Source organism: Lepidochelys kempii, chromosome 19 (assembly GCF_965140285.1).
Source record: "Lepidochelys kempii isolate rLepKem1 chromosome 19, rLepKem1.hap1, whole genome shotgun sequence".
NCBI lineage: Eukaryota > Metazoa > Chordata > Testudines > Cheloniidae > Lepidochelys > Lepidochelys kempii.
The window spans coordinates 9,461,693-9,603,523 of NC_136398.1; the positions used below are offsets into that span (position 1 = coordinate 9,461,693).

At 50.3% G+C, this 141,831-nt stretch overlaps 4 protein-coding genes across 6 annotated transcripts in view; 2 read left to right on the forward strand and 2 right to left on the reverse strand.

The window, feature by feature from the left end:
• The first annotated feature begins 5,066 nt into the window (after positions 1-5,066).
• EXTL1 (exostosin like glycosyltransferase 1) lies at positions 5,067-51,743 on the forward strand. Its single transcript, XM_073317779.2, has 11 exons — positions 5,067-7,719; positions 40,660-40,753; positions 41,373-41,480; positions 42,461-42,580; positions 45,426-45,558; positions 45,645-45,763; positions 46,768-46,863; positions 47,217-47,303; positions 48,533-48,693; positions 49,793-49,949; positions 51,231-51,743. The coding sequence occupies exons 1-11, from the start codon at positions 6,785-6,787 to the stop codon at positions 51,417-51,419; spliced, it is 2,199 nt and encodes a 732-aa protein (XP_073173880.1). The 5' UTR covers positions 5,067-6,784; the 3' UTR covers positions 51,420-51,743.
• Positions 51,744-57,566: 5,823 nt separating this feature from the next.
• On the reverse strand, positions 57,567-65,813 carry SLC30A2 (solute carrier family 30 member 2). The gene is made up of 7 exons (XM_073317617.2): positions 65,604-65,813; positions 64,911-65,057; positions 62,539-62,692; positions 61,578-61,749; positions 59,223-59,328; positions 58,956-59,090; positions 57,567-58,006 (listed from the first exon to the last, which is right to left on the reverse strand). The coding sequence occupies exons 1-7, from the start codon at positions 65,776-65,778 to the stop codon at positions 57,861-57,863; spliced, it is 1,035 nt and encodes a 344-aa protein (XP_073173718.2). The 5' UTR covers positions 65,779-65,813; the 3' UTR covers positions 57,567-57,860.
• Positions 65,814-73,283: 7,470 nt separating this feature from the next.
• On the reverse strand, positions 73,284-88,942 carry TRIM63 (tripartite motif containing 63). Its single transcript, XM_073317653.2, has 9 exons — positions 88,760-88,942; positions 86,906-87,072; positions 82,126-82,294; positions 80,956-81,051; positions 79,146-79,379; positions 78,607-78,629; positions 76,735-76,859; positions 75,787-75,861; positions 73,284-73,867 (listed from the first exon to the last, which is right to left on the reverse strand). Exons 1-9 carry the CDS (start codon positions 88,916-88,918, stop codon positions 73,857-73,859), a joined length of 1,059 nt encoding a protein of 352 aa, XP_073173754.1. The 5' UTR covers positions 88,919-88,942; the 3' UTR covers positions 73,284-73,856.
• Positions 88,943-137,459: 48,517 nt separating this feature from the next.
• PDIK1L (PDLIM1 interacting kinase 1 like) overlaps positions 137,460-141,831 on the forward strand; it is a 12,442-nt gene continuing 8,070 nt past the window's right edge. The window contains exons 1-2 of one of the 3 annotated variants that reach the window (XM_073317572.2): positions 137,460-137,540; positions 140,590-140,891. In XM_073317572.2, coding sequence (XP_073173673.1) covers positions 137,525-137,540; positions 140,590-140,891 — 318 coding nt within the window. In that variant the 5' untranslated portion in view covers positions 137,460-137,524. Of the gene's footprint in view, positions 137,541-138,191; positions 138,298-138,769; positions 140,892-141,831 lie in introns of those variants that run through there. The other 2 variants (XM_073317573.2, XM_073317571.2) reach the window with 2 other exon arrangements.

Below are 141,831 nucleotides of genomic sequence, written 5' to 3' on the forward strand. Positions count from 1 at the left end.
TTCCAGCCGAGTCTTTCCTGTCCCACTTCTTTATTGCAGTGAGCCCTGATGCCCATCAACCCAGCTGTGCCCAGATTTACTCCCATGCAAGTTGGATTGTGGCAAGTCTGTGAATGTCATTCCATTTTTTTTGTACAGCATGGAGGTGCCGTGGGGTCAGAGATCTATCTGTGAATTCACTGGGGCAGGCAGGCCTGACACTCTCTTCCTATGTGTTTGTACAGATCCTAGCACAGCAGTCCCCATTCTCAGCTGGGGCCAGGTCTATTGTAATACAAACAACAATTATAAAAATAATTAATGTATTAGGCTAAACCAAGTGTTTGCTCAATAATCCCTTCCTATTGTGTGGTTTATCTGTTCTCTCGTACTTACCTAAAATGTGGGTTTATATGTGGTTGGACTACTAATAATCAGCATTCCTTTGTTACCTTCCCTTACAGGATCTCAAAGCTCCTTGCAAACATTAATTAAGGCCCACAACTCCACTGTGAGGGACATATTATTCCCATTTAATAGCTGGGGAAACTGAGTCACAGTGAGGTGAAGTAATTTGTTGAAGGTCACATGTATAGTCAGTGGCAGAGACAGGAAGGACTCCCAGGTACTTTCCAGACCCTGGCTTACTGCTAGGCAACGTGAAACATGCATTTCCAAACTGTTAGATTATTTCCCTTTAGTGCTTTTGTTAGAAGCTGAGGAAATCAGCGGGTTATCAAAGTAGTCTCTTCTTCATACCATTACAAATAAGGGCTGCTTCACATAAACATCATTGTTCAGTGAATGCCAGGGTTTGACGTGTGTCATGGGCTCATTCTTGCACTCATTGAAATCAGCAGCAATTGTCCCACTGACTTCAGACGGAGCAGGAGCAGCCCTTAGAAGTACAACAGTCCTGCTCGTTTTCTCCCAGACTCTGAAGAGCTGCAACTTCCCATGTGCTGAGCTCAGATCCAGCCAACATGCAGGGAGGGTTTGGTTTGTTTTTTTAAAGGTGAACTTCAAAGGAGCAGTAAAGGGCACGAAGAAAAAACAAACAAACATCTTTGCTCTGCAGTTTCTCTTTCAAGGAGAATTTCATGCTCATGAAGGATGCTGGCTTCACAGCCCTGGAGACCATGGCTCTGAGTTTATACCCCGAACAGGTACAGCCCAGGCAGTGGCAGGGCAAACTGCCCTCATGCCATGCTGCCAAGGTGCCTTCACCTGGTTCTGGAGTGACCCCACATCTCAGGGCAAGAGGGGAATTCATTCTCCATGGCCCAGCCCATCCTTGGCCGCTGCTGACACCGGGAACCAGGGCAAGATGGGAAGGGGGGCAATTAATGCCAGTTGCCAAGTGAATACCTCTCTATTAGGAACCGGACTGAGACCTTCCACTTCATCTCACTCATGGCACGGAACAGCCTCAGCCGGTAGAGTGTGTGTCCCTGCTGGCACAGACTGCGAAAGCGAAAGGTTCAGTAGCCCACAACTAATGCCCTGAGCCATCCAGCTCTCACAAGCTAGCCTGTGTGCCATCGAATCAATGATGAAAGACCTCCCCATCCCCCATAACACAAGCCTTTCAACCCAGTCAGGTGGAGGCAGAAGTCGCAGAGGGTGCGGCACGATCCTTGAATCATCTTGGTATCAGCCGGTCTCCCTTACAAAGGAAAATCCCCACTGTGACCGGTGTGACCCTAGCAGCCATTCATAAAGGGACTTGCCAGGCAGGGAGGCTTGAGAAGAAAATGAGAATAAGAAGGATTAAGAAGGCGAATAGGAGCAAAGAGTGGAGATTAATGACATGGAAACAGACTGATGAGAAAGGCAGGAGCAGGGGATGGGAGCCTGGAGCCCACTCAGAGTGCTTGCAGCAAGAGGTGCGGGGGCAGCTAGGCAGCTGGATGGCAAAGATTTGATTGGGGAAAGGGCATGGGACGATCACTGGTTGAAAGGATAAGGAGGAACAGAGGACACGACAGGGAGTGAGTAGCGCCAGGGACCCAGGATCTGGAGCTAGAAACCAGGAGATGTAGTGACACTGGGATTGCAGGGACACTCCACGATCTTTCGGAAGTACTGAGCTTTTGAAGCCTCGCTGAAGTAAACGGGAGCTGCAGGTGCTCAGGGCCTTTGAAAACCAGGCCATCATCATTGGTGTTTGGGATACCTGCACAGTCCCTGCCCTCACACTTTCCCTATAGACCAGGGGCCAAATTCTGCACGCCCCAGCAAGATAATCCCATTGACTTCACAGACATAGACAGCAGAATCTAGATCTGGGAAACTAACATCCAGGAAACTAGCCTACAGCCTGCAAAGACAGTGGCAGATTGAATTCCAGATCCTGTGAAGCTTTGCAAGGCGCTGGAAGACTGGGAAGAGGGGGAGAAGGGAATTAGTAAAAAGGACAGAAGGGCATGGAAGACTGTGATCATCGGAGCCCAGGAAAGAGATGGGAGGGGATTCTCTTTCATCTCAGGATCTTGTTCCCTGATCTATTGACTGTGTATTTCTTAAGAATTCCCAATTAAGACATGAAAAGAAAAGGAGGACTCGTGGCACCTTAGAGACTAACAAATTTATTTGAGCATAAGCTTTCATAAGCTTATGCTCAAATAAATTTGCTAGTCTCTAAAGTGCCACGAGTCCTCCTTTTCTTTTTGCGGATACAGACTAACACGGCTGCTCCTCTGAAACCAATTAAGACATGGAAGTTTGGTGGGTCCTTGTCCCAAGGTCAGGCCCAGCATTATTAGAATTACTGGTTAGCTGGGAACCTCGCTGTCCTGCACGGTTGCCACACTCACACTTAGGAAAAACCTTCTGAATCTGCAATTGTCTTATTAACACAATTAATAAAGACCCAAACCCAGCAAGGCAGATAGAAATCACACAGCATGTGTGTCTGAGCATCCACATCCTCCCCCATCCCTTGCAAAAGGACCCGAAGTGTCCGTCATCCTCATCCTTAACATCATCACCACAAGTGGTCATCATCCTGGCATCTCCCAAGAGTTACATCTCCCAAGGCATACAGGCTGGGACACAACTGTTAGAACGTGTTTATAATGCTGATGTCATTCTGCCTAAGGCACATTCGGTAGAGAGTTCAGCCCTTTCCCCTGATTTGTCGGTCCATTCCCTAGTAGTGGTGGGGTGCCCTTCTCCCTCAGTTTACTAGGCCTTTGCACTCAAGCTTCTCAGCACATACCTCGGTTACCACGGCACGCTTGTGGTCAGGCATCTGCTCATGTTCCTAATGTAAAATATCCCAGGCTGGTATAAACTAGCATCTTGTGGTTACCTGCCAGCAGTTTAGTCATTATACCATCCTATTTTGTGATATCTTACTCCTGGTTAGCTGCTTATGCTAAGGGTTTTGAGCCTTATGCCTTGTTTAGCTAAGTTCTTGTAGGCTTATTACATTACTGCCTTAACTTACACCCTTGTAAATACCTCTCCCTGTAGGCTACACTCTTAAGGCACTTTCCAAATATTAATTCTCACAACTGCCCTGTGAGGCAGGCGGCGACAGTGGGTATTAAATATATATGCATGGTATCTATGAGGAAACGAAGGTTAAGGTGGGTTAAAGGTTAACGTGTCAGTGACACACCTGGGAAAATAGCCCAGGGGTCCTGACGCTCACTAGAGTCTGCTTCTTCCCAGTTAAAGTCTGCGAGGAACACTGGTGCTCCCTCATAACAAACAAGGTGCTGCTACCTTGACTTTAGGAAAACCTGGTGAGACACCACTGGGGGTCTGTCATCAAATTACTTTCCAGTCAGGAAGGCAGCTCCCCAAGCCGGTGTAAACCAGAATTGATCCCTCTGGCCCAGCGGGATTTTGTGGGAATCCAAATGACAACACTGAACCAAAGAAACGTTATTATGAGTTGATCAGCAGAGAATTTATTATGTTAAACACAGCCCCGGGCCTGCATCTCCTCTCATGTACACCGGGGCAAATCTGGATCAACTCCATTGAGATCAATGACATCACCTTGGTCAGATAGGAGAATCAGGTGCACTGAATTCAATGGAGTTTACTCGGCCCAGTGCTTTCAGGGCTCCTATCTCTAAATAATCATTTTCCAGAAAGTATGAGAGCTGATTCTTTCTCCCTCCTGCTGTGCCCAGAGCTCTGTAATCAGCATCAGGCTCCAAAAGGGAAACTGAATTGCTGGCACAGTGGCTGGCTGAGGGGAGCGCAAAGAAATCGCTGACAAGGCTACAGGAGTGTCTGTGTGGTGACGGCAATGGGGTGGGGGGAAGAAGGTTGGATTTCCTGGCATTCTCCCTCCCTGATAAATGACATCTTATGGGGACTTCCCTGCTTCTCCTCTAAAACCAGATCTCTGCTCTGAATACTCAGAGGCCATGCGGGATATTTTCCCTCTTCCTGCCTACAATGAACGGCTAAGAAGATGCCCGGGGTGTGTGAATTTTTCCTGCTCATCCGATTCTGGGAATAAATCGCTGCCAGGATTCTTTGGTGGCAGGGCGTGGGGAAAATCCCCCTTACAAGCAAATCACTGTTAAGTCACCTAGGAGGTGGTGGGGGTTATTTAGCTTTCTCTCTAAATAAAGCCAGGTCTGATTCCATGCTGGCTCGGGGGGATGGAGAGAAGATCCCCCTGGCACTTCCCTGGGCCAATCACATCACTGTAAGGGGTGCACCTGGATTCCCCCTATATATGAATCCCTGTTACGACTAGCCGGTGCGTGTGTGGTGGGGGGCGATTTATAGGCTCTCTCCCGAGGCCTTACCAACACAGTGCCTTTGTCAGGCTTAGGCTCCCCTCCCAGGCTCCTACTGGGGGGGGGGCGGCTGCACCCCCATTGGGACGGGATGAGACAGGAGCAGAGAAGACCCCCCCTGCCTTGGGATTCGCCGCACACGCAGCCCCGCAGATCCCCTTCTTGCGGGCGGGCGCCTAACAGCCAATCGGAGCGCAAGCCCAGGACCTTTCCAGGCCCCTCCCCTCTTTTGCGGCTCGGTTAGGAAGGAGTTAAGTAGAAGCCCCGCCCCCTGAGGGGGTGGGGGACGAATGAGAGACGAGTGGGCGGGGCCGGGATGGAAGGTTGTGAAAGTGGCATTAGAACGCTGTGTGACAGCTGCTGCTTGGCAGGCTGAGAGGGAGAGAGCCAGAGAGAGAAGTAGAGGGACGGATGACTAGACCCCAGATAGGCAGCTAGAAAGAAGCACAGGGGGGCTCAGAAAGAAAATGGAAATAAAAATAAATAGAGAGAGAGAGAGCTCAAGATAGACACACACAGAGAAAGAGACCAACATAGAAGTCCTGAGAGACCGAAAGGCGATCAAGCCAGATACATACCCAGAAAGAGAGCAGGATAAGTAGTCAGCAAGAGAAAAAATAGAGGATTGGGGAGAAAAAGATATAAATGTAGTTTAATAGAGAGTGAGAGAAGAGGAAGTGAGTGGAGAGCAAGAAGAAATTAATCATGGATTAGAGAGGACGACACGGAAACAGAGAGAAAATAGGCAGGCAGAGAGAAAGGTGACTAGGTACAGTAACTAGGACATGTTCTGTATAAATATGTACATGCCATACATGCACACAGAGGTAGAGGGGGCTAATTACAGAAGGTAAGGTGAGAGAGCATAGTTCTTCATCCACCCAGAGAAGTGGGAGGTAAAAAAAAACCCCATACACATACAGAAATAACTCTCCACTCAGAGAGAAAGGGCTAACCAAAGGGGATAAAGAGAAAGAGAGAGCTTAATAACAGGCAGAAAGTGCAGAGAGCTTACTCCTAAAAGACCTCCAAAGACTCTAATGAGGCTGAGGATGTCAGTATAACTCTGATCAATTAGTGACCAAGAGCTGCTTTGATCATCTGTGGAAAGGGCATGGGGACATGCCTTCAGCACTGCGATCTCTTTAACTGGAAATGCTCCCCAAACACAGCAAGAAGCTAGAAGTCAAAGCTCCACAGACAGATCAATCGAAGGATAGCAGATTGGAGCCCCGGCTGCTCTCTTGAAGCTCTTCAATGGCAGAGGAAGTGGTGATCTCTATCTATGGACCATTGAAGGTAAAGGGGAGACTGAGATTAAAAGCTGTCAGAAGTGGAAAGGAAAAGATTTCTAAATGAGAGCATTAGAGTGAGCCACTCAGAGAGACATTTATCTGCTGCCTGCAGGAAAGTGTAAACTTTTGATACATAGAGAAGTCTGAAGGGACTGGGGCAAAAAATCCTACATCTGAACTAAAACAGTGAAGTGTGGGGGAGCTGATTAAAATGACACAGAGTATTAACCCAAGAGAAAGGAATGGTGTAACCTTTTTCTCCAGGGGTTTAAGAGCCAGGCCAAGCAGTGGTAGAAAAATGATCATTGCTTAACACAATTTCATGCTGAAATAAATATTGCATTATAGAAGACAGAATCAGACAGTTTGGAAATCTTGTACGGCGTCAAGAAATTGAAGGGTACAGAACCGAATGGTGCTAGGGAAGCTTTGCTATTAAATCTCCATGGGAGGAGAACAGATTTTAAATAAGAAAAGCAACAAGAGTCCAATTTGAAGTGTGTGGAGCTGGAAATGCTGGAAGAGCCTACAGATTAATACAGTGCTCCGAAGTCCTGAAAAAGACAGGATACAAAACACATGCTCCGAATTGCTCCCACTCCAGTTCGGAAGCTGCCATTGGCTAGTGGACTTTGGATTGCGAACGGAGTCCACTGGAATGATCTTCCTTTCTGAATCTACCTGCTGATTAAGTTCACCTCCTCCTGGTTCAAATGAGGAGTCAGGGTCCCAGATGAACATATGCAGACCAGGAAGAAATACATTTTCATAACTTTCTTTGCCTCTTGGCTTCTGCTTTTCTTCTTTGGAGGAGACCAACTAAGACGCCTGGCCTTCCTCTCCAGAAAGAAAGCCACAGTGCTGAAGAACTGGCCCCGCTGGACGGACAGGTCCCTCCTCAAGAGCTTTGCAGATCCCGAAGAACTTCAGAGTGATGGAGGCCCCCACAAACAATCTGCCAAAGTCAGAAGGGAGTCAAGAATGAACATCTATAAGCACAGCAGGTGCCGCATGGAAACTTGCTTTGATTTTTCGAGGTGTGAGAAACATGGTTTCAAGGTCTTTGTCTACCCCATGGAGAGAGAGGACCCGGTGTCAGAAAGTTACCTCAAAATAATCACATCCATTGAGGATTCCCGATACTACACCTCCAACCCAGAAGAAGCCTGCCTCTTTATCCTAAATATTGATACTTTGGATAGGGATCATCTCTCCATCCAGTACGTTCACAACATCAACGATAAAATCCAAGGTTTCCCTCTATGGAACGACGGCCGAAACCATCTGATATTTAATCTTTACTCAGGCACCTGGCCGAATTACACAGAGGATCTGGGCTTTGACATTGGACAGGCCATCCTGGCCAAGGCAAGTTTTTATGTTGAGAACTTCAGGCCTGGCTTTGATATCTCCATCCCTTTGTTTTCGAAGGAGCATCCTCAGAAGGGTGGAGAGAGGGGCTGGCTGTACCAGAATTCTGTGCCTCCTAAGAAGAAGTACAAGTTGGCTTTTAAAGGGAAAAGGTACCTGACTGGCATTGGTTCTGACACCAGGAATGCATTACACCATATCCATAATGGCAAGGATATCATCTCCCTGACCACCTGCAGACATGGCAAAGACTGGGAGAAACACAAGGACACACGCTGTGACAAGGATAACTCTGACTATGAAAAGTAAGTCATTACTGATGTTAAGATGTACTCCAATCATTACTGATGTTGAGATGTGATTTATGGGTGAAATCCCTAGGGGATGGAGGAAACTCCACACGAGCCGAGGCTCTGGACCAAGATAAATAGTGCACTGGAATGTAGTTAGCCAATGAAAATGCAAAGACAGAGGAAGAAGGGAGGAAAAGAGGTCTCTCCTGGCTGAGAATCAAATCCTCCGCTGATGTAAATGGCCATTGCTTCATTGGCTGTGATGATTTACACCAGCTGAAGATCTGGCCCTGAACATTTCGAGTCACATAACAGACAGGGGTAATTTCTCTAGTCATCTTCCCCCTTCCCATCCTGCTGTATAAATCACTGCTTAATTTCCGTGATGGGAAGTGAAATGCAGGGCGTGCCTGTTCTGTATTAAAGTTCAAATAATCTAGTGAGAGCTGCTCTTATCTGCGATCAGCACAGCTGCCCCTCTAATAGGAGATTTGCTTTTTTCCAGAATTCCAGCAGAGAGGAATGATACTTGCTCCCCTCGTCCCCCGCCCCAGCATAAATATTTTTATTGGAGCTGAGCCCAGACTAAACCCTCAGAGCTGAACACCCCCTAACGTGGTGGTGCTTGAAATCTGGATCCAGGCTTTCGGCCCTTGGACCATAGCAGTGCCTTGGCTGGTGGAGAGGTTGTTTTATCGGAATACTGATTCTAGGCAGAACTTCTCAGTTTGGTAATGACGGGGATTACTGCTGAGCTGTTGCAATGCCGTGGTTGTTAGAGTCTTTACTCACTAAGATCACATCTACACTCAAGCTGGAGGTGTTATTACCAGCTCAGGTAGACACACGTGTGCTACCTTTAATTGACCTCGCGGCTAAATATAGAAGCATAGCCATGGGGGTGAAGGCAGCAGGATGGCTAGCTGCCCCAAGTACAATCTTGCCTGGGACACTAGGGACTTACTCGGGTGGCTGGTCTGTCCTGTGTGCATCTGGCTACCCAAGCTGGAAATTCCACCTTCAGCTTGAGTGCCGCTGTACCCGTAGGTGCGTCTACACTGCCAAAAAAACCCAACGCCCCTAGCAGCAGTGCGTCTCAGAGCCCGGGTCTACAGACTCGGGCTCATGCAATGGTACTACAAATAGCAGCCTAGACGTTCCCGCTCAGGCTGGAGCCGGGGCTCTGAAACCCAGCCAGGGAAGCGAGTCTAGAGCCTGCCTTAGCCCAAATGGAAACATCCGCACCTTAGATATCATAGTGGGAGCTCGAGTCTGTAGCCCTGGGCTCTGAGACTCGTTGCCATGTTTCTGGGGTGGGTTTTTTTGCAATGTAGACGCAGCCATAGAGTCTGATCCTGAGCGGTGCTGAACAGCGACGTGTCCCATTGACTTTACATTGAGAGCGCTTAGCATCTCTCCGGAGCCGCTCGGTTCCTTGAAGGGCTGTAGCTGAGCGTGCACTGGTTCAAGTGGGATTTTCCAGCAGGGCCATGTTGTGGCGTCAGGCTCAGCTCAGTGCCACCGGGCATTCTTGTGACTGCAAATGATCACTGACCGAAGGGTTCCAGCAGCAGGAACATTCAGGTGAGGCGAGATTGGCTCCAGGGCATGAGCCACCCACTAACCGATGGTGGTGGTTAGGTAGACTCCCCCTGCGGGCAGGCAATTCTATAATTGTTCACTTTGGAGTTTCTTGGCCCCACAGTGGTGCTGGTCCCCGTTGGAGACAGGCTTTTGAATGAGATGGACCCCTGGTCTGCTCCAGTCTGGCAATTCCTGCATTTTAATTTTCCTCTGAGCTGTTATTGATGATGGTTGTCAACGAGTCACTTTCCTGACGGTCAATGTGTGTACGCACTCCGATTCAGGGTTTCGGTTCAAGCCCGTTGCTATCAGTTAGCAAGATGAGACCCAGCAGAGGGAGTCATTAGACATAGTGGAATGATGAGAGGAGAATAAGGACTGTTTTGTCCCCTTACTTTTATACTCCATCACTAGGGATCCCAGTGGGAGTTGTTCAGTCAGAAGTCCTGATGCCTCTAGTTTTAAATATAAGGGATGAAACTCTGCCCAGTAGATTCGAGTGGGCATTTTATACTCCACAGGCAGCCAGGCACATAGGAAACAGACTTCTGGCGCTGGTTGACCACTACAGCAGTGCAGGTCAAAGTGTGCGATGGATCCCAGGATGCGCCTGCCCCAGCTGTGGGTAGCTTCAGATCAGCTCCAGAGGTTTGAGAGGCCATGTCTGTCCCAGGGGTGGGTAACTCTCATCTAGACCCGGCTTTGCAGTCTGAAGGTACCTCATCCACCGAGCTGGCACTCTGGGTCCCCAACAAACATCTGCACTGACCATGTTCCCTGCACTGCTCTTCCCTGTCTGTGTTCTCTCCATGCACCGTCCGTCAGGGTGTCCCCACATCATGCTACTCTCAGTGGCTCTTGGTAGCATCCCTGCAGTGGTCCCCTTGCTACGCTCTCTCTCTCTCTAGCCTCCCCACATCCTTTTGCTTTGCCTCCATCTCTGCCTTTGCTATGCTGCTTCTCTAAACCCTCACCCGGCTCCCCATGACGCCTCCTCTCCATGCCCTTGCTGGGGTACCTTAGATGGCTGAGACGGGATGGATGCAATGGCTTCCTCTGGAGTATCTCAATGCCACTCTGAGCAGCACCTAGTAGAGGTCACGGGGCTCTGCACAGAGTCCTAATGAGTGGGGCCCCTCTGGACTTTCATTTCCTCCCCTTTCCTTGCCCTGAAATCCTGCACAGCACCTTCCACACAATCTAACTGAATGCCAAACTCGGACACTTGAGCCCACCTAGGTAGCAGTTGCGTTGGTCGGCTCCTGCTCTCGTTGAAGCCAATGACAAAGCTAGCCCGGGATGAAACCCTATACGTACAGCACACCAGAAACACAGCCACCTCTGAGGCGGGGGGCAGCACCCAGTGTGCCATGCAGTGCTGGGGGGAGGGAAAACGCTGGTTAAAGACCCCCTATCCTCTCTCAGAAATAGCCTGGGGACCTTTGACCTTTGCCAGCTCAGTTCTCAAGGTTCGTCTGAAAGACCCTCACACAGTAAGGTGCATGGGACTCAGTATAGCTACCTCCCAAGGCAGAAGGGCTGAGACAGCCTTGGTAGGGTTTGAAGAGGTGCATCCAGGGAGTATCGCCATCCCAAACTGCACACCTAGCCTCTTGAACTAACTCCTCCAGCCGGGGTTGGGGTGTCATTATGGATCATAACAGCGTCACTAGGTTTGCACATCCCAGGGATGGCTCCGCCCGTCCGCAGCAATTATATCCTTTAGTGCAGCACTGGGAAGAGTTTTTTTTTGTGGGGGTGGGAGGTCCCATTCATTCTCTGCTCTCTTCCCCAAGGGGAGGGGACGGTTGGTGCTTGTCAGATCATAGGAGTCTTGGTAGTGGCAGCTCCCAGGGGCCACACTATGGCTGCAAAGCCCTGGGGAAGATATACATGTTGGTATTTTTTAAAGGTCTGTTCAATATGGTTTCATTAACTAAAGATCATTAGTTCCTCGAGCCGACTCTAGCTAAGGTTTAATAAGGCTACTGGCTTTTTCAGACACTGAGGATCTCGCATTCAAGTAGTGACTGGGTTCACAACAACGATTCTGGGGGTTGGCTGCCATGGGCACAGGATAGAGTGCCTTCCTTTGCCTCTAGATCACTGGTTGGTAGGGATAAAGCCCATAACCGTCCGAGGGCTGGTGAGCTTCCTAGCTGTAGGACTCACACGGCTCCCATCACTGTCATGTCCAAGCAGCTCCTGATCTGTCATGTGTTTATCTTCATACAACCCTGTAAGGCAAGGCAGTGCTGTTATTCCCATTGTACAGATGGGAAACTGAGGCAGAGAGGGAGGAAGTGACTTGCCCAAGGTCACCCAGGGAGTCTGTGGCAGAGCTGGGGATCACACCCAGGCCTTGTGAGTCTCAGGCTGGCACCTTAATTGCTGCCAAGCTCTCCCTAGTGGCCAAGTCTCCACATCAGAGCCCCCTTTGTTGGCAGCCTCAGAAGATGCCAAGGCGGGAACAGGCCTTAAGGCACTGAGCTACCTCCCAGGCTGAAAGGTGGGTCTTGTCCAGATCCGGGTGAAGGCAGCTAGTCTGGGAAGCAGGCACTTGCTAGTGCTCTAGCTTCTTTTGACGATGGGTAGAAGGCAGCGCTCACTGAGAACATGAGGCCTGGCACCAACACGGGCGGAGAGGATGGGTCTCTCCAGAACCCACCAAGGCTTTCTGTCTTTGCTCGTCTCTGCTCAGCGACAGATGCCCTTCAGCAGCCCCATAATAGATTCATAATATCTCCGTCTCGCAGGGAGATCGGATCAACAGGAAAGGCCTCTCAGGGCAACAGCATTAGAGCCATCGTCGGCCGCTGGCATTAGGAGGTAGCGGGAGGTTAATATGTGGCCTGCGTGTGTCATCAGGTGGAGCAGATTATCAGGGGCTGCAGGGAGACTCCGAGGAGCCAGGGAAATGAGAAAAGATCCATCAGAATTCCAAAGGCCCCTGGCAGTCTCGCCCGCCTTGCAGGACGCAGTGGCTGAAGCAGGAACTCCGTGAAGGCCTCTCCGTAGCCTGCCCCCATGGGGGGCCTTTCCCTGTGTGGCTCAGAGGGCTGAGGCGACCGATTCTGTTAACTGGAAAGCTACCAGAAACCCAGCCTCCCAGGTCTCGTGCGGACTGGTGAGAGGAGATCGTGGATGGGTCAGAACGGCAGAGACGTCCAGGGCGGCGTCAGATCCTGCCCGCCAAGCGGGTGGCAAGAGCTGCCACATCAGGTCCCCGGAGCAGTGCATCCTGGTGAGGCTACCAGGTCCTGCGGCTTGGCATGGCAGAGGGAAAGAGGAAAGCAGCCCTCGCTGAGAAACAGGACCATGGAGCACAGGGCAGCCCTGATCAGGATTCTTGCGTGGAAGAGACTAGAAGGGAAAGGGGCCCAGAAAAGGAGAACTCACTACAATGGAGTAAAGCATGACCAAGGCCCTGAGAGCCTGCAAGTGGATATGGAGAGTTGCCATGAAGGGGTCCCATGGGAAAGGGGGTGCTGTGACTGGACAGGGCTGGGTCTCCCTGTTCCTGCCTCTGCCACAATCTCCCTCTCTGCCTCATTTTTCCCCTCTGTAAAACAGGAGCAATAACACTCCCTGAGGGTGTGCCCTGGGGCCTTGCAGCAGCACAGCCCGGGCCAGGATTTGGCCCAGGGTCTAGAAATGACTGGTGAAGCCTCCCACTCAGAAGGGAATGGGAGCAGCCTGGACCCACTGCCAAGCCCGGTTGAGAATCAGAAGGAAGGAATGTTTTTCCCTCTCTGAACACAGACGGTGCTCACGAGAACCTCATTGCAGTCAATGGATTTGCACCAGTGCACGTGAGATCACAATCAAGTCAAGGGTGTTTGTGTCAGGGAGCTTAGGGAGAATCAGGACAGGTCATTCCCTGATGTGCGTTTCCCGATCTGTCTTCCAGGGGCTGGGGTCGGGATGCCTTTGAGGATACCTGTGGTCTCGGACAGGCACATCCTAGGGGGGCTAGCCCCCCGCCCCCGCTGCTTGGATAGGTCGCTTCGTGCTGGGAATCAGACCCGCAGCTCAAAGTGCGGATGTTCCTGAAGATCAGGGGACAGCTCAGTGGTTTGAGCATGGGCCTGCTAAACCCAGGGTTGTGAGTTCAATCCTTGAGGGGGCCATTTAGGTATGTGGGGCAAAAATTGGGGATTGGCCCTGCTTCGAGCAGGGGGTTGGACTGGATGACCTCCTGAGGTCCCTGCCAACCCTGCGATACTATGATCCTGAGTCACAGGAGGTTTAGGTACTCACCCTCTCTGAGCCCGTCTGTGTCCTCCACCTCTGGCGAGCGTCTCTCTCTGCAACTATTTCAGGATCCCTCGTACTCCCAAGAGACAAAGCGAGGGTTTATTTCTTGTGCACGTGACAGAGGCATTGTCAGCCTGGAGAGCTCTGCCTCGTGCATAATTAAAACACCCCTTGCCCTGGAGCGCTAAATGTGGTTCTAGCCCAGTAATTGCTATCCCGAGAATTAAAATAAACGGTGTATTAGTTTAACTACCCGGCCACCTGCTGGATTTCACCTCCTGTCAGAGGCCAGGCGCTCTTCATGTCTCATCCATCACAAAGGGAACAGTTCCCCAGGAATTAAAATGCCAGCCCAGCAGGAAGCGTCCTCGGTACAAGAAGGAGAGCGTGAACGTGGGTAGCAGCTAACGTGCGTTGGTTTGGGGAGAGGCTTATGAGAGCAGGAGTCCGAACGTTTGTGCAGAGGCCGCCGGAAGCTGGGACACAGGCCAAAAGAGTAATATGGCATTGATGTGAATGTCCCAGTGAAGGAAGGGAGTTGTTTCTGGTTCCTTCCTGAGAACAGTAAGCTCGGACTCCTGGGTTCTGTTCCTAACACACTGGGCAAGTCACGCAGGCCCCCATTTACAGACTGGGTGCCCAGATTCCCAAAAGGTATTTAGGTGCCAACTGCCATTGATTTCAGTGGGCTTTAGGCACGTAAATACCTGTGAGGATCTGGGCCTGGGTGCCTAAGGTTAGTCCATATTTAGGCACCTGGATGAGGCCTAAATGGGGGCAGGCCTAAATAGGGGGTGGGCAGGGATAACTCAGTGGTTTGAGCATTGGCCTGCTAAACCCAGGGTTGTGAATTCAATCCTTGAGGGGGCCATTTAGGGATTGGGGGCAAAAATTGGGGATTGGTCCTGCTCTGAGAGGGGGTTGGACTAGATGACCTCCTGAGGTCCCTTCCAACCCTGAGATTCTATTATCTCACCAAGCACTGAGCCCCAGCTGTTTTCAGGGGGAGCTGCTGGGCACTCAGTCCTTTTGAAAAAACTAGGCCACTTATTTGTGCATCTAAACGTGAACTTAGGAAGTTGGCTTTAGGCATCTGCTGTTTAAAAATCTTGACCCAGGACTCCTGGGTTCTGTTTAAGACTATCACCGATCCGAGGCAGTTCTTTTAGGCCAAGCTATGTCAAACGCATATGCAGGCCTGCTTTTCAGCCACATTAAGCACCTGACTACAAAATGTGGGTAGTATTTCCCTGTTTCATAGGGGCTTAATTCATTAGTCTGAGCAGGGCACGTTGAGATCCTCAGATGAAAGGCATCATAGAAGTGGTACGGTTAGTACAGAAAGAGAAAAATCACCGTTCGGACAGGACCAAGGTCAGATCTTCACCAGAAGGAGCTTTGGAAAGTGAAATGCCTTCCCCTCCCCATACTCAAGTAATCCAGTAAAATGGTTTGCAAGCACAAGAAGATTTACATTGAACAGAGGATGGAATTAGACTTAATTGGGGAGCACCTGGCCGACTGGCAGACTGACATATGGGATGGAGTGGAAGGGTTCACTCCATAGCTGGGATCAAGGTGACAAAGGGCTCTGAGAATGGGTAGAAGGTAGAAAACTTTGATACATTTCCTATTTCCCTAGCCAACAGTAACCCTTGCTGTGCTGCACACTTTTAAGAACTGGCAAGGTTAAGAATTGACATTTGCATTGCACCCTTCCTCCCTGAGTCCTCCCCAACAGTGGGCCAGATTCTGGTGTCAATCCAGAAGAAATCATAGGATCATAGTAGTTAGAAGGGACCGCAAGGGTCACCTAGTGATACAATGTGAGGGAAAGGGGAGATTTTGACTAAGCAAGCTGAGGCAACCCCCCTGCTCCTCTGAAAAGTGCCCTGGGATCTTTAAAGTCCATGTAGAGCAAATGGAAGCTTGTTTTTTAAAGGTTTCATTGGAAAGATCTGCACCCAGTAAGCTGCCTGGAACCGAATGCAGATCTACCCTGGAAGGATGAAGGGCTGAGCGTGGGAGGAATGTCTAAGAGTTACATTATTTAACAGGGTTATCCAACAGCCATCCTAGGACTCCGCTGAGCTGTGGGCTCGATCCTGCACTCCTTACAGGGCCAGACTTCTATTCATTTCAACTGCCGCAGCAGGCCCTATGTGAATGCCAAGTGCCCATGTGATCATGCACGGACACTTGCAAAGCAGAGCAAGTGAAATCTTCACATTGATACGGAGGGCCAGATTTTCAAAGGAGGCACAAGGCCAGGGGAGCAGCTGGAAACCCTATCTGTGCCTGTGGGCCAGCCCCCGTTTGGCACAGATTTGCCAGCCCACTGGGTGAAGGCTCATTGGGGCAGCACCACCCCGGACCTTCGTGATGTGCAAAGTTAGGGCCCAATCCTGAGCATCCCCCACCAACTTCCGTCGGTCGCTGTGGGGGTGCAGCACCTTTTAGGCACCACTCCGCGCTCTGCGGGATCAAACCCAATTTAACCCAAACCAGATCCTTTCAAAAAACAGAACAAAAACCACCTGGGAAAAACAACGTACATAAAGAAAGACAAACATTTTGCAGCCTCCTGAACGAAACAGGCAACATGGGAGAAGGCCCTGGGAGAAATGATTGATTGAGCTTTATTTCAATCACAGCTGTATCGAGTTAATCCTACCCTAGCCTTTCTGATCCTCATTGAAAGACAGTGACGGCACAAACATGTTCACAAGTTGCTACTGTCTCGGCAGGACAATACTGGACCCATAATGCGTAAGTATTTCTGTTAACAACAATAATTTGCCTTTATGCAGCGCTTTAATCCCAAAGGCTCTCATGGCACTTTGCCAACTCTCTGGGCACTGCCTTGCAAAATCATCGTGGCAGCCAATTAGCCCAGGTAGAAGGGGTGGCAGGGAGGGGATGAAAACGTTACAGACCTGGTTTCTTTTACACCAAAGCTCCTTTACACCACTCTGCCAGTGTAAATGGGCCTTAAAGTGGACATCAGTGTAATTTACGCCTACTGGAAAGGAGAATCAGGTTCCCCTAACACACTGTATTTCTCTAGTACCTTCCACCTGAGGACTTCAGAGCACTTCACTGGAATTACTTCACTCCTCTCTTTAAAAAAAAAAAAAAAAAAAAAAAAGGTCTTTGCCCTTTAGCTGGTGGGGATAAATGTTGGTTTTTAAGAACAGGTTAAACACCTGTCAGGGATGATCTAGATGTACTTGATCCTGCCTCAGGGTGGATGAATGGATCTCCATGACCTTCGGAGGTCTCTTCCAGTGCTCCATTTCTGTGATCAGTGAATTCATGCCTACCTGGAATGTGAGGCTTACAACCATTTTACAGCTGATTAACAGAGGTCAAGGACTACACTGGCCAAAGTGGCCTCATCTGATACGCCTCAGTTCTGGGTGTCCAACTTGACACCCCTTGGGCCTGATTTTCAAAGGTGCAGGGCCCCCGCAGTCTGCGTGGACTCCAGTGGGCCTGGGGGAGAGTGGGGAGAGGGTTCAGTGATTCTTAAAGTCAGGTCCCAGGTGGCCGAGGTTGGGTACTGCAAATTCGTGGCCATTTAAAAAGGGATTGTGGGAGCACCCCTGTTGACCCACTGCTTTGAAAAATGTAGGGTTCAATCAATCCCTACCATCTTCCACGCCCACAGACGTCAGCAGGAGTCCTCCAAGGTAAAACAGGGGTATGTCTGTGCTGCATGCTTACCGCGTGTCCTTACACATGGTTTGGCCCAACCTCCCCAGCCACCATTCACACACACGTTTATGTGGCCTTTGAAGCCATGTTTGCTTGCCCAGAGCAGGCAACAAACCCCAGCTTTCCCGCTTCCCAGTCCCCTTGTCTTTGACTAGCAGCCAGACCATCCTTGCTTCTCAGTAATCAGTTCTATTGCACTCACCTTGTTAAAATATCCTTCCCCGTGCGGGGATGGGTGGGAACAGGCAGGCTGACGCCAGTGGAATTTTGCTCCTGTAACAATGCTAACAAAATTGCTTAATGAAAACGGCCTCACCCTGATACCACCCCTCCCCGCCCAGCACATTACACATAACTGCGCCTGGCAATGCATTTTGCATACTAGGGTATCTTTGCATGAGCAGCTGAGATGAGGCCAGGACCATTATGAAGGGAAGATGAGCAATCGTCTTGTCTGAGCTGGGAATGCGACGACGCTGTCCTCTGAAAAGAGACACTGTCCGTAGCACAGATTCATTAAACACCCGCAGATCATCGGCGTCAAGAATTAAAATGGGCCTTTGCTTGCACGTGAGTGCTGGAAAGCGCCGGGCTGCCCCTCTGGCTGATGTAAAATCAGTACATGCCTTGTGAGCCCTGGTTTGAGTGAGCCTAAAAAACTCTTTGGAGGCTAATCTTGTGAGGCTTGTGAGGAAGAGCGGTGAGAGAGGCATGATCTAGCAGGCTGCATGCTGACGTGGGAGCCAGGAACTCCCGAATCCTAATCGTGGCTCTGACACACTCCTCTGTGACCCTGGGCAAGTCACTTAATGGCTCCCTGCCTCAGTTTCCCCATGTGTTAAATGCAGATAGTAACCCTAAAATCCTGGCAGTCAGCAGTCAGCTTCTCCAGGGTCCCTCTCCATCCCCCTTGGTTATTGTACAGTGTCCTAGCTAGTTGTAGGACTGGAAGTGCAGGGAAGCCAAGGGCCCGTCCTCAAAAGCCCTATTCCTCAGTGCCCCTCAGCAGCTTGGTGCCCCATAAACTCTAAGGCTACTGCTCACATGATGGCCTGGACATATGAGCATGATCATTGCTGGCTGTATCTGGGGGTAACTGGGTGACATCGGGGTCGGGGGGTCTGGGATCACTGGGTGCTGGGGGGTTGCTATTGAGTAGTTAAGTACTCAGTGAAGATAAAACGCGTCTCATTACTGCTAGCCTGTCCTAGGCACAAGGCTTGATAACACTTCCCTGGCAGCTGGCCCCTTGGAAAAGAGAAATGTACCAGATTTACGTACCTTCTGCCCAGCCACCTGCAGAAACCAGGATATTAGTAACAGTCGCCATATGGCGTTTAATGAAAATATCACTTCCATTAGGTCTAGGCAGGACACGCACTGGGCCGGCTGTGCTGCTTGAGGAGGCAGGCGGTACCAAATCAGGAGCTGGTAATCTCCAGCTACAGGAAGAAAACACTGATTAAAAACAAGAGCCAGGGCTGGGCTGACGGCCCAGCATTCGCTCTTCCCAAGGTGAGGGCTGGAGTCCCGCTCCAGGGCTCGTGAGGTCTGCGCTAGTAGAGATGGCTGTACTTTGGGCCCAGCACACTCAGTCTCCGGGGAAGGGGAGGCTGTGTCTGGTGACACTCATAGCAGTCTATATCCAGTGCAGGGGCATGGTGGGCTCTGCATGGACTCCCACCAGGACAGTGGCCATGTGACGTGACAGCCACAGAAACCAGCATGTCTCCTGTGGATGCCCCATAGCTGCTTGGAAATCTTCTATTGGGCTCCCTCCCCACCCTGCGCAGCTCCCTCTGCAGGCAGGGCTAGAGCACTGTTGGTCTCTTGGCATTCATAGAATATCAGGGTTGGAAGGGGCCTCAGGAGGTCATCTAGTCCAACCCCCTGCTCAAAGCAGGGCCAATCCCCAATTTTTGCCCCACATCCCTAAATGGCCCCCTCAAGGATTGAACACACAACCCTGGGTTTAGCAGGCCAATGCTCAAACCACTGAGCTATCCCTCCCCCCCTAAAGCTATCCCTCCACTGGCAGACGGTGGACGTTTTGGCCTGTCATTTTCAGCAGGGCTCCCCAAGAGTGGTCACAGAGCGCACAGGTGCGTCCCGAAGCACACCTGTGGCCCATCCATGAACTCTCAGCCCTCAGTCCCGATCTCACTGAAACCAGCAGCCAAACTCCCACTGAGGTCAGGGGGCCAGGCTGAAACCCTCCCACAAGAATGGGTCCATCCATGGCAGTTTCAGTTCAATTTTCTCATGGTATCAGCACCAATGTTTCTGCAAACAAATCTTAACTCACCAAGGCAGCACTGGGTTCTTAACCTGTTTTGGTTTATTGAGCAGCTGCCTGCCCCAGACCATCGGCGTAGAACAGCTTCATTAACCTGGTGCTTGAAAGTGGATGAACTAAAATCTGTGACTCATGGCCTTTAATGAGAAGAAAATGTAATGTGGTCAGAAAAACAAGGCAAAGGGGAGATATGGGAGGAAAAAAACCACTTTCCAGTTATTGAGCCTATTAGAATTTACTGTCCGCAGACTCTCAATGGGAGATGTGTTATTCCTTTTGTATTTTGTACATGAAAATACAGTCGAATTGGGTAATAAGGGTTAATCTGGGCAACTGCTCGTTTGATTGTTAGGGCCAACAGATTATCACCTCCAGAGCTGTAAAATAGTGATCTTTCCACATCAGCCACACATAGCCATGCAAAATCACCATCCTGCCAGGACCAGATGAGCTCTGCTGGGCATTTTAATGTCACGGCAGGTCAGTCCGGTTATAATTGGCTCTGATTGTCAGCTCCTGGAGGCACTAAGGTCCTTTATCTGCAGCCGAGGGGCACCCAGACAGGTGTGAAATTCATTCCCACCTCTGTAAGCATGGCAGAAATGACTCTCAGCCCAGCTCTCACAACCCACTGATCGGTACAAGGGAGGGGCAAACACCCTGGCTGTCACCGCAGGAAATGGCTGTGGGAATGTATGTTTGGTCTGTAGGGGCAAGTGGTCTCAGATGCATTTCTTTGATAGCGAGACAGTGAACTCGATGTAAAAGCCCAGTGGAGACAGGCGCTGTATTTTACCTTGATGTAGCCAGCCATGGTAAAGCCCAGATGGAAGGTATATAGGGTTGACCTCAACTGGCTACATCAACTAGCAATGAGATCTCAGATTTTCCCACTCGTGTCTGTGTCTCTTTTGATTCTGAGGGTTTTCTCCAAAACCCACAGGGCCAGATTCTGAGTCATGCTAAGGCCCCTTTACACCTCTCCGGCAGCGTAGAGGAGTAATCAAGTGTAATTTGCACCTACTCAAAGGCATCCTTAGGCTCCCAGAGATGCGCAAAGGAGCCTCAGGCCCTTAATTAGACATTTGAATTAGGGTGACCTGATAGCAAGTGTGAAAAATCAGGATGGGGGTGGGGGGTAATAGGCGCCTATATAAGAAAAAAACCCAAATATCAAGGCTGTCTCTATAAAATCGGAACATCTGGTCCCCCTAATTTGAATGAAGTTACGTACGGGGGATAATCAGCCAGGGATGGGCAGCTTTAAGGTAACAGAAGGCCACAAAATCCACAGAACCCTTTGGGGGTCAAGGAAGAAGCCGCCTTTGCTGTCCTGGGGCAGCTTGCCCTGGCGGCTACTGCTGCTGCAAGAACACATGCCAGAGCAGCGAGTCCTGCATTGACCCACCGCGCCCTGTGGCATCCACCTGCCCGACCATAATCCCTAAGGCAGATGAGTCTGTGCCCCCTGCCAGAGGCCCCCCCCGCTATTCGGTACCTTCTGAGCAGGTGCCATCCCCCAGGGCCATCCCAGAGTGAGACTGGGAAGCTGCCCCCTCACTGCCCCCAGGCGGGCAGGAAGAGCCACCTCTCACCGTTCTCTTCTCCCTGCTGGCAGCCTCCTCCCCTCTGCCTCGTCCGGTTGGCGGGCCAAATAAAACGCTCTAGCAAGCTGGATGCAGCCCGCCTCAGCTGCCCATCCCTGATCTAGGGTGACTGTGTGACTTAGGAACCTAAGTCCCATTTTCACAAGTGATCTGGGCCCTTGGGGCTGGATTTTTAAAGGTACAGAGACACTTAAAGGTGGGATTTTCGTGGCATATTCAGATGCCCCTCATTGAAATCAATGGAAGTTAGGTGCTTAGGTGCTTTTGAAAATCTCTATATAAATCTTTGAAAATCTGGCCATTAATAGGGTCAGTAGAAGAATCCTTCCGCCCACCTAGCTGTGTCTTCACCAGGGGGTTACGACAACCTAGCTACGGCGCTTGGGGTGCAAAATCTTTCCCAGCCCTGAGGGATGTAGCGACATAGATGTAATTTTTAGGTGTAGACCAAACCTTAGACTCCTCTTACCCCTCATCTGAACACCTCCTAGCATGATGGTAAACCTTGGGCCTGGAATCGTGTGGTGTCGGGTTGGAGAGATCTTCCTTGAGCAGGTTCCGTGGTTTACCAAGAATTGTTTTAGGTTTTACGTCTTAGAAATGTACGTGTGGTCCTCGTTACAGACACTTACCCCACTATAATAAAACCTCAGGGGTTCATCCATCATCTACAAAGAAAGCATTTCTCCGGTTCTTCTTCTTCTTTCGTATAGCTTGGGTAGGTAGCAACAGCTACAAATTTATATCTAAGTTTGATAGCCAGCACATTGCTGCAGCAGTGAGCTGGTGAACGTCCTGCAGGGCCACGGCAAAAGAACAAAGGGGACACTCAGATATGATGTGCTCCATCGTTTGTGACTGGTGACCACTGTCGCATACAGGTGTTTGCCTTGTTTTCCATTTAAAGAGGGTTTGTCCACATCTCCCATGAGACGTCCTGATGCGATTCAATCTGCACTAGTCAATCTGCACAAATCAAAACCTGGTGGTTTCTCAACAGGATCAACGATGAGCGGTTTTTGAACGGTCGAAATGCTCCATGTGACTCTCCACAGAGCCTCAGCGTTGAAGTTGGGAGTAAGGGTCTTGATACAGTTCCATAAAAGGTTGTGGGATTTTAATCTCACCTTGGGTGGGTTCTGCAGGTCATGGTACAGCAGGATCCTCACGTTTGCAGTGACCTAGTGGAGAAAGAGAGATGTCTGGGCAGCTCTTCTAATCTATGGAGGCTGGATGCGCAATAGGACTGGGAGCCAGTTGGCTGGAGTCGATTTGAGCACCCCGACACTATGCGCATGACATTATTGAGTTGAGTGCCCAGGAGTTGTGTGGCTGCTGTGAGATCACACTGGCACGCAGTATTCAGCTGCAGGGTATATCAAGGCAATTGCTGCAGTTCGTAAGGTCAGTGGACTGATGATGTCCCCTCCAGGTTTCTGGTAAGCGCGACACGAGACCTGACCTTATTGCGGGTGTTCTCGAGGTGCCGTTGAAAGGTCAAACTCCGGTCCAGTGTAACGCCCAGATACTTTGACACTACGTTGCACACGCACTGCAAGTGGGCAGCACGTCTGGTGCTAGTGGAGGAGGAGGAGGGGCAGGAGGCTATGCACACGCTGCTCTTGCCCGCAGGCACCGCCCCCCAGCTCCCATTGGCCAGTTCCCAGCCAATGGGAGTGTGGAGCTGGTGCTCAGGGCAGGAGCAGAGCACAGGGGCCCGGGGCCCCCCTGCCTAGGAGGTGGACCTGCTGGTCACTTCCAGGGCGCAGTGCGGTGCCCCAGGACAGGTAGGGACTAGCCTGCCATAGCGCTGCAGCACCACTGACTGGACCTTTAACGATCCAGTCAGCAGTGTGGACCGGAGCCGCCAGGGTCCCATTTTGACCGGACACCTGGTCACCCTAACCAGGCCTCAGATCCAGGAATCCTTTCACCCATCAGCTTGGAGAGGTTACCAGGCCTACAGTCTCAGGGATCTTCTCTCAAAGGGCATCTTCCTCCAACTGGCCTCTGGTAGCTTTTATCAGGCCAGGTGCTCATTAGTCAATTAACTGCCTAAGCAGCTGGCTGGCAGCTCATTGCTTAGAGGTGGCCTGAGATGGGCTGGTTGTCTTTAAAGAAGCTCTTCGTGGGCAGACCGGGCCCTGACACCCGCTTAAAGGGATCAGTCACCCACCCTGGGACAATCAGACGTTCACCTAGAAGAGCAGGGTTCCATCCTGCCCTTTGCTCTGGCCCTCGTTCCGTTACCTGTATGGAGCAGCACTGACTGGCTGCCGAGCAAGCAGGAGCACAGCACAGGGGAAAGGAGGAGCTTTTCCTCTCGCACAAAACCCCACCAAGAACAGTTCTGCGGCTGGCGCCACGGGGCTGTCAAACCACTGGAGAGGTGATTGAGCCCACTTTGCCTGGTGGGGGAGCGCCCAAGCTGCCTCTTGCTGCATGTGGATGGGCTTATGTGAGAGCAGTCCTCCTTCCCCAAAGCTATGAGCCCAGAGCAGAGAAACAAGTAGAGTGCTCCCGTTCGCACGATTCCCAGGAAACACTTGGAGTGCTTGGTCGTCGTGATCTCAGCAGCTGCTCGGAGAACGTTTGGAGGCTCTCACACCCCTAGAGCCCCCAGTAATTGTTCAGGTAGGATGAAAAATACTAATGCTGAGACAGCCAGCCTGGGCTAGCGCCTAGCACCTGGGTTCTCCTCTAGCTCACGTACTCATCTGGCCCCCGTTATTACCATGGTGTCTGGGCACCTCACCGTCTTTAATGTATTTCTCCTTGCCACACCCTTGTGAGCTAGGGCAGTGTACAACGGGGACGATAGAACAGAGCAAAGTGACTTGCCCAAGGTCACGCAGCAAAGCTATGGCAAAGGGACTTGAACCCAAGTCCTAGGCAAGCAGCCCAACCACCATGCCTAACACTCGCCTCTGCCACTGACTTGGGGGGATGGTGAGAATGGAAGCATTCCAGGGCACAGGCCAGGCCATCCCAGATCCCTGTATAGCACCCGGTGCGTTTTGGGTGCTCCTCTACTAATAAGCGATGAGGACCCTCACAGGGCCTCGTTTTCCCCATCTGAACTGCGAGGATAATGGTACCTGGCCACCCACCTTTGTAAAGTGCTCCAGCTCTTGGGCTGCAAGGTACTTCTTCTGTCGGCATCGATGTTGTTCTCATTAGCTAGCCAAGCACATTTCATTGCAACCACTGATCCCGCAATGGTCTTAAAGGCACAAGGAGACCTGGGTCCTTTGCTCAGCTGTGGCACTGATGTAATTGTGAACAAGCCACTAACCCGCTTCCTGCCTCAGTTTCTCCATCAGTAAGATGAGAAGAATATGGGCTTTCCTCAAAGCGGGGCGGGGCGGGGGGGGAAAGAGATCTCTTCCAGGTGAGTGGATAGTGCCTAGAATTCATATGGAACGTGCACATGGTAAGGATGCAGCCAAGCCAGAACTCCATCTCTAAACACCCCCAAATCTTTGAGGAGGCTGAGATCAAAAGCAGATCACCACCATTATAGGGGGGCCTAGTAACCCTAACCTTGCTCAGCGCCCCGTTGTGCTGGGTGCTGTGCAGAGACAGTCCCTGACCTGGAGAATTTACAGTCTTAATAGGTGAGAGGGGACGTGGAGATGAAGCAAGTTTCCCCTGGTCATGCCGTCAGTCAGTAGTAGAGTAGGGAACAGATCCCAGGTTAGCTGAATCCCAATCTGGGGTGCTAGTCAGTAATCCTCGGTCCCTCCCATTTGGCTTTCTTTTAGTGACATCAAGGACACCCCACCCATCTCCCCAAATTTGGTGAGACTGGCTCAGAACTAACAACCCAGGCCCAGTCCTCTTGCTCCCAGAGGCCGGAGAGGGCTGTACCAGGCCCTCACTCCCGTTCCTGGTTCAGTCTCCTACTCTAGAGGTCTGGAGTATTTCCCCTTTCACCCTGGAAGCGAAGCGAGACTAGATAAGTGGCTGCTCCGTTGTTAGCAGGGGAAACATGGGCCTAGCATGGCAACAAGCTGCCTGGCTCTAACTTTCCAACTGCATGTAACACATGCATGTTACTGCATGTATCATGTAACCTGCCTCCTTCCAGATTACGCTCCAAGCAGAGGAAGGGCTTGCAAGCAGCTCAGGCTCCCCTCTGCCGCAGGGAATTGCCTGCACAAACAGGTTCTGTGCCCTGATAAAGCACGTCTTGTAGCATCTTTGTTCTGCTGCAGGAAGAACGCTGGTTTAAAAAAAAAAAAAAAAACAACACACCAAACCCCCCCCCCCCCCCCGACGCTTTTTGGAAAAGCTCTTCTCGATCCCATTAGTGAAACCCACCGTCGTCACCCCCTGGCCCCTCATCCCAGACCTGCTGTTTTGCTTCTGAATGACAGGAGCGGATGAACAGAGATCAGAGAGTTTATGTCCCTCGGGTTGTACGAAAACAGGGAAGCACTGAGGATATTATTGCTCAGAAACCACAGAACGTCAAGAGCAAAGTGTTTCCATAAGGCCTCAGCCCTGCCAGCATCGGCTGCCACTTTCTCATTTCCCTGGCTGATAAGGCTGACCTCTGACAGCCCTGAAAACACCCCCCTTTCCCGCTCTCTCTCTCCGTACAAATACCCCTTTTTCTCTGGCCCTGTAGAAGCATGAGATCTCCCCTTCTCTCTTCTTTCCATGGTATAAATTCCCAGCAGGATGGGAATGAGGGTAACAGCCAACTCCTAAGTTGCCACTTTCCTTCCTGGCGCTTCCAAGTGAAACTTAGACCCCTCTTCCCTGCTGCTTTGCTGAAGCCGGGGCCTGAAGTTAGTTGCATGTTTCTGGAAGGGGAAATTTTTTTACTTCTTAATCTGGCTACGTAAACCACAGGCTGCAGTCTCCTCGGTCCCAGTCTCCTGGGGCTCTGAGAGTACAGAGAAAGAATCTGGGTTCCTTTCAGGCCATCTCTGGTTAAAATTCAGCAGTGGCCAGAGCTGGCTGCTGCTTCTCTGGAGACTCACGGAGCCCCTGGATCTTGAGTTATGCCACAAATTGAAAGCATGGCAATGGCAGAACATTCAGTTTGGATGCCACGTCTTACAGAAATCGCCCTGGCTCTTGCATGTTTATAGCAACAGCTGTTTCATGCCCAGTGCCCTTTCCTCATCGAGCTGAAATGTCACCTTTGTTGGGGTCATTCCTTTTCAGCGGCAAAACACCTTGCAATCGCTAGAATCGCAAGCTTGAACTCTCCTCCTTTGAGGGTTTTAAAAAAACATTAGGAAAGAGTATGGCCCAAAGCAGTGGTTTTCAACCTGACCATGTTGGAGGGTGGGGGGGAGGGATAGCTCAGTGGTTTGAGCCTTGGCCTGCTAAACCCAGGGTTGTAAGAACAATCTTTGAGGGGGCCACTTAGGGATCTGGGGCAAAAATTGGGGATTGGCCCTGCTTTGAGCATGGGGTTGGACTAGATGACCTCCTGAGGTCCCTTCCAACCCTGATATTCTATGTCTAAGATTTCCAAAAGGGTCTGCACCTCCATTCAAAATGTTTTAGGGGTCAGCAAATGAAAAAAGGTTGAAAACCACTGGTCTGATGGCTAGCACAGTGGCCTAGGGGACAGGACAGCTGGGTTCTAATCCCAGTTCTGCTACAGACTTGCTCTATGCTCTTCATGTCATTGTCCGTTGTATCCATTTAGATTGCAAACTCGTCAGGGGAGGGACTGTCTCTGACGGTGTGTTTGTACAGCACCTAACATGATGAGGCCCTGGCTTTGATGGAGGCATTACTGCCAGGCGAATAATAGGGCTAGAAATATTTTCCTATGAAAAACTTTGAACAAAAGGGAAACTTTTTTTGTCATTTCATTCAAAATTTTAATTCCACCGAGTTCTTCAGATTTTCAGTGCAATGAACGTTGCCAGCTTGTTTTAGGATCTGAAAGAGGAACAGGATCCAAGGGCAGCGCTTTGATTGGTTTTATTTACCAGCTAATTAGGATTTTCCCCCGGAGGCGCCAGCAGCGGAGTTGAGAGAAGCAGCCCTGCCCGAACAGACTGCGGCTGGCATTTAAGCTTCAATCATTTTTTGGGGGGAGGGAGGGAAGAGAGTTTCACTTTTGTAGCCTTGTAAACAAGTTTGGTGATAGGCTCCGTCTGAAAGGTAATCGCTGGCACCTACAGAGAACTTTCCGCCTGAAGCAGCGGGTACTAGCCACTGCTACCGGCCTGTGGATTACTGGGTCCAGGCGGCAGGGCGAGAAGGAACGGCACTCTACATCCAGGGGCTCCATCCCCACAGTGGGTGGGCACCTGACAAACATGGGTGATTTATCTCAGGGCTGTATTAGTCCTGCTTCACAGGTGGGGAACTGTGATTAAATGATTTGCCCCTCTTGGGGGAGTCTGGGGCTGCACTGGGATTGGAACCCAGCCCTCATAAGCCCCACCTGAGAGCCTTAACCCCAAGCTCATCCTTCTGTCTACACAGCCTTCACCCCCAGCTCACTGGTTCAAATCCCGTCCCCCTCCGCAGCAGCCAAAAGTCATTGCCCTCGGATAGCTGGTTAGTGGCCTATTGGAACGGAAATGTAAGATGCAAGCCAGTTTCATCTGAACAATCATCACCACCAAGCCGCCGCCAGAACAAGGGGCGCTAAGTGGCTGCGTTGTTGGCAGCCCAGGCCTTGGGGCCACGCACGCCATGGAAACTGAACTCCCCGCTCAGCCCCACAGTTGAGCCAAGGCACATCGGCGGGGTGCGGAGCACCTGCTTCTGCTCTGAGGAGCCCTCCAGGGCTGTTAGGCCAGCATCTTTCACCAGCCTGGCATTAGCATCTCTTTAAATAGCCAGTTCCTGGTCTCAGCTCCTCTTTGGAGAGACTGTAGTGGGGTCATTCTGATTCACACGGGGGTCATGGAGAGCAGCGCCCTGCCAAGCAGGGAGTGGGTGTAGCGTGGACACAAGGGGACAGACTGTGTGCTGAGCAGAGGCGCACCTGCTGCAGAATCATTGGGACGGGGCTGGAGCGAGAAGACGCGACTTCTGCTGCTGTCTTGAAAGGGGCATCAATGGGACACCAAACCCTCTGTGAAGGGGATACGGCTCCCTCTGTGCTTCCCCAGGGTGTGTCTACACAGTGGTAAAACCCCACAGCACTGCGTCTTAGAGCCTGGAGCAGCTGACTCAACCTGAGCTTAAACACAGCAGTGAAGACATTTGGGCTTGTGCCGAGCCTGGGCTCGGAGACTCCCCCACTCTTGTGGGCTCCGGCCCGATCCCCAAATATCTACGCTGCCATTTTCTAGTGCCACGAGCCAGAGTCAGCTGACCCAGGCCTGCCACAGCTCCATGGCCATGCAGACATAACCCCGAGATTCCTTGTGACTTGGTTGACTTCAGGCAGTGGAGCATTTGGCCCAAGTGAATTAAAATAGGGCCTCAAAAATCATGCCTGGTGTTCGCAGGGAACTGGGCAGAAACGCCACTGGGCACGTCAGTATTTACACTGGAACTTGCCTTGAGCTCAGTAATGAACTTGTCACCCACACCGGCGTATAAGGGCAGCACTGACATTTCTTCTAACACAAGCGATCAGAATTGGGGAGCCGGCTGGATTCGGCTTTTAGTTACACTGGGATCGTTTCAATGGAGCAGCTCCCGAAGGACACGGGTGCAACTGGCCCAGGTCATAACATAGCCAGTTTGCCACATAAGTCCCAGCATTCAACGAGGGAAAGTAGCTGCAAGCCCAGAGATGCATCCGGGGGTTTGAGAGAGACTCTCGCTCCCGAGGCTGTAGCGGTCCTTCGCCCTGGCTTGGGAGCTGTAGCAGAACAGAGGGGAGCAATCAGCAGAGAAAGCACCGACCTTGGCCTTTGCTAATGACATTTCATGGGAATGGGATTTTTGTTGAGAGCCTATTTTAAGTTACCCTCCATCTCTGCAGGTAGCGCGAGTAAGAACAGGGTTGTTAATGAGCTGAAATGAGCCAATGGGGTTTTCAGCATCTATCCGAGGAGTCTGGCTGAATTCCCTGGAGGTGGTTTTTGTTCATAAACTTTATGCTGTCAATACATCAACTCCCAGCTGGGGCTAATTTACCAAATCCAGCCAGCTGCCTGCAGAACGTGCTTGGGACCCGCTGACAGGAGCCATCAGCGGGGAAGGGTTAGGCTGATGCAGATTTAAATGAGTGAAATGGATTGGGCTGTCAGAGGGAAGCGCTCCTCCGCTGTGTCGGGGTGGGGCGTTCTGGGTCTGTGAAAGCCTGCCTGGCTGTACGGTTCCAAGCTGAACAGGGTGTGCAGAGAACACCTGCAGCCCTATTGGGTCCCCCAGGAAAAGGTGCACAGCAGCCAGGCTTCCAAATTCCCATGGGGTCTTTGAATCCTAAGTTATGGGGTATCTGGAGGGGAGCTCAGGCCTGTTATACAGGTAGGGGGGATTTTCAGATGCACTAGTGTGGCTTTCAGGGGGACTTGTGCACTTAAGTCACTTCCGTGACTTTGAAAGTCTCCCTGCCCTGTATCACGCCTGCTGGGCGAGAATGGTCCTGCCAGCGTTCCCTGCCTCAACTTCCTTCCCCAAAGCAGCTTTTCTTGGCTCTCCACACACAGCTCAGAGCTGGAGCTGTGGCTTAGCCCTCCAGCCAAGTTGCAAACACCCCAAACTTCCTCCCAGGGAGCACAGAGCCACCTAAAAAACAGCCCCAACAAACAAAAAGGTCCTTGTGGGTCTTCAGCGCTGGGACCAAACGCTTTTAGGGCCCTCTGTGAGTCTTTCCCCTGCTCTGGTATGGAGCACACCGCCCCCAAGCCCGGTTTTGCCAGAGTCCTGGTGTTCTCAGACCATGGCCTGCTTACCTCCCGGGGTTCGGCTCGGCTCGCATCTGGCTTCCTACAGCCCCTACGTAGCTCAGAGCCTTCTGCAGTGCTAATACCCAGACTTTGCTCCCTCAGTCCTTTTATAAGGCCCAGCTGTCCCTTAAGCTATCACCTGACCCTATTTCACCCCACCCCCTCAGGCTGGGAAGCAGCAAAATAATTATGACACAGGTGTGGCTGGCCCCATCTCCCCTTAAAGGGGCCAGTCATCCTTGTGACATCACCCATAAGGGCTAGCAACAAAAGGTATGTCTATACTGGAGGTGCGGACTCCGTGGGTGCTCCGGGGCTCAAGCACCCCGTGGAAAAAAACAGTGGGTGCTCAGCACCCACCAGCCACAGCTGTTCCGTGGCACCGCCAATCAGCTGTTCTGTGGCTGGTGGGAGGTGCTTGGGGGAGGGTGGAGAAGCCATGTGCAAGCCAGGGGCCTTGGGGGGGGAGGTGGAGCAGGGGCAGGAAGAGACAGAGTGAGGTCAGGGCCTTGGAGGAGGGGGCAGAGTGGGGGTGGGACCTCATGGTGGAGCGGGGTTGAACACCAATAAAAGTCCGTGCCTATGGTCTGTGCTGCAATCACAGGATGTAATGACAGCTTGGGCTGACATTCCAGAGCTAGCTTTAATGTAGCCACTTCGAGTCCCGGCGTGGTGAAGCCATGGCCGAGTGCGCTTCGGTGCAGGTGGGACAAACCTGCCCAGAGCCCCGGGTGATTGCTCGCGGGGCAGCCCAGGGTGAAGCAGAGGCAGCTGTGGCTTCATGCTCTGGTACCCGGGCTGGCTAGATTGAAGCGAGTTCGGGTCCATCTACTCACGCTGCAGTCGCTCCCTGCGATTGCTGCACAGACAGACCCAATGTTGGGAGGTGGCTCCAAACTCCTTCAGAGCTCAGAGGCGTTGGATCCATCCAGGGCTCTGTGCGTCACTGAGACAGGAGCCTTGACAGGACCCAGTGACTTTCCCTTGGCTGCAATCCAAAAGGCAGCTCAGGGCCATATGGATTTAAAGAAAGCAAACTGTTGATCAGGGTTGGAAAACCTCCCTGAGCAAGGCTCCAGCCAAACCCGCAAGCCAGGCCAAGAGGAGCAGACTGCTGGGCTTGCCAGTGCTGGGACTGTTCGACGCGAGCGGCATGAGAACACCGGGTAAAGCACTGGCAGCCGCAGTAGGAGCTGGAGGCCCTCCAGCCTGGAGCCCTTTCTCATGCAGTCTGCTGGGGCAAAGGCAGCGAGGACCAGCCACGGGGCGTTCTCTGCCGCTGCACCAAATCACCAAGCTGCTGCAAAGTCAGGGCAATGTCTTGGTGCTTGCCCAGTGCTCTCAGGCAAAGGGACGGCCCCAGCAGGACTTGGGGAGGGATGGGGAATCTTTCAGCCCTGCTGCTTGTGAGCACGGCAGAGATAATGCTGGTTTCTGGGCAGCGTGCTTGAACAGGGTTATCCCAGCACGGTTCAGTGAATGCAGACAGCAATGCTGTTTGCTAGCTCAGTGAGCTGAAACCTACGCTCGCCCAGCTGGGATGGAGCCTCAATCCACCCTTCTGATCTATAGCGTGGGGAGCGTAGAGGGCTCAAAATAGCCCTGCCCACACTCGAGCCCAGCCAGCAACGTGAGAATCTGGGGTCAGCTACAGAGTGGACAGGGCCTGAGTGGGAAGAATGGGGTCCTAGGAAGGGGCAGGGAAAGACGGTGGGGATTTCCAGGGACGCGGGAGACTGAAGGTGATGGTGGGGGGTCACTGGTGCAAGTGTAACAGGAGTGGTGGAACAAGCCACCTTGGTGTGTGATTTGCTCAGATCCTGCAGTGAGACCTGGGATAACACAGCGGCGTAACTGAAAAAGGTCTGATTGTGTGTGTGTGTGAGAGAGCGAGAGAGCATTGACTTGTTTATTCTGGCTTGGGTAAGACAGGGATACATTATTTTGAGGCCAGTGTGCTGTCATCACTACCTATTGTGCAGGCCACTGTGACATCATCCCCTAATATTTGAGCAAGTGTCATATCACCATGAAATGCTTCAGTTAGTAGCATGACATCACTGTCATCCAATTCTCAGGGTGGAGCATAGCATCAGCACACAATGCTTGGGTGGGTGCACCATCATTGCTGGGCAATGCTAGGGCAGGCATGATGTCGCAGTGGAATTCTTGATGGTTGTGACATCATTGTTATGTAGTGCTAGGGTGGGTGTGATGTCATTCCTGTGGAATGCTCAGATGGGTGTGACATCATTGCTATGTGCGATGTCATCCCTATGGAATTCTCAGCTGGGTGTGATATCATTCTATGCAACGTTGGTGTGGGTGTGATGTCATCCCTGTGGAATGCTCAGATGGGTGTGACATCATTGCTGCATGTGATGTCATCCCCATGGAATGCTCAGCTGGGTGTGACATCATTCGATGCAGTGCTGGTGTGAGTGTGATGTCATGACATGTGGACTGCTCAGACGGGTGTGATGTCTTTGCTGATCCCCTAAGCAGGAGCACAGCCCTTTTCTGGCTAGGCTAGAGCAGGTCCTTGAGTCGGTCCCATAGAACCCTTCCAATCCAACACACCCCTGGATGTTACATGCCAGAGGTGTATTCCCCCCCTTCCCAAGCTACCAGGAGCTGAGCTCGGCGCAGCCCGGGAAATAGTGGCTCCTTGTTCTTTCTGCCCCTTCCCTCCTTGTTGGTGGAGCTTAGAGAAGAAACAGAAAGGTGGGTCTGTCCAAAAGGAACATAAATACTGGATTTTCCGGTGCGGTTGCAGGGACCCAGCCATGAATGTGCCTCTCACAGGCCAGCTGCACAGAAACCTCTTTCATAGCGAGGGGCTGAGCTTTGGAGAATGAAACACTGAAGGGGAAACAGTCACCCTCAAACCAGGGCACTTCAGGCACATTAATGAAGGGGGAGTCACCTGGAGAGGCATCGGCCTTCGGCCTCCAAGGAATTAGCCGGGGGTGGGGGAGGCGGATCATGCTGGGGAAGTTCTTTACCTTTGCCAGGGCTCGCAGGGAAGTGAGCACGCAGAGAGAGCGGACAAGAGGCTGACGAGCCTGGGACTCATACATGAGGATCCAAGAGAAACAGCGACCGGGGGAAGGCTTGGGAGACGGAAGCAGCAGGCTGGAAATACCTAGACGCCTTGGAACACCCACAGTCGGCTCCCAGCTTGCTCGAGGCGGGTGGAGGGTCTTACATGAGACGTGAGCCAGCGAGGTCTGAGGAGAGGCCTGCTGCCTTCATCAAAAGCAATGAGGGTTTTGCCTTGGGCTTGAGAGGAGCAGGGATCCCCCAATTCTGCCTCCGCCCTTACGTGGACATTAAATATCCTGGGACAAAGGGATTTTTTTTCCCCAGTATCCTCAGACGGAATCTCTCCTCCCCTCCTCGCTGCTGCCGTGCCAGCTCTCACATGGGGCAGCTTCTGCTTGGGGTTATGCCCGGGTACAAGTCACCCGGAAGGTAACTCCGCTGAAGTCAGGGGGTGCCTTTCGATTCACACCAGGATAAGCAGGCAGAGTCCGGCTCGGCTGATTGACGGGGGTGGGGAGTGACTGTAAGGAAAGGGGGGCGGAGGAGTGGGGGAGCACTGGAAGGTGAGTTTGCAGGGAGGGGGGTATTTAACCTGGGGTGTGAGAAGTGGGATCGGGGTGGGACGAGGGAGCCCCTGGGGTAGTTTTGTTCCAGGCAGGCCGTGCCGTGTAAAGAAATGTCATCAGAATAAACAGGGCCTGGACCAGCCTGAGTTCTGGCCTCCTTCCTGCTGCCCTCTCCAGAAACGCTCTTCCTCCAAAGCTGCGTTTGCCCTAGACACTCTGCCACCCCCCAGAATTAACTCATCTTCCGCTCCGTGCCTTAGATCACCCTGCCCAGGCAGGCAGCCCCGCCCACCCAGCAGGCAGCTGGCAGGCCCCCATTCCTCCCCATGCCACGCTGCACCTCCCACCGACCCAGGGGCCCATGTACTGGGTCCCACTCCTGGCTCCGAGTCTGAGTCCTTGGAGTGGGGAACAGAGTCAGGAGCACGTGCCCAGGAGTACGTGCCCAGTTTGCAAGAAAACTCAGCTCGGACGCGTGTTCATTCCCGATCTAGGCATCTCCACGTGCAGGGGGCAGAGAAACCACCTTGCTTTATGGGGCTGTCCTGTCAGGAACGCTCCCAGGGCCCACCCAGCAGAAAGCTGCATTGTGCCCCTGTACACGGGGCTCTGGGAGGGGAGCGCATGGCTCTGTGAACAGGGCTGTGCTGAGATCTCTGCCTGGCTGCATCTGCTTAACAATGTGTCCCGCATGGCTCTGTCTGCGAAGGTTAAGTACGCCCGGTGGCATGAGGCTGCGAGGTGTATAACGGGCCTCATTCTGATCTCGCCGCTTTACACTGCTGTAATCCAGAGTCACTCCTCTGATGTTCCCCTCTGAGTGGAAGGGCCGTCCTATGGACTGGCACTTGGGAGATCTGGAGTCAATTCCCTGGCTTTCCTACAGACTCCTGGTGTCACTTTGGGCTGGTTGTTGAGTCTCCCTGTGCCTCAGTTTCCCCCCTGGAACATGGGCTGATAAGCAGGGTCGGTCAGAAACAAGACATTCTGTTTCACAACAAAATTTGAGGTTTTGACTTTTGTTTTAGTTCCGTGGCAGAGGGAAAACATTTTGAAATTTTTCACAAAATTAATGAGAGCGAGTGAGCGCCACCCCAGAATAGCCAGTTGCCTGGAGGTTAGGGCACTCCCTCGGATGCAGAAGGTTGAGGTACAAGTAATCTGGGTTTCCCACATTCCAGGCAACTGCCCTGACCAAGTAGCTATTCTGGGGTGGTGCTCTTGCTCCCCCACCCCCCCAATTCCATCCTGGACCTGAGAAACCTTCTGAATGAAGTGGCATTTTCCAATGAAAAAAACATTTCATCAAAAACTTCCCATCCAGCTTTACTCATAACTCTTCCTTGTTCTTGTCTCTTTCCTCTGAGTTCTTTGGGACAGGGACTCTGGCTTCCTGTGTGCTGCAGCGTCTGGCCCAATAGGGCCATGATTTCAGCTGGGCCTCTCGGCACTGTTATCATGGTATTATTAAAGGTGATGGGTGTGACCAAGCACGTTGGCCCACAGTGAGCTCGCATCCTGTCTGCCTTTCGGGGGTGTTGCTGAAGTCATAGAATCACAGAATCATAGACTTTAAGGTCAGGAGGGACCATTATGATCATCTAGTCTGACCTCCTGCACAACGCAGGCCACAGAATCTCACCCACCTACTTCTGCAACAAACCCCTAACTTATGTCTGAGCTATTGAAGTCCTCAAATCGTGGTTTAAAGACTTCAAGGGGCAGAGAATCCTCCAGCAAGTGACCCGTGCCCCATGCTGCAGAGGAAGGCGAAAACCCCCCAGGGGCTCTGCCAATCTGCCCTGGGGGAAAATTCCTTCCCGACCCCAAATGTGGTGAGTAGCTAAACTCTGAGCATGTGGGCAAGACTCACCAGCCAGACACCCAGGAAAGAATTCTCTGTAGTAATTCAGATCCCACCCCATCTAACATCCCATCACAGGCCATTGGGCATATCTACCGCTAGTCCTCCAGCCACAAAACAAGGATTGGGATTCCCAGCATCCCTAAGATAAAAAAATGCGGCCTAAAATTTACATTTTACAAACACGGCTGCCCTCCAGGAAGCAGCGGCAAAGGGCAGGAGCCAGCAGAGGAGCCGTCCCGGCCCCTTCCCCTTCAGGATGTGGAGAAGTCAAACACGCTCCCCTCTGCTGTGTGTCTCGTCCCTTCCACTGCACCGTGGGGGTGGGGTGCCCTGAAGCCACGCCTGCTTCTGACCCCCAGCTGGTTAGGAACGGGGGTCTGGAGCCACTGGCAGCACAGACTCCCCATGTCCTTGTCCCACAGGTACAGTATTGCAGCTGGCACAGGGGGGCAAAGAGGGACCCTTGAGTCCCTCTTCTCTGTGCATGCAGGCAGGGCAAGTTACAGTCTGAACTTTTCTCAGTAGCAGCCAACAGGACAGCTGTGTGATGCTGTCCCTGGTGCCTCTGGCCCCTCTGCGTGCAGGCCACATCTCCCTTTCTACACAGCGTTATTATTTTTTATACTGTGTTAGCCCCCCGTTCCCCCAAATCATGGACCAGGACCACACTTTGCAAAGAGTTGTACATCACACTGAGGATCATGCTTTCCTGTGGCTCACTGAGATCAGGACCCTCTGATAAATGATCCCCTCCTGCTTGACAAATGTCTTCTATCGTTTCCTCATGTATCACGCCTCACAACTCAGCTTGTTGGCGTACGCTCGTTGGGTGAGCAGCTTCCCGGGATTCAGCATCACATGGAAGAAGAAGGGCTCACCTTTCTTTGAGGTCTGTAATATCACAGTCCAGATCTGAGGGCTCTCTGTGGGAACAGGGCTGGGAAGGAGAGAAACTCAGGACAACGCTGAGAGAATTAGGAAAGATGAGCAGAGTCTGGTTTAAATAGGGTGGGACTTGGAAGTTCCCTTAGGGGCTGATGCCACTTGACGAGCCTGAACCTGGAAGTTGCTGAGTGTCTCCTGAGAGGGACTGAATGGCCTCAACCCTGTTGGCCTGTATTAGATAGTCACCTTGCAGGATCGGGCCCTGAGCATGGTTCTGCTAAAAACATCACAAGAGATAGAGGGTCAGAGGAACTGCACCTACTCCAACCCAGCATGTAGCCATGGTGACACAGAGAAGACAGGATTTGGCCCTCTCACCCCTGCTGGGGATTCTCCTGGCACAGGGGGCAGGAACTCCCTTGTGGGCAAAGAACCAGTGTAGTTGGCTCCAATACCATGCAGGCACTCTGTTGGCCCCTGAGGACTGTTGCCAGATGGTGCAAATTAGAGCAGCCCCCAGGCTGCTCTAACCTATGGCAGCTCACAGGGCCCAACGGAGAATCAGGGAGTTGATTACAGTAATCAACTATACCACCCACTGCACTGACTGGAAACTCAGCACAGCAGAAAATCTGGCCCAGTATTTTGGGCTCCAAGAGTAACTTAGAAGGGTTTAAGAAATACGAGTACTATCACTTGTGCTCTCAGTGACACCAGAGATTATGGAAATTGAGAGAATTTGTACTAATTGGATTTACTTTGATCAATGGATTCCAGTTCTTTGCTGTTTGCATTTTACTCAGTTTGGACTGTGGAAACAGCCTGGTCAGCTGCACTCCGGTTTAAGTCAATTGCACTTTCAGGAGCACGAGGCTGCAGGGTCGGCTGGGTTGCCAACATAGCAGAGGAATGTTTAGCTTAGACAAAATATTGTTTTCATTGGTATTTAAAAAAAATCAAACTTCATGAAACCATTTGCATTAATATTAGGCTTTACAAACCTAAACTCTAGGCTTCAATTGGCCGGGCCATTGTTTGTGTAATGGTGATAACCGTACAACCAAGACTGGTTGGGGTTTAAACAGGCGGATGCTACCAGGCTGGCTTTCTGCATGCATCTGCTCATTGCTGGAGGCGATGTGATCCGAGTCAAACGCTCCAGTGTAAAAACTCACCACAACCTCCACACCACAGAAACCACCCTGGCATTTGGCACTAATTGCCCCCCTCTGGTTGGCAGGCTCGGGGGTGACGCTGAGGACTGATCTGACCATGAAAACTGAACTCCCCTTTTATCCCCAAAGGGTGGTCTGTTTCCAGCTCAGAGCTGAGGCATGCTGGTAGCAGGGTGTGTGTGTGGAAACTGGCCTGATGCAGCTCATATTGTGCTTGTTCTGTGGAAACATAAAGTACTTCAGTCTCCAAGGCTGATCTTCGACCGACTCTTCACCACACAAAATCAAACAACTACAAACCGGTTCTTAAAACACAGCCCAAGTGACGCTGATGTCTGATGAGAGTTCTGGACTCTCTCCCCTTCTAGGGATTTTCCGGGCATGGAGGGGTGGGCATTCCCAAGAGTGCATATAGCCAGTGTAAGTGGCTTCAATGCCATCCTTTCTGCAACCCTTGTTGCAGGGGGCACTCCATTGGCAGGTGGTCCTTGGGGGGCTGGGTTCTCAAAGCTTTCCAGACTGTGACAGGACCTCCCTGTTAAATCTAGCTAAAAGGAAGGGAGGGTTGACAGCCCCCCGGTGGAGAACCCATGCCATAGGCTGCAGGGCTGGGGTGGGAGAGGGCACTTTTTGGCTGGGCCAAACCAGAGTGACCCTGTGCCCCTGTGCACCAGGTGGCAATGCCGCTCATTCAAATGTAGAGGGGGTGGGTGTAGGGGCTCATGGGCCGGTGGCAGGTCAGGCGGCAGAGGAAAATCTGTGCTCCCTGCCACTTTAAATGGGACTCCGCAGCCCCTGTCTAAAGTAACATACAGCTGAGATAGGCACAATAGGTCACTTCTGGTCACTCGGCCCCCGTCAAGGCTAATTCCCCACTCTGGCACTCTGAGTGCAGAAGGTGGGGGCCCGCAAGGAGTCTAAAAATTAATACCGGCCACTCCAGGCTTGTATTAAACTTCCAAGGTTACAGCTTTTCTCTGACCTTGGATGGGTAGATGCTGCCACCACCCAAGTGCAAAAGACCCCTTTTAGGACCCAGGAAGGCGCTCCTGGGAATTCCTTCCTGTGGGGTACCCTCAAGCCCTTTCACCCCCACTCCGGGGAAGAGCTGAGAAAGAAAACAAAGGAAATCAGCTGTTACCACCAGCTAATTAAAAAACGTGCACAAACCTCTTAAGACACAAAAATTCAAATTCTGTTCTTAAAAAAGGTAAATTTTATTAAAAACAAAAAGAAAGAAATACATTTGAAAACTCAGGCTATTGCTAGATTTTAAAGGAGCAATTTCCAAAAATTAAGCACTGAAACTAGCTTTCTTGGGGGTTCAGCTTGAAGGTTACAAGCAAACAAAAGCATCTGGGGTTAGCACAGAGGAGTCCACTAGCCATAAGAAATAAACCTGATCGCGTCTTCCTAGACATTTCCTGATCGACCTACATAGCTGAGTTTTCAAATAAGCAGTTTCTAGGTATGATTCTGATGATTTCATACCTGGCCCAAGCTTCTCACAGTTCCCCTCTTCCCAGACACAACAACAGACACAAAGGGGAAGTTTTTCCCCAATTTTAAAAAGTTCTAGCCTTCTCATTGGCTCTTTTGGTCAGGTGCCCACTCCCTTTCTTTTACCTATGGACTTTTTTTAATCCTTTACAGGTAAAGCAAATAGAGAACAGCTACTAACAGGGATTTTATAGCTAACTGGCTGGCTGGGTGTTCATAAAAGGGAACCCCCTTCATTTATCACAGCCCCCGACACCAGGGTGTCTGAGCACTTCACAAGCACTGATGCATTTAACCTCACAACACCCCTGGTTGGTAGGGAAGTCTCATTAGCCCCATTTCACAGATGGAAAACAGAGGCACAGACCTGCCTGCAGTCACCTGCGAGCCAATGGAGGAGCCAGCCACTAAATCAAGCTCCTCTGAGTTTCACACCAATGCTTTTTCCACACAACCATCTCCTCTCCAACATGCTGTGGTCATATGCCTGGATGATCACAGGCCGCCTTGCCGGAGGATCTAAACACACTGAGACCCAGGAACACCTGGGTTCTCATCCCAGCTCAGACACTGACACCTCTCTTTAGCCTTGGGCAAGTCACTTAGTTCTACCTCTGTCTCAGCTTCCCCCTTTGTCAACTGGGGACGATGATAGTGGCTTTGTGCGTGGGTGCATGGAGGGGGGAATCCTGAGGGTTTGACAAACACTAAGGCATATTAAGCTTTCCGAGGCAGCCCTCTCTGGGGATAAGAATGGGATTTAGGTTGTGAGCTTTGAGGCAGGGACCGTCTGTTTGTCCAGCGCCTAGCGCACTGGGGTTCTGGCTCATCACTGGGGCACCCAGGAGCTATGGTAATACAATCATAATAATGTAATGCCTTTCTTGGCTTTGGTTTCTGAGTATTTATTTACAGCATTTGTGCTGTCACCACACTGAGGTCATCGGCTCCAGCCAGTGAACCAGCTGCATGTGATGCTGGCTGGCACGCCTCTAAAAGAGATCTTTGTGGCCCCAAAGCATCTCCGCTACATGACACCCGGCTGGTAGATGGCACATTATCGACTGCTCCCTATTCAACAGTGTCCAAAAGACCAGCATGGTGCCAAACATTTTCATCCTAAATAAATGTAACCATCTCATTAATGCCCCTTCATATTACTATGGCAGTGGTCAACCATGGTGCTGTTACACGTAGTCTTACAAGTTTCTTTTTTTTTGGCAGACAAGCGTTTAGTCTTGGAAGAAACCGCTGTGTTGTGCTTTGTGATGATGTTTCTTTCTGGGGGAGCTGTAGCAAGCAGCTGTAGCAAGCAGCGGGGAGGGTGCTCCCTGCCTTAGTCTCTCCAACTGGAGTCAATTCTGGAGGCGGAGGTGCTCCCTGGCAACAGCACTTTGGTATTTGTGCTCAGATTTGTGACGGAGAGGACCCCTGCATGCTATTTGTGACCACCTCTGTTCTAGGAGTGACGTATATGAATCCTCGAGGTCTTGCCACTGAAATACAAGAACAGCGCTGAGGACACTTAAGTCGACAAGGCGGGTGGGGGAGCTTTGTGGCACATGGAAGGAAAAGAGAGCTCTAACCACAGGTTTCTAACCAGAGCTGCATTTTGTTCCCAGGTTTGACTATCAGGAGTTGCTGCACAACTCCACCTTCTGCATCATCCCCCGCGGCAGGCGGCTGGGCTCCTTCCGCTTCCTGGAAGCGCTGCAGGTACCACTGCGGGCAAGACAGCGGGAAATGTCTGTAGTCAGTCCGTGAATTTCCCTCCTCACCCCAATCCCAGGGCACAGGAGCCTCTGAGAATGGAGAGAGAGAAGCAGGGCAAGAGCCTGAGCCTTCCCCCACCCCACACACTTATCTCAACGTCTCCAATTCTGCTCCTCAGAGATCAGTGCCCCTTCCCCCTCCTCCTTCCTCTTCGCTCCTTCTACCCATCTTCTCCTCTCCCACTTCCATCCCCTTCCCTGACACCCTCCACTCCCCCACCCCCATCCCCTCCCTCTGCCGCTAGCCCTTCCTGTCTATTCCCTTGGTAGAGAAGCAGCCATCAGGAGGGTCCCTGAGGAAATCATGCCTGCCTCGGGCTGGCCGTGAGCAGGGTTAATGCTCCTAGTTCTTGGACGAAAGCAGTCTTTGAAAGGGGGCTCTCTAGAAATTATTTGGGCTTCCAATACCACTAGCCAGCTGCTGTGCGCCTCCCTCAGGCCTCCTGTTTCCCCCACCCCTGTCAGACCCAGCGGCTGGGCTGTCGGCCCCTGAGCTGGTGGGTACAAGGCTGACTGGCCTGGGTCTCATGAGCGCGGTTGTCTGCTGTTTCTCATCCATCCAGGCTGCTTGCATCCCAGTGCTGCTCAGTAACGGCTGGGAGCTGCCATTCTCCGAAGTGATCGACTGGAGTAAATCGGCCATTGTCGGGGACGAGAGGCTCCTCCTGCAGGTAACGCAGCGCCTGGCACAGGGTGGCACAGCAGACAGTGCCATGGTGTGAAGTGCCTTTCACTCACAGCACCGGAGAATTACTGGCCATCGGATCTCCCTGTTCTGGTGGCGGACGGGTGGATCACCCATTAGCCGACGGCTGCAACAGAGCCGGACAGGGCAGCCAGCCATCAGAAATTGGCCGACCAGTCGTCCCCTCTCCCAAACCTTGTCCCCTATCTCCCGCGGCAGATGTGTCCTGCCTCACCCTCCCACAGCTGGCTTAGAGCCCGCGCTGCTCCCACTGAAGTTTGCTATTGACTTCGGGGGAGGGCAGGCAGGACTGGAAGGCTCATTAACACCCCACATGGGCGGCTTAAGGGAGAGAGCTAGAGAGGTGTTAATCAAAGGCCTGAGAGGACACCAGAGAAACTCGCTCTTTGCTGCAAAAGGCATTGCCTGCAGGTGATGGAAAATGGTGCCTGGCTTGAGCCCTTGTCAGCGCAAAACAGTGGATTTGAGTAGGCCCTATATAAACAAGCCTGCTGTGCACATCTGCACGGAACATTAAAGGCTAGATTGTACCTTTAGGCTCAGTCTGAGCAATGGCTGGCATTTAAGCTTCCCCCTGCCAGGAGTAGCCCTGGGAGGAACAAACCCCTTCCCCCTTGCTTTGGGTGTGTAATAATTTGCTACTGGCCTATACCAGCAGCAAGTTCCAGTGAGCCCCAGGACAACTCAGCTGTGCTGGCTGGCACGCTGAGGGGGAGAAGCCAAAGATCCACCTACCCACTCCCCCACACCTGCTCCACTGGGGGTGGTGGGGTGGCTGGATCGAGGCCTGGTTTTGCTTAAAATGTTTTTAACCCTCTGGCCAGGGTTAGGGCCTGGCTCCCCAGTGCCACAATAAGAAGGAGACACTTTGCCTGGCTGCATAAACCTTACTAACCCCGTCCCCTCTCTCTGTCTCCCCGCTTCCGTGGTTTTTGTCCTGCTCAGATTCCTTCCACGGTTCGCTGTATCCCCAGTGACAAGATCCTGGCGTTCCAGCAGCAAACCCAGTTCCTGTGGGAAGCATATTTCTCCTCCGTGGAGAAAATAGTGCAAACCACCCTTGAGGTGAGCCACAAGCTTCTGGTATCTCTCCCACAGCAGCTCCCTCGGTGACCGTTCCACGTAGTTTGGGTTTTTTTAAACAGGCAAGCAGCAGCAGCAACAGCTGGGACCAACAACAACAGGGTGGTGGCAAATCCCACCCTGTCTCCATCCCGTAGGGGGAGAGAGCAGATCAGGGCAGAGGGATTGGCACCAGCTCAGTGCAGGAGTGAGTAGACGGATGGGAAATGTATCGCTACGACAGTGCCAGCCACTAGGGGGCACTGTAGGGAATGGGGCAGGAGTGCTGGTTGTGGGGGAGTGCCTAGCTACTCCAGTCCCAGCCTCTCCCAGCAGGGTGCTGTGGGGTGTGGGGCAGGGGTGCTGGCTGATGGGCTTGCCTAGCTCTACAAGAGGAGCGTGAGCCTGTGTCAGCCTCATTGGGCAATATTTTGGTGGACTTTTCTGCATAGGGCTGGGAAAGGCTCAGAGCTCTGGTCCCTGTGTTAACAGCTGTGATTGGACAGAAAGATGAATTTGTTCAGCTAAGTGGAAGGGGACAATAACAGATGTTGCCCACGGACCTGTTGCCTTCTGGCTTCAGGGCAATTCAAATCCCTACTGTCTCCACTCTGGGCACTCGAACTCACATTTTCCTGAGTCACTCAATGGAAAGAAAAGACTTTAACTGGACATGATAAGCAGGATGCCTTGACCACAGGAAGCCAGCTGCCGCACAGCATCTACCAGGGCTTCCCAGCTCTGCCCCATGGTTGGCTTCTAACCCAGTTTCTCCCTGGAGCGGAACATGGGCCATTAGCCCTTTGTCTGCAGAGAGACCACTCTCTTCCTTTCAGGCATCGCTGGATGGCTGTGGATAAGCCAGTAAAGAAATAGGTTCTCTAGCTCATTATGTACCAAGCTTCCTTCTCTTGTCTCCCTCTTTGCCTTTACCCTGTTCTCCTCCCCTCAAGACCACAGGTTCAAATCTCACCCAGCTCAGTTATGACCAAAATTGACTATCTGCTGGCTCTTCAGCGGCACCTGTGAAATGAGCCTGGGGGGGTCTCAGCGCAGCTCCCAGTGGACAGGTTGCCACTCCAGAGAGACCATCCCAAAAACTGATGATCTCAGCAAGGCCAGGAACTCAAGCAGACCCAGGGCCAAAGTCATCCTCAGTGTAACTCCACTGCAGGGGGTTGGACTAGATGACCTCCTGAGGTCTCTTCCAACCTTAATCTTCTATGTTGCACCAGGGATGAATTTGGAATCCTGGTGCTCTCTTATCTATCCCAACAAGCCCCTGCCCACAGGCAGGGCAGGGCGGGGGAAGCTTGCCCTGCCTTTGCCCTATGGTGAGGCAACTGGTGGGCTGAGATCGCTGGCCAACATCTCATTGTTTCCTTGAACTGTTCAATGCTCCCTCCTCTCTGTCTTTCTCCCCCTGTTATCTCTTAGCTCACACTTGCACGGTGAGCTCTTTGAGGCAGGGGATATATTTCGTTCTGTTTGTACAGTGCCTAGCAGACCAGGGTCCTGGTGCTCCTAGGTGCTACCACAGCACAGTACATAAATATAATAGTCATTGAATATCAGGGTTGGGAGGGACCTCAATCCCCTGCTCAAAGCGGGCCCAATCCCCAGCTAAATCAAATAGTCATAGTAACAATGATAACAGAGGCCTTCAGGCCCCAGGGGCTATCCATGCCACCCCTCTGCCCAATGCTAAATTCACACACAGCAAAGCTGTCAGGCTGTGAGTCTTTCAAATGGCATTTCCCCTTTGGGAGCAAGACCCAGACTCAGCGTTATCTTTTACACAAAGCCTCCCATCAGAAAGGAGAAGTGCGCGATCGTGTCAAGATCCAGGGCTCAACCCCCGCCGATAAACAGAAAAGAGTTTGACATCTGTCTGTCACCGTCATTTCTGAGCAGCCTGCCAGCATGGGCCGCAGGGAGGCCGCGTCTCCCAGTTATTCCGGTTGGGTCGGAAGAAGGAAGTGCCAGGAAGTCTGGTTTTCTGCCATTTCCAGCCCTGTTGTTGCTGCTCAGCAAGGCTGAGATAGTTCGAAGCAGAACGTTTGGCTGCTCAGCCAAACCAAAAGCTCGACTTTCTGAGGTCTGCTCATTGCTATAAATAGGGAGCGAGGTCCAGGGCCAGATTTTGTACTCTTGGGGAGGTGCCAGCCCACCCCATTGAAGTCAGTGGGGCAGCATGAGCAAAGGGCTCAGCATCTGGATCCAAAGTGCTCTGAAATCCTGGAGGGGCTTGTTCATCTCAGGATAGAGATGGGAGATCTAGCAGTTCAGTTCTAGAGCCCATCTGGGTTTCAGCCCATCTCCTAGTTACGCATTTAGCCTGTATTCTGCTTCCACTCACTGGTGTAAATCAAGAGGAACGCTACTGAAGTCAGTGCCGTTAGCCTGGGGTAAAGCTGGTGCGGCAAGAGAATCAGGGATTTATGCATTGACCACTGTACAATATAAGCAGGACCCCACCCACCACCCCAACTTTCAGGACTGAGGGATGGTTTCAGATGGAAGCCAGGCAAAATTCAGTGACAAAGTCGGGCAAATTGTGGTGGATTTGAATCAGTTTCATGCTGATTTGAATCTCAGGGCAAAAACTCAGGGGTATGATCCCTCCCTCCCCAAATCAACCCCCCCCCACTCTGTTTGCACAACTCCCTGGCCAGCCAGGTCCTGCCGTGCTGCAGCACACCCTTTGTTTGGGTGACGTTGGGGGGCCTGGGTTGCATTTCCCCAGCCCCGGGTTTGCAACTGGATGTTGTCTCCTCTGCTGAGCACTGCTGGCTTGATGCGCCTGCTTGCTGCTAGGGTGATGAAAGCAGTCTCTATCTCCCACCAGATAATAAAGGATCGGATAGTTCGTCGAGAATCCCGCCCCAAGTTCTTGTGGAACACCCTGCCTGGGGGGCTGCTGGCTCTGCCGGAGTATTCCACCCACCTCGGTGACTTCCCTTTCTACCACCTGCAGCACGGTAGGAACCGCTCCCTCCGCCCACCCCGGGTGTGCCCTGGCGCTTCCCTTGGGAACCCCTGACTGATCCGATCTCTCCCTTTTCAGGGTCCAGTCCCTCTGGCAAGTTCACAGCTTTCATCCGGGCCGTCTCCCCTGTGGTCTCCCTCTCCCAGCCCATCCTCAAGCTCATCCAGACTGTCTCCAGATCCCAGCACTGCGCCCAGGTCAGGGGCAAAGGTTAACCCCCCCCCCCCCCCCAGCCATGCTCCTGGGTTCTAACGCTGCGGAAGAGAAGGCGAGGGCCCAAGCTACTGCTTTGTTCTCCCTGTTAGAACTAGAGACAGGCCCGAACCAGGTACCCCTGGGCTTTGGGAACATTTGGATTGGATCTGAACCCCTCTCCCACTGAATTGACTGGAAGGGCCCCCATTGACTCCAGCAGGCATTGGATCTGGGGCCATGGTGCCTTAGACCCACTTCTGACAACGGCACATAGAGACCCAGAAAGCCACGGAAAGACCCTGGTAGATCAGCAGGGGTGCTGAGCCCCCGAACCTCCACCAGAAAGTCAGCCCACAGCTGGCGGAAGTCAGCATAGCTCCATTCGCACCGACGGAGCAATGCTAATTTACACCTGTGGAGGATCTGGCCCAACTGATTTCAATGGAGCGATGCCGAATCTCCCCATGTGCGGATCTGACCCACGGACACCTATGGCGTGACACTGATTTATGCCAGCTGGGGGATTCGGGCCCAGTGACTCCAATGGAGTGACACCAGTTCTGGAGCTGGCCCCAGCAACTCTGAAAATCAGACCCAAAGGGTTTATCTGGGGCAAAGGGATGGGAGAGGGAAGAGTTTTATGTACCTTTATTAATCACCCTCTTTAACTAGACCTCGCCCCATGCCCGCAGCCCCGGGCAGGAGCATCCAGCCTTGGCATTACGATTTTTAATTTCGAGCTGGGAGAGTACTTCCAGGCTCCAATTAGAAGCTATTTGCATAGCAAGTAGAAGTTAAAAGCAGCCACAGGTGAGCGGTCGGGCCCCTAGTGACGCCTGGGTTTGTTTGATTAAAGCGAGGGTGGTAGCTGTGAGCCAGGCTCGAACTTTCCAGCTGGGTGGGAGGACTGGGAGGCTGTGGGTTTGGGGCACACCCTCCCGCCCCCTCCCAGACACACAGAGCCACCCACATGTGCTGACCTAGGCGCCCTTGGCTTTGGTTTTAGATCCTAGTCCTGTGGAGCTGCGAGAAGCCTCCCCCACCGAGGGGGAAATGGCCCCAGACAGCAGTGCCTTTGACAGTCATTCACGGCCGGCGGAAAGTAAGCAGTCACCGGGTTGGTTTGTTTGTGGGCCTGCCGTCCCGGGATTTCTCGGGCGGGACAGGGAGGGCTGTGAACGGGCTATGCACCCCCCAGTGCACGGTGGGGCTGCTGCTCTCCGTGCTGTGGCAGCCCGGCCCTCCCAAGGGCCAGGGGAACGTGCAGCCGGGGAACGTGCGGCCAAAGAACCTCAGCCCAGATTTCTGCATCAGGGAGCGGCTCAGCGGTGGCCCAGCCGGGACTCAGCGGCAGGTGCCTGCTGCTCTGCACTAGCCTGCGCTCTCCATGGGATGGGGAAGGGACGGGAGGGGCTCTGGCCCCCTTCCTGACTCTGCTGTTCCCTCTCGTTCCAGGTAAGCGACCGTTTCTTCCCGTACTCGGCCATCGGGACGGATGCAGTGCTGAGCCTGGATGAACACACCAGCCTGTCAACCAGCGAGGTGAGACCCGGGGCTGGAGGGACCTAGATAAAGATGCCTTGTGGGAGAGCAGGGTCTCAAGGGGCTTCACAAGCTGTCCACGGATTAGCCACTGGGCCAACGGGGCCTATCCCGAGTGGCTCCAGCCAACGGGGGGCCCTGGAAAAATGAGCGCCCCCGTGCCCCAACTCACTCTGCCCACCCAGTGTTCCTGCCCTGTCCGGCTCTGCCAGCCCAACCAGTGCTCTGACCCCATGGGGTAGGGGGTGGGGTGGGACTGCAGGCAGAATGGGTGGGGCTCAGGGCCCCACAAAACCATAATCCGCCTCTGTACCCAGAGCACCATGGAAAGTGCAGCCACCTCTCGGCTGGAACGTGGCAGGAGTTCAACAGGGCACAGCAACTCTACAGACCGTGTGATGTGCCGAGTGCCCTCAACTCCCAGGGCCTCCAAAGAATGCTCAGCATCGCAGGATCAGGCCCGAGTTGAGGGCAGGAGGGGCAAATAAACTATGGTGGGAATAGACCCTGTAATAATAATCAAGCTAGAATCTGGCCAGGACGTTGGGGTTAATGCCCCCCTCTTACAAAAAGTGCCCCGGCCCCTGAGCAGCCAGAAGCTCTGCTTTACATCTCTCCAGCACAACACCCCCCGCCGGGTCATTGGCACTTACCACGCTGGGGCACCAGATCTCCCAGGCTAAGCAGGGCTGGGCTGGCTGAGTACTTGAATAAGAGACCTCCAGGAAAAACCCACATGGCAGCATGCCACCTGCTGAATCACCCACGTCTCTCGCTGAGACACCTGGCTGTGCCCAGCAGGCCCTCCACCCAAGTACACGCCTGGCCCAAGGGTGCTTACCGCGTGTGATCCGGCAGGATCACATGGCAGCAGGCAGCCTGGCTTGCAGGCGAGGATTGAGGCATTGCGTTTCTGTTCTTAGCTGGTTGGGGTGTGGCTTGGGGGAGAGGATCCATGTCCTTAAAGGGAGTAAGGAGGTGCAGGTTGCATGGCACAAGGTGTCGAGGCTCGGAGAGGTACTGAGGATGTTTTGAAGACGTGCCCTTTCTTCGCAGAGAGTAGCGATGGTGGTAAAGATCGAGTGGGTCAAATCCAGATGGGCTCTGTCCTAGCCAGGGTAGTTCTGCTCTCCGCAGTGTTCTCCTCCAAATGATGGAGGCGTTTGTCTCCGGATCTGCTGCTAATCGGCCCTGCCCTGGCGGTGACCTCTCTCCGTCTGGCTCCCCAGGTTGACTTTGCCTTTGTGGTGTGGAGGAGTTTCCCTGACCGCATCGTTGGGTTCCCCATGCGGAGTCACTTCTGGGATTCCAACCAGAGCCAGTGGGGCTACACCTCCAAGTGGACCAATGAGTTCTCCATGGTTCTCACCGCAGCTGCGTTCTATCACAGGTAAAGCACCTTCGCCAGAACTTCCGGCCTGAGGGTCCCAGGGAGAGTGAACGCTGGAGGGCTCTGTTCTTCCACCCAAAAGCTCCACTGGAAGATGAACTAGCTTGAAGCCACCCAGTGGTAGGAACTGTCTATAGCCCAGACATGGAGGCTTCAGTCATAACAGGCCTGGGGTTAGATAGCACCTTCCAGCTGAGGATCTCAAAGCACTTACCCTCGACTGAGACGGTGGCTGCCATTTGCTACGTGTCTGTGCAGCGTCCAGGACAACGGGGCCCGGCCTGGCCATGTGCTGGAAGTGGTCCTGCAATGTAGTAACGGACTAATCGAGCCCCATGCCCCGGGAAGGAGTTCAGTAGGGCTAACCTGTTTTGGTCCTGCTTTGAGCAGGGGGTTGGACTAGATGGCCTCCTGAGGTCCCTTCCAACCCTGATATTCTATGATTCTATGAACCTCCATTTGGACACCAGGACAGGGAGGGAGACCTAGGCCAAGCTTTTGAAAAAGAGGAGGCTAAAGGTAGCTCCCTAAATCCATAGGCAGGGACCTGAAGAAGTGGCCGGGATGCAGGGAGTGCTGAGCACCCAGCCCTGTGCATCCAGGAGCGCTTCGACTGGTGCCCGTTTTAGAAAGTCATGGCCTGAGGGTCGAGGGCGGGAGGAGAACGTGGGTCTCCTGCTTTCAGCTCACAAAGAGCAGCCTTCATCCATGCCATGGATGAAGCTGCCCAGCCAAGTGGCCGGTGCATTAGCCTGAGCATCCGTGGCTGGGGAAAGTCCTCTGAAACAGAGGAGAGGCAAGGAACACAGAGCAAGGACAGGGCCTGTCTCCACCCCGGCCTGTGGCACCATGTGGAAGGAGAGAGCTGCCGGGACTTGCACTGTGACTGTAGGAGGCCTTTGGCCCATGGGACATGCTCTGGCCACCCCCAGCCTTGGGGAACGGGATGGTCCCTTGGTGGCAAAGCCAAGCACAGCGGAAATGTACAAGCAGGTCCAGCAGGCTCAAGCTCTTTGAGACACCCCTCCCGTCTCTCCCCCCCCACCCCCGCCGCAGATATTATCACAGTCTCTGCCTTGCTCGCCCCCCCCCCCGCCAGGTATTATCACAGCCTCTTCACCAATTACCTGCCTGCCAGCCTGAGGAGCCTGATCGATCAGCTCTCCAACTGTGAAGACATCCTGATGAACTTCCTAGTGTCTGCCGTCACCAAGCTACCTCCCATCAAAGTGACCCAGAAGAAGCAGCACCAGGAGGTAGGGAGCTGAGAGTGGTGCTTTGGGGCGCCACCGAGACAGGAGCGTACCAGGCATGGCGGGGGAAGGAGGAGGAGCATAGAATCCTCAAAGTTAGGGTTCTCTTGGGCCCCCTCGGACAGTGTGGATGGGTCCTGCTCCCTGGGCCCCCGTGCCCTGCCCTGTTCAGTCCTTAATGACTTAAGCAACAGAGCTGCCTTGTCCCCAAGGGAAGCCATCCCGCACCCTGGTAGAGCTCACCACTAGGCAATGTTTCCCAATAGCCTAAAACATCCAGGCCTTACGTATTAACCTCTCGCTGCTGCTCAGTGCCATATGCCCAGGGGCCACCCTAAATATTTCCTTTACGTCCTCAGGGCTTAGCCCCTTCCAGCACCCGCAGAGAGCTCGGTCTGCTTCCCACCATGCCGCCCAGCCAAGTCCCTTCAGAGCCCTCCTCCTGGGGCAGCGGCCACGTGCAGAGCACAGGGCTGGCGGCAGGCAGGCTGTGTGCATCCTGGAGGAACCAGTCCCAGCTCAGCTCAGAGACTGCTGTGCCCTGTAGGGCAGAGGGAGGGGGAAGGAACTGGAGATGGACAGTCCCCTCAGGCCAAGACAGCAAAATAAAAGACATATACTTACCAGATGGGCAGGAGGTGCAGATTGTAACTGTTAGGTGCAAAACGTTCCCCCTAGAGCTGCAGCAGCTTGTTTCTCCCAGATTTAAAGGGCCAGCCCCAGGAAAGGCATTCTGGGAAAGGCTCCTATCAGAGGGCGACCCCACTGGCCACTGCTTCTGCTTTCCTCCGGGTCCTGGTCTTAGGCCACATCCCCTACAACGAATAACAGGAGCAGCTGCAACATGGCTCCCCCCAGGGGGTTCATTGCTCGGGGTGGGATCTCTCAGAGAGCTGGGGAGTGCCTGGTTCTCTGGCTTGTTCAGGGCCAACCTATGATGTAGGTGGAGAAGGGAAAGCCGTGGAAACTCCCAGCTCTCCCTCTGAGCTATCAGCCCCTTAGCTCCTGCACCTCCACTTCTCCTCTCTCGTTGCCTGCGGTTCGCTCGCCCATGTGTTCTGATCACAGTGCTCCGTCTACCTCCTTCTGTGGTTTTGATGGCTTCCCCTCTCCCTCCTTGGGGGCTGACGAATGAGCTACGGGGTCAAATGCCTCTAATTTAGGGTCTGCTCCTTGTCCTGCTGAAATCAATGGCAAAACCACCATTGTCTTCTTGGGAGCAGGGTAAGTCCCTAAGTCTGTGCAATAGCCCTGAGCACTCTCTTCTCCTCTTGCGCCCCGCAGAGGTCTAAGAGCGCGGCCGTCTCCAGCGGGAACCTGCGGTTCTCCCAGCGCCAGGACTGCCTCAACCAGTTCGCAGCCTGGTTTGGCTACATGCCGCTGGTGCACTCGCAGCTCCGCCTGGACCCCGTGCTGTTCAAGGACCAGGTGTCCGTGTTGCGTAAGAAGTACCGGCACTTAGAGAAACCCTAGCGCCAGGGAGAGCCCAGCGGAGCCCTTGGGAAGCAAAGCTGGAAAGGAGGCAGCCACTGTCCTGGCCGCATTATTCCCATGCTCCGAGGATACCGGACTGAGCTGGGATTCCAGTGCTACAGACTTTAACGTTACTGATCTAGCCGCCGTTACAGCCACGCGAACGGGAATCCCAGTGGGGCCTGGGGCAACGTTCCTTGCTTAGACCTCCCTAATGCTGGGCTCTGAGCGGGACATGCTCACATTAACGGTAGCTGGCGAGATACTGGAAGGAATTTCTGTCTTTATTGGGTTTTACCAGTACAAATAAAGGTTTCCAGGGATGCTGGGCGCTTCCATTTCTTGACCTGCCTCTGGAGTCTCAGCTGGGTTTGAATGTATATTCCATTGATTGTCCTGGTGGCAGCCACAATCCCTATTTCAACTCACCAGAAATACAGGAGCAGAAATAGGGTCCTGTGGAAGTGCGGGAACACAATCCAGGGATCATCCCTCCCTCTGCTGCCGCTAGGGGTCAGCACCTGTCCATGATACTCACACTGGGGAGCTGTTGTAATGTTTCCTGCCCTGTTAGGAGTTTGATCTTCCATGAATCCAAACTCATTTAATCTGGAATAAGCATCAAGGGTCTGTTTTATACCCATGCATTGAACAGCTCAGACTCAGCACAAGGCTGAGAATGAAGCCCAGTCATCCTCCCATCAGCAGACAAAACTGGTTATTGTCCTCAGATAAAAATAACCGTGGGTCCAGTCGGATGTGCCTCAGAACAACTATTGTGTCCGGTTCTGGATGTGCCACCTAAGGGCCCAGGGAGATGTCTAGAAAGCTCCTGTGTCTGTGACTCGCCTTGTCTACCTGTTCTTGCCAACCCACGAGGTCAAAAATCATGAATCAGGCCACCAAAATTACGAGAGATGATTTTTAAGCCCGAGAGGTAAAAAAGTAGTAAATGGTGCATTTTTTCCTTTGCCTTGGGATGATGGAACATTTAGGGGGTCACATTTTTCCAGGTTTTCTCTGCAACCAGGAGAGCTAAAAACGTACTTTTTTATTCCCAGTGAAAGCCAAGAGTCTCACATAATCACCTGACTCCAGGAGCAGGGGCTTTAAGACAAACATCAACTATCATGTGATTTCTGATTAAAATCGCTAGGGTTGGCAACAATGGCTACCAGGCATGTTCTGCTCAACACAGCAGCACTAGTGTAAGGCTCGTGGGGTTAAATCACCTCGCACGGCAATCGTGTGCACTCAGGAGGGACTTTATTGTTCTTCCTGATGGAAACTTAGCTCAGGCTCTCGGCGGGGCAAAGCAATTACCTCCAAGCCTGTATCGTTTCTACGTGTTCCCCTAAAACGCCTCCTAGCAGCATTCTGTATTAAGCAAAGCCGTGCAATGGGAACCAGGACACCTGGCTTCTACTTCCAGATCTAGCAGGGAAAGCTGTTGAGTAATCAGAGCAGGGAACAGTGAGGCAGAACGCCTGGCTTCTCTTCTTAACTCAGGCTCGCTTTGGCCCAAGGTATTCCGGTACCTCACATCGAATCATAGAATCTCAGGGCTGGAAGGGACCTCAGGAGGTCATCTAGTCCAACCCCCTGCTCAAAGCAGGATCAATCCCCAGTTTTTGCCCCAGATCCCTAAATGGCCCCCTCAGGGATTGAACTCACAGCGGTGGGTTTAGCAGGCCAATGCTCAAACCACTGAGCTATCCCTCCCGCACATAACTTTGAGGCTTTGGCCTTTGTGACCATGGCGAAGTCGCTTAGTGAGCCCTTTTAAAAAATATAGGCCTAATTATGGGTGCCCAGCTTGAGACCCTCAAGCCTGAGTCTCACCTTGTGTCGAGCACCCCAAATCCTGTTGAATCTAAGGGGAGTAGTGGGTCCTGCAGCTCAGGCCCTCGTGTTACAAGTTGGGTGCTTGGCAAATGGACACCAAGTTAGCAGATGCTTTTGAGAACATAGGCCTTGGCCGCTCTGTGCCTCAGTTTCCCATTGGTAAAAGCTACTTTTCCCTCGCTATACTTCCTTACCTTCAACCACCATTCCAGGGGACATGCAGATGATGGGTTCTGCTCAGAGAGGTATTGTGGGGCCTCAAGTTTGATTAGCTAACCACCAGTTGGCTTTTGGCTCATGCACTAAGCTCCAGAGGTCCCAGGTTCAATCCCACCCACTGACGACCAGGGTCTATCATGGTTACATGAGCACAAAGGGTTAGCTCTGTGTGCTTTGGCCTAAAAAGAACTCATGCGGGACCGTGGACTCAGCAAGACAGGGCACCGTTGTGCAGAAATTCATGCTGTTAAAGCACTGCAGCAGCTGTTGCCAAAATTCTTGTGGCACTGCTGTGGGGAAGTTCGCAGCAGAGTCATATTGTTCAGTTTCTGAGCTGAACAAAGGCAGCATTATTAGCGATGAAACCGACAACCTGAGCGCTTGCTGAGCAGAACCTGTCAATGGCAGAGAAAGAAAGAAAGGCCAAACGGAAGTCATTAGCTCCTATTTAAACAGCCATAAACATGAATTTGGACCAGCCTCAAACAAGAAGATAAATGAGACAGAGCAGCTGCTTTTGAAGCAATGTGCCGAGGAGGCAGTTAGGTTGCTGCCGGGGTCTCCAGAAGTGCTTTGGTTAAGGTTCTCAGGATTATGGGCTCAGAAAATGATGCTTATAAATAAAGCTGGAGCGAGGCTGGATGGAGACAATGAAGTCATAAAGAAATCCTGACGGTGGATTTCCCACTGGAATTTCAGCTGGGGTGATCTGAAGGAAATAGCTGAACATGTTGTGAAAGCTACAGGGCTCCCACAGCGTATTTCTGATCATTCAGCCTTTAATTGCGTCCCCATGATACAAATATCTCGCCTTTATCCCTCTCCTCTGCCAGGTTCCACAAACGGGAATTGCCTCACCCACCACTGAAATGCAGCCTCCTCTGGGGTGGAATGCAGCGGTAATTGAGCAACACACACCAATGGCACACAAGATTTTGATGAGGAAAGTGAAGAATACCACTTCCAGCTTAAATTGTTGGCAAGCTTTTAGGGAGGCAGATGCCCAAATTGGAATTTAGCCAGGGCACGGGAGTTAACATCCTGTAATTCTTGTAGAAGGGGTCCAGGACTGTATAAATAGCTACGAATGGTCAGGATGGCTGGCTACCTAGCAAGACAGTGTTGCCTAGTGGAGCTCAGGACTAGGACCAGTGATACCTAGGTTCTAGTCCCAGGACAGCTGCTGGGTGATCTTGGGAAGTCATGGTGCCTTGCTGTGCCTCAGTTTCTCCATCTGTAAAATGGGGACAGTAATAGCTCATTCATAACTGATGTGTGTGAAGATTAATTAGTTAATATCAAGTAATTTTCTGTATAAGTGTACTTGTTTTTAAGTCTCCCAGTCAAGTCCTAACCAAGCCCAGTCTTCTTAGCTTGGGAAGGTTGCTCAAAATCCACATCTGACACTGACCCATTTGACTCACAAACCTATTAAAACCCTCCGGTGAGGTCAGCCTGACTGTGAGAAATGAATGGAGATTCCTACAGACAGGACCAGATCTTCAGCAGGTGTAAATGGATGGAGCGCACTGTCTGCAGTGCTGCTAAGCTGATTTACGCCAGCCAGGCCCTTGTGAAGCTACGCTGATTTACTGCAGCTGAGGATCTGGCCCGACAAGGTGAAAGTGGTTTCTCTAGCAGAGTCATTAAGGCCAGGGCTTTCCTTGCCTTTGCTGCTTTGAAAAATGACAGCTCCACCCATTGCCCGAGAGAGCCATAAAAACGTTCTGAGCAGTCTATAAACAATGGGAAGCCAAGCCCGTCAGGAGTGATTATTTCATAAAGAGGGTGGCTCGTAACCTCTGTGTCGTAAATATCATTCCACCGCGGCTGCATAAATAACCCTGGTTTTATTTCCAAGCCGCACTGCGAGCGGCACCGTAAATAATCCTGGGACAATCATTCGTGCAAGGGAGCAGGCCTCGTTGCCCATAAAACATGCCTATGGGCACAGGCTCCCTCTCCCTGCGGGGGCTTAGCTCCGTCTAGACGGTGCTGAGCACCCATAACTCCAAACATGTCGATGCCCGGCCTGCCCTAAATCAATCTGTCACTTGGGCATCAAGGAACTGACCTGATGGATCTTTCTGCCAGCGCCTGCCACTAGTGACTGACCAGAGGCAACCAACCCATTGCACTGTTCATACCCTTCCTGCCACTGGCTGCAACGCACCTCACTGGCTGTTGCTGGCCTTCACGCGGCACTGCTGTGAGGAAGCTCGCAGCGGAGCCATGTTCAGTTTCTTTGAGCCTAGCAAAAGCAGCGTAGCAGAGATGAGCTGCTGAAAGCATCCATCATCCCAAAGTCAGTTATCCCCCCTCCCCGCCCCGCCCTGCTCCTCCTTTCTGCTCCGCATGGTCACGGGCAATCTTCGTCAACAGGTGTGAGCTGTTAAAACCTGGCTGGGCGGGGGAAGGGTGGGGGAAGGAGCTGTCATAAGCGCCGATGAAGGCAGGATGGGGCCTGACCCGTGAGGTTTGCACCGTTGGGGTTGGAGGGGCTGAAACTTCCCCCTCACCTGCGTGGAGACCCAAAGGCACCAGCCTGGCTGCAGCTGGTCTCTCTAGTGCCCCCTGCAGGGCCCACTGGGGTAACGCAGCACCCACTTGTCAGGGCTGTGCCTCTAAGGGCGGGTTGACACGGCAATAAAAACCCCACAGCATGGAGTCCTGGAGCCCAGGGCAACTGACTTGGTCTGCGGGGCTAGAAATTCCAGCGTAGCCATTCAGGCTAGGGCTGGAGCCTGGACTCAGCAAGAGACCCGCATGGGGTTTCAGAGCCTAGGGTTCCAGCCCAAGCCCAAATGTGATTATGTTCCCCCCGCCCCTTTTATTAAGAGCGGGAATTTATTTTTCTGTCTCTCAGTGTTCAGCATTTGAAAAATAATCACTTCCCATCCATCCATCAGGTTTCACTTCCTTAGCATTTGGCTGTCGATGCCATTGCTTACCCAGGCAGAGAATCTTGCAGGAAATGTGTAAGACTGCCAGTTCTGCGTAAGGCCCCCAGCGACTCTCCCTCCGGTAGCGTGTGCAAGTGACTGACGGGTGCAAAAAATGGGAAAGGGTGCAGAGGCTCGTGAAGCACGCAGCTCTTCCTCATTCAGGGGGAATGGGGCTGCTCAAATTCCTAGCAAGGTCAAAAAGCCAACAGCTGCCTGCAGCAGCATCACATGAGCTGGGCTCATGTAGAGCTGGGGGTTGTATGCACATCTGTCGGCTGGGGGGAAGCAACAGTGCGGGGACTGGAAGGCTTTTGCTCTCAGCGATGGCTTGCAGACATCTGTCCCTGTTTGCAGTGCTTTCTAGGGGGGCCTTTTAGAGCTGTTGGTTTTGAAGTGGAAGTTTGCAGGGGAAAGAAAATGGAGAGGGACAACTGGTTTTGGGGGAAGCAATGTAACTGGGGTCTGGGTTTATTCTGGTGGAGATCATTAGCTATGCCTTAAGGTAGGGCTACACTGAAATTAATGACCTGTAACAGGGCTGCTGGCTGGCCCTTGTCAGCTGACTTGGGCTCACAGGGCTTGGGCTAAAAAGTGCAGTTAAAATTAAGTAAAATTGTGTTTTTAGTGGAGTGAAAAACAATCGACTAAAATAGAGTAGGTAATGGCAGTAACAGTGCCTGTTACAGAAAGTAAGCAGATTTTATTTATCTCTACTAAAGAGAGTGTACAAAGTATACACGTGTGTTTCTGATATCTACGTTAAGGCTCCAAAACTGATACCTGAAGGCTTGGGATTGGGAATATCTTGCTGTATTATCTCCTGATTGTTCTAAACTTACATATACACTTAAAATATGGCTTTAGGTGGCGTTTGTATATATATGTTTTTCTTTCTTTATATAGAAATTAGATACAGTGTTCCCGTCAGCTAATTTCTAAGTTGTTAGCGGCAAAAAACCTAGAGTTCTCAGGTGCCTATGTTGCACCGCCCCCAAAATGTGAAATGGCGCCCCTGGATCAGACTAGACGTTCCCGCTGCTCCTATGGCAAACCAAGCAGTCGAGAGCACGCTGAAGAGTGCAAGGCTCTCCCACACAGAGCATGAAGCCAGAGGGACAGAATCGTTTAATCTGCTTTATTTTCAGAATATTAAAAGTGATGCTCCCTGTTTGGGATGGGATGAAAGTGAAATAAAAAGAAAAGCAAAGAAAAGAAAATGTCACTGTCTCTCAAACACAGCGCAGGGGAGAACACGGTCATATCACCTCATCCCAATGCCCCAGGGACTGGCACCCTGCTGCCTCCGAACGGCCACTTGACCACAGCGCGTCCTTGTTCGGGGAGGCGGCAAAGGAGCTCTGAGGTCGCAGCATTTCCAGGACTGTTGGTCCACAGTCGGTCACCGATTCCCCCGCCCTGTGCAGAGAGGCGCTCAGTCGGAGGGGCTCTGGCACTCCCGGCAGTCTCTCATGTCCTCAGAGTAGTTCTCGATCTGGATGGTGGTGGTGTGGAAGTTGAACGCCCCTTGCAGTTGGGAACTAGCCTCCTTCAAGATTGTCTGTGCGTCAGTGTTTTCATCTGGAACCAACACAAGCATGGAAGCTGGAGAGGTCACGTAGTGGGGTAAAAACTTGGCCTTTGAGCCTGCCAGGGTGCACTACATCCATAGACCCAGATAGAGCTATCGTCTCGCCAACAGATAACAGTGCTCCAGCTCAGTCACAAGTGACAGGAATCGCTGGGTGAAAGGCTAGCTGCTGCATCATACAGGGGGTCAGAGGAGAGGACCACCATGGTCCCTTCTGGCTTTAAATAAAAATAAAGAAAGCTAAAAGTGATTTTTTTCAGGACACAGTCACTACCCGGAGTCCAGTCGGGACTGCCTAGGCCAATCAGTTTGCAGGATCAGGGTCTTAAACTGTATAATCTGGGGGGTGCAGGGAATCACATTCTCTTATCTAAGCGAGACCTATGCAAAACCCACCCAAAGCACAAAGGTCTCTTGGGATGGAAACTTGTGCAAAGCCATCAAAAAAAAAAAAAAAGGGCCCCAATTTTGTACTAAAGGATCATGAGCTTCTGGGTGAACCTAAGCAGAGCTCTGAGCTGGACACAAAACCAGGCAAAGCCGGTGCAGCATTGAGGAATCTCCCATGATCCTCCATGTCCAACAGCTTTTCTGCCAAGAGCGCTTGACGCCTCCAAAGCGCATCTTCTTGGAGCACGCTGCTCTACCCCCAGGGTCCGATCCAATGCCACCGGAGCGACGGGAGCACTTCTACCAGGTCCTAAATGTGTGCCGTGTTGCTGTGGCCGGGTTGGTCCCAGGATGTTAGACAGACAAATGGCTGAAGTGGCATCTTTTAGTGGACCAAGTCCTGCTGGTGAAAGAGACGAGCCTTCCAGCTCTTCTTCAGGTCTGTGTCAGCTCAAAGGCTCGTCTCTTTCACCAGCAGGAGTTGGTCCAGTAAAAGATATTCCCTCCCCCACCTTGTCTCTCTAATGGGCAGGCAGGGTAGATACTTACTGATAGCTATATGGACTGACAGCACTGGGTGCGAGACAGTCAGGGCCCAGATGTGGAGGCTGTGAAGGGCTTTCACACCATTGATGGACAGCAAGATCTCCTTCACGTTGTTGAAGTCCACCCCTTTTGGGGTACCTTCAAGACAGCAAGAAGCACACAGGGTCAGAGCCCCACATCAGCAGGAAAGGGAGGTACCCTGTAACCCACAGGAGAACATACCACAGGGGCGGGACTGGGTTAACTACCCTGCTCTGTGGAGCTCCTTACCTTCCATCAGAACAAGGACGACATCCCGGAGGATGGTGAGTGTGGTTCCAAGGACCAGGATTGAGAACAGGAAGGTACAGATGGGGTCTACGTATTTGTACTCTGGCTGGTGGGAGGAGGAAAGCAGTTACTCAGTATATTTAATGTAAAGCTCACAAATGCCTCATATTCAAACAATGGCCCTCAGACTCCACGTAATCTCATTACACAATGCTCAGTGGTTTCCTTCCTGAGCTACTCAGCTTCATGCCAAACGAAAATTCCATTTTTCATCTGCAATTGTACTGTGTGTTGTGACAGCTGAACAGATCACAAGCTAAGCAGAGGTGCAGCCTGGTCACTGCTTGGATGGGAGGCCTCCAGGGAACATCCAGGTGCCAATAATTCAAAATGCTGCACTATTTCCTCTGAAAGAAAAGGAGTACTTGTGGCACGTCATTTGCAAATTGGATACTATTAATTTAGGCTTAAATAGAGACTTGGAGTGGCTAAGTCATTATGCAAGGTAGCCTGTTTCCTCTTGTTTTTTCCTACCCCCCCCCCAGATGTTCTGGTTTAACTTGGATTTAAACTTGAAGAGTGGTCAGTTTGGATGAGCTATTACCAGCAGGAGAGTGAGTTTGTGTGTGTATGGGGGTGGGGGGGATGTGAGAAAACCTGGATTTGTGCAGGAAATAGCCCAACTTGATTGTCATGCACATTGTGTAAAGAGTTGTCACTTTGGATGGGCTATCACCAGCAGGAGAGTGAATATGTGTGGGGGGGTGGAGGGTGAGAAAACCTGGATTTGTGCTGGGAATGGCCCACCTGATGATCACTTTAGATAAGCTATTACCAGCAGGACAGTGGGGTAGGAGGAGGTATTGGTTCATATTCTCTGTGTATATATAAAGTCTGCTGCAGTTTCCACGATATGCATCTGATGAAGTGAGCTGTAGCTCACGAAAGCTTATGCTCTAATAAATTGGTTAGTCTCTAAGGTGCCACAAGTACTCCTTTTCTTTTTGCGAATACAGACTAACACGGCTGTTACTCTGAAATATTTCCTCTGAGTAAAGGTTTGCTGGTATAGGAAAGTGTCCAGCAGAGGGCAACAAAAATGATTAGGGGGCTGGAGCACATGATTTATGAGGAGAGGGAACTGGGATTATTTAGTCTGCAGAAGAGAGGAATGAGGGGGGATTTGATAGCTGCTTTCAACTACCTGCAAGGGGGTTCCAAAGAGGAGGGATCTAGACTGTTCTCACTGGTACCAGATGACAGAACAAGGAGCAATGGTCTCAAGTTGCAGTGGGGGCGGTTTAGGTTGGATATGAGGAAAAACTTTTTCACTAGGAGGCTGGTAAAACACTGGAATGGGTTAGCTAGGGAGGTGGTGGAATCTCCTTCCTTAGAAGTTTTTAAGGTCAGGCTTGAAAAAGCCCTGGCTGGGATGATTTAGTTGGGGATTGGTCCTGCTTTGAGCAGGGGGTTGGACTAGATGACCTCCTGAGGTCCCTTCCAGCCCTGATCTTCTATGATTCTAGTGTAGAAGCAATTTATAGTGTCAAAAAAAGTGCATGAGATCCTGACACAAGCATTTTTTTGGCAGCATAATTGTACATGTGAAACTCTGAGCAGCGTAGTAATGTTGCAAATAAAATCACATCCCTTAGCGACATTACTATGCAGACAAAAATTTTCAGTATAGACCTGGCCTGAGTGTGGACCCCAATGCCCTAGTGTAGCATCACCGGACCTCCTGCCTCCTTGCTGATGAGAAGAGAAGCAGAGATCCTGACCATGTGTGGACAATAAGGATCATATAGCACAGAGCTGAGGCATCAGTGTCTCCACTAAGTTCCAACTTGGATAGCTGCATCCCTGCATTCCCCTGAAGTTTCAAGTTCACACATAATTCCTTACTTTCTATCCTACATGGTTGTGCAATGCTGCTAGGCAGCTGCTGCATGCCATTCCAGAGGTGGCTGCATTTCTGTGGTGGGTGAAGTAAGTGAAATGCAATTGAAAAAAAAAATTCATATATAATCTGTGTTCTGCCACTAACTTCCTCTGTGTCCTTGGGCAAGGCATTCGGGGAAACTAAGGCAGAGAGGTTAAGTGACTTTCTCAAGGACAGAGAAGGAATTACCAGCAGAGCAAAGATAAGAACGCAAGAGTTCCTGGCTCCCAGTCCTGTGCTCGGACCACACCTGCGGCCTGTGCTCAGACCACACCTCTTCCTTCCTCCACCTAGGACAGCACGCTTCATGCTCCAGCTTCCATGCCACAACAAATGAAAGATCCCTCGTACATCGCGCAGTGGGGAGTTTCCAGCCCTCTGCGCCCAGACACTCTTAGCAACAGAGCCCGTACCTTGAAATATATGATGTATGCAGCTACCAGGACACCAACGCTCTGCAGCAGGTCCCCGACCACATGGATAAAGGCGGCCTGGACGCTGGTGTTCCCCTGCTTGCTGTGCCCACGGTGGCTATGGCCGTGGTGGCTGTGCCCATGACCTGACTGGTGAAGAGCGACTCCCATTCTGCAGGGAAAGACGGAGCAGCAAGGTCACAGAGCGTGGCACCTCAGCCCACGGCCTCCTCCCATGCCTTCTGCACCAGTCGAGACAAGCCCTGCCTGCAGAGGGGCAAAGCCACCTCCCCTCCATCTCCCCATGCAGGGTGCAGCGCGAGTTTCCACCCTGCTCTCGCTGCCAGCTTCCGACCCGGACTGCAACGTACGGCGCTAACCACAGACCCTCTGGCCTGCGTCACTCTGGCTCAGTAACAGAGGGCCTGGAACCCTGACACAGAGGGAGGCTCAGATCCTCAATCCTATGCCCCACTGCTTGGGTCAACAGAACCCCAGTCTGGTAGTTCCCAGTAGAGGCCGAGGAGACAGCTGAGAACCCCGCAGCCCCCTTGGTGCCCTGGATTCTAGTGCAAGCCGCGTGCAGCGGACACTAGCTCCAGGGAGCGCGGGGGTGGGAAGGAGGGGAGAGGAGCACAGAGCCCTTCACAGCCACTTCCAAACTCACTTGCAAAATCCCTGCTGGCATTCTACCAACCAAGGCCCTGCCCCTGCTCCCAGTGGAAATCAACGGCCAGACTCTCAGGGGCTTCCAACGGGAGCAGGATCGGGCTTCGGGAGACCGCTAATCCCCGGATTAATCGCCTGTTTGGACGGGCAGGCCTTTCGGATTGGCCAGAAGAAACATTCCAGTGTGAGGGATTAACCTTTGCAATTTGACCAGCAATGAATGACCCTTCCCGCCCCATCGCCTTGGAGTGTTCTCAGAGGAGCCAAGAGCCAGTGACTCGGCCGGACGTACATGATATTCACCGCCACAGCGCAGGCGGAGGTGATGAGCATGGCGTCCCCTTCGATCTCATAGTTGTTTGAGAGCAGACGCTCCACGGCCAGATAAACCAAGACTCCAGTCACCACCCAGATCGACAGCACTGAGACCAGAGCCCCCAGGATCTCTGCAGAGACAGCCCGGCACACGCAGGGTTAGAGAGCAAGAAACACACAGCAAATCCTCCTCCAGACACCCAGCACTCGCCACCCTGTGGGACAGCGGCCACGGAGCCTCATGCAGGGACTTCTTGGCTTCACGGCTGCCTCCCCAGGGCTGCACAGAATCCCAGATTCCCCCAGCGCCAGGGACTGAGAGTGGGGTCTGTGGTGAGCCACTTCCGTTGGCCTTATGCAGCTCCTGCACCAGGGGAAATTGCAACTCCTTTATGGTCCATATACAGCACCGGAGCAGCATATAGGGGCTGGAGCTGGGAGGGGGGTGTGCAGAATTGACCCCTAAAGGCTGGTTTACATGGGGAAATATTCTGGCATAGCTCTAGCAGAATAACGATTCTTCCACTCTAGCTATACTGGTCAATTTCCGCAGGAGGACTAGTCCTAATTATGTTTAACAATTCTAAGTCACCCCCTCATTGTTGCTTCTGATCCACACCTTTCCTCCAGCCCCTCGGCTCGTCAATCACACCACCTTACCCTCCCCTTGTGCCCCCCTCTGAAACATAGCTGACGTGTCCTCTCTGAATTCAGCTCTCTGGGCACAAGTTGCACCTCTGTACTCTCCCAGTCTAGTTAAAGCTACACAACCCCGTCTAGTGTGGATGCAGTGACGCTGGTAATAAAGGTGCGTACCCCTGTATCATTTATACCTGTAAGGGAAGGGGCATAAGCTATACCAGAACAAGGTCTGATCTACACAGATTTTGTACCAGTTTATTTCACTCCAAAGTGTAATTTTTTAAACCTAGTTACTCTGGTACAGCTGCTGGTGTGGATGCAATTATACCTTCCCATATGGAAATGAGCTATTTACTAGATAAGCACCTTTATACGGGTAAAACCGCATCCATACTAAGCGGATACCATTTTAACTATCCCAGGATGGGTAAAGCAATACAACCTTTGAGTTTAGACAGGGCCTAATGGACCTTTACCCCAAGAGAGCTACGTGTGTGCTCGGAGCGGTACAGATGTAACTATTTCAGTTAAATGCCACCTTCCCGCACTGAAATCATGACAGCCTATTTGATATATATGATATGATAGGATAGCCTGTAAACATCTATTTACAGACCAGGCCTCAGTCTGCAAGGCTGGTGGTCCGGCACTTTCCACAGCGTTAGCTCAAAGTTAGGAAAAAATTAATGACGTCAAGATGACGACAGCAGAAAAACACCGTGGAGATGGCCGGGAATGGAGAGCGGAGAAGGGGACTGGGTATCTCACAAATGCCAGAGAGAAGAGACAGACAAAGGGAGACTGGCAATGGGAATGCTAACAGACCTTTAACAACTGCAGCACTAAAGAGCCTCTGTAAGAATGTAGAGAGCAAAGGCAGTTGGCGGTTTCCCCGCCCTTGGGCAGATAGTGGGCTGAAATAAATCTACCCAGCATGTGGGCTTTCAGCTGCTGCATTTCGCAGGAGGCTCTCCTTGACTTCAGCAAAGCTGTTCCCCTGGTTAGAACTGCAGCTAAGTGATGAGCTAACTCTCGGGTTGCCCTCAGATGGAAGTTAATAGGGGTGGCCCTTAAAGGAGGGAGGGAATTACTGTACCCAAATACCAGGTCAGAACAAGGAAAGGGGAACATCCCATTCCAGCAGGAGTGCCACGGGGCTGGTTACAACTGGACTCAACGTGATGGGGAAGTACTTGCTGCCAGAAGGGCCCAGTGGCTCAGCATGGGTGTTTGCTGGGGTAGGGTCCCACAGGGGTAACTAATGATCTTAGAGCCAGAGGTGCCAACGATCCTGGAACAGTGGATCCACAGGGGCAGTAAAAAGGGACAATCACAAGGCTCACCGGCTCGGGGGAGTCGGGTTAGCAAACAGCTTGCACCCAGATTTCTGTGATCCCCCCGTGCATTCAGGTGTGTGCTCTGCAGGGTTGGGTCTGTTGGATCCCAGTTCTTAGCCTGCACTGGCCAGATGGGACTTGTGTGGGATCTGGACATCTTCCCCATCCCCCACTGCTCTGCAAGTGTCCCTCCCTCCCCTCTCCATTCAAGAGCCTTTGCAAACCCCACACCAAGGAAACTCCCTTCCTTTCAGATAAACCCAGCAGCAGAAAGGAGCATTATTAGATGTCACCACACCCAGTGTTGTTCTTCCATTGAGCACCTGGGCTTCATATCCTGCCCTGCAGGGGAATACACTCAGCAAGTTACCTGCTCGGTGCCAGCCAAAGTTCATTGTTTTGGTAGCCGGCCGTGAGGCCATCCACAGGGAAAACAGACTCATCATCATGCTGGCGAAGTCCGTCAGCAGGTGGGCTGCGTCTGTCATGATGGCCAGGCTGTGGGACAGGTATCCCCCTGAAGTCGTGGAGGAGAAAGAATGAGTCAGTGAAAGGATGGAAGCCTCCAGGAGCACCAATGCTGCCCCTATGCCCGTCACAGACAGGGCACGCGACCAGTGCCGAGGAAACCCTGAAGAAAGATCAGAGTCCATGTGATGGCGGGCTCCTGAGACCAGAGGGGCTCCTGGTTATAACCGGAGCCTGCTGCAAAATACTCACCTGGGTTTTCATTGTGTCTGCCACTTTAACCCAGGGCCCCTCTGGCAGTTTTTGCCACCAGTTTCAATGGGCTTAGGATCAGGGCCCTAAGGTTTGATCCTACCAAGTGCCCACCTTGCGGGACGAAGCCCTTACCCAGATACACAATTATATTTTTGGGATTAGCTGTTTGAACAATGAAATGCAACTACTTCTAGGGCAGACCGTGGCAGCTGTTTAATAGCCACACATAACAGTTTAGGGAGGAGGTGGAGAAAAATCTCTTGTCCAATCTAGCTGTTCCAGCATCTTGGCTCTTACCAGCCAAGGAAGCCATACAACATAGGCTACTTTGGCGTCTTACCTATGACTTCTCCTGTCATGAAGACCAGGCAGATCACAGATGCGATGTAGAGTTTCCTTCGAGCCCGCTGCTTTTCGGAATCGTAGTGGCTGCCAGCAGCCCAGTTGGAATGACAATGCTGGTTCCCCGGGAGGCCCAGCTCGATGGAGGACATGTCTGGAATGTACTTGAGCATGGAATTATGAAAGTTCTTCTCGGAGATGCTCAGATAGGACCTGAATGACAGAGAGTCACCGTTACTGATCACCCTTGGGAACTGCTGGCTGAGAAACTCGGGGAGAGGGTCTGAAAGGGGGAAAGAGATTTCCAATTGAAATTAAAATGATGCCCCTTTGTGCCCAAGGCCCTTCCCTTCCCACCCCCCAAAGGAAATGTGCCCCAGGGTTTTCAAGAGAAGCTAGGGATTTTTGGGTGCCCACCTTGAGACGCCCAATTCTCAGATAGTGCTGGAGCACTCACCCTCTGAAAGCCAGACCCCTTGGTGGCATCTCATTCTGGGCACCCTAAAAATCACCAGTCACTCATGAAAGCCCTGGGCCAAGTCTAGCTAGTCTCCCCTGCTTGAAAACTCCCCTCCATCCAGGGAGGACTGGAAGCTCTAAAGCAGGAGATTCCCTACCCCTTCCTTCTTCCACCCATCACTCATTCCCTGCCAGGCAATCCCTCCTCCCCCCCCCCCTTAACACTGAAGGAACCACAGTTATTCCAGCTGTAGCCCCCATTTCCAAGTTCCTCCCAATAAGGGCAGCAGATGGAGACAGTGGATTGGTTTGGTCCCCCAGACTAAATTACTGGGGAGCCCTTCTGTGCCAGAGTCACCCTCTCCCCCCAGAAGGGCAGACACACACCGGGTAGAGAGACACCAGAGCCAGGGAACCTGCTGAGCCAGAAGCAGGTGCCCTGGAACCCAGATCCTCAAACGTAGGTAAGTGCGTAATGCCCATTGGCACTGATGGGAGCTGGGCACCTAAATACCTTTGGGGAGCTGGGCCTGGCAGCCTGGAATGGGAGAAAGGAGGCTGCAGCCAGGCTGGGCTCTCTCCCTGGGGTCCCACAGTGCAGGGGGGAGACAGGCCAGCCTGGGGAGCTGCAGAGCTGGGCTGGGGGAAGCACTGGGATCCCCTGCAAGAGATGGGGGAGACACAGGGGACAGAGTAGGGGGAGGGTGCTATGGGGGAAGGAAAGGGGGACTGGGGTTTGTTACTGGGAGGAGGCTCAGAAGGGAGGGGGGGTTACACGATTGCCCCATGGAGGGGGTAACTGAAGGGGGAGAAATCGCCTCTCACCTGGCTCCGGGCTCCCCCAGCAAGTGCCGCTTCTCCTCCCCGTCCCCTTGCGCCATCCTCACCTGCCGGGGCGCGCTCGGCTCTGGCTCTCCGCGAGGGTCCCCCTGCTCCAGCCACCCCCCCGGGCTCGCAGCTGCCTCTTTATCTGGCCCCGGCCGCGGCCCGTGTGAAGCGCCGGGGACTCGTGTGCAAAGGGCCCGGCGGGGGCGGCGAGCTCCGGCCAGGCCGGCTGCAAACTTTGCAGAGCTGCCTCCCTCCCCGGGGGCCGGGCACCCCGGTAGCCCGCCCGGCGGGGAGCCGAGGGGACCCCCGGCTGGCCACTCCCGTGCGCTCCGCGGGGCCATTGCGCCTGGAGAAGCTGCGCGCCTCCCCCCGGGGCAGCGAGGGGCTTCACCCCGGGGCCCAGCCCTGCCTGGGGGAGGGGGTCTGGCCATGCACCCCCTTGGCATTGCTCCAGCCCCGAGTCGCCCCCTTCCCGCCGTGCCAGTCCCCAATCCCGGTGTGAGCCATGGGTCCAGCTGCCGCCGCCCACCCGCCCCCCGCTGGAGCCTGGCTCACTCCACGGAGCAACTGAGAGCTAGACCCGCAGCAGGAATGCGAAGCTAGCTGGTCCCGCAGCTCCATCCTGCCCTGAGCCGGTCACCTGTCCTGGCATCGGGGCGCCCGGGCAGCAAGACTGCCATGGGGCTAACTGGACTCAAGGAGCGTAGCAAACTCCCGAGCCACGTGTCAAACACCTGCGATCCCGCCCCAGTTCCTGCTGTAGCCCCCTTCCCCACACCTTCGCCCCCAGTGCCAGGAGGAAAAGGGAATGGGAAGTCTTGACTGAGTTAGACCTTGGAGCAGTTTTAATGCATATCTGCTTTTAAATCGATTTCGTTGAACCAGTGCAAATCCCTGTGTGAACCCTCTTAAACTGGTTTCGAACCTGGTTCCTTTAATTGAAGTGATTTAAATTAAGATGATTTGAATTTAATTTAAAGATTGTTTAAATTAAGGTGGTTAGAGTTTAAACTAAGGGGGCTCGAATTTGAATAGGTTTAAATCCATTCAATAGCGTCCACATGGGTTTCACTAAATCAGTTTAACAGCATATCTTTAGTTAAACTGGTGACACTTTTAATAGAGACAATCCTAACAGAAACAGTGGTAGGGCTTTTGGGATATTCATGTAGCCATCCAATGTAGCTTGTGTTTGAAATGCACTGATCCTGCAAAAACGTATGCATGGAAGTAACATCTGTTGAGTTCAATAGGACCAACTCACCTGCATAAAATGACTTGTGTCTATAAGCTTTGCAGGATAGGGCCCCGGATTGTAAACTCTGGAGCACAGATCCCCTTTCCTCTCTCAACTGTACAGATGCTGCTCAATAAATAAGTGATCTCCTCTAATGTAACTTGGGGATGCACCAGGAACCAACGTGCTGTTTTTAATCTCCCTCTACGTCAAGCTCTTTGGGTCTGTTTACTGGAGGACCATGGTCTAAGAATTCTTCACACAGCTGCACAGACAACCTGGGGAACTTCTTGCCAGAGGATGTTGTGAAGGCCAAGACTGTAGAAGGGTTCAAAAAAGAACTAGATAAGTTCATGGAGGATAGATCCATCCAGAGCTGTCCCATCCATAGGGCAGACTGGGGCAACCGTGCCAGTTCCCACGCTTTGTGGGGCCTGGCGCTTCAGGAGGACATGGGGGGGGGGCAGGGCAGCCCAGGGGACTAGCAGGAGGCCTGGCGCCAGCAGCAGGGGTCAGGCCTGCACCCCGCACTCACCCCCCGGGTTCGGGTTCGGCTCAGTCTCTATGGCAGCAGCAAGGAGCGAGCCCTCCCTAGCTGGCTCCACTCTGCCCAGTTCCCAGAGTTGCCTGCTGCCGCAGGGTCCTAGTGCCCCCAAGCACTAGTGCCAGGGGAGGCTGACCCTGACCCTGCCCTTCTGCCTCCGATGGACCTTTTCCCTTTCCGGAAGGACCCTCTACCAGCGCAGGGGGGCCCCTCACCCCTAGCATAGGTGAGTGCCAGCCAGTAGTCTCCATCGTCCCTTGCCTGTCGCCCAGCACTGGTATCCCCCCAGTACCCCACCTCTCCCTTCCACTGCCCTTTCTTCCCTCTCCCAGCACTGGGTGGGGTCCTCCAATGCTACCCCCAGACCTTACCCCCCTGCGTCAGGGTCCTCCTTGCCTTTCAGCTCTCCAGCCTTGGGCTCCCTCTCCCTGCAGTACCAGGACCTGAGGTCCCACAACTCTGCTCTCTCCACCCCCACCAGGACTGGGGTCCTCCATCCATCTGCTTTTCTGCCTCCCCTCCCAGCCCCTAGAGAAAACAGATCCTAGAGCTCCTCTTCCATCATGGAGGAGGAGTTCTAGGATCTGCGCTGTAGGATCTGCTCTAGGATCTGCGCTGGTAGACACAGGCATTCCAGACACAGGGATTCCTTGCCCCGGTCCCCAGAAGAGACAGCTCCTTTGGCCTGGGAAGGGTGGTGAGGGCTTGACTGAACATAAGAACAGCCATACTGGGTCAGACCAAAGGTCCATCTAGCCCAGTAGCCTGTCTTCTGACAGTGGCCAAAGCCAGGTGCCCCAGAGGGAATGAACAGAACAGGGAATCATCAAGTGATCCATCCCCTGTCGTCCATTCCCAGCTTCTGGCAAACAGAGGCTCGGGACACCATTCCTGGCCATCCTGGCTAATTGCCATTGATGGACCTGTCCTCTACAAATTTATCTAGTTCTTTTTTGAACCCATCTTGTCCTTCACAACATCCTCTGGCAAAGAGTTCCACAGGTTGACTGTGTGTTGTGTGAAAAAAATACTTCCTTTTGTTTGTTTTAAACCTGCTGCCTATTCATTTATTAATGGCCCCTAATTCTTGTGTTATGAGAAGGAGTGAATAACACTTCCTTATTTATTTTCTCCACACCAGTCATGATTTTATAGACCTCTATCATATCCCCCCTTAGTCGACTCTTTTCCAAGCTGAAAGTCCCAATCTTATTACTCTCTCCTCATATGGCAGCCGTTCCAGACCCCTAATCATTTTTATTGTCCTTTTCTGAACCTTTTCCAATTCCAATGTATCTTTTTTGAGATGGGACGACCAAATCAGCATGCACTATTCAAGGTGTGGGAGTACACTGGATTTATATAGAGGCAACATGATATTTTCTGTCCTAATATCTCTCCCTTTCTTAATGATTCCCAACATTCTGTTCACTTTTTTGACGCCACTGCCCATTGAGTGGATGTTTTCAGAGAACTCTCCACAATGACTCCAGATCTCTTTCTTGAGTGGTAACAACTAATTTAGACCCCATCACTTTATATGTATAGGTGGGATGGTGTTTTCCAATGTGCATTACTTTGCATTTATCAACATTGAATTTCACCTGCCATTTTATTGCCCAATCACACAGTTTTGAGAGATCCTTTTGTAGTTCTTCACAGTCTGCTTTGGACTTAACTATCTTGAGTAGTTTCGTATCATCTGCAAATTTTGCCACCTCACTGTTTACCCGTTTTTCCAGATCATTTATGAATATGTTGAATAGGACTGGTCCCAGTACAGACCCCTGGGGGACACCACTATTTACCTCTCTCCATTCTGAAAATGGACCATTTGTTCCTACCCTTTGTTTCCTATCTTTTAATCTTTAATCCGTGAGAGAACCTTCCCTCTTATCCCATGACTACTTACTATGCTTAAGAGCCTTTGGTGAGGGACCTTGTCTAAGGCTTTCTGAAAATCTAAATCCACTATATCAACTGGATTCCCCCTTGTCCACATGCTTGTTGACCCCCCACAAAAAATTCTAGTAGATTGGTGAGGCATGATTTCCCTTTACAAAAACCATGTTGACTCTTCCCCAACAAATTATGTTAATCTATGTGTCTGACAATTTTGTTTCCTTATTTTTCTGTAGTCCCCCTTTCTGAAATTAAATGCTACAGCATTGGGCCACTGTGGTGTTTTTCCCGCCACAGGGATGTTAAATTTCATTATATTATGGTCACTATTACCAAGTGGTTCAGCTATATTCACCTCTTGGACCTGATTCTGTGCTTCATTGAGGACTTAATCAAAAGTTGCCCCTCCTCTTGTGGATTCCAGGTCTAGCTGCTCCAAGAAACAGTCATTTAAGGTGTCATAGAATCATAGAATCATAGAATATCAGGGTTGGAAGGGACCCCAGAAGGTCATCTAATCCAACCCCCTGCTCAAAGCAGGACCAATTCCCAGTTAAATCATCCCAGCCAGGGCTTTGTCAAGCCTGACCTTAAAAACCTCTAAGGAAGGAGATTCTACCACCTCCCTAGGTAACGCATTCCAGTGTTTCACCACCCTCTTAGTGAAAAAGTTTTTCCTAATATCCAATCTAAACCTCCCCCACTGCAACTTGAGACCATTACTCCTCGTTCTGTCATCTGCTACCATTGAGAACAGTCTAGAGCCATCCTCTTTGGAACCCCCTTTCAGGTAGTTGAAAGCAGCTATCAAATCCCCCCTCATTCTTCTCTTCTGCAGACTAAACAATCCCAGCTCCCTCAGCCTCTCCTCATAAGTCAAGAAACTTTATCTCTGCATCCTGCCCTGAGGTGACTGGCCAGCTCAGTGCTTTGGCATCATTATCAGCTCTGGCTGGAGGTGTCTTGGGTTGACACTCTCAAAGCCTGGCATGATGTGCCATGGCTGGGCATGCTCTGTGATTGGCATGAATGGTGGCTGCATAAGCAATAGCTGGCAGTTCTGTGGTTGGTGTGTTCAGGGGGCTCCCTGGTTTTCAGGGCCTGGCATGCTCTGCAGTTGGCATGACCAGTAGTTGCATAAGCAGTAGCTGGCAGCTGCATGGTTGGCATAGTCCAGGGTTGGCACAACCCTCATTTTCATGTCCAGGAGCTGGCATGTTCTGGAGACATTTTGCTCTGCGCTGGGCATGAACTTTAGCACAGTACTTGGTACGACCCAGTGCTTGGCATGATCACTGGCTCTGTAGTTACCCTGGTCAGTGGCTGGCATGCTCTGCGGTTGGCATACCTGTGATTTTCAGTGGCCAGCAGGAGTCACAGCTCTGGGGTGTGTCAGAAGCTGGCATGCTTCTGCAATTGACACAGTCAGCACTTGGCATGAGCAGCAGCTGTCATTGGGGAGGCCAGTGCTCTGCAGTCTCCATGATCCATGGGTAGCGTGCCCACACTTTGCACGATTGATGTTGGGTAGCTGTGCAGTTTGCACTAGCCATGACTGTCAGACCGCCCTGCTTCCCACTCTTCTGCAGCCAGTGTGTCTCGCGATGCACGCGCAAAGAGCGGATGGGTCTGAGAAGCCAGACATCCCAGCCAATAACCCGTGGGCAGGGAGGATGGTGGCACCTCCCTTTGAGAGAGAGGGGCACCATGGCTGAACCCACTCAGGGACCCAGCGCTAGAATGAGCGTGAATAATTCCCCGGTTCTCCTGGGACCCTGAACTGTGATCGTAAAACCTCAGTGCATGTGCGATATTAGCTCTGGGGTGTGTGTGTGTGTGAGTGATATCAGATCTGCAGTGTGTGCGATATTAGATCTGCGGGGTGTGTGTGTGTGATATCAGATCTGCAGTGTGTGGGTGTGTGCGATATTAGATCTGCGGGGTGTGTGTGTGTGATATCAGATCTGCAGTGTGTGGGTGTGTGCGATATTAGATCTGCGGGGTGTGTGTGTGGGATATTAGGTCAGGGTGCGGGGGGTGTTGATATTAGATAAGAGTGTATGTCTCATTAGATTTGGGGGGTGTGTGTGTGAAAGAGTCATATGCGATCGGGTGTGTGTGTCAGTCATATTAGCTCTGGGGCATGAGTGTGTGCGATATTAGATTGGGGGGATGTCAGATCTGGGGGGGGGGTGTGAGAGAGAGAGAGAGAGATTAGAGATTAGATCTGGGGAGTATGTGTGTCATATTGGAACTGGGGTGTGAGTGTGTGTGTGAGAGAGATTAGATCTGGGATGTGTGTGTGTATCAGTCATTAGATCCAGGGTGTGTGTGATATTGGATCGTGTGTGTGAGTGCATGTGAGGTGTTGCGTACACCAGTCAGTAGATCAGGTGTGCGTGTGTCACACTGAACATGGGGAACGGTGCCCCTGGCAGGGCAGCACGGCGGCAACAGGAGGAGGGTGGGGGAACACAGTGAAAATATTTTCCACGTCTTGGCCTGAAGTCATTCTGGGATTTCTGAAAAAAACGTGCTGTATATTTTCAGGGCTGTGCATGAGTGGCCGGGATTATGACTAGCCCCGTTTCCTTCTGCCAATGGTGGCTGATTGACTCAGCTTGTGTGAAAGATCATTATTCATCCAGGGGTCAAACCATGCTAAGAACTTTCCACTCGTACAAACCACAGATAAGACCAGATCTACTTTATTGTGACAAAGTGCAACATCAACCCTAATAAATCTCTTGTGAGTTAGGACTATGCATTGCAATGCAGAACTTTCTCTTCAGCTGCCTCTTTCTAGTCCCCCAAAACCCTTTCTTGTAGCTAAAGTTACTTCTGTCTGCCGAGGTCTGGCACGCCCCTCAGTGTATCCCCTACAGGTTGCAAACAAACTTTTCAATTCTCAGAGTCAACATCTTCAGGGCACGACAAACTGGTTAGCAAAAGAGTTTTCTTTTCAAAATACACAAAATTCAAAGTCCTGTTACAATTATATACAAAATAATAGAACAATATAAAACGTATGAAATATTCTAGTTTGCACCCATGTATAAAAGTGAGCTTCTATGTGCTTCGGTCAAGTTTTCATCCTGAGTTAGCAATACTGTCGTATGGCCAGGTGGTGCCCGACCTTTTCTTCTTCAGCTGGGACCCCAGCCCACTCCTCCCGTAGCTCCCATGAAGTCAGAGCGTTTACCCCCACCCCATTGCTCCCAATCACTCAGCTCTTTGGCACTTGGGGAGTTTCTTCTGGCTTGGGAATTGCTTCTGCTCTGTTATTGAGGTGCTGAAAGAGAGGTGGAGGAGAAGAATTTCAGTGACGCTGATGGGAGAAGGAGATTGGGAGATGTGGACCAATGGGAAATGCCTCCCTGTGCATTGAGGTAGCACATGCCCCACTAAGGGGGCTTCCTCCACTTCCCTTGGGGAGAGTCTTCCATTGTGAAATAGATCTCGCTGTCAGGAAATGCCTTCAGCTGCATCCCATTGCTCCTAGTGATAGCCCCTAAATATGTTCTCCTTTTGCTCCTGGATACCTGTCCCATATGTGTGAACAGCACCACGTGCATCCTGAAGGTGAGCCATGGTACTTAGTAAAGCCAGGTATGCTGGCTCCAAAACACCACTCCAGTCCTGACCCTCAGAGAGAGAACATGCACACGTGCTTTCGAGTTACGTTATTTGCTCTTCACCTTAGTGTCCTGTTTACCTTAGGCCTTTGCAGCTTCTTGGTGGGCGGGGAAGTGGGGCATACATTAATTACACAAGGAAAGCGGGAGAGGGTCATCAGTCTGAATGGGGGTGCAGGAGCTTTCTCCAGTGCAGAGCTAGGATGTATCAGTTTGAGCCAGCAAGATTTTAAATCTCTCAATGAAACATACACTACAAATCCTTTCCTAAGAGAGATGGGTGCTCAGCTGAAGCCTGATCCACAGCCCATTGAAGTCAATGGAAGACTAGTCCCATTGATGTCAACCGGTGTTGGATCAGGTCCTGGGGCTGTGGACACATTTTCTGTCTCTCTCTGGTGAGAGTCAATGCTGGGGAGCAGACCTCGCGGCCACAGGCATTTTAATGATGTTTATGAGGGTTTGGATAATTATCACGCAAAGGGAACACCAGTGACTGTGGTACCAGACCGCTAACCTAACTCCGAAGGGTTGTTACTATAGTCTGAGTCCTTGTCCTGCTCATCCCTCGTCACCAGGGCTCACAGAATCATAGGACTGGAAGGGACCTCGAGCGGTCGTCTAGTCCAGCCCCCTGCACTCGTGGCAGGACTAATTATCTAGACCATCCCTGAGAGGTGTTTGTCCAACCTGCTCTTAAAAATCCCCCATGATGGAGATTCCACCACCTCCTTGGGCAATTTATTCCAGTGCTTAACCACGCCAACAGTTAGGAAGTTTTTGCTAATGTCCAACCTAAACTGCCCTTGCTGCAATTTAAGCCCATTGCTTCTTGTCCTAGCCTCAGAGGTTAAGAACAACAATTTTTCTTCCTCCTTCTTGTAACAACCTTTTACATACTTGACAACTGTTGTCATGTTATCTCAGCCTTCTCTTTTCCAGACTAAACAAACCCAGTTTTTTCAATCTTCCCATCTAGGTCATGTTTTCTAGACCTTTAATCATTTTTGTTGCTCTTCTCTGGACTCTCTCCAATTTGTCCACATCCTTCCTGAAATGTGGCGTCCAGAACTGGACACAATACTCCAGTTGAAGCCTAATCAGAGCGGAGCAGAGTGGAAGATTTACTTCTTGTGTCTTGCTTTCAACACTCCTGCTAATACACCCTCGCTTTCCGTGATAAACAAAAATTCTCTGATTAAAAAAACATTAAAATCTACATATTTCCATGATTAAAATGAAATGCTGAACTTTAGTTTCCGCAGCCACAGTACAGAGGAACCCCATTTAGGCGATCTAACTGGGACCGGGCCAAATGGGATAATCAAAAATTGGGATAATCCAGAGACCTTCAGCCCCAGGTGGTGGGGCTCGGGCTGTCAGCCGCAGATCTGTTAATACGGAGAGCCAGATAATGGAGGCTCAGATCAACGGGGTTCTACTGTATATGCTTTTATTTTTTCACAAAATGTAAAAACTAAAGATTCTCTGTAAAAACGCAAAATCCGTGTTTCTTCGTGGCAAATGAATTTCTAGGATCCCTGCATATCACAAACCCACAGCATTTTTTCCTTACCATCCACTTTCCTTTCTTGTGACTCCTCCTCTTCTGTTTCTTCTTCTTCCTCATTTAGCTCTTCCTCTTCCTCATCTCCAAGCAAAAGTAAGGTGAATTAGAAATGGAGGAGGGATAGCTCAGTGGTTTGAGCATTGGCCTGCTAAACCCAGGGTTGTGAGCTCAATCCTTGAGGGGGCCCTTTAGGGATCTGGGGCAAAAATTGGGGATTGGTCCTGCTTTGAGCAGGGGGTTGGACTTAGATGACCTCCTGAGGTCCCTTCCAACCCTGATATTCTGTGAAAGCTGAAGCCCCACCCCCAGAACTGTATTTTCAACACAGGAGGCCACTTATAAAAGGCAACCTCCAAACACAGCAAAATATTGTCCATGCTCTTAGGAAGTAGGAGAGAAAGATGTAAGTCTAGGGCTGAGTACGAACCCCAGGGAGTCAGCAGCACTAGAGGGTATTAGTCCCAGTTTTACCAGTAACTTATTGTCTAGCCTCGGGTGGATCACTCTGCAGCTCTGTGTCTCAGTTTCCCTATCTGGTAAATGGGTATGGTGCCAAGACGGAGCATTCCCAGTTGCTATAAACCATGGGCCCAGCACAGTGTCCACTGACTCTGGTAATATATCGACTTCAGCAAGTGTTGTTGGATCAAGTCCCAAATGAATAACGGACCTCAGATCTTGCCAGCTAACTAACTGGAATGAGCTGAAAGTGTTAGAGCAGTCTCCTCTATCGAAGAGGGGAAGTGAGTCTAGTGGGTAAAGCACAGCACTGGGAGACAAGAAATCTGGTTTCTTATCCTTGACCCTGACTTGCTGTGTGGCCTGGGGCAAACCACTTCCCTTCTCCGAGCCTCAGTTTCCTTGTGGGTTGTGAGGCTTAACTCGCTAGTGCTTGTAAAGTGCTTTCAGATGCTCGAATGGGAGGGGCCAAAGAAGGGCGCAATATTATTATACCTGTTCCAAAGTCGATGGCTCTCAAGACTTCTGCTATGTGCTCCAGGTCTAGGGTGAAGTAATCCAGATTTTCAAAGCCTTGCTCGATCTTCCCCAGACGGCCGCCCTTTGAGGCTTCCACAATTCTGGGGGCGATAGACATAGGGTTTGTTTCCTTACCTGCTGTTCCTCCAGAGGAGAGAATTACCAGCTAGAGTGACTGCATGTTCTAGCTGGAAAAGATTATTATCCAGGGAGCAAGACCCAGGGAAAGCCCTCTCTGAAATCCTCCCTCTCACACAAGGTGCTCGAGAGATGTTCCCACCCTCCCTTTGACCTCTGCCACAGGGCATTGTATTAACGCCTTCCGAATCCCTGGCGATTCCCAGCTGACTGCTCTAGACACCCTCTTTCAGATGATCCCCGGGCACCTCCCAGCAATCATGGAGCCTGCATGCTGAGGGAGGGTAAATGGACTGCTGTGGAGCTGGAAAGGCAGAACTCTTTGGCCTCTGGACGCAGGTGTAGTTCAACAGGATACACACCCTGTCTCCAGGTCACACTTCATCCCTTTCTGGGCTTTTGGCTTTATTGGTAACGCAATTAACAGCATCAAGCCCAAGCCCTGGCTTTCTCCTGAAGCTCAGCTGGTCCTGCATTCCCTACAGCACCTCTCTATCCAGACTCTGCCTTACCCAGGGCTTGTCTCCAGTTGTGCCTGTTTCACTAAGGTGTGATTTTAAACCAGCCTAGGTAAACTGGTACAGCCGCCTGTGTGGACACTCTGATTCTGGATTGAACTCAAGCTGAATCAATTAGGAATCAGTTTAAGCTAAAGTGAAATTAGCGTCCCCACAGCCTTTCCCACCAGCATAACTAGCTCAGCTTAAAAAAGCCATTTCAGTTAAACCAGCTCAACTTTCTCCTACAGCTGAGCCTTCCCAGAAATGTTCTTTTATATCCCAGTAGGAGCTCATGTGATCCACCCACCAGTGTGACTCTGGAGTAATCGTACTGCCCCCTCTTGCGGAGTTCACACACCTCAGTTAGACAGGCTCAACAGGAAGCTCAATTGCTAGGGCCCTACCAAATTCACGGTCCATTTTGGTCAATTTCACAGTCATAGGATTTAAAATGTCATAAATGTCATGATTTCAGCTATTTACACCTGAAATTTCATGGTGTTATAATTGTAGGGGTCCTGACTCAAAAAGGAGCTGTGTGGGAGCGTGGGCGGGGGGGGGGGCAAGGTTATTGTAGGGGCGGTTCTGGTTCTGCTACCCTTACTTCTGCGCTGCTGCTGGCGGTGGGGCTGCCTTCAGAGCTGGGCAGCTGGAGAGCAGCGGCTGCTGGCTGGGAGCCCAGCTCTGAGGACAGAGCCGCCGGGAGCCGCAGCGCAGGAGTAAGGAGGACATGGTACATTATTGCCACGCTGCTGACTGTGGAGCCGGGCCCTGCAACCCCCCGGCAACTCCCTTTGGGGTCAGGACCTCTCGTCTGTGAAACACCGGTCACCCCCTGTGAAATCTGTATAGTATAGGGTAAAAGCACACAACAGACGAGATTTCACGGGGGGAGGCCAGATTTCATGGACTGTGACGCGTTTTTCATGGCCGTGAATTTAATAGGGCCCTATCAATAGCCCGAGAACCTGCCATTCTATTCCAGTCTCTTGCTGGTCAGAGGGGATCGTAACAGAGAAACTTTACAGCAGCTCGGAATTTGCTTTCCCCTGGATACTTTTTAAAGGACCCGGGCTGCTATTGGGAAGGGGTCGGGGTGCTAACCCCCGTTATTTCTGGGAACAATCCTCAGGTGGATTTTGACATTGCTGTAGAGTCTCAGACCGTGGCACTGAAGCAGTAATTGAAAAATGCAACCCCGGGGACTTACGTTTTAATGAGCTGCTTGGCATTCTGTGAAGAAAGCAAAGAAGAGGGAAAGAACAAGGTGAGTAGCAAGTTACCAAGAAGGTGATAAAAGCAGCAGTTCAGGTTAGTATGAAGCTGGCCCCAGGTGCCGGGTCGCCAGTGCTAAGCAGGGTTTGTCATACCAAGTGGGGTCGGGGCTGTGATTTGGGGGCTTTGACTAGCAAGCCTCTGCCCCCTCCGCCAGAGTTAGATCACCCTTGCCAGCCCGCTCTTGGGAACTCTAGGTTATTCCCTCCTGCTGGGTTGAAAGCCCACTGTTCTCCCTAGAAACCCAGTCCACCCAGGGACACACAGAGGCTGGACCCTTGGTGAGAATAAAGGGATGAAGCGGAGGGTCAAGGTTGGTGAGGGGGCAGAGCTGATTTGGGCTGAGACGGGAGGAGACTGGGAGGCAGAATCCTGTGGGGTTCAGGAGGGTGGACCCAACGATCTGTGTAAGGAGCAAACCACACTGCTAGATCCAGGCTCCATCCCTCCCTTGGCTGGAGAGGAGCCACTCACTGTGAGAAAAGTGGCCCCTCCTGTCTCCTCCAGGGACTGAAACGCTGTGTCCATCAGCTTGGTGGATTCCTCCAGCTGCTCTTTGTACTGCTGGATCAGAGCCTGCACCAAGCTAGTCTTTTCCTCCTGCTCCTTGGTGACCTTCTCCAGCAGCTCGCTCTTCTTCTCCTCCAGGATTGCAATGAGGGCATTAATCTTCTCGCACAGCTCCCGCTTCACCAGCCGGCCGTTCTCCTGCCAGTGGACAAAAGGCATGAGCATCTCGAAGCAAAGGGGACAGGCACGCTCCCAGATCTCCCCCAGAGGCATCACAGCCGCACTGAACGATCCCCGCCGCAGGCATCCAGTGATTACAAATGCACAGAGCTCAGATCTCGGGGAGCCCCCAGCGGAACTCAGACCTAGCCCTTCTCTCTGGGCACGGCAGTTTCCAGAGGCTCCCTGCCACGTGGCAATCCCGATTCTCTCGCCGATGGTACAAATATACTGGAACTAGCAACAGCGGAACCGGAAACCAGTTTACCTCCTACTAGTGGAGGCCATGTTCCTGGTGGTGAGAGCAGGGCACTGGAAGCCAAGATTCGGGGGTTCTACCCTCAGCTCCGGCACTGACCCAAGACTAAGTTATTTGGGGGAGCGCTCATCTGTTTGTTCTGTGATTGCACAGCGCCGGGCACCATGTGGTCCTGGCACTCCTTGGCACGACCATAACACAAGAAATAACAACTGGCTAATCCTGGGCAAGTCACTTTACCAGGGCTGTGACTCAGTTTCCCTGTCTGAAAAATGAGGCTAATAACGCCCGTTTCACAGGGAGATGAGAGGCTCAGTTAACAAAGGTTTGTAAATGGCTTTGTGAACATCACATGGAAGACAGAATGCAAAATATTCCTGTTAGTGTCAGCAGATACCCTCCCCCTGGGGCCTGGTAGGATTACTTTAACCAATTCCAAACATCAGATGATGACCACAGTGTGACCATCCCCTATTTTACCAACTGGACCCTTTAGAATAATGCTTTGCATATCCATCATGCTGAGAATCTCAGAGAATCATTAAATTAAACTGCAGTTTTATTAACTCAAATTTTGCAAAATGCTATATGACCTGAGGGCCAGAGCGATGATGTGGATGCCTGGATGGGATGGCATGAGTCTCATGGCTGTGTGAAGACCACAAAACATGGAGGAAGACTGATAGCCAATGGCTCTCGTGTGTTGTTTACTGTTCATTGTGGTGTCACGGTTTGCACCATGGGAGAATGTATGTGTATATATACATATATATATACGCACACATATATATAGTCTAAAGTGCCTCTGAGCTCCCCATCCTAAGAGCAAGGTGCTGGCCATTCTCCTTGTTTTACAACTATTTGGGGTGTCCAATGAAACGTGGGTAAGAATTGAATCCTGCTGCATGATTATCTTAATGGGGAAACAGACACAGGTGGGTTAAATGACTTGCCCGTGTCGCCCAGTGAGTTTGTGGCAGGGCTGAGAATGAAGCACAGGAGTATCAACTCTCAAAACTTTGCTCTAATCATTAGACCCTGCACCCCTCTCAGAGCTGGAAAGAGAACCCAGGAGTCTTGCCTCCCAGTTGCCGGCTCTAACTACTAGCTCCCCCAGTCCCCATCTCTTTCTTGTAAAAGCCCTCCCATTGAATTAAACAGGATTCTCAGTCACGTGGACTCAGAGGGAAGCTGCTCCCGACACCTGCATTAGCCATTCAAGGACATTGCTGGGGGTTGGATTTCATTTCTGCCACTCAGATTTCAAAGGGCTCGGTCATTTTTCCCATTCCTCACCTCAGTGGTTTTGCATGAGTCCTCCAGCTGGCTGATGATCGTCTGGACTCTGTCGTTCCCAGCCACCAGCATGGAGATGCAGTTGCTCAGCTCTATCTGTGAGAGGGGAACAGAAATAGATTTAACCCTTACCCTTCCAGGCACGGGTGAAGGCCTGTAGTGCTGTCTTGAGAGGGAGAGAGGGCGTTGGTGGGCAGACAGGACGGTGGGCCCCTACATTGAAGGCTAATCCCTTTTCAGGAAGAGGAGAGGTAGGCGAAGGGGGGGCCTTGGCACCGTCTGCAGGATGGGGCTAGAGAGAAGGAACACAGTCTCAAGGCTGGGAATAGATGCACAGAAAGCAGAGCCTCAAAACTGTCTCCATGTGGTGGGGATGGAGCCAGATGGGCAGCCTGGACTTTGCTGGGCACCTCTGGTCCTGTTGGGTGGGTGGGGCAATGGCACTAGATGATCAAGGAACTTTACCATTGGGGCTGGGAGGGAATCCTGAACGGCAGGAAAGGATGGTCCGTGGAAGTGCATGTGGGGAGAAGGAGGAAGGTTTGGCTCTGGGAGTTTGTGACACAAGGGCCCATCCTAACCTACCCAAATGGTCTGGATTCCAGTGAAAAATGGACATCTGTCTGCTTAGGGCTCCTGGGTTTCTACCCCATTCAACAGGGAGGAGGGTGCCCCGGTGCATGCTGGGGGAGATCTTGCCATCCATGGATCCCACCCAAGATACCCTGGGAAAGACCTCAGCTCTTATGGGTCTGCTTCCAGCTGTAGACACTGCTCCCTGCGGGACTGGTGCTGGCCCTTGCTCCCCAGCTCTCAAGTGACTCTAAATATAGACAGGTTACTGCTTCGCGACGGCAGCCCCTATTAATACCCCAGTGCTCAGCCTCGGAAGCTATTCCTGAAAGGCCCAGCTCAGCACATCCCAGATGCCAAATAGGAGGAGCCCATCCCCTCGGAGACCTCATCTACATTCCAAGTGATCGGATGTGAACCTCAGCTAAGGTCAAGGAGCTGCAGCCCCTGGCCCCGCTGTGGAGCATCTAGTTGAGGCCAGGCCAGGGTTTAGTACTGGCTGATGGGCTCCTTTCCCCGGGGAGAGGGAAGCAGCAGTGCCCACTGAATGCATTGTACATTGAACTCAGTGTACAGTGTACAAAAAACATTCGGTACCTTTTGCCCTTGGAAGACGTTCTGAAGGGGTGCAACTTCACAGTCTTTGTGAGCTCCGAAGACTTTGCACATGGAGCAAGTGGGGATCTCGCAGGTCAAGCAGTAGATGTTGATCTTCTCGTCTTCGTGCTCCTTGCACATGGGGTGGTTTCCTTTCTTCAGGGGCCTGCTGAAGACGGCAAGAAACCGAACAGGGTTAAACAGCCTTGAGTGGCATTTAATCACATTTGAGCTGTGGCAGATACAGATTGAAACACCCACCAGACGATGATAGGAAGCAGATACCGGGCTGTGGTCTACACAGCTGAAGAACGACCAGCACTGGCCTTCTGATTTATAAGGACAGATCCTGATTTAAGTTACACCAGTGCAAACCCAGACTAGCTCCAAGGCAGTCACTGGGTTCAGTGGAGTTAATCTGGATTTACAGTGGTGTAATGGAGACCAGAACCTGGACTTCACTTTGTACAGTGGAGTTTGGATCAACTCCCAACCCGTCTCTAATGTTACCCTTGTCAGTGATGTAATGTTTAGAGCCAGCGCTTGTACGTGCCAGGATCTCTGATCAGCTCGCTCTGTCCAGGCAGAGCTCTGTATTTAATCACAGCAAGCGAACCCTCCAGGACCTTCACTCCACAGCACGGAGAGCATTTCTGGTCCAGGCGTCCCGGGAGAGAATTTTACTGCTCAGGATCAATCCCCAGCTTCTCTGCAGAGATCTGTTTAAACAGATAACTCTCACCGGCTTCCACTTTCCAGCAAGCATCACTCTGTCACCACACACCAGTGTGGCAACTGGGACCACAGACAGGCCCGTCGAGGGAAATTTGGGACCCCAGTGCATCATGTTTGCTGGGGCATCATGTTTGCACCATGTTTGCTGGGGCCCCACCCCCTTCCTTGTTATATTCTTTACTCAGAACATTACAGACAGCTTTGGGGGCCCTCTAAGCTTGGGGACCTTCCCCCTCCCATCAGCCGTGGCCACGGAAACCACTGGGTCCATCAGGGTTACTGAGCCACTAATGGCTAGATCCAGGATTCAAGGATGATGCGGAATACCCTAATTATAGACACATGATGCAAAAGCTCACTCTGTCCTCTTTAAGGCAAACCCTCTGGTGCTGCTGGCTCCTTATTTCCTTCTGCAGAAACCTACCGTACATTTAAACACAGGCGGTTGGCCAGGAACTTTGACCTGCTTTCCCCCCTTTTTAGGCAGGGTGGCTGCAGCTGAGAGCTCTTTAAAAGAGAAGTTAAATAAAGTCGCTCGGACCAACTTCAGGATGGAGAACCCAGAGCAGCCAAAAATCACCAGTCAGGCTACCAAAAGTCACGGGTTTGGCTTAAAATCATTAGACTAGAACAGGGGTTCTCAGACTTCACTGCACGGTGACCCCCTTCTGACAGCAAAAATTACTACATGACCCCAGGAGGTGGGGGGACTGAAGTCTGAGCCCGTCCAAGCCCTGCTGCCCCAGGCTGGGGGGCCAAAGTCTGAGCCCCACTGTCCTGGGCTGGGGGCCTGTGACCTGAGTCCCACCACCCAGGCCTGAAGTCCTCGATCTTCGTCACCGGGCAGTGGGACTCAGGCTTTGACCCCGCATGGTGGAGCTCGGGCTTCAGCTTCAGCCCTGGGTCCCAGCAAGTCTAATGCCAGCCCTGGTGACCCCATTAAAATGGGGCCACAACCCATGTTGGGGTCCCGACCCACAGTTTGAGAACCGCTGGACTAGAACGTGGGGTGCTTTTGTTGGCTGTCTGGGTTCTGAGCATTTAGGGGTCACAGTTTCAAACTTTTCTCTGCAACCAGGAAGGAGACTCGCTTTTTAAAAATAAATGAAAGCTGAGAGTCTCCTGTAATCTCCTGGCTCCAGGAGCTGGGCCTCTCAGAAAACTACCGAATAATGCAAGACTTGTGATACAATCCTAAGATGTAGCAACCCTGCAACTTGGACACGTCACTTTCCATCTCTGATGCCTGTTTCCCCTGCCTCAGAGGGAACTCAGTCTTGGTTGAGGCTTCTAAGTACTACAATGGGAGGCATGGATCAGCATTCACGTCACACTCCCTGTCAGTGCCCAGCCCGGGGTGGGGGAAGCTAATGATCCAACCAGTGGATCAAATTCAGTGATGAATCCTGGTCACGTGCCACCTGAGGCATCTTGTGCATATGCTAAGAAGTACTAGGATAATAATAAGCATCGGGGGCGGGGGAATATGGTAGTGGTCTATAAACTCATGACTGTTGTGGAAAAACTGAATAGAGAAATGCCGTTTACCCTTTTCCACAATACAAAAACCAGGGGTCACCTGATGAAATTCATAGGCAGCAGGCTTCATACAAACAAAAGGAAGTATTTTTTCCATGCCATATACAGTTAACCTGTGGAACTCATTGCTAGGGGATGTTATGATGGCCAAGACTATAACTGGGTTTAAAAAAAAAGAGACTGGATAAGTTCATGGAGGATAGTGCCATCAGTGGCTGTTAGCCAAGATGATCAAGGATGAGACCCCCTGCTCGAGTGACCCTTAACCTCTGACTACCAGAAGCCAGGGGTGGAAGACGGGTGGATCGCTCCAAAATCGCCCTGTTCTCCCTGACGCTGTGGTACTGGCCGCTTTCAGAGACAGGACACTGGGCTAGAGGGTCTGACCCACTATAGCAAATAACAAAGCCTATCACTGTGGCATTGTTTCTGATGCTGATCCACCTCATCACCTAGCCTATTACCATGGCCCTACATTTATGCTCATTTGGCCAATTATTATCTGTGCAACAGTGCTCATATCCAAGCCAACCTCAATTCTTTTCTCAAGTAGGAGCTTGAGGCAAGGGGCCAGATAGATCCTCAGCTGGTGTCGATCGGCCCTGCTCCATTGACTGCAATGGATTGATGCCAATTTGCAGTAGCTGAGGATCTGGCCCAGGATATCCCATGCTTCACTAACAGCTACTGCATTAACTCCCTCCTCTCTGCAACGTGTTTTTAAAAGGCGCCGTCAAACTGATCTGGGCATGATTTGTTCTTTATCCGTAGCGTTAGCTCCATTACTTCACGATTGGAACTGGATTTAGCAGACATCCCCCAACCCCTTTTTAAAAACACTGGTACCATATTTGCCCCCCATATAGCACCTGTCTCTGTCTCCATGACTTCCAAATAATATTGCCAGTGATTCAATAAATTCATCTGTTAATTCCTTTAAGGCTTTGGAATCCATATCTGCACCTGCTGACTTATAAATACTCTCTTTTTCCTATTCCCCTGCCTGCGTGTGTTATCAGCACCTACATACTGAGTCATCACTTCCTGGTCATTCACGCTTTCTCGCTCTCGATTTCTGGTTTAGATCAAGTTTTAAAAATGAAGAGCAGGTCCCTGGAATCATTGCTGATTTCACACCCTTCTTTGTTTATGAATGGATCTATTTTCTCTCTCCTGTAAGTCCTGGTCGTATTCCCTTTAATCAGCTATAAACCTGCTGTCCTTATTTTTTCTCCTACAAACTGACCGTGACTTTACATTCCTGGTTGGTCTCCTCCCCACTTCTCCAACTAGCACAGAACCTTTCCTTCCCTTCAGACCACTGAGCAATCCCTGCTGAAGCCCCGGTGGCAATTTCTGATTCTTTGTATTATTCCTTTTCAGGGGAAGGCTGCATGTGGTCTGGGGTGAAGCTTATACTTCACGTCTGTACGGTGCCCAGCGCAATGGAACCTGATCTCTGACTGGTACCTCTGGGTGCTAAAGTAACACAAATAATAAGGAATCATAGAAGTCTAGCTTTCTTCTACAATCCCAGGGCTTGATTGTCTTCTGCTGCGGTGTAAGGCTGGTGAGATTTCAATGTAGCTAATATCTGGTGTTTTTCTTAAAGTTTCGGCTGTTGGAATCAAGAGATGGCATGAGAATCTTGGCTTTTATTAACACTCTTCTGCCCTGCCAGTAGATGTCTAGGGCTTGTGATTGTGGAGAAAAGCTGAGTGCATTCCAACAGCTCTGAACACAACAGGCAAATAACAAAGACCAACCATCTATTTCCCCATCCCACCCCCCAAATAATGAATGTTGAGCCCATCTCATGGCTTTTCAAGGCTTGACACAAGATTTTTGACTGGGGTTGGCAGTACTGAGTGACTCCTGATTACACTGGGGTGAAAGCAGAATTAGGCCAGGGAATTGTCATGCTTCTTCCAAATCCACCCTGGTCATCAGTTTTCTGAAATCCCCAGAATTTGCTCTCTTGAAATCCAACCATGTTGCACTGCCATTCTCTCTGACTCCACTCCTTTGCAGGGGGAGATCCCAGGAACTCAGTAGGACCAAGCTTTGTTATTGCCCCCACCCTTCTCACTTATCTGGTTCATTTGCTTAAGCAAACTGACTGGCTGCTGGAAAAAGGAAAGTTTCTTTCACAGGTTTGGGTCAATAGTGAAGCTTGGGATCCAGGGATCAAATATTGGTGGTGTCAAACGACTGTCCGGTCAATATGTGACATTTGATTTGCAGTGGTTTGGATGAACATGGACTGGGGGAAATGATCTGGATTAGTGCAGGCTGGATGTGTGATACCTGTTTCAATGTGGCCATGAGGGCGCTCTGCCTGGGAGAGCTGGATGAGTGCCAGGAAGAACAGGAATTGAAAATCCTTCATCCCTGGGAAGTCTTCCCCATTAGCTCTTACCAGAGAGAAACTGTGGAAGATCATTCCACCTCCACTACTGAGAAACACTGGGACTGGACAATGCAGACAGAGGGGAGCCTGGCTAACCTGGAGTACTCCTGCTTGTAGATGTCAATGATGTTCTCCACCAGGAGATTTCGCTGCAGCCCGTAGACTCCATGCCGGTCCAGGATCACTTCATGACGGCAGGAGGGGCAACGAAAGCGCCCCCCGGAGAGGGTGGTTCCCCGGCTCTGCCAGTATGGGTTAGCAGCCTGCGAATATCACCAGCACAAGGTCAAAGGTCAGTGTCTCGCCAGGCGCACAGACATCCTTAAAACCCACCATTGCGTTGTCGGAGACAGTGACATGGACTCATTTAAACATCACCCTCTCCCCTCAGCATTCCCCCGGGACAGAACATGCATCCCTGATGCGCCCATCACCAGAGGGTCTCAGAGCCCATCACGCTTTGCATTCATATAAGCACCTTCCATCAGAGGATCGCTAAACACTTTATGACTAGTGAATTAAGGGTCACAAAAGCCCAGTGAAGGAGGCAATTATCATCTCCATTGTACAGCTGGGGCAAAACCAGATTAACGAGATTTGCCCAAGGTCACCCAGTAAGTGCATGGTAGATCTGGGAATAGAACCTAGGAGTCCTGAGTCCTAGACCTCTGCTTTAGACACCCCCCTCCCCACCCACCCCTGCCCTTTAGAAAACGCTTTAAGAGCAATGTTAGTATGTAAATGATATTTCCCTATCGCGTAGGGGAATGTTGTGAGGTTTAATTTATTAACGTTTTAAAGATGCTTTGAGATCCTCAGATCAAAATTTGCTCCAGGGGGTGTTAAAAGGTTTATCAATGGACCAGAGCTCAGGGTCCTGACCCAGTGCCCACTTCTCCACTGCTCTGCACCTTCTGGGGTCGCTTATACCTGCGGGGAAAAAGCCGTCCAATCAGAATTTCCCTCTTGCACTAGCAGGAGCGGGCTACGTTGACCATGCACAGGTGTGAACAGGCACATCAGGGGTGTGGCAGCTGAGAAGCCGACTCTTTTTTTGCAGAGGCAAAATTCCCAATGAGGGGTTTGACCTGAGACCCCGACATTCTGCCCATTGTCCTTACGAGTAAACAGAAGCCTGCCCATGGGGGAAGTGCCCTCTCTGTCCATTTCAAGAACCAACAGTTAATTAGAAACCAGCTGGGACAGCCCCCAGCTCCCTGCACAGCTGCCCCCAGCCCCGTATGGGGCTTTGGGGAACCTGCATCCCTCGAGTCCGCTCCAGCAAGCAGGGTCTGATTTCACCCTCCGGGCCTGGTTTTCTCCCGCTTTCTCTTTATTACTGGGAACCTTTGACACTAACCACAGCTCAGCAAGTGAGGGAGCAAGATGGGGCCCAAGCAGTCAGTTTTATCAGCTGGCTCCTCCCCCGTCTAAGCAGAGAGAGCAGACTCTTGCAGCAGGGGAGAAGGGTCCATTCTGGAGCCATTTGCCAAGCAAGGCTCAGATGCCATGGTCCCGATCCAACTCCCGTTGAAGTCAAGGGGATTCTTTCCCAGGGGAGGTGACTCTAGCCTGATGGTACCAGCATACATAGCGAGAAGCCTCACCCACCTCTGATGGACAAGCACAGCCTAGAAGAGGGCAATCTACTGCACTTAGAGCCAGAATTTCTGGTCTACCTAGAATCAGGTCTGTCCCAACCCAGCATCGGTATCCCCAGTCCTCGGAACATCCCCAGCCAGGGACCACACATGGAAGACTGGCCATTCCAGCCACTTCCCAGCTCCCACCCTCGCTCAGTTCTCCCGCAAGCAGATTGGCTTCGGAGGTTTAATCCCCTGTGAACGCGCTGTAGGTTTAACACACAACTGCCCAAGGATTGCCACCTGCGGCCAGGCTTCAGGAAGCAGCCTGTTTAAACATCACAGGCTCCGTTTGCAAGGCACTGACCTGGAAGATGTCACTGGCACATTTCCGACATAGGTTGTGCTGACAGGGAAGGATCACCACGGGCTTGGTGAACATTTCCAGGCAGATGGGGCAGATCAACTGCTTCTCCAGGTTCTCCATGGGGTTTGAGTCTCGGATAATGCTGGACTGGTAATCCATTGTGCCGGCCGACCTCTCCAAGTTATATCCCACTGCCGGCTTCTCCTGGCTCGTTGGCAGCTTCTCAGTAAACTGTCCTAGCTCTCTCCTGGCTTCTTCAACGGGACCACGTTCTGAGCTCAGCTTCTTGCTCCTTTCCTAAAGGCTCCTGCCTTTGTCTCCTATGACATGTCTATTTATAATTTATCTCAGGGTCACATGTGCTTGAGAAGGGGTCGAGTTTCCAGCTGAAATGCCTGTCACATGTGAGAATGAGCAATCGGCCCTCCAGAGAGCGAGAGTGCTGTAAACAGGGCCGAGGACAACCTGTTCGGGGCTGGCCGCAGCTACATTTCCAGGGATTTTGTGGTGTCTTTCAGAACAAAGAAACTGGAGTCGTAGCTGTAAACAGAGTCATCACCCTCCTGAGCCCTCGCCTGTCCTCAGCCTTCTGCATCACGAAGGGTTAACCGTGAAAACCCCCCTTGCTCCAAACACACTCCCCGTTCTCATTGCTCGGCCTCTGGTAGGACCTCTTGATCCCTGCTCAGCATCCCAGATTTCCACACAGCCCCCTCGCAACTCCCCGTCTCTGAGTGCTGTTCTCTGAGCTTCACAGCCACCCAGCCCTGCTCAGCTCCAGTGGGCCTTGCATCTTCTCTGCTCCTCGGGCATCTTCTTGCACTGCATGAGTGCAGGGGACTGGACTTGATACTTCGAAAGGTTCCTCCCAGTCCTACGATTCTAGGATTCTAAGTTCTGTTAAGCCTCTAAATGCTAATTAAGCATGTCACGGCATCATAGACCTTCTGCAATCTTGTTATCGTTAATGCAACATGACACTACAAATGATCACTACCCAGGGTGTATTTGAATTGTTCGGCACACCAGGAACCCTTATTAAGATCAAGTTTACAGCTCCTCCAAGCTGCTTCATAGAATCATAGAATATCAGGGTTGGAAGGGCCCTCAGGAGGTCATCTAGTCCAACCCCCTGCTCAAAGCAGGACCAATCCCCAATTTTTGCCCCAGATCCCTAAATGGCCCCCTCAAGGATTGAACTCACAACCCTGGATTTAGCAGGCCAATGCTCAAACCACTGAGCTTCCCTCCCCTCATACTCTCCCTGGGTTCTATCACCACGTTGATTGTCTCCCACCCTGAATATCTTGCTCATGTTGTCATTAGTCATGTTCTCTGTATATATGCATAACAGATTGCAAGCTCTTTAGGCGTAGGGCAGGGGTGGTGATCCGGCCCGTCAGGGCTTTGGATCCAGCCTGCGGGATTGCCACCCCCATGGTGCCGCGGGGCTAAGGCAGGCTCCCTGCCTGCCCTGGTCCCACACCGCTCCCATTGGCCAGGAACGGGGAACTGCTTAAGGTAAGCAGCGCCGGGCCGGAACCCACACCCCGAACCCCTCCTGCACCCTGCACCCCAACCCCCTCCCCCTTGAGCCCCCTCCTGCACAGCACACCCCCTCCCACACCCCGCACTGCCTCCCGCACCCCAACCCCCTGCCTTGAGCCCCCTCCCGCACTCCACACCCCTCCCTGCATCCCCCACCCCTTGAGCCCCTTCCTGCACACCGCACACACTCCAGCATCGCAACCCCCTGCCCCAGCCCTACATTCATGGCCCTGGATGCAGTTTCCCCACCCAGATGTGTCCCTTGGGCCAAAATGTTTGCCCACTCCGACTTAGGGTCTTGTCTTAGACACATCTGTGTGTTTTTAGTGTGCCAATCACTCTATTGTCCTGGCATCAGCAAAGTGCCTGGCTAGCACGACATAGTCCACTTCCTCTGGGTAAATAGCAACAAATCTGCATGTACTGATGGGTATGTCTACACTACAGAATAAGGTCGAATTTATAGAAGTCGTTTTCTTAGAAATCGGTTTTATATATTCGAGTGTGTGTGTCCCCACAGAAAATGCTCTAAGTGCATTAAGTGCATTAACTCGGCGGAGTGCTTCCACAGTACCGAGGCAAGCGTCGACTTCCGGAGTGTTGCACTGTGGGTAGCTATCCCACAGTTCCCGCAGTCTCCGCTGCCCATTGGAATTCTGGGTTGAGATCCCAATGCCTGATGGGGCTAAAACATTGTCGCGGGTGGTTCTGGGTACATATAGTCAGGCCCCCCTTCCCTCCCTCCCTCCGTGAAAGCAAGGGCAGACAATCGTTTCATGCCTTTTTTCCTGAGTTACTTGTGCAGACGCCATACCACGGCAAGCATGGAGCCCGCTCAGGTAACCGTCACCGTATGTCTCCTGGGTGCTGGCAGACGCGGTATGGCATTGCTACACAGTAGCAGCAACCCATTGCCTTCTGGCAGCAGATGGTGCAGTACGACTGGTAGCCATCCTCGTCGTGTCTGAGGTGCTCCTGGCCACGTTAGCTGGGAGCGCCTGGGCAGACATGGGCGCAGGGACTAAATTTGGAGTGACTTGACCAGGTCATTCTCTTTAGTCCTGCAGTCAGTCCTATTGAACCGTCTTATGGTGAGCAGGCAGGCGATACGGATTGCTAGCAGTCGTATTGTACCATCTTCTGCTGGGCAGGCAAGAGATGAGGATGGCTAGCAGTCGTACTGTACCATCTTCTGCTGAGCAGCCATGAGATGTGGATGACATGCAGTCCTTCTGCACCGTCTGCTGCCAGCCAAAGATGTAAAAGATAGATGGAGTGGATCAAAACAAGAAATAGACCAGATTTGTTTTGTATTCATTTGCCTCCTCCCCTGTCTAGGGGACTCATTCCTCTAGGTCACACTGCAGTCACTCACAGAGAAGGTGCAGCGAGGTAAATCTAGCCATGTATCAATCAGAGGCCAGACTAACCTCCTTGTTCCAATAAGAACAATAACTTAGGTGCACCATTTCTTATTGGAACCCTCCGTGAAGTCCTGCCTGAAATACTCCTTGATGTAAAGCTACCCCCTTTGTTGATTTTAGCTCCCTGAAGCCAACCCTGTAAGCCGTGTCGTCAGTTGCCCCTCCCTCCGTCAGAGCAACGGCAGACAATCATTCCGCGCCTTTTTTCTGTGTGGACGCCATACCAAGGCAAGCATGGAGGCCGCTCAGCTCACTTTGGCAATTAGGAGCACATTAAACACCACACGCATTATCCAGCAGTATATGCAGCACCAGAACCTGGCAGAGCGATACCGGGCGAGGAGGCGACGTCAGCGCGGTCCCGTGAGTGATCAGGACATGGACACAGATTTCTCTGAAAGCATGGGCCCTGCCAATGCATGCATCATGGTGCTAATGGGGCAGGTTCATGCTGTGGAACGCCGATTCTGGGCTTGGGAAACAAGCACAGACTGGTGGGACCGCATAGTGTTGCAGGTCTGGGACGATTCCCAGTGGCTGCGAAACTTTCGCATGCGTAAGGGCACTTTCATGGAACTTTGTGACTTGCTTTCCTCTGCCCTGAGGCGCATGAATACCAAGATGAGAGCAGCCCTCACAGTTGAGAAGTGAGTGGCGATAGCCCTGTGGAAGCTTGCAACGCCAGACAGCTACCGGTCAGTTGGGAATCAATTTGGAGTGGGCAAATCTACTGTGGGGGCTGCTGTGATGCAAGTAGCCCACGCAATCAAAGATCTGCTGATATCAAGGGTAGTGACCCTGGGAAATGTGCAGGTCATAGTGGATGGCTTTGCTGCAATGGGATTCCCTAACTGTGGTGGGGCTATAGACGGAACCCACATCCCTATCTTGGCACCGGAGCACCAAGCCGCCGAGTACATAAACCGCAAGGGGTACTTTTCGATAGTGCTGCAAGCTCTGGTGGATCACAAGGGACGTTTCACCAACATCAACATGGGATGGCCGGGAAAGGCACATGACGCTCGCATCTTCAGGAACTCTGGTCTGTTTCAAAAGCTGCAGGAAGGGACTTTATTCCCAGACCAGAAAATAACTGTTGGGGATGTTGAAATGCCTATATGTATCCTTGGGGACCCAGCCTACCCCTTAATGCCATGGCTCATGAAGCCGTACACAGGCAGCCTGGACAGTAGTCAGGAGCTGTTCAACTACAGGCTGAGCAAGTGCAGAATGGTGGTAGAATGTGCATTTGGACGTTTAAAGGCGCGCTGGCGCAGTTTACTGACTCGCTTAGACCTCAGCAAAACCAATATTCCCACTGTTATTACTGCTTGCTGTGTGCTCCACAATATCTGTGAGAGTAAGGGGGAGACGTTTATGGCGGGGTGGGAGGTTGAGGCAAATCGCCTGGCTGCTGGTTACGCGCAGCCAGACACCAGGGTGGTTAGAAGAGCACAGGAGGGCGCGGTACGCATCAGAGAAGCTTTGAAAACCAGTTTCATGACTGGCCAGGCTACGGTGTGAAAGTTCTGTTTGTTTCTCCTTGATGAAACCCCCCGCCCCTTGGTTCACTCTACTTCCCTGTAAGCTAACCACCTGCCCCTCCTCCCTTCAATCACCGTTTGCAGAGGCAATAAAGTCATTGTTGCTTCACATTCATGCATTCTTTATTCATTCATCACACAAATAGGGGGATGACTACCAAGGTAGCCCAGGAGGGGTGGTGGAGGAGGGAAGGAAAATGCCACACAGCACTTTAAAAGTTTACAACTTCAAAATTTATTGAATGCCAGCCTTCTTTTTTTTGGGCAATCCTCTGTGGTGGAGTGGCTGGTTGGCCGGAGGCCCCCCCACCGCGTTCTTGGGCATCTGGGTGTGGAGGCTATGGAACTTGGGGAGGAGGGCGGTTGGTTACACAGGGGCTGTAGTGGCAGTCTGTGCTCCAGCTGCCTTTGCTGCAGCTCAACCATACACTGGAGCATACTGGTTTGGTCCTCCAGCAGCCTCAGCATTGAATCCTGCCTCCTCTCATCACGCCGCCGCCACATTTCAGCTTCAGCCCTGTCTTCAGCCCGCCACTTACTCTCTTCAGCCTGCCACCTCTCCTCCCGGTCATTTTGTGCTTTCCTGCACTCTGACATTATTTGCCTCCACGCATTCGTCTGTGCTCTGTCAGTGTGGGAGGACAGCATGAGCTCAGAGAACATTTCATCTTGAGTGCATTTTTTTCTCTTTCTAATCTTCACTAGCCTCTGGGAAGGAGAAGATCCTGTGATCATTGAAACACATGCAGCTGGTGGAGAAAAAAAAAGGGACAGCGGTATTTAAAAAGACACATTTTATAAAACAGTGGCTACATTCTTTCAGGGTAAACCTTGCTGTTAACATTACATACATAGCACATGTGCTTTCGTTACAAGGTCGCATTTTGCCTCCCCCCACCGCGTGGCTACCCCCTCAACCCTCCCGCTCCCCGTGGCTAACAGCGGGGAACATTTCTGTTCAGCCACAGGCAAACAGCCCAGCAGGAACGGGCACCTCTGAGTGTCCCCTGAAGAAAAGCACTCTATTTTAATCAAGTGACCATGAATGATATCTCACTCTCCTGAGGATAACACAGAGAGATAAAGAACGGATGTTGTTTGAACGCCAGCAAACATACACTGCAATGCTTTGTTGTACAATGATTCCCGAGTACGTGTTACTGGCCTGGAGTGGTAAAGTGTCCTACCATGAAGGATGCAATAAGGCTGCCCTCCCCTGAAACCTTTTGCAAAGGCTTTGGGAGTACATCCAGGAGAACCGCGAATGCCAGGGCAAAGTAATCCTTTCACATGCTTGCTTTTAAACCATGTATAGTATTTTAAAAGGTACACTCACTGGAGGTCCCTTCTCCGCCTGCTGGGTCCAGGAGGCAGCCTTGGGTGGGTTTCGGGGGGTACTGGCTCCAGGTCCAGGGTGAGAAACAGTTCCTGGCTGTCGGGAAAACCGGTTTCTCCGCTTGCTTACTGTGAGCTATCTACAACTTCATCATCATCATCTTCCTCATCCCCAAAACCTGCTTCCATATTGCCTCCATCTCCATTGAAGGAGTCAAACAACATGGCTGGGGTAGTGGTGGCTGAACCCCCTAAAATGGCATGCAGCTCATCATAGAAGCGGCATGTTTGGGGCTCTGACCCGGAGTGGCCGTTTGCCTCTCTGGTTTTCTGGTAGGCTTGCCTCAGCTCCTTCAGTTTCACGCAGCACTGCTTCGGGTCCCTGTTATGGCCTCTGTCCTTCATGCCCTGGGAGATTTTGACAAAGGTTTTGGCATTTCGAAAACTGGAACGGAGTTCTGATAGCATGGATTCCTCTCCCCATACAGCGATCAGATCCCGTACCTCCCGTTCGGTCCATGCTGGAGCTCTTTTGCGATTCTGGGACTCCATCATGGTCACCTCTGCTGATGAGCTCTGCATGGTCACCTGCAGCTTGTCACGCTGGCCAAACAGGAAATGAGATTCAAAAGTTCGCGGTTCTTTTCCTGTCTACCTGGCCAGTGCATCTGAGTTGAGAGTGCTGTCCAGAGCGGTCACAATGGAGCACTCTGGGATAGCTCCCAGAGGTCAATACCGTCGAATTGTGTCCACAGTACCCCAAATTCGAGCCGGCAAGGCTGATTTAAGCGCTAATCCACTTGTCAGGGGTGGAGTAAGGAAATCGATTTTAAGAGCCTTTTAAGTCAAAATAAAGGGCTTCATCGTGTGGACAGGTGCAGGTTTACATCGATTTAATGCTGCTAAATTCGACCTAAAGTCCTAGTGTAGACCAGGGCTCAGTGACTCCCAGGAAACTCTAACAAGAACAGCAGGGCTGTTGTGAGTATCCACAGCTCTTTAGCAGGAGGGCTTGTGCATGGCAGGTCACTGGAAAGACGTTAAGGAGAATCCAGAGACGTGAGTGGCCCTACCGTGGGTTTCCACACAGCTCTGGATTGAAAAACATCCTGTTTACCTTTCAGTGAAAACATGGCAGGCCAGCTGACTGGTGCAAGCCAAATGTCCCCAGGGCAGAGCGACGGGTAGGAGAACCATGGGAAAAACAAACTATATTTAATTGGGACTGGAGGCATGTGGGCCAGGAATAGTTGCCTGCAGGTTGAAAATCTCGGATCGATTCCCTGATGTGCTTTTAACCCCAGCTACCTGCTTCCTCGCAGACGTTCCGGTCATGCTGAAATGAGGCGCAGCCCACCAGCCTCATGCCACGGCAGGTGAAACTAAGCTCTTGCTCTGCTCAGGGAACAAGCAGCTGTTGTTGTAGGGATAGCTGGGACCAGGGATTGGGTGGCGTGATGGCAACCGCAATTGCACTGCGGCAGCCCGTCCACTGGTACTTTAACCGCCGGCCCCCCCCATGCGTCTGGCTCGCGTCACAGTGGTTAAAATAGCACCCGGTCTACACTAGGGCTCCAACCACTGGCGGAGCGGCACCGCTGACCTTAATGGCAAGAAAGGCTCGTGTTGCCAAGGCCCAACTGGCACTGCCGAAAACGGGGACATTCTTTAGCTGCAGCTGAATGGCACAGCTGCCGACTTTCACGCGGCAAATAAGCACCCCGACTTTCACAGTAAGCCAAAAATCAAGCGAATCCCATTTCAAAACAAGGCCAACCCAAGCCAGTCCCTGAACCCCGACACTCTTATGTGTCTAGATCCCGCCCGGCCTGCAGTCTGGGACGGTGGTGGGCCCGCTGTGCACCCCTGACTCTCTCCCCCCCCTTGCCCCTGCTTGCTGGGAGCCAATCAAAAAAACAAAAAAATCAACAAGCTTCAGGCCAAAAACTAGCCAACAAGCAACTCACAAGCCAATTAAGCCCAAAACAAGCCCAATGTCTGAGTTTTTTTCACGGGTTTGGCATGTCTGCTTGAAAGAGGTGCAAAGATAAATTCCTTCCTGCTTGGGGGCGGGGGGAAGAGACAAATCCCAATCTGGCCATTACACTTGATAAAAGCGCAGGGCCAACACATGGGCACACACGGCACATGACTTTGGGGAAGTAAGAGGCCACCCTTAGGGAAGACAAATTAAAAATGAGCACGGAGCGGGAGGACCTGACTTAAGAGGCAAGATTAAAAATCCTGACTATGGTTAGCTCGGCTCAGTGACAGCTGAGGGGAGACTAGGGTTGCCAACCCTTCAGGATTGGCCTGGAGTCTCCCGGAATCAGCATCCATCTCCCGGCGACTACTGAAAGCAATCCAGGAGAATTTAAGAAAATGACATGATGTTATGTTGGATGGGATCTCCCCGAATAGCTTCAGTCAGAGTTGGTAACCCTAGGGGGGACATGACCAGGGGGGCACTCCCTCCAAGGAGCGAGAGGAATTATTCTGTGTGGTGCAGGGAGGCAGAGCTTGGCCCAAATGGCTGAAATTAACCAGGGGAATGTTTCGGCTGGGCTGGGCTGGGCTGGGCTGGGCTATGGAATAGTCTCCTGATGGAAGCCCCCTTGCTTAGAACTATCTTGGCCAAAGCAGTAGGAAATGAACTGCAGGGAGCAGGCTTGTGGCCAGGGCATGGGCTGGGTCAGCTTTTCTATCCCTAACCGCTCGGGTTCTATAATCCAGCCTTCAATGCAATATAAAACCCTCCACAAGTAGGCAGTGCTGGCAAATGTAGAGGAACTATAGGGCACCATATTACAGCTGGCCATGGGTACCTCACCACAGGGTAATGTTTTTAGAGGAGAGGTAGTGAGCCATGCTCCCCCCTGCACTGTGTGCCGGCATTTACATGCACCTGGGCAATGGGAGCGTAAGATGCTCCCAGATCAGAATGGTGGGGCTCGGACATCCATTTCGAACAGGGTAGGGTGTCTAGTGGTCACAACCAGGCAACTGGGAATCAGGACATCTGGGATCTGTTCCCCGTTCTGCCACTCACTCAGCATGGGGCCTCTCGTGAGTTACTGTCTGTGCCTCAATTTATCCACCTTAAATACCTACCTATCAGAGGGGGGTGCTAGGAGGGGTAAGTGTTTATAAAGTACTCTCAGATCCTCTAATACAACACAGTAGAAGCATAAAGCATTGTTCTTTGTCAGTTACTGCTGAGGGCATTCTGTGCCAAAAAATTTAAAATTCTGCGCACAATATTTTAAAATTCTGCAAATTTTATTTGTCAAATAAATGTGGAGGCTCCAGCATGGCATTGGGGAGCACAGGCCACTGGGTGCACAGAGGTGGGAGATCACTCTGCAGCTCCCCCCGCCCCTCCGGGACACGGGTTGCACCCAACCCTGACACAGTGCAAGGATCCAGCCTGCCCCAGAAATACCCCAGGGCCCTGCCCCTCTGTGCGGGCAGGCAGACTCAGTAAGGCAGGATCCAAGTGTGGAGGGGCTTAATGTGGGTGGTATCCCGGTGTGGGCTGACAGGATTCTGTGTGGGGCAATCTGGGTGCGGGTGGCTCAGTGGGGGATTCAGGTGCGGGGCGGGGGTGAATCTGGATGTTCAGGGGCTTGTTGGGGGTTCTGGGTGTCACTGTAATGGGACTCTGCAGGGGGGGCCAGATGAAGATGGTTGGGGCTCAGTGCGGGGAGGTTGTTGGGGGGGGGATAGAGCTTGGCAGGGTGGTCTGGGTGTGGGGGGCTCAGGGGAGGGTCCAAATGCTGGGGGAGTGGGGCTCAGTGGAGTGGGGATCCAGGTGCAACTGGTTGGGGCTCAGTGGGGTGGGGATCTGGGTACGAGTGGCTCTTTTAGGTGGTCCAGATGCAGGGGGAGTGGGGCTCATCGGATGGGGGGGGTTGTGAGTGGGGGCAGGGGTGAGGCTTGGCAGGAGGGTCTGGGTATGGAGGAGGACTGGATGCACGGGGGTTGGGTGGATGGGGGAGCAGCTCCCTGTACAGGGATCCCTCACGCTGCAGCTGAGGAGCAATGGGTGCAGGAAGTGGAGGGGGGAGTTTACAGAGCTTCCTGCAGCTGGGGGAGAAATCTGGGGGTGGGTCTGACCCAGCCCCGGATGCCGCGCAGGAGAACTGGAAATCCCGTCCTCCCCTACGCACCTGAAACATAGTGCTGGGGAGGGTCACATGACCATTCTTGTAGCTTCCCTTTGTTTCCCAGTCAGAACGTCATTTTTCTGTGGTGAAGCAAAGAAATCTGCAGGGGACATACATTCTGCGCATGCGCAGTGGCACAGAATTCCCCCAGGAGTAATCAGTACCCAACCAGACACACACGACAGACACTAGTCCTGCTTCTTAATGCACTACTGGGAGGTACTCTGATATCACAATGATGCGCATGGAAAAAGAAACCGAACAGAATTGAATCACTACAAGTGGGATGAAGTGGGAAAGTTCTTAATGTTTTCTCTGAACACTGTGTGGGTGCCTCAGTTTCCCCTAGGCATTTCTTAAGTATCTAGGGGGTGGGATAAGGGTGTGTGATTGTTGCAGAGCCCTAGAGGGCCAGTGTGATGCTGTCTGCACAGAGAATGGCCGACACCCTGTCTCCTGAAAACTGATGGCCTGGGCCCCTCCTCTGCAAAGGAGCCAACTGAAGGTGTTGGAGAACAAAGGGATCAGGTGGCCTCCTGGCCCGGGAGAGAGACAAAGGCCAGAGGAGGGGCTGGAGAGTTTCAGTTTGGAACTGGCTGGGGAAATGGAGGGATGCCCAGATGGGGCTCTGGGCTCCCTGCCCCCCAAGACGGACCTGGCTGAGGGGTCCTGTTCTCGGTACGTACAAGCTCTGTTTTAGACCATCTTCCTGTCATCTAATAAAACTTCTGTTTAACTGGCTGGCTGAGAGTCATGTCTGACTGAGGAATTGGGGGGCAGGGCCCTCTGGCTTCCCCAGGAGCCCCGCCTGTGCGGACTGGCTGTGGGAAGCGGACGGTGTGGAAGGGGATGCTGAATGCTCTGAGGTCAGCCCCAGGAAGGCTGAAGCTGTGTAAGCTTCTGGCCCTGGAGACAGTCTGCTCACAGAGAGGAGGCTCCCGCAGAGGCCTGACTGGCTTCGTATGGAGTAGTTCCAGGGCATCGCCCGGTGACTCCGTGACAACAAGTAAGAAGGGTCCACGGCATTCTTAGCTTCTGTTCTGGCTAGCTTTTCTGCCCACCCCTTCAGAAACAGAAGGTGAGTTGGTTGTAATTGCACACAGCTACGGGCTATCTTTGCTCAAAAGCCCGTTTACATTTCTTCTATCTGCTGTGAAAGGCAGAGAGATCACACTCCTCAGCTGACTAATCAGTTGATGCAAGTTGGGGGGCAGGGACCAAGTGGGTTCTTTCTGGGACCAAAACAGAAGCTGACTCAGTGGGGTGGTGCTCCCCTCACCCACAATCTCCGTATGCTGGAGATCAGGCTGAACTCGGAGATCGTCTTGTTGCAGCCTGTCCAGGAATCCTACCAGTCAGTAAGCAGCAGTTCCCTGACTCAGTGACCAACCATCCAAAATCTGGGAAGCGTCCAGAGATGAACAGTGCTGATGACAGCAGCAGAGGGGTGCTGGGAGCGGTACAGGAGAAAGGGCAGGAGGGAAGATTAGCGCATGAGCCCTGAGCCAGACATGGGCAGGGTTCGTGTGGCTTCCCTTCTATTTCATTACAGGCTACAATACTGTAATGGGCACCTAGGACTTCTCAGCCAGCGCTGGGTAGCAGGGCACGGCCATTCAGAACTTCATGGCAGCAGCAGGGATAAAGAACTCAGATCGATCTGCTCAGAGCGTCTCCTTACCTGCTGTGAGGTAAAGGAGACGCTCCATCAGCTGTTAGCTGGACCTGATGATGCTAAGTGACATAGGATGAGCCCCATTTAACACATGGGGAAACTGAGGCACGGTGACTTGCCCAAAGGCACAGAGGAAATCCAGGGCAGAGCCAGGAACAGAAGCCCAACTCCCAGGCCTGTGCTTTCACTGCAAGACTATCCTTCCCCTACCCATAGAGGGGAACTAAAATCCAAGGCGCGGTTACCCTCTTCCCCCCATTTCTTTGTGATGGATAAATCAGAGCTGAAAGGTTTTTATTTTTAGCCTTATAAATAAATGCTCTGGTTTTGTCAGAGGACCTTGTCCAAGTCTCAGAGCAATCTCTCCTTCACTGCAGGGGTGTTGAATCTTTAACACTGGCTACCTTTATTGATCATTATTTATTACTTGAATTATAGTAATGCCCAGGGGGCCCAACTGAGATCATGGCCCCATTGTGCTAGGTACTGAAATAAAAAACCCTGAGAGCCTGGATCAATTGAGTGGGGCTCAGGCTGTGGAGCTAAAGTTTGCAGTGCAGACATTCGGGCTCAGGCTGGAGCCTGGGCTCCGAGACCCTCCCCACTCACAGGGTCCCAGAGCCCAGGCTCCAGCCCGAACATCTACACTGCAGTTTTAGCCCCGCAGCCCAAGTCAGCTGACCGAGGCCAGACCCTGCTGTGCTGCGAGTCTTTTCTTGCAGTGTAGACATACCCATAGCGAAAGCCAGTCCCCGCCCCAAAGAGCTTACAGGCTCAACTGACAAGACAGAGAAAAGGCGGGAGGGGACAAGATAGGGCAAATGACTTGCTCAAGGTCCCGCAACAGGTCAGTGACAGACCCGCCAAGAGAATGCAAGTCTCCTGCATCCCTGGACAGTGCTCTAGTCAATAAATGGCCCTGCTTCGGACACATACCGTATTTCCCCAGCTCACAGGGGGATCGCGAGGGTTGACTCGTTCCTGTGTGTGAAGTGCTAATGGGCTTTGAGATCCACAAGATGGAAGGAGACAGAGATTATTTTTTTAGCAGAGTGGCCGGTATCAAACGGCGCATTTGCCTTTAACTGATGTCACAGCATAAACGTGGGGGTGAGCAAGCTGCTTCATGCCCTCCACCTTCAGAGAGCCCTAAACATTTATGGCGGACGCTGTGCCATCCCAAATAAAATGTGGCTGCGTCGGTGACACTTCGGGGTTTTGCTCAGATCAAACCCCAGTGGGATGTTTTTTGTTTGTTTTTTTTTTAAGCACAGATTCCACTGGCTGCCAGTCTCTGGGGCAGAAGTGTTAATAAAAGAAGCTCCACCCAGTAACTGCTCCATGGGGCAGAGAGATCACACAGAAGTAGAGTTGCTAATTTCGTCCCAGCTGCTCAGCACCCTGCAAACTCATCAGCAGAAAGACTGGAATGGAGAGACCTTTACTGGGCTAGAAAAGAGGGAATCAAAAATAGAACAGTGGGAATTCAAAGGCCAGTGTCGGCTGCCTTCCCTACCTAGGGACAGTTGCAGAGTCTTGGCATTAAATACACACATAAACAGATAATGCATATATACTTGTGTGCTGGCAAAACATTTCCCAGGCACCCAGGCCAGGAATCTCTTCACTCAGCCTGAGTCAGTGGCCCAGTTTACAATTCCCAAAGCACTCTATAAACTGCGTCCACAGAAACATTCTGCTTACTGCTGAAATGCAGCCACCCGTGGGGTGGAGGGCCACAGCCAGACACTGCATATTACATTTTGCAAGGATGCAGGGATAAAACCCTCGGCAGCTATGCAAAAGGGTCTTTGAAGTCTGTGACGAGTAGATAGGATCCTGTTTTTTTGTAGGGTCTCGACACACACATGATAACCAGCAGGGAACTCTATTTCTCTCCCATGGGAGGATAAAGGGCTGTATTGACCATAATGAAACAGTAAGCAGGACTCTCCGTCTGGGGGAGGAAGAGGTGCCAGTATTGAGCGCCTGTTCTCGGGGTTCTCATGCTTGTTTGGGCCCCGGGGGGTGAGGGCTGTGGGAGAGTTTCTTGACCCAAATTAACAAGTGTAATAATGAGCTGTTCCCTCTCAGGAGTATAAGGGCCCCACCGTCAATCAAACCCTAACCCCGCCCCTCGACCCCTTAGCCACGCCCCTTGACCCCTTAGCCCCACCCACATGAAGTCCCACCCCTGCGTGTTATTACTTCCAGGGTCCAGGCTGCAACATGACCGGAAGCAAGGTATGTCATGTGACCCCTTTAACAACTCCTCCCACTGCCCTCTACCAATCAGGATGGGTTTCGACCCTGTAGGACTTCCCCCAAGAGGAGCTTTGACCAATCAGGGCGAGTTCCGGGGCGGGGTGTCCTCTCTGGAAGTGGGTCTTGTGACCCCTCTAACAACTCCTCCCCCCCACCCTCTACCAATCAGGATGGGTTTCGCCCCTGTAGGACTGCCCAGAGAGGAGCTTTGATCAATCAGGGTGAGTTCCGGGGCGGGGTGTCCTCTCTGGAAGTGGGTCTTGTGACTCCTCTAACAACTCCTCCCTCCAGCCGCTACCAATCAGGAGGGATTTTGTTCCGATAGGACCAAGAGGAGATTTGACCAATTAGGATGAGTTCCGGGGGCGGAGTGACCCGTCCGGAAATGATTCGTGTGACCCCTCTAACAACTCCTCCCACCAACCTCTACCAATCAGGCCGCCCCGAGAGCAGATTTGACCAAAATAGGGCAGGTTCTGGGATGGGGTGAACCGCCCAGAAGAGGGGCGTATGACCCCTTTGCCAATCAGAGCACAGCACCATCACCCCATAAGGCCCAGCGTCGGGCAGAAGAGGCTGTCTTTTACCAATAGCGCATGTTTTAGAAATCGTGGAAACATGGACTCCTTCACCACCCCCGTGAGAACTTCAGACTTTGTTTTAGCCCCGAGGGCCTTTGGACTTGTGTGGAGAAAGCGCTACATCAGCGAGAGTTCTGAGGAGGACCCTTTGGTCCAGCCGTTGATGGACACACCGGAAACCGACCCCGAAACCCGGCTGCTTGTGAGGCACTGCGATGAGCGTGATGGCCTCTTGTTGTCCACCCCCGAGAGGTGCAAGGTGATCATGGCTTGGGGGAGTTACGGGCGGACAAGGTGAACGAAAAAGACATGGCTCAGGTAAATGAATGTTTAAGAAGTGACGGTCGGGGTGGGGGTGTGTAATGGGGGGGGGCCAAGAACCAGGGATTGTGTAAATCAAAAACCAAGCAGTGGGGTGCTTACACTGTTTCTTTTTTGAAAAAAATCTCTCAACAGCTCGATGATGCCTTTCTGGAGGCCTTTGAGAACTTACACATCGGTAGCCCTGTGGGAGTAAATGTATCATGCATCAGCTGTTTTTGCTCATGTCTGAGACACAGCTCTCAAGAGGAAAAGGACAAAATGGAAGAATGAACCAGCACAGACACCCTCATGTTAGGAGTCGTGGCATCCATTTTTACAGGCGGTTGTAAAAGGTTGTGTTAAACCAGACGATTAATAAAACTTATTTAGATGTGTTAATATGAATGTTGTCCCCCACCCACACTTGTGTTAGTAAAAGATGGTACCAGTAACAGTCATGTCTCCACAGGCGGCTCTGTTAAAGAAAATATATTACACCCCCGGGGAAGTTGGGAGCTTTGGCGGGGTGAACCCTCTTTTTCAAGTGGTCAAAAAGCAAAGTAAAACTTTAAATAGAAGACAAGTAACAGCTTGGCTTTCAGACCAGGATGCTTATACTTTACACAAACCGGCTCGAATACATTTTAAAAGAAACAAGACCATTGTTTCAGATGTGGATGCGCAATGGCAGGCAGATTTGGTGGATATGCACCAGTTCTCCAAACAGAACAGCAATTTTAAGTACATCTTAACAGTGGTAGACATTCTATCCAAACATGCCTGGGCCTTAGGCCTAAGAGACAAGACGAGTGGTGAGATATCCAAGGCCTTTAAAGCTATTTTTAGCGAAGGTCGTGTGCCTCAAAAATTACAAACCAATCGGGGGAAAGAATTTTTAAACAAACCCTTAAGCAGATTGTTAAAACGGCATGGCATTCACCATTTTGTTACTAATAATGAAGTCAAAGCAGGGGTTGTGGAGCAGTTTAACAGAACTTTAAAAACTAGGATGTGGAGATATTTTACAGCCCATAACACCTTTCGCTACATCGATGTGTTACCTGACTTTATAAAGAGTTACAACCAGAGCTTTCACAGAACTATACATACCAGACCCGCTGATGTTAACCCTTCAAATTCTCTGAAGGTATGGAAAATGGTTTATGGAGATGGTTTTAAAATAAAACCGTTTGTTGCCCCTTTTCGAAAAGGCGACCACGTGAGACTATCTAAAACCAAAGGAGCTTTTGAAAAAGGTTATGAACAGACATTTACTGATGAGATATTCATAGTGGATGAAGCCTTAACCAGGGGTCAGAGACCTGTATACCGATTAAAAGACTACGAGGGTGAGACAGTTACTGGATCTTTTTACCCTGAAGTAAACCCCAAACGAGACAGGATTTACAGGATTGAAAAAGTTCTAGCGGAGAAAGGAAAAGGGAGAAAAAAGCAACTACTGGTAAAATGGTTGGGGTGGCCTGATAAGTTTAACAGCTGGGTGAAAGCTTCTCAACTCTGTGACATTTAGACGCAAACAACAAACAAACAAAAGTTATTCCTCCCCGCAAAGACAGAGAAGATGAGCGACGGCGGGTTTTACATTACTTTGCCCAGCAATGCCAGCTCTGCAGTTTTTCCCCAAAACACCAGTTCGAACTTTACAATACGGCTAATTAAGCTCTTGGATCTCTGGGGTGCCTGGGAGGTGGGGTTAGTGGAAATACAATACCCACACAGCTGGAACACTATCAACGAAGACACCCCTTTTGAAGTCACCTTTGGAGATATGGCATGGAGTTTCATCCTACGACGAGGTTATTATGCGTCCATACCCGAATTACTGGATCATATGAACAGTGTCATAGCTCGTCACCCCGGACCGCCTGAGATGGTCATGAACTACGACCCTGTGGGTAGAAAAATTAGACTTAAATCTGCCGCTTTTACTTATATGTTTTCTACCAGCGGGGAGCTAGCTAACATTCTGGGCTTGGGCCCCAAACACAGCATCCAAAAATTCCCTTTCTCAGCAGACATTACAGGGGGGTTTAATTCTTTGTATCTGTACACGGATATCATAGAACATCAGTTTGTGGGGGACTTTTCTGTTCCCCTGTTACGTTGTGTCCCCGTCCAAGGAAGGAACAATGAGTTTGTCACCATCACCTATGATAAACCTCATTACGTCCCTATCAGTAAACACCACATCGACATCATTACCATTGAAATAAAGACAGATCAGAACAAAAGCGTCGCATTTCGCTTTGGCAAGATGATCATCAAGCTACACCTGCGCCCCCGGAGAGAGCGAGTTTTCTAAAAAAGCAAAACAGTATTATGGCGATCCTAAAAAATTACGGCGACCCCAACGTCTACAGAAACTATTACAAAGCCCAGGCGGGATACGCCCTTCCCGGATATCATGGAGCCCCCGTGATGTATGGGGCAGGCATGGGTGGAATATTCCATAGCCTCTTTCGAAAAGCCGTACCGCTTTTGAGGAGGGGGCTAGAGATTATTAAACCCCATGTAAAAACCGCTGCTCAAAACATAGCTAAAGACGTGGTAGGTCACGTCTCCCGCGCTGTTCTGGAGAAGGTGGGGAACACAGCTTCACAGGAAGGATCGGGGCTGATGTACATTAAAAGGAGGAAGAAGAGAAAGAGAAATGCGTCATACCCGCGACACGCAGGTCCCCCGAAGCCCTTTAAAAGAAGGGCTTTGACCCGCAGGGTCAGCCATAAGCGAAAGTCCAAGAGGAAGCCTGGGCGAAAGAGGAAACACTCGCCGGCTGATACGAGAGATATATTTTAATCAACATGGCTTTCGTTCACTGCGGGTCTGAAGAATGCACCAAATCCGAACTAGACTTGTTCGAAATAGCCCCTACGCAGACCAGCATTGAGAAAAGCATCTACATCGAGGTGCCACCTCTGTCGGCCGTTACGGAGTCTGCCCCCATTGACTTTTTTATAGCAGGGAATGGCGTAGATTATATGGATTTAAACAACACACTGCTGTACCTGTGTTGCAAGATTGTAAAAAGAGACGGAACTGAACTTGACGCGGACGCCGAGGTGGGCCTGGTGAATTACCCAGTGGCCTCTATTTTTAGTCAGCTGGATGTCACGCTCGGGGACCGTCTTGTAAGCCAAAGCAACAACTGTTACCCTTACAGGGCCTTTATAGAATCGGTGCTCAATTACAGCGACGACACCCTCGCCACACAATTTTCCGCTGGCCTCTTTTACAAAGACACTGCCGGACAACAGGAAGACACAGACTTGGATGGCGAGAATCTAGGGTTTGTGAGGCGTGCAAAGCTGACCGCTCAAAGCAGAACAGTAGAGATTCTGGGTCATCTCTGTTTTTTCAAGAAAAACTATTGTTGAACGGAGTGGATGTGAAAATTAAACTGACGTGCAGTAAAGATCCTTTCTGTTTAATGGGCAGTGGAACCGAAGACTTTAAACTGCGCATTCTATCAGCATCCCTTTTTGTGAAGAAAGTACGGGTGGCCCCGAGTGTTCGTCTGGGGCACGCCGAGGCCCTGCTTACCGCTAATGCCAAATACCCCGTGGACCGTGTGGGAATGAAAGTGTTTAGCATCCCTGCGGGCAGCAGGGTCAGTAACCAGGAGAACTTGTTCTTGGGACAGTTACCCAAAATGCTTGTCCTGGGGTTCGTGGATAACGATGCCTTTAGCGGAAGTTACGCTAAAAATCCCTTTCATTTTAAGCATTACGATATTAATTTTGTGGCCTTGTATGTAGACGGTGAGCAGATACCGACCAAGCCTCTGCAACCAGACTTCGAGGCAGGACGCTGCGTGAGAGAATACATGAATCTGGTACAGACAGCTGGTAAACACATGAAAGATCGTTCTCTGTTAATCGACCGTGAGGAGTTTGCACAGGGTTACACCATATTTGACTTTGACCTGTCCCCCGACCAGGAATGCGCCAATCACTATTCCCTGATTAAAACCGGGAACCTGAGAGCAGAAATTTGTTTTAGGAAGGCTTTAACCATTACCGTCAATATGATCTTGTATGGGTTTTTGACAACGTCATAGAGATAAATCAGAGGAGAAATGTTCTGTTTGACTACATGTGAACATGGACACCGTGCAGCTCTCACGTGTCTTATCAACGGACCCTTACACGAAAAAGAATTTCTTAGACGTGTTTCCCTGCGATTGGCTCCCTGGCGGCAAGCTGTCTCAGAGACCCCTAGGTTTGGTGGTCAACACGCATCCACACAACCGACCGGGTGAACACTGGCTTGCCGTATATCTGGTGGAGCGTAACCTTGAAGAGTTTTTTGACTCATACGGACATCCCCCAAACAGTGTGTTCTTTCCTAAAAGCATTATGAAATTTTTAAACAAAAATGCCACAGACATTGTGTTTCACAACAGACAATTACAAGACCCCAGCTCCGTCGCCTGCGGCTATCACTGCGTGTTTTTCTTACACCATCGTAGCAAGGGTTTATCTTTTGACCGGATTTTAAAATTGTATTCTAATGATTTAGTGCAAAACGACCGGATGGTGATGATTTTGTAAAAAATAAATTTAAATACTTGGCCATGCCTAGCCTTGCTCAAAGCATGTTTCAACAAGCCCAGACATGCGTATCTTGCAACGCTTTTCATAGTCATGTTACCCAATAAAGCACCCCAGGTGAGGGGTTTAAAGACAATCGATGTTTGGCGTGTTTTTTTTAAAAAAAACAAAACACAATGACCCAATTCAGAAATGTTTTATTTAAAGCAAAACATTACCAGTTTTAAAAAAAAATAGAACATGAAAAAGATCACAAACTGAGCCATTCGGCTCTTTTAGCCAATTTTCGTTTTTTAGATGGCAAAAAAAGGGGTCACTGTTTCTTGGTCCACACCGGTGTTGGCGATCGAGGCCTTGAGGCGTTCCAAAAGATCTCTGTTGGTCGCAGTTGCCCATGACGGAAGATGGTATGTTCGGTTCCGCCATGGCATTCATAAACACATCCCATCCTTTAGGTACATGTTTGCTAGGAACAGAGAGCGTCTGGGTGACGGCCCTGACTAAGTCGAGCATGTTAGAACCATTAACCACAGAGCCTTTGTACACGAAAGACCCTTTATCGGTCCATTAAGAAATGTTTTTATTTTGGCCCAGCTTATTTAGCAATACTGATGCATTTTTCTTATAACGCTTATTCATGTTATCCAACACCTCCTGAGCAACAGAGTCTGAGGCCTTTGGTATTTCGGAGAGTTTGGCAGTCACACTCTGTTCCTGTTCCGGTAGAAACAGACTTATTTTTCCTTTGTCCACATCGCTCTGCTTCACGTACATTAGGTACCTTTGAAGCACGGTGCTGTAAAGTTTAGCCTTTTCATATTCACCTAAGTCAGTTCTTTGAAGAACAGATTTCATTTCAGCATCCAGTAAGCGTGTTGCGGTCATTCTGATATTTTCCTCTGCCGGAGGGGGAGCACTTAATTGCTCCATCTGCCAGCTGGGCACCTGGTACATTTTTTCTGCATACTCCATTATCGATTAGTTAAAAGCCCCGTTATCAGAGGGACAGCAAAACTTAACAGGGGTCCGATAAACCCCCCAGACTGCTTTACCAGACGCTTCTTTCTTTTAAGTGAAACCCTTTTATTACACAAAGTTTTTATAAGCGTGTGTTTCTTTTTCAGCACACGCACTTGCTTCGGTGTTAAAGGTACGTTTCCTTTTAAGGTGTTGAGAGCTATTTCTGAGATGGCTGCTACTAGATCGTCAGAGGCCGAGCACAGTATAGCCCTCCTTTGCTGCGGGGACGATTTGCTAAGTAATTTTAAAAGGCCCAGGTTTCTTTTCACGCAGCTAGACATGTTTTCAGGCAGCAACCCCGGCTGTTAAAAAGGGGCCTGCCAATAATTCATCTCTTTTTATACTGGGCTGTTGTTCTTTTTAAAGTATAAACTGCCGGCCAGTCTGGAGGGAAAAGACCAGTTCTTAGCCTATAAGATTCTGGTGTGGAAGCATTTAAATCCACCACCAGGTAGCCATAAGGCCTTTTGGTAGCATCCTCAAAAGCTTCTAGAAAGAACTGAGCTTTGCCGGGGTACATTTGCCGAGTGAGTGTAGCAATTTGTAATCTGTCCCTGGGGTTTTTGAACAGAACCATGTACTTTGTGTTTAGGTTAATAGTGCGACTCTTTTTTCCCTGGCAAAATACGTTCTGAACTATCTACATAATGCTCAGGTTCCTGTGATGCAGGTACTTGGTAAAGGCTTTCTCGATTTCATCGCTTTCACAAGCGGAGTTCATCAGATCGTCTATGATAATCATGTTCACTTTACTGGTAGGAAACAAACGGTCATCGTCAAAAGCATCAGGCAGCCCCTCCACAAAATTGAGAAAGGGGTATTTACAGAGCAGTTCTTTATACAGAGGTTGCCAACAACTGTAACATCCCACGATATTCTCAGGCATAACAGACAATGTTTGTTTGGCATTATCCAACACATTTTTTATAAAGTAACTTTTCCCGCAGTTGCTAGGCCCCGCGAGAATTGCAGAAAAGGGGTGTTTCCACCTCGTATCCATTTTTCAAAAGCCGTAGGGCAGGGTTTTAAACCCTTCTCCTAGGACCCTCTTGTTGTAAACGACTTTCTGTGTTTTTTTAAGGGTTTTTGTCTCTATTTGCCACTGATTTTTGTTTCTTACAATAGAGGGTTACTGCACCTCTGTCTTTTTTGAGGGGTTTTCTCGCAGACCTGTGCAATAGTCCAGGACTAGATCTTTCAAACTGTCAAAGTTGATCTTTTCACAGTTTCCTACATTCAGGGTAATACCTTTGACCTTCATACAGGCCTTTCCTCCCGACAGTTTATACCCGTATGTTTTTGGGCCTGCCGACACAAACTCGGTGATGTGTTGATCTGGTGGGATCTCGCTAGTGAAGTCCCCTAAATAATCCCCCAGAGGGGGATTCCAGGCCCCCTCCCTTTTCACATGTATCACTGAGTCAGGGTCGGCGTACAGGCACCGCTCTTGCAACCCATCTAGGAGGCTGTATCGTTCTAAGCGGGCATAAGCGGTGGGGAAACAGGCCATGAAAACATTGGTATTGCCGGAGACAGAATAACGGTCCTTTGCGTGCTTCCAAGATACGCACACTGTTTCATCGTCAATAAACTCACAGGATGAAACCTCGTAGTTGGGGGAAAATAGGTACTGAAAGAGTTCGTCGGGGTCTCTCACGATGCTGGTATTGGGTAGGTTGGTTCTTTGGCCGAATTTACCCCACAGAGAATTTAAAAACAGTTTAGCAATTTGGCGTTTAGCAGGGTTTAGCCTGATCCCGTGTCGGCGTAAAAGCACGCCTTCTTTCTGGTAGAAATTGTTAACATACTTATTTTGTTTGTCTTCGTCTGTGCCCCAACTGGGATACCCTGAAGCCTCTTGTTTCTGGCGGAGGTGTGATTTTATGTACTCCGAAAAGAGTTCATCAGATTTTTCATTAAAATGCCAGATTTCATAGATTTTAGCCACCACGTACCCCTTCGCTATGGCTGCGTTCAATTCCACCGTGCACCAAGTCCCCAGGATGGCCCTCTCCTCCTCAGCGTGGGTGCACGTCTCCCGCTGCTCGGTTTCCGCGCAGGTTCGGCATAGCGGGAACATAAGCTTGCCGCCCACTCTGACAGGTAACAATGGGAAAAAGAGGCCTCGTGGGGGGTACAGTTTAACTTTTGCAATTCCAAAATAATTTGAAAGGGATCCAAATTTGTCATAAACTATATCGGGGTGCCCAATAGGGTAGTCTTTGGTTTTGTTTACAAAAGGGTACAAGCTGGTAAAATCATAATAGTGGATTTCTTCGCCGGGCTTAGGTTTATAATATAGATGGATGGCGTTTGTCCTCCACTCAAAAAGAGCATCCCTAGGCATGAGAGGCTGGGGTAACTGGGCTCGGTTTAAAAAGCTCGCAAGCTCCCTGTCTGTTTCTTTCATCACCACCCACTCGTGCTCCCAAAGAGTCCTCACTACAAAACCAAGCCGTTTTAGATAGTCGGTCTTGAGCTGCATCTTGTAATTAAGAAATCCAAAAGTTGTACCCATCATAGGGTTTTGTGCTTTTTCACAATGACAGGCGACACAGCCATGAAAAAAACACCCATTAAACTCAAAGGCTGTGTGTACCCCGTCAATATTGGCATAACCGTCTAAAAAGTAGAGGCCTACCTGTAGTTTCCCACCCTGTAAAGCATGCCATATTTGTATATTTTCTTTTTGAGAGATATACAACAGCCACTGGATAGATGGAGTCGAATATCTCTTTTTCTGTCTGTGATAGTTGTCTGGAGGGAGAAGAGCTACCGTGTTAGGCTCCAAAAATATAAACCTGTACATAGCCATGCAGACGGATGCCAGCATTATGTACTGGAATGGATCTATACACAGTTTTATCTCGGTGAATTTACCGGGTTCTCTTTCTACTAGATCGACCTTCTCCGTCATATTCATAATTTCTTTTCTATATAGGATACAAGCCTGTCTCAAAATTTTTACATCCTGCTGGCAGTAATACGCAAGCTCTTTCTGCAGGTCAAAAGTCTCAGAGCTGTGGTCTTGATACCAGTCGAGAAACTCTGCTTTTTCCCTAGGCATCATGCTTTCTACACCGTAGTGCTCCACACCGGGCATAGGCCCCACATAATTTTGATTTTCTGAAGTGTTAAAAAAATGTGGAAAATACCCTTTGCAACCTTCAAACCCCATCGCCTGTGGGAGCTTGCTAAGCTTCATGGGCAAGAAGTTTAAAGAGTCTATAAAACGAATGCCAAGGGCCTTAACTTCCACACACATTAGTTTATGGCCCTGAGTGATCAGTTCTATGCACATCTTTTCCTTCAGTAACTAACGCAGAAATACGCATCATAAACCTTTGGAATTGTGTGCTAGGAACGTGTAGTCCCGGAACTCTTTGCCAATAAAGGTCTTAACAAAGACATTCGTCACCCTTAAATTCCCAGGATTTTTCCAGCTTTAGGGACATCACAAAAATATAATTGGGAGTGTGCAACCCTGTCTCCTGCATGCATTCAAAATCATAAAAAATATACTTTTCTGATGATTCGGGCTTTCTAAGGCTGTCCATAAAACAGAGGTGAACGTCTACATCTCCAACAATCAAACCCTGACACTGCTTACAGCGCCTCCCTTTACACCTGTGCCGCTTGTCCACGTACGCCTGACACTTATCGCACAAAGTTTTAGACAGGCATTCAACTTGGTTTTTTGACACACAGTTGACATGTCTGTCTAAACACTCTTTGGACTGACAATACAGTCTACAGCTAGGAGACCTCAGCTGCACACCCACGTTGTCAGAGCATATGGTGCTCAAGCAGAGACGGCAACGATACCTGCAAGAGTTGTCGTGACTGTACACCGTGTGGCAAAACTCACAGTAATTTTTTGCTCCGAACAACTTTTTCACATCCAGAACCCCATAGTAACGTTCATTGTGCAACAGGATGAAATAAGTCTTAGGGTACACGGGGCCCCCCGTTTCAAAAAAAACCCAGCCACCTTTCACCGCATACAACACCACCTGTATGTTAACTCCTAAATGCTGTTCAAACTTTGCTACGTCACTGGGCAGAACCTTTTTTTGATCTGACCACCCCAGTTTCTCGTGCAACTTTCTCGCCTCTGCTAACAATTCTGCATCCGTAGGTTTATGACTGGCCATGACGGCCAAGAGCCCTCCTGCAAAACATAGATTGGTACCGGTGTAAGTCAGGTCTACTAAACATTGTCTCTTTTTATGAATAATCTGACTACTAAGGATAGAATTTAAAACTCTTCGAGCGCCCCCACCCCTATTTTTTACAACTGTCACAATGAGGAGCAACGTCCCATCGAGATGCAATTCTCTATTGCTCTGAAGCAGCTTTGAGGTCGAGTTTAATAAATCCTCAGTGGACAGCTCATCCCTAGTTCTTCTGACTGAAAACAAAGGGTTAGTTAAACGACGGCTCTCTAAACGTAACTGTACGTAATCATCAGGGCCTACCCTACCAAGAACTAGCTGTATCCCTCTGTGTATGGCTTCAACAGCCTGTTGAGCTGAATTTATTTGCTCAAGATGGACAAAACGAAACTCCTCACAATACACCGACCCCCCAAATCTAGGTAATTCACGTTGCCAATTTCTCACTCTCTCCATATACACCTCTGCATTTTCAGGGTTACTTGGGGGCTCCTCTACGGAACCATCAGTGGCATCTTCTACATCCGATACTAATTGAGAGTCAGACTCTGAGACGCCTCCGTGAGGGTCATTGGGAGTAGATGGGACTCCGTCTAGAGAGCACTCTGGGGAATTTTCTAAACCAGAGTCTGATTTCGCCTCCCCATTTTCAGACATGCCAGTTTGATAGCCTCTGGTAGGGGGCATCTCTTTTTGGTTTTTTTCCCTCATTACCTCTTTAGCCCTTTTTAAAATTTTTACAGCGACCCTGGCCTGGAATTTTTTGGCAGCCATCTGTTTATCCCCCAAGCGCCGTCCGCCCTTTTGTTTACACACGAGCTGATGTGCACCCTTGAGGGTACCCCTTTCCACACCTAGTCATGCCTGATCAGAGCCACCCTTTCCAGCCCCCTTTCTTTTAGGCCCCCTAAGGATTCAGCGTCCATCAGTTTTCTGAACAAAGCGTCGTATTTTTTCCAAATCTTTTTAGAATGCCATAGTTTTAGACCCCCCGAGGATCCAGCGTCCATCAGTTTTCTGAATGAAGCATCAAACTCTTCCCAAATACTAGAATATGGGGGATCTTTGTCAGTCCTTAGTTTTTTATTCACAACCCCTAGAGCGCCTACTCCGGGTTTGTGAATGTGGGCGTTTTCGCTCACAGTGTTCTCAGGGCTTGGCATGGCAGTGGCCGCTGAGGAACTGGAGTTGTGTTTGCATGGATGTTTTTTACCAGAGTGTTTTGTTTTGTCCTTGGGTTTGACGTAAATGAGGTTTGGACTGGGCTGATGCTTCATCTGCACTCTTGTGCTGTTTTGCGTTGTTAAAGGTCTCAAAGCAGATTCCTGGTTCTTTGGTGGTTCTCGGGAAGGGGTCCCTGCAGCTCCCACTACAGCCTTGTCAGAAGGGCTACATATGCCTGCTTGGGGCAGGGGGGGGAAAAAAAGCATTTTACAAAAACGTAACTTTGCCAGCTTTCTCACCCACACCTATGTATGTACTTAAAATACAAAACCTCATAAATTAACCAGACTAATAAGCAAAATATATTTACCCGGCTTCATCCATCCGTCACTGATACTTGTGAATTTTTCTTTTCAGTTGTCTCTTTCCTTTTTCTTTTGAGCATTTTTACCCGCTCATATTTTGACCGTGCTGTAAAGCAAACAACATTCTAATAAAACACATGAAACTGTCTAGTAAACTTTAAAATAAAATAAAAAATATCCGTTAGGGTGTTTTTTCTATTTAAAAAAGTCATAGCTTTAAAACAAAATAATCCATTTCAGGCTGTACAACAAACACAGGTTTTGAGTTTATTTCTACCACTTTGAAAACAACCCCCACAAATTTTTTTTTTAAAAATACATCTGATTTTGCAAAGTAAAAACCCTCTTAATTGGAAACACACCATCACCATCAGTTTGTAGACATATACTTTTTAAAAATCACCTATGTTTTACACACACACACAGAGTTTAAAACACTGTTTGCAACAAAATACTTTTCAATAAACCCACATGCTTTTAAAAAGACCCCTGGTTGTTCTGGCCCCGCCCCGCCCCAGCCATGTGTGCTTGGGGTCTTTGGGGCAAAAAAAACAAGCCAAAATGTTAGTTAGTATTAGCTCCCAAATCCCTATTCAACCTATGTAATACCTGAAGTTATTAAGCACAACTACAGTTAAAAATGGTTTTTACCTTGTCCTGGTGATGAACTGCAACTTAAAGTTACTGGCTCCATGCTAAACAGATCACACTGCAATAAAGATATGTGTACCATTATTTACTAAGACAGCATGGCCAAAAAATGGCATTATATAATATATATTTTCAGAGTTAAAAAAACCAGGGAACATACCTCCACTTGCAGTCCAGCAGCAATTCAAGAGAGTTTCTGTTGAAAGAGACAGTCTCCAAGCTACCTGAGGTTTTGGTTTTTTTTCACACCATCCTAGCTCTTTTGTTTCAAAATAATTAGCGGGTTGATTGGATCACCCCTCCCTAGCATTCCCTTTTGTGATCGGGGGTGGGGAATAAGTTTTCTGCACAATTGGGCTGCTTTTCTTTTTTATTCTTTTTTAAGTTCAAATACTTTTTGTCCCCCCTCCCTCCCCCCCCGGGCCTTCTTACAGTAACCATTTCAAGTGAGGGGCCCTTTGCAGATATCAATGAATGTCTTGGGTCTTGTTTTTGTTTTTAAAAACATGTTTCTTTCATGCTTAAAGTTTGGTGGGGCGGGGGGTGATTTCTAGAAAAACTGCCCCTTGGCCTTCAAACAACTCCAAGGCCATATTTAAACTGGCCTATAGCATTCCACCAACTCCAGGGGTTATATTTAAACTGCCCAATAGCATCTGCAAACTCCTGAGGTTTTATTTCATTTCATATTAATCAGAACTCACCATCCTCACCCACCCACCTCCCTTACTATGGGTGCACCCCCATCAAAATTAACCCTATGGCAACAAGGGTGAGTAATCACAGTCACCCTGGCTATTCAGTGAGGGGGGGTGGTTAAACTCGTTCAGTTCAACAGAATAAGTCAGCTCTATTGTACACAACCACATGTCTGAACCATCCCTGTTTGTTTTATTGTAAACACATTTTTAGGATATTTTTCCCCCTCCCACAACATACATTTCTGCTTTTTTTTTTTTTTTTTTTTTTGCTGTAAATGGGTCTCTCTTACACAAAAGACACAAGAGCTAGGTTCTCACAAACAATTTTTTTTTTATTTAAAAGACATACAGCTCCTTGAAAACAAACCAAGATGCTCCATTAAAAAAAGAAAGAAAAAAAAAAAGACTTTAAGCTCCCTTAAGGGCCAGAGACCTTTTAACAGAAATACAGATAGTCACAAAGCCCTTTTCAATAGATTTTTTTTTTTAATTTACAGCTACCAAATTTTATATCGCATGTTTGGCCCCTCACCATTTTCTAACTTAATCCTTTTAGATTTCTTACAAATAGCCTTTTTTCTTAAGCAGGGTTCTGTAACTTTTTGAGCGGACCAGACGGTCAATATAACGCTCTAAGCAGGCATCTTCCGGTTTGGTCATTTTCTTTAAAACATGGCCAGGGTCTCCACTGAATTGCACAGCATTTATCAAGGTCACCCCTTGTGCTAAATGTTCTTGGATTAGGCACAGACATTGCATAGCATAACCTACGGCAATCACAGTGTTTAATAAGCTTTCCAAACACAGCTCAGCACACAGGTCCCGGAGCTTGCAGTTTATATCCACTGAAGTCCAAGTCACACAGTCATGGTGCCGCTGGCCTGGTGCATCTATGACACAGCCCTCACAATCTTCAAAAAGCTTTTCCCTAAGACAGTGATTAACAACAGAATAAACAGCAACGCGTACAATAGTCCGCATGACTTTTTTACGCTCACGACGTGGCACTAGATCAGTCAGTTCCATGCCAAGCCTCCTAAACTCCTCATAGCCGTCATCCTCGGAGTCCTCTTCAACATTTTGTATTGGCGTTGAGCAAAAACAAGGTGGGCCCGGTTCATCTTCGCTGCTTGGTGCAATGCTGTCCAGGGTCTCCGGGTCCTCTAGAAAGACATCATCGAACTGTCGAGAGTTTTTTTTTTTTAGAAAAGAAACAGCGTAAGCACCCCACTGCTTGGTTTTTGATTTACACAATCTCTGGTTCCTAGCCCCGTTACACCCCCAACCTCGACCGTCACCTCTTAAGCATTCATTTACCTGAGCGTTCATCTTGTCCACTAGTGACTTCCCCGAGCTGCGATCACCTTCCTCCTCCAGGAGGGTGGACAACAAGAGGCCATCACGCTCATCGCGGGGCCCCACAAGCGGCTAGGTTTCAGGGTCCAGGGTATCCATCAATGGCTGGACCAAAGGGCTCCCCTCAATCGCCCCCTCCTCCTCCTCGGAACTGTCGCTGATGTAGCGCTTTCTCTGCGGTTTGTCGAAGGCCCTCGGGGCTAAAACAAAGTCTGAAGTTCTCACAGGGTGGTGAAGGAGTCCATGTTTCCACGATTTCTAAAACACGTGCTCTTGGTAAAAGACAGCCTCTTCTGCCCGACGCTGGGCCTTATGGGGTGATGGTGCTGCGCTCTGATTGGCAGAGGGGTCATACGCCCCTCTTCTGGGCGGTTCACCCCATCCCAGATCCTGCCCTATTTTGGTCAAATTTGCTCTCGGGGCAGCCTGATTGGTAGAGGTTGGTGGGAGGAGTTGTTAGAGGGGTCACACGAATCATTTCCGGACGGGTCACCCCGCCCCCGGAGCTCATCCTAATTGGTCAAATCTCCTCTTGGTCCTATCGGAACAAAACCCCTCCTGATTGGTAGCGGGTGGGGGGGAAGTTGTTAGAGGGGTCACATGACATACCTTGCTTCCGGTCACGTGGCAGCCTTGACCCCAGAAGTAATACCCCATGGGGCGGGACTTCTGGTGCAGGGGGGCAGAGGTCAAGGGGTGGGGTTAAGGTGTCAAGGGGTGGGGTGGGTGTCACATGACACACCTTGCTTCCAGTCATGTGGCAGCCTTGACCCCAGAAGTAATAACCCAGGGGGAGGGACTTCTGGTGGGTGGGCCAAGGGGCCAAGGGGTGGGGCTAAGGGGTCAAGGGGCAGGGTTAGGGTTTGATTGATGGTGGGGCCCTTATACTGATCAGCCCCTCTCTCTGAACTCATTGACCTTGAGTGCAGGACCAGGACAGCAGACAGGTCCCTGTTTGCTCTTGGATGCTGCCACCTGCCAGGAGAACACAAAGGGTCACAGGGCAGATGGCAGGTGGCCCCTGTGAGGAGCCCACCCCGATTGCCCATGTCCCACTGGGAGAGATTTCGGGCTGTCTGGCATGTCCTCTAAGAGCAGGAAACTCCCTCTCCTCTCTACAGCGGAGTGACTCCCGGCACAGGACACCTGCCGCCCTGGGCACTGAACTGTAACGCCCAGCTCTGGTTGGCGCCGGGAAGGTGCAAGAGGCTGCTGAATGCATTGCCCTGCTGCGTTAGATGGGGAGCCGCTGAGTCCCAAGGGAGAAACCTTTCCCTGGTGCAAGACCATAAGACAATCACAGATGCTATTTCCCAACTCTGTCCAGCACCGAGCTCTACAATCGTCCCCTGCCCCCTCACGATCCTCCCTCCAGCTGAGGTGCTCTGGCAGAAATATTCGCCAAACTCTTGTAAGGTTTAGTGGGACTATTTGCCCCGCCCTACCCCTGTTCCAGACGACAGTGCTCTCAGCTCCTCAGAGGAATCCGAATCCTGGATAAAAGGCACCTCAGCAGGAGAGGGTTTAATAGCATTTAATCGTTGATTCGCACCAGCCTGGTGCATTCCGTCCCTACAGATCAAATGGTGGGATTCACAACGGGATCTAGGCACCTGACTCCCATCGATTTGTGAATCCCACCCAAAGTGATTTACAAAGGTGGGTTCTAGAGATGGGGAAACGGAGGCTCACAGAGGGGACGTGACTTGCCCAAGGTCACCCAGCAGATCAGTGGCAGAGCCAGAAATAGGACCCAGGTCTCCTGACTTGCAGTTCTGTGTCCTATTCACCGCCCCATGCAGCCTCTCTATTATTTAGCAGAAGGCTTGGGTGGGAGATGTCCCTTATTAATCCAATTTACAGATATGAAAATCTCCCAGCATCTCCTGGAACTTTCCAGGATTCATCTGAATTACCAGAAAGCTCAGCTGATTTTCCAGATATGGCCCCAGTTGGCCCAGCTACTCATGGTTTGTTTCCTGGGCTTCTGCGGGGACGGGGTGGGGGTGGAACATCTTCAAGAGAACAAGGACAGAGCTGGTTTTAGTTCAGGCCATTTCTGAGGTGGCCAAAAACCTGGCCCACATGATCAGGGTGTCGCTTCCAGATCCATCTGGGAACTCAAGCGATAAGCAGGTTATTATTGCAAATTCCGGCACCCGTCCACACAGAGACCTGTAAACACTGGCAGGGGGGGAGGAGGAGGAGGGGGGAAGCGAGCGGAGGCCAGGTTAATTATAGCACCTTGACTCATGGTGTCATGATGACAGCTGGCCTCGTGTTTATCATGCAGGCAACTCCCAGAGCGGGCATTCCAGCCTCATGTAAGTGTGTCCTCAAGGGGGGCCGGACAGTTGGCGATTTGTTACGGACAGTTACTGACCTCCTTTAACGCTGCCTAGTCTGAGGCTGAAACTATGCTAGCAACAGTTAAAGGGCCCATCTTACACTAGTTGGGACCAAGGTTAACGGGGTGCAGGGGGGTGTCCACATGCAGCGAGGGGGGGCACCAGCTCTGCTGCGTTTTGCCACCACTCAGGAATGGGGTCATCCTACATTCTACCATGGGTCTTCCGCTGTGTTGCTTCCCCGGGGTCTGTGCAAACGGCCCCAGTACCAGCCCTATGACGGTGGGAGAAGGCCGCCCACAGTTCACTGGGAAACACGCCCATAACGACTGCCACTGAAGGAGGCTGGGATAAGGACCCAGATTCTCCCAGAACGCACCAACACAAAACTGGCTGGGCAGCGCGACAGGGGAGGACAGGTCAACGCAGATCATGGTGGGGGTGGGGGAAACACTCCCGTGGGGATGTAGCCGATGAGCTCACCCAGATCCAAAATCTTGCTCCCTCTTAGCGGAGCTAAGGTTCGCTGCCCTTCAGAACACGCCAGCCAGGCCCGTCTTTGCTTGGGCGTGCCCCTCGGCTTGGACTAAGCCCGCCGAAGTCAATGGGAGCGGGTGGCAGAGCTAATGGAAGGATGCGGGGTGGTGACTGTGCCCCCCACCAGAGGCCTGTAGGTAGATGCGTGGTGCCTTTTCAAGCACATTATGCAATTGACAAAAGGAGGTGTACGACCTGAATTTTCACATGGGATTGGAGAGTGAGCCCCCTCCACACTCAGAGCACCTGTCCCGTGAGGCTAGGCCCAGCTCCTCGCTGCAGACATTGTGCCCTGGCCCCTGGGGTGGCATGGCGACCCTATACACCATGTCACAACACCACTTACTCAAATTTGGCCCGGCTGCCTCCCTGTCACGGGGGAGGGGTGGCTGGGCCAAACCTGAATGGGGCTGTGATCCCCTGCACCAGGTCCCAAGACCTGGAGGGAGGACCCAAACCCAGCCCCACGCTGTGGGACAGGAAACACCGCTGCTGGGTGAGTGCGAGGGCAGGCTCACTCTCCAGCCCACCATCAACTTATCAGCACCCCCAGGGGAAAAACCTGGCTCTGCCCTTGACTGGGAGCAGTGATTGCTCAGCACCAAAGTCAGATCACACCGCTAGGCACCTAATTTTAGGAACCCAAGTTTGAAAGTTTTGGCCCTGGGCTGCAGCCTGGCTCGCTCAGATGGGGATAACTGAGCCTGGTCCCATCCATCCTGCATTCTAACCTGGCTAGGGCATTACCACCTTATAGCACAGCGTCCTGCCAGAACAGTGGGTGCATAGCTGGGTCCAAAGCTACAGGAACCTTTGAGTACCAAGTGGCTGCTCTTTGCCTGCTCAGATCCTCAGCTGCCAGCATCTCAGGCCTTGTGTACATGGGGAAAATGTACCAGTAGAGTTATACTGGTATAACTCCCATACTGGAATAATAGTGGCCTTGGTCTGGTGTAGCTTAATTCACTCTGAGATGGTAAAGTTCCTTGTGTAGACAAGTCTTTCTTCTATCAGATAGCCTGCAATCCTTTGAACATAAATGAAACCCTCTAAAACCAGATTCTAGGCCATTTGCCTAGATCTGGGGAGATTTGCACTGTGTTGTTGATGATCTAACAGAGATGCACCAGGAGAGGGGATTGGGAACTTGGGAAGCAGAAGAGGGACCCAGACCAGGTACCACAGCATGAGCCTTACAGCATTGAGCAGGGGGCTTCAGAACGTCAGGAGGAAATAGGGCCTCTTTTGCTGAGCTCAGAGATCTCACTGCAAGTGCGGCTGCCTGCAAATGAATGGGGGACAGGCTGGAGCATGGTTTTAAATGGCTGGTTAGCATTCTGGAGACACGTCTTTTCATATTTAAGTGTGTGTGTGTGCACGAGAGAGAGAGAGAGGGGGGCGATAGGGCTGGAATGCCAGCCCTGACGACCCCACTCCTCTGCTTAGTCACAGGACATGCATCCATGTACAGCGGGGAGACAGAGAGAGGCGGTGCAAGCTTCCCACACACGAGCAGTGAGTCCACGCCCTGGACCACCTCCAGAGGCAAGGGGAGCTCTTAAAGGCCTTGGACTTTCTGCTGAGAACGCAAACAAGAGCGTTGTCCATTAGCATCTGCTGTGGCCATGCTTCTTTGCAATGCACTGGGGACTGGACTGAGACCTTCCAAGCTAATTGCATGCAGGCCACCCAACAGCCGTCAGATCCCAGTAATTTTAGTTAGCCACCTACCAGGGCTAGATTTGACCTCGAAGCAAAAGGCTTTGTCTCCTGTCATCAATCCCCCAAGCCATTGGTTCCTACAGCCTCGGCCATAACTCTCCTCCTGAAAACTGGGAGCGTGTCAGATGCTGGCAGGACAGAAGGCAGGGTCAGAGACTGCTAGCGAGTCTTCATCCTCCTTGAATGAAGGCTTAACAGGCCAGATTTCAAAGGTGTTCAGGCACCTACAAGATACAGGCAGGCAGAGTGGAATTTCCAGAAGCGTTTAAATCCCAAATGTTTCTTTGCACCCTTAGGTGCTTAAATACCTTTGAAGATCTGACCCAACATACCTCAGCACACAGGACTTAGAGAAGAAGGTCAGTCTTCACATGGCGTCTGCAGTACCCAGCTATTCATTCCTACAGCCTCCTTCCACAAGGATCAGTACGTGCTTCGCAAACTATACATATAAATGCTCCGCTGAGATGCAGCCACCTGTGGGGAGGAAAGTCAGCAGCCAGCTAGGACGATGGCACCAAGAGAAGGAGAATTTTGGAAAGGAAGAATCTTTTCCTCTTATGCAAAAAAATCTAAAAGCCCTTTCATCTATAAATATCACAGTGTTTTACAGAGGAAGGTTAATAGTGTTATTCCCGTCTGGAAAATGGGGAAACTGAGGCACAGTGTGGGGTGAGGTGACTTTTCAAGGCCACACAGAAACTCAGTGAAGAGCTGGGAGAGACCCAAAATTTCTTGACTCCCAAGGACTCAGAGTCCCAGCCCGGGGGCTCTCCCTGACGCAGTCCCAGAGCAGAGGGATTCCTCTCTCCCTGGGGGCCGGATGGGGAGAGGGGGCAGCAACGTCCTCCCGGGGCTGAAAGGAGACAGGTTCAGCAACAGTCAGTAAGTGGGAGGGGAGGAAGAGACCACATGCCCCAAGCTCTCCCATCACTGCCCCACACCTCGCTCCATTGCCCTCCACCCCCCATTCCCCACCCATCTCCACTCACTGCCATTTACCAACACATCCAGGCCCACCTGTGGCTACGCACCTGCACTAATCAAGTGTGCGGCCCTTGATGGCCTTTTCTGCGGTCGCACAGGCATGCAGCTTGGAGGGAACACTGGTAAGAGGTGCCAGCAGCTAAGAGATGCGGCACCATCCCCGGGGATCAGTGCAGGACTACGCCCTCCAGTACATCTCCTAATGGCAACAACAACAACGAACAGAAACCGATTGAATTGCCACAGCCCTGCAGTAACTGTGAACTCCTTGGGGCAGGTACCATCTGTTTGTTCCATTTCTGCAGGATCTTTTGGGGGTGTGTTTCTACAACCCCTAGCACGGCAAAGTCCTGGTCTAGGGCTGGGATCCCTACGGGCTACAAGAATACAAATAATGAAGTGTTATGCTACCTACTTCCCAGGCAGATAAAGGACAGAGTGGAGAAATGACTCCCCCACGATCATTCAGCAAGTCAGTGGCAGAACCAGGAATAGAAGCCCAGAATCCAGGCTCCCCCTCCTTGCTTTCAGCACAGGATCATATTGCCTGGTGCCGTTTGTTTGTTTGAACCCAGAAACAGTTTGCACCATTACGTGGTTCAGAGCTTCCAGGAACAAGAATCGGTGGAGCAACTGCAGCCTGATGGAACTCTTGTGATCTTTTGGGGATATGAAGGCACTGACAGGGTCATCCTATCTCCTGCGGCAGCCCCTGGTAAAGAGAGCCAGGACATGATCCATTCTGTTTGTTATTTTTTTTTTTTATTTTTTGCACAGAGTTAAGTAACAGGAACACGTGCTGTGGTCAGGGAAAGGCACAGCTGTTGTTTAGAGCGCGGTCACTGTATCTGACTCACATGTCAGGCTGGTGAATGAGTTGGCCCCCCTCCCCTTTAAAAACCACGACTCGCAACACAGTCACTTTCTTGCTTTTGGCTCATGGCTGACCCTAAATGATAGTTGCTTGGAAGCAAAGCTTCCTGCAAAGGCTTAGCCCTGGTCTGCAGCTAGCAAATATAGATTTAGTTTAAGGACTCAACTGAAGCGAAATCGAAATTAGCCACTTGTAATCTGCTGTAAGAGTGTCCACAAAGGAGTTGGCAGCGGTTTAGCTAAATTGATTTAAAAAAGCCAGTTTTAGGCATGGCCAGGCCATTTGTCAATCACTGCAGTGGAAAAGGTACAACCTGTGTGTTTAGCCAGGACTTCAGACGAGTTAACAGCACTCAATTCCCCACTGAAACAACACCCAGGTGGAAGGATAACACTTTACCTGGCTGTTCTGCCACCCCTCTTAGCGTCTCAACACACTGGGAAAGTGAGGCAGGGAGATGTTAAGGGACAACATGGTTCCCCCCTCAGCCCCCCACAGTCTTCCCAATCCTTCTGCTAGTGCATAGGCAAGTCTACAGGGCTTTCTCAGCATCTCTCTTTGCCTGCTAGCGAGTCCTCCCAGGCCCCCCACTGGCGAGGAGTTTTCCCAGCAGCAGTTAGATTTGCTTCTTGTGCAAAAGAAGAGACAACATGAAGTCACCATGGGGCATGCGAGGCAGTGAGGATCTCAAGACACGTCCATGCAACAACCCTACAAACTTTTATTATGGTCTTGATGAAATGCATCCTAGAATACTCAAGGAGCTGACTGAGGAGATATCTGAGCCATTAGCGATTATCTTTGAAAAATCATGGAAGATGGGAGAGATTCCAGAGGACTGGAAAAGGGCAAATACGGTGCCAATCTATAAAAAGGGAAATAAGGACAACCTGGGGAATTACAGACCAGTCAGCTTAGCTTCTGTTCCCAGAAAGATAATGGAGCAAATAATGAAGCAATCAATTTGCAAACATCTAGAAGATAATAAGGTGATACATAACAGTCAGCATGGATTTGTCAAGAACAAATCATGTCAAACCAACTAATAGCTTTCTTTGACAGGGTAACAAGCCTTGTGGATGTGGGGAAGCAGTAGATGTGGTATATCTTGACTTTAGTAAAGCTTTTGAGACGGTCTCCCAGGACCTTCTCATAAACAAACTAGGGAAATGCAACCTAGATGGAGCTACAATAAGGTGGGTGCAGAACTGGTTGGAAAACTGTTCCCAGAGAGTAGTTATTAGTGGTTCACGATCATGCTGGAAGGGCATAACGAGTGGGGTCCTGCAGCGATCAGTTCTGGGTCGGGTTCTGTTCAATAATTTCAGCAGTGATTTAGATAATGGCACAGAGAGTACACTTATAAAATTTGCAGATGATACCAAGCTGGGACGGGTTGCAAGTGCTTTGGAGGATAGGATTAAAATTCAAAATGATCTGGACAAACTGGAGAAATGGTCTGAAGTAAATAGGATGAAATTCAATAAGAACAAATGCAAAGTACTCCATTAGGAAGGAACAATCAGTTGCACGCATTCAAAATGGAAAATGACTGCTTAGGAAGGAGTACTGCGGAAAGGGATCTGGGGGTCATAGTGGACCATAAGCTAAATATGAGTCAACAGTGTAACACTGTTGCAAAATAAGAGAGCATTATTCTGGGATGTATTAGCAGGAGTGCTGTAAGCAAGACACAAGAAGTAATTCCTCCGCTCTACTCCGTGCTGATTAGGCCTCAACTGGAGTCTTGTGTCCAGTTCTGGGCACCACATGTCAGGAAAGATGTGGACAAATTGGAGAAAGTCCAGAGAAGAGCAACAAAACTGATTAAAGGTCTAGAAAACATGACCTATGAGGGAAGATTGAAAAAAAATTGGGTTTGTTTAGTCTGAAGAAGAGAAGACTGAGAGGGGACATGAGAACAGTTTTTAAGTACATAAAAGGTTGTTACAAGGAGGAGGGAGAAAAATTGTTCTCCTTAGCCTCTGAGGCTAGGACAAGAAGCAATGGGCTTAAACTTCAGCCAGGGAGGTTTAGGTTGGGCATTAGGAAAAACTTCCTGTCAGGGTGGTTAAGCACTGGAATAAATTGCTTAGGGAGGTTGTGGAATCTCCATCACTAGAGATTTTTAAGAGCAGGTTAGACAAACGCCTGTCAGGGATGGTCTAGAGAACATTTAGTCCTGCCATGAATGCAGGGGGCTGGATTAGATGACATCTCTAGGTCCCTTCCAGTCCTATAATGCTTATTACCATGGAGTCAGTAGCATGCATCCCGTTCGTAAGCTCTATGCCCACTCATAAGCATTGGCAGGATCAGACCTTAAGGGTTTTTCCTCCTTTCACATTAGAAAGATTTTTTTGGACACCTTTTTTGGTACTTGCTGCAGTAAGGGTGGGGCCATCTCTCAGAGCATCTCACAGTCTTTTCAGATATTTATCCTCACAGCTCCCCTGTGTGGTAAGGAAGTTTTGGTAACCCCATGGTACAGGTGGGGAATTGAGGCACAAAGGCTCAGTGACTTGCCAAAAGGTTGAGCCCTAGTATTTCAGGAAAAACCCAAACAGACTGCCAGGGTCAATACAAGCTCTCCTCTGTCTGCTTGATCAGCGATCTAATGGCAGTGCATGTCCTGGATATGGGAGTTCGGGCATTGAGGTGCCCAGGAGGGCTGAGGCTGGGGGAACTGTGGAGACAACACATCCATTCCCTGGGGACAGGGACCATCTTGAATCCCATCTAGGCAGGGTTTCTGGAGCTGCATTGATGGTGCCACCCAAGAAGGTAGTTTGTGCGGCTTTCCTGGGCACACGAAGAATCATCCTGCATAACACAGGAACCTTGTGGGCAGGATGGTGGACCCGCCACAAACAATGCAGCACTCACAGAGGTGCACTGCTTTACTACAGAACCAGGCAAAGCCTCAGAAAAGTGGGGCGGGGGGAGAGAAACAAGGCCAAACTGAAATTGTGGTAACTGAGTTCCAACTCAGCTGCTTTCAGGCTCTGGCTCTTTCCCAGGAGTCTAAGGGATGGCTGAGCGACCTGAGTAGCAGGTTCGATGTATCTAGATTCCCTGCAGCTTCAGGCCAGCTTCCTTCTGCTGCAGGTAAATAGAGCCCCCTGCACTTTAAGTGTATGTGAGCCTTCTGAGGAGCTCTTAATCGAGGTTCTATCTAGGTATTAAGGCTCTCATAGCCCTTTTTGGAAAAGCAGGGGCTTCCTCCCAGTATCCCTGGCCAGGGTCTCCTCTACACCCACATCACTGTCCAGCCAGCCGCTGCTGCCCCCTCTAAATCTGGTGGTATTTAGAGAGTAACTTAGGTCCAGATCCTCAAAGGTAAATCACAATGGGAGTTAGGCATTTAAATACCTTTGGGAAGGTGAGGCCTAATCCCTGTCAGCACAGAGATTGCTGGGGATCCTCTCAGATGAAAGGCACTATCTCCTGCAATGATAGATTACATTCAGGTCCTTATTGCATGCAGCACATCTCCTGGCTTCCTCATGGAGTCTGGCAGCTCAGATAATTTACAAACTGGAGTTGTTAAAATGTAGAACTGAGCAGCAGATCCTCAGAACCCTCTTCTCATGCCATAGTACTTGCCTGAGAAAGTTTCCCACTTTCCACTTGTCAGCTGTTCTCTGTCAACTCTGCACTGAAAGTATTTAAACCCAGCAGTTAATGTTCACCTCTTGGCCTGAAGACACCAGGAATCAGCCCGCCCTTCCTCACTTTTAAGCTGGTATTTATAATCACTAGGCCTCCTGATTCGAACCTGCCAGGCAACCAACAGAGAAAAAGCTAAGAAAAAACTCAGTATATGGGAAGAATAGTATCAGTAAGAACTTGACTGCAGACTGGGAAGGGTTAATGCTCGTGGAGAAGAAATCGACACACCTCTCTTATTTTCAATAATTTAACAAAATTCTATCCCTCAGTGTTTCCTTGTGGCTATTTAATCACAGCACCTACCTGCTGTAACCAAAGGTGAGGTTAATAGTTACAATTAGGCTCAAATCGGATTTAACAACCAGCCCTCTGAAGTGACTAATCAGGCAGAGCTGAATCCTAATCTGTGTATCATACTGGTAGCCAAACTCATTAGTTCTAGATCAAATAGTTTAGGCCTGAGTAGATTAATTTAAGGCCAACTGGCTGCCTCTGAAATTAAATGATTCTGAACTGACTAGTCTAGTGTGAAATTGATTAATTATGTCTGAAATTGATTAAGGAGGTTGGATAGACTAGTCAGGTTTGTAATTCACTAATCAGCTTCAGCATGGCTGCAGGCTTGTAAGTGTCTAGTCCTGCCTCTAATTGGCTCTAGGTAGTTAAGTGAGATGCACTGATCAGCACAAGCTAGATCCCTGCCGGTCTCACACTGATTAATGGGTAGAGTTGATCAATCCAGTCTGAAATTAACTAATAAACCTTCCAACAGCCAGGGAAATCTAAAGTGAACTATATGAGTTTAACGAGGTCCAAAATTAATCAGATCCAGGTAGATGATTTAGTCATGGAGTTGCAACAGCACTGCTTTATCCAGGGAAATCCCTTATTAAAATCATGTTATCGCCACTTGTTAACGGTAGCTGCCCACACTGCAGCCCACTCCCGATTTTCAAACATCAGGTTTCCATTCTCATCTCTCCTTTTACACAAACCCAGAGATTGAAGGTTGGAGAGCAGTATACTGGAATCAATATATTAGTTTAGGAAGAGAGGCATAGGGGCTTTTTCCAGAAATAGCCTGCCCCAATAAGTGCTAGCGTAGCAGAGAGATCCAAGGAAATTATATTAATGTCAGAGCACCTACGTATCTAGGAGCAGAGATCATATGTCTTTCCCCTCACACTCCCAACCCTTTTATAACTTTTCATAAAAGCAAGTTATTTTGCATTGCATTTTAAATTTGGCTATAACTGTGAAGAACAGCACCCCTGGTGGGAGCAAGAAGTGACCATCCCAAAACCTAAGTGCATTATTAAAGTCTCTAAATAATTCCCTGAATTCGTGAGACTGACCCTCATGCTCAAATTTTTTACTACAAAATTAGCAATGAACTACAGCGTACATCATAGACAGAAAACTCAAAGTGCAGGCCTGTCTGTATCCACCTGTCCTCTTTTGTCTTATACTAAGTTCCTGTCCCAAAGATCTTGTAATCTGTCTTTTTGATCTGCGTTTGAACAGCACCTTGCCCAGTTGGGCCCGGCTGAAAGGGTTCCTAGGTATTACCACAATGAAAATAATCATTTTCTCAGTAACCATTTTTGAATTACATGCAGAGATGGGCCCAAACTTAAACCTCGGATCCAAACCTCAAACTGAGAGGGGACTGCAGTTTACAGCTAGAACTGCTCTTGATAACCAGCTAAATCCAAACACTCAGAGTCTGATCTGGATTTCAACCCTGTACTTTTAACATTCTTTGGAAGGGTGGGTTTGGTTCAGCCCTCCATACCAATACAAAATGCAGATCTACAGCTGGAATTCATGGATTCATAGATTTTAAGGCCATTATGATCACTTAGTTGGACCTCCTGCATCACACAGGTCAGAGAATTCACCCAGCAATTCTTGAATTGATCTAAACATTCTGTGCTTGAGCTGGTTCAGAGGAGTTGTGTAAGCCTGGATCCATACTAGTTTCATTTCTATATCTGATTATTTGCATTAATGAACAAAATCCTCTTGAAGCTTCTCAAAAGGTTTAAACTGCCCATTGTCAAACAAATCCTCTAATTTGATTATACAGCCCTCCCCTTCCAGTCATGACGGAGTAAACACTTCCCCTCTACTTTGCCATCTTTTGAACCAAAGGCATCGCTTCATAGGATGTTGCTGTTCTTTGTGAATGGATTCTCATTTCATTCAACAATCTTGAAAAGCAACTCCAAGACGTATTTGTCAAAGGCTGTATGGAAGATTGGTGGCATCCAGGGATTGGCAAAGGGATATGGAACCTTTAATCTCTGCTGTTGGTTTAAATCCCGCCTTGCTCAGAAGTGACGAAGAGTTCTTACTCATGGAATAGCAATGTAGGTCTCTTTGCAGTTCCCAAGTCCACTTTGGGTGTCCACTTTGTCATGTATTGCTTGTACACGATAGGTTACAGGGCTGCTCCTAGCAGATGAAGCTTCTGTGTCAGAGATACACTGACTACAAGCTTGCTTCTCAGAGAACACCAGATGTGTTCACTATAAAACCCTTTAATGCTCTGCCAGGTATGGCTCAGGTTAGCTTGAATAAGATACAGTATTTTACACACAGCACCACCTAGTTGCGGAACAGTGTAACACAATTTAGCATTCGATTACACACCCCTATCAGTACCAGCTAGCACCCTTGGAGACCAAAGACTGGACAGGCAGTGAATCCCCTCTCAGAACAGCATGGGAAAAGCATGCATGGCTCCGGAGGCTGTTCTGTGGATAAACAGAGGGCTTCACTCGCAAGAGCTGTTGGTCCAGAACCTTTCCCGGCCCTAAATTCACACTGTATTTGAATGGACAGGTTTCAGAGGGGTAGCTGTGTTAGTCTGTAACAGCAAAAACAATGAGGAGTCCTTGTGGCACCTTAGAGACTAACATATTTATTTGGCCATAAGCTTTTGTGGGCTTAAGCTTTCATGGGTTTTAGCCACGAAAGTTTATGCCCAAATAAATTTGTTAGTCTCTAAGGTGCCACAAGGACTCCTCATTGTTTTTACTGTATTTGAAAAAAGAAAAGGAGGTCTTGTGGCACCTTAGAGACTAACCAATTTATTTGAGTATAAGCTTTCATGAGCTACAGCTCACTTCATCGGATTGAGCTGTAGCTCACGAAAGCTTATGCTCAAATAAATTGGTTAGTCTCTAAGGTGCCACAAGTACTCCTTTTCTTTTTGCGAATACAGACTAACACGGCTGCTACTCTGAAACTGTATTTGAAGTTATATGCTTAAAAATGGCTGACAGAGGTTGGAACGACTTCCAGCAGCTGGTCATTTGGAAGAGGTGTCTCCCATGATTGACTGAAGATTTCCACTGAACAGAACATTTCCACTTTGTCCTGTTCCTGGGAGAATCTCATAAAGGCAATTTGTCCCTATCCTCTTCTCCAGGAGCACATGCCAGTCGGACAAGATCCTCTATCTGAAATCACAGGGCGCCCCCTAGTGCCATAAAAGCCAGATTTTTTTCACATGTGCCCAATGACAGCTGTTGTGGCTATTCTCAGTCCTGCATCCTTAATTGAGGATTTTGCAGGCTTTGGAAAAAGCTCCCTGTGACAGCATGGCCAGGATTAAACTGGGCACAGGCAGTGAGAGGAAACATTCGCTGCTTTAATGTTCTCATATGTTGACAAAGCAAGTGTCAAATAACCGTTTAATAGACTGTAATAACATTCCTGCATTAGCTTAACGCAACAGGAATAAAGAGAGCAAAGCTGGAAGGTCTCTGTTTCTGAGATCAGGACAGCATAATCTGTGGCACTTGGGATCCTCACCTGCAGGAGCAGCCGCCAATCTCAGCGAAAGCCTCAAGAGAAAGGATGAAAGCCAGAGGAGTCACAACACCCCCAGAAGTACATGCAGGGAGACAACAGCAAAGAGAGTTTGTGGCCAGGGTTCTGTAAGGGTACTGAGCTGCAGTGACTGTGGGAGACAGCACGACTGGGTAAAGGAGACGTGCTTGTGCCAGGACAGCGTTGCAAAGGAACGTGGCAAGGCGAACCCTTTCAGCAGCGTGGGCAAGAGCAGAAGTAGTTCTCAAAGATTCAGTCAGCCATGTACAAGAGGGGGATGGCACATCAGACAGCAGGGACGGCATCATGAGTCTCTCCTGGAGCCCAAGAGCAGAGCAGCGTGACAGAGATGGCAATTTCCTACAATAGCCTGCATAAACTTTACTGAATTAAGTTCAAAATTATTAAATTAATAGATGTATTTTAGGAGCTCGTTGGATTAAAAATGCAAACGTTTGTGTATTATTGTGGGATTGTATGTAACTGGTCTAGGAGATGACTAATGTGAACCTTGGAAATGTTATGAGCTTCAAAGAACTCTTTTAAACAAAGGGCTAAGACATGAATGAACAATTAGTCAAGTAGGTTTCCCAGAAATCTCGAGGACGAGGAGGAGGATGTAAATGCACCTATTCCAGTTATGCAAGAACTGAGTCTTTGAAGCTTTGCGAGGAGGTGTGGACTTTTTGTCTGGTTGATTCCCTATTCGAGGTCATGTCAAAGACCCAATCTGGATAAAGGAGTGAATCCCAGATTCATGAGCATGCGTGTTCTGAGTGAAAGCTGTCATGAACTTGTGACCAAAGGAAAACCCCGTGGTGGGGTTCGAATGACTGTTTACCAGCCAGAGCCCTTGTTGGAGTCAGGCATTGATCTTTGGTAAGCTTATCGGCATGCGTGTAGGTTCTTTTATTGTTTTTAATGTTTTGTCTGAAATGCTTTTGCCTTAAGAATAAATGTTCCTGCTTAGAAAGAGCTGTGTGGTAGCTTACCTGTGGCAATTACACTGTTTATCGTCTCTGAGGAGGAAAATAAAGCAAGCTGGCATAGGCAGCCAGACTTTGCCGAGGAATTCACTGAGTAAATAAGGAGCTGGGCAGCCTGCAAACATCCCGCCCAGGAGGAAGAGAGATGTGGGTCTCCGCCTGAGAGAGGCAACGGCTGGGGAGCTGGAAACCTGAGTGTGGGTGCCCTCACTGGACAATGAGGGGGTGCAGTTGCCCTGAATGGAGACAATCAGGTTCAGGCAGTTGGGACAGGAAAGCCCTAAGGGACAATACCAACCTCCGTGCATGCAACAGTGGTAATAGGGAAATGTCATGTGTGATTTCACCGAGATAGCAGGGCCTCCAGAGATATGATTCCTTGGGGTGAATTGGACTTAAACACACCCGTTACAAAGAGCGGTCACAATCTAATAATGTTGAGAGTATATTGCAGCCTGTAGTAACTAAGCCAAAAAATAACAGATGGTCCCAATTGAAGTTTGTGGTAATGGACAATAAACCCCACCAACTTCTCCTGGGGAATACACCCATACAAGCTTTGGCACTGAAAGGAAACTGCAACAGGAAGTGTACCCTACTGTGGAATCTGTGTTCTTACCATGAAGGGAAATTCCAGGGGCACTATTTCATCCAGTATGCAAGGTGCTCAAAAGTCTACAGAGCAGGCATATCATAGCACCTAAACAGGTCAGTATAGACTGGGTAAGCAGCATGCTAAAGAAGCCACCAGGCAAATTACACATCTGCACAGAGATAGACCCATAGCCACTGAAATGAGCATGGAAAAACTCCACTGTGCACTGCCCACAGTCCATGATGTGAGGAATGGGGTTTGGCACATAAGCCTGGATAAAGAGCCAGCATGCTAACAACCTTTGAAACACCATTTGATTTCTACATATGGCTGTGCTCGCCAATGGGAATAGAGTCATAGAATATCAGGGTTGGAAGGGATTTCAGGAGGTCAGCTAGCTACAGCTTCCCAAGCTTCTGTCCTGCCTAGCTAGAGTGTCACTGGCTTCCACTCAAGCCCCCCACTGTCCTAATCTGGCCTCTCCCTTATGTCCCTCAGCCTGGGCTGAGTTAATCACATGACCTTTGATTCCCCCCTCTCCCTCCCCCCGTTATATGATGGGCCCCAGTCAGTTATTCTGCAATACTTTAAATACCCTCAAATAGCTAAAATTAAACAAAACTTGTTGACTTGATCTTCCCCTACAAATGGTAGTAAGGACTTTGGGAATTTAAGGGCCCGTCTATAATCCAGTTGGCCACTAGATGTCAATACAGTTTCACTCAAGGAATCTGAGGCACTTAAAGGGACATTATCCATTTAAAAATCACTATCTGAATATTTATTTGCTTATTATTAGTACCAGTAGTAATTTACAGCTGCAAGCATGTGCTCAACTTTAAGCCCCATTGAAGTCAAACCTCAAAGTGCTGGGTCATACTTTATATGAAGGGTATAGTTCTCGTTTATAAAGGGTCAATAACTTATTAATAGATGTTATGAAGACATTTAGACTTGAATAGTACATATTGGATGGTTGTTAAGCACATTGGTAGATGGTGTTATAGCTGGGTTCTAAGCAAACAATTGACGTCCTGGACTGTGTAGCAATCTATTACAATTGGCTGTTTATTAAAATATGGATTAATCATTGTACAAACCATTTATAAATGTACCCTGACAATCAAGTCTGATCTTTTAAACACATGAGCACAGATAGGTTATGAAGTGACTTGCCACAATATGGTAACATCCATTTTCAGCATCCACTACCTCAGTGCTTCTCAAGCTCTCTGATGTGGGGGACCGGCAATTTTTTCCCCCAGTGTGCACGCAGACCGGCAGCCAATGGCTCGCGGACCGGCACCGGTCCATGGACCACCACTTCGAGTAGCACTGCACTACCTGACTCTCCCACCCCCTCGCCCATCCCATCAGTAGAATCATACAGTGCGGTGGCAAATGTGGAGGGATAGAGTGTAGCTTAACTGGATCACAGAATTATCCCATCCCTACTGCTCACTCTCTCCGCCGCTCTCTTAATGCCACCAGTGCACTGATGCTTTCTGAGAGCTATTATCGCGGGCTTAACGGCCAAATTAACAAACCATACAGACCATACATTCAAAGAGAAACTGCTGAGCTCAGTTCATTTGCAAATTTGACACCATCAGCTCAGGATTAAACAAAGACTGTGACTGGCTCGCCAGCTGCAAAAGCAGTTTCTCCTCCCTTTGTGTTCACACCTCAACTGCTAGAAGAGGGCCTCATCCTCCCTGATTGAATTAACCTCGTTATCCCTAGCCTGATTCACGCTTGCATATTTATACCTGCCTCTGGAAATTTCCACTACATGCATCCGACGAAGTGGGGATTCACCCACGAAAGCTTATGCTCCAATACGTCTGTTAGTCTGTAAGGTGCCACAGGACTCTTTGCCGCTTTTACAGATCCAGACAAACACAGCTACCCCTCTGATACTTGAAACCATAAAAAATAAATGCTGTCTCAGCTAATCGGAGAAGCTTCATCCTATGGCAAAAAAAAATCCAAAGAGCAAGATGTTACTTCTGTATAATAAAAGCTGACACCCCACACCCCAATAGATTGTCCATGCTCTGGGGGAGAAATAGACTTTTACATGCTTGGATGCATACATCTCCCCCAGTGGAAACCTCACTAAAGAAAGAGGATGTGTATGACATTGAGAAAGCATCTGTGTCTCTGGCAAGCTGCTTTCCTCCACCTCACACTATAGGTAGAAGTAGTGGCTGACCACATACTACAGACAGATGATCCAGCTCAGATAAAACAAGAACAGACCCAGATTAGACCTTTCTTTAATCATATGTGCAACATAGTGGAGTCCAAGCTTTGCTCAGAGAAAAGTGTAACTCTAATCTCTCCTATACACACTGCAGAGGCCATCCACTCATGCTAGTAAGAGCTGTAGAATCTTCAAAATACATTAAAAAGCCATAAATGTAATGGCTTTGTTATACTCTTCTTTCAGCAAGAGTCCAAAAGGACTGAACGTCTTGGAAACCAATAGAAAATACATTTGGGACTGAAGTTCAAATTAGTCCAACCTGGGAACACCTGCTGGCTTTCTCATGAGCGATTCTTGGCTGTTATCTTAAAATTACTACAACCATTATTACTGGCTTTGAAAAGTATCTACCAAGATAGGACAGATCTAAGTAGTAAGGCTGGCAAACTACTTTTATTACTAAGTTCAGAGAAGACTATTTCCATTCTCTCTCTTGTAAGTCTACTGTTGAAACCACTTGGGTCATTAAACAATGTCATCCAGGCATCTGCTACAATAAGAGTAGATCTTAGTCCAGCAATAGAAGCTACCCTTGGATCAACCAGAGATATCCATTGAAAATGTACTGGAAGAAGCAAAGACTTCAGTCGAGACGTTGACTAATGAAGGTTCTTATATTGACTCCTTAAGTGAAGAGGACAAGAAGTGTTTGTTAAGCCAGCTGAAAAAGTACACAGACTTGATTCTTACAAATCTACAATAGTGATTTCTGGATTCTACTCAACCTCCACGTAGCTTTTACAGATGCCTGTCTTATAAAACACCTCTAGTTGAGTGGAGTGAGGCACTACCAGCAATGGGACTGCTATGTGATCAGGGCAGAATAGAGAAATTTGAACACAGAGTGGAATATCATACGATGAACGAATGAAGATTTAACTTCAACTGTTTCTTCTTTATCATCACTAGTGGTTCGACCGAATCTCTGTGCTCTGTTTCCTGGGATGAATGAAGTAGGAATTCATCTCCTGCTACTCCCAGTCACAACAGCTACAGCTGAGCATCTTCTTCCTCACTGAATAGAATTTTGTATTCTGAAAGAAGTCGCCTTCTGCCTGATCATGAGCATATCATGAAGGACTGGAAGTTACAGACACTACAAGATACCAAAGAGTTGTGCAAAATTACAACAAAAAACCAAGAAGGGTATAGGTGTAGTGCTTCATAGTAGGCCCAAAGAGCCAACTTTAATTTCTGTGATGATTTTAAAACATGAGTTAAATCTAATAAAATGGTCGTGAAACATTTTTCAGTTTTTACTATGGTGCCATACAGCCTACCTTCGCCCTCACAGTCTCAACCCTTGTCGGCCCTCGCGCCCCTTCCGTATATTCAACCCCCCCCCCCCCCCCCGCCGCCACCTAATTTCAATTCCTGGGGGAAACACTGGTGCAACACCATTCCTGGGAAGAGGCAGGCTTTTGAGAAGCCCCAGATCAGGGCACTTCCACTCTGACTGTTTTTCACAGGCAGGTGCTGGAGGATATTAATGAGGGGTGTAATGAATGCTGATCCCTGCCTGTGAGCCGTGTAAGAGTGTTCTAATGAAGACTGATACCTGATAGTCTTGTGCTATGAAGTCCAGGGGCACTAAACATTAACCCATTCTGAGGTGCATGCAGTGGTCCCTTTGCTCCCACATTGACCTGGGAGGTATAAGGAAGATGGGACCTCAGCTGCCTGCCAGCATCACTTTTGAACTGTATGTCTTGCAGGTGACACCGCATAGTCAATGAGTGTGTCTTCCTGCTACCCAGCAGGGAAAAATGCAGACAGTGTCCCTTTAAGGGAAGATACCAATAACCTTGCATCCTCTTGAGAAGAGGGGGGAAGGATCTTACCAAATGATTGCATCCTTCAATGTGCTTGCAGCCCCCTAAAAGGCATGTCCCCATCACACGGTGACAAGGGATAACAAAAGGTGCAATCCTCCTCCCTGCGTGGCAAACAATAAGTTGTAGTCTAATACGGGCTGCTTTTTCTTTTAAAGAAAGGCAAAATAATAGGATTTATTTTTTTTAATGGCAAAGATCTAATTGCAGAAGAGAAAAATGAGAAATACATAAAAATTCAGCAGGAAAATCAGCATCTATGAGTGACAGACACGGTAGGTGTTTGCACAGGGGACGGCAGCAAGCAGGGGGCAGCAGCGTCCCCTTGGTGAAGTGGGCTGCGGGAGGCGTGGGATAATGGGTCCACCCTATGCAATTCAAACCATTATTACTTAACAGGAACAGGGCTGCAGGTTGGATTTGCAGCGGGGTGTGGATAATAGAGAGAGAGGGAGACTGCGTGGTTTCCTCAACCCCCTCCCCCAATCTCTATGTCAGCTGCGCGAAGTGGTGTATACCCCCCCCCCCACCTACGATCTGCATCCATGGCGCATCCTCCCCTCTCCCTTGCATCCTAACGTGAGCTGCACGAACGCCATACCCCCGCCCCCTCCATAAACCAACCCTCCCCCAGCTGCCTTAAGCGGTGCATCCTCGTCTCCCCTGTGCTGCGCTGGGAGCTGCACCCCTGGTGCATCCCCGACCCCGGTGCATGGAGCTGGGGGAGCGAACCGGCCGGGCTGCCAGCAGCGGCGCGAGCTCCAAGGCAAAGCCCCGCCCAGCGCGCATCCGGCCCAGCCAATGAGAAGCGGCGGCGCGCGCCACAAAGAAGGAGCGGGGGCTCGCCCGCCCCTTCAGCCAATGGGGAAGCGGCAAGGGCCGGGCGCGTGCGGGAGCCGAGTCCAGGCTGCGGCGGGGGCGCGCGGAGGGGGGTGTGTCGGCGCCCAAAGCGTGTGTGTGTGTGAGAGAGAGAGAGTGGGGGGAGGGAGCCCTATAATGGCGGCCGGGCGGCGAGAGCGCGGCGGCGCTGAGGTAACATCGAGTCGGGGGCGGCTGCCCAGCAAAGGGCCGGCGGGAGCCGAGCGGGCCCTCGGAGGGGAGGAGCGGCTGACAGGCGGCCCGAGCAACGCGGCCTCCTTCCGTGCCGGGGGCAGGGCAAGCGCGAGTCCCCCGCTGTCGGGAGGGGGGAGGGGACTGTAGGGGGCGGGGGCTGAGGGGAGGGGAGTGGGGGGCTGAGGCGCAGGAGGGGTCACCTGAGGAGGGGGGGCTGGGGGGAGGCCTCACCTGCCGGGTAGGGGAGCGACTGGGGCTGGTGCCCTGCTTGGCTCTCTGGGGTGTGGAGCAGGCCTGCGAAGGGTTTTTAGTTTCCTGCTGCCCCCCCCGCCCCCCCCCCGGGAACGTTAGACCAGCTCTGGTTTTGCTGGAGGTCTCCAGGGAGGACCTGAGAACGGCGGGGGAGGGGGGAGGGAGTTTGCCTCCTTGAAGGGCCGGGGGGAGGGTGTAGCAGGGGGACTTTCCCACCCCCGTAGTCTTTCCAGTACTTGAGCGAAATGTGGATGAAACATGTGGGCTCTAAACACCCTAATAAAAGTCACTTAACCTGTCAGTCAGTCAGGAGCCCCTTCCTTTACCTGGCTGCTGCTCCCCAGTCCTCGGAGTAGAGAATATGTGAAGTTTGATATTACAAAACCGGGCGGGGGGGGGGCTTTTTATTGAGCCTGTGTCTGCTGGGGGGGTGAGGTTTGGTCAGGTTAGATTATTACATAGACCCGGATGATACTTGGGAATGTTCTGATGCCCTATGAGAGGAAGGGCTGGTGTCTGGAAATGCCCCCCCCCCCCTTTTTTTTTTAAAGAGGGCAGTGGGGAAGACAGGTGACAGTTGATATTTATTGAGCAGTGGGAGTGTTTCTGGTACAGTGTATAGTAAACTGATGCTTAAAGGGTAAATTGTGCTCCATGCTCTGAGCCTGAGATGACCCATGTCTGGGAAATATGTGGCTTTCCTTCACAATTACATTCATTTTATTGGTTTTTTTTAAATATCCGAACTTGATACCTTTTGTGTGTGTGTGTACCTTCCTTTGTGTGTTTTCTAGTTACTTTACCTGAGCATTTAGGCTGCACTATTCTCCATATGCTTATATCATGATGTTATAGGAGCAGGCTAAGTAAATATTACTATCTGAATCTCACATTGTAGTGGCATTTCTGTGGGGAATTTATAGATTGTAAACATAACAAAGATGTTGCTGCCAAGTCTCCATATATCTGCACTGATGTTGTCATGAGACTGAAGATATTTGTAATTTCTTTTGTGCTGCAAACCTTGTAGATACTTGAAAGTTGCCTGATGATAGAAGGTTGCTTCAGTGAAGTAGTCCTCAGTGTATGGTTTACACTGGCCAAACACCTGGCCAAAGTTTATTTTCTGTCTGTAATTAGTGTTCCTTTCTGGTTGGCTTGCATTCGTACAATGCTGTTGTATTTTTAGATTTGTAATCTTGCAAGGAAGATTTTTATGTATATTCCTGTGATTTTTTTTAAAATATGAACATATAAGTTTTAGTCCAGCCTCCATCCTTTCTTAACAAAACTAGAATTTGAGTGTAAACAATGTAGAATGTCTTTTTAAATATCTTGTCTTGTTTAAGCTGTCCATTCATAATAAGCTGTTTGTATTTAATTTTTAAAAATTAAAATATATCTCAAAGTACTCCTTTTGCCTCGGTACCAGAAAATCATTTAATAGTTAAACTACAACAGAAAATGTTCACCCTTGTCTTATGTGACTTCCTACTTAATGCCGTTTGAAACTATGTATAAAATCCCCTAAGTATGGGCTTCTGCCAGGACCTTAACTGGTAAAATGCTATAATATATGGTGAAAGAAAGCACAGTACTCCACTGATACTGTACACAGAGTTAGAGTAAAAGATGTTGAGATTAAGCAGTTGAGAGAGGTATGTGACAGTTCTGTCCTGACCTAATACAAGTGAAAGATAGAGATGAGTGTTGTTGTGCCTGAACTGTGAAAGTTTTATGATAAAGGGTGGCTAAAATGATAACATTAGTATATAGTGTATATTTGAAAATCCTTCTTGGCATTAGTCATGGTTTTACTAAACAAGTTTGAGGCTTCATATCGGTAACATCTGAATGTAATGGCTCATTGCAATCTGATTTATATTTGATGAATGAAAATACTGATGATTTTAAGCACAGTGATTAGCCCAAATGATACTTCTCTAACTGATACAGAGAGAGGAAATGCAGATCGATCAATATTCATAGGATTTAGTCCCGTGTTGTTTTTTCCCCCAGAATCCTTGACCTTGAAGATGGTGAGTAGCCAGCCAAAGTACGATCTAATACGGGAGGTTGGTCGTGGTAGTTATGGTGTGGTGTATGAAGCAGTCGTCAGGAAGACTTCTGCGCGGGTTGCAGTGAAAAAAATTCGGTGTCATGCTCCAGAGAATGTGGAACTAGCTCTACGTGAGTTCTGGGCACTGAGCAGTATCAAGAGCCAGCATCCAAATGTTATCCATCTGGAGGAGTGCATCTTACAGAAAGATGGTATGGTGCAGAAGATGTCCCATGGTTCCAGTTCTTCCCTTTATGTACAGGTACATGAAACTGGGAGGAGGATGGGAGTAATTTATGGGTATCTAGCTGGGCAGGAAGAAGTGGGGAAGGTATGGCTAGCTTTTTGTCTTTATATGCAGTGTAAACAATGCTAAGAGTTCTCTAGAGATGTTTGAATACAATGGGTTTACTAAACAGAATCCTCTGGATTTTCAGATTTATAGCCATGCAACTCCAGCAGACTTAATGGAAGTCACACAGCTAAAATCCCATCTAGCTCTGACAATTTAAGGGAATGAAAACAAAACACAATCCAGATACACACTGTTGTATTTTCTGGGTAAAAGCCCTACAGTAGCTCTAATCATGAATGGACATTTGCTGATTTATTAAGACAGAACTCACACGGATTTCTAAATGCCAGCTGTCCTCAGTAGAGGAAGTAACCATCTTTGCTTAGGAAGCCATCGCTTAGGATTCTGCCAGTAACCAGGAAGTGCATTACCAGAATGCAAGAGAGATTTATTTTTACTTTTTAAAAAGGGCAAATAAACCTTAAAAGCTTTTGGAAGAGAAGCAAAGGTGATAAGGGCATGATAGGAATAGATATCTGAGAAAGTAAATTCATTTATGTATAAATATCACTCTTCATTGTGTGACTAGCACATCCAGTGAATACTTACCAAATGTTTACTTTATTTATATATGTCATGTGTTATCACATTAAAGATAAATTGTGAGAGTTGATCAGATATGTAATAATCAGACACTTGTTCCTGTTTTTTGCATCTAGTGCAGGTCTTTTATTAAATATTTGTTATGGTAGTGTTCAGTCAGGATTTAGGTCCCATTGGGCTGTGTGCTGTACAAACGCAGGAAGGCCCCTCACAATTTAGCAGTCTTTTCATTGTCTTTGATTCAGTCATTGTCCAATGTTAGACATGACTGCTGGGGAACATTGTAAAAATGCCTAGCTCACTG

What these genes read in the sequence shown, in the direction of transcription:
- EXTL1 (XM_073317779.2), top strand. Translation starts at nt 6,785, where the DNA reads ATGCAGACCAGGAAGAAATACATTTTCATAACTTTCTTTGCCTCTTGG. An exon ending in GATAACTCTGACTATGAAAA is followed by an intron (nt 7,720 to 40,659) that starts GTAAGTCATTAC and finishes TTTTGTTCCCAG; the next exon opens with GTTTGACTATCAGGAGTTGC. An exon ending in GCAGCTGCGTTCTATCACAG is followed by an intron (nt 48,694 to 49,792) that starts GTAAAGCACCTT and finishes CCCCCCCGCCAG; the next exon opens with GTATTATCACAGCCTCTTCA.
- SLC30A2 (XM_073317617.2), bottom strand. Translation starts at nt 65,778, where the DNA reads ATGCTCAAGTACATTCCAGACATGTCCTCCATCGAGCTGGGCCTCCCG. An exon ending in CATGACAGGAGAAGTCATAG is followed by an intron (nt 65,058 to 65,603) that starts GTAAGACGCCAA and finishes CCACGACTTCAG; the next exon opens with GGGGATACCTGTCCCACAGC. An exon ending in GCTGTGGCGGTGAATATCAT is followed by an intron (nt 61,750 to 62,538) that starts GTACGTCCGGCC and finishes CTTTCCCTGCAG; the next exon opens with AATGGGAGTCGCTCTTCACC.
- TRIM63 (XM_073317653.2), bottom strand. Translation starts at nt 88,918, where the DNA reads ATGGATTACCAGTCCAGCATTATCCGAGACTCAAACCCCATGGAGAAC. An exon ending in GAGGGGCCACTTTTCTCACA is followed by an intron (nt 78,630 to 79,145) that starts GTGAGTGGCTCC and finishes CTTTCTTCACAG; the next exon opens with AATGCCAAGCAGCTCATTAA. An exon ending in GCCAAGCAGCTCATTAAAAC is followed by an intron (nt 76,860 to 78,606) that starts GTAAGTCCCCGG and finishes TATCGCCCCCAG; the next exon opens with AATTGTGGAAGCCTCAAAGG.